The sequence below is a fragment of the Neomonachus schauinslandi genome, chromosome 12 (genome assembly GCF_002201575.2).
Source record: "Neomonachus schauinslandi chromosome 12, ASM220157v2, whole genome shotgun sequence".
In the NCBI taxonomy this organism is placed as follows: domain Eukaryota; kingdom Metazoa; phylum Chordata; class Mammalia; order Carnivora; family Phocidae; genus Neomonachus; species Neomonachus schauinslandi.
The window spans coordinates 91,226,899-91,337,521 of NC_058414.1; the positions used below are offsets into that span (position 1 = coordinate 91,226,899).

The 110,623-nt window shown below is 39.1% G+C and overlaps 2 protein-coding genes, 3 non-coding genes and 1 pseudogene across 6 annotated transcripts; 5 read left to right on the forward strand and 1 right to left on the reverse strand.

The window, feature by feature from the left end:
• The first annotated feature begins 8,031 nt into the window (after nt 1-8,031).
• On the forward strand, nt 8,032-74,140 carry UBN2 (ubinuclein 2). 2 transcript variants are annotated; one of them, XM_021692885.2, is made up of 18 exons: nt 8,032-8,511; nt 13,533-13,625; nt 30,189-30,290; nt 34,241-34,378; nt 35,280-35,383; nt 38,047-38,536; nt 44,281-44,351; nt 49,765-49,894; nt 52,601-52,719; nt 53,450-53,563; nt 54,141-54,284; nt 55,029-55,079; nt 57,490-57,532; nt 60,274-60,324; nt 61,709-63,253; nt 69,290-69,521; nt 69,962-70,051; nt 72,644-73,109. In XM_021692885.2, exons 1-18 carry the CDS (start codon nt 8,032-8,034, stop codon nt 72,691-72,693), a joined length of 4,047 nt encoding a protein of 1,348 aa, XP_021548560.2. In that variant the 3' UTR covers nt 72,694-73,109. The 2 variants fall into 2 exon arrangements, with proteins under 2 accessions (XP_021548560.2, XP_021548561.2); XM_021692886.2 differs by lacking the exon at nt 60,274-60,324 and having other exon boundaries at nt 72,644-74,140.
• LOC123326429 lies at nt 22,888-22,940 on the forward strand. Its single transcript, XR_006541089.1, has one exon. It is a non-coding gene; the product is annotated as a U7 small nuclear RNA (small nuclear RNA).
• Nucleotides 35,721-36,240, reverse strand: LOC110582763 (annotated as a pseudogene).
• A 17,351-nt stretch (nt 74,141-91,491) lies between the features above and the next one.
• On the forward strand, nt 91,492-91,564 carry TRNAE-CUC. Its single transcript has one exon. It is a non-coding gene; the product is annotated as a tRNA-Glu (tRNA).
• An 8,231-nt stretch (nt 91,565-99,795) lies between these two features.
• Nucleotides 99,796-99,868, forward strand: TRNAR-CCU. Its single transcript has one exon. It is a non-coding gene; the product is annotated as a tRNA-Arg (tRNA).
• Nucleotides 99,869-99,879: 11 nt separating this feature from the next.
• On the forward strand, nt 99,880-104,710 carry FMC1 (formation of mitochondrial complex V assembly factor 1 homolog). The gene is made up of 2 exons (XM_021693016.1): nt 99,880-100,634; nt 104,420-104,710. The coding sequence occupies exons 1-2, from the start codon at nt 100,497-100,499 to the stop codon at nt 104,621-104,623; spliced, it is 342 nt and encodes a 113-aa protein (XP_021548691.1). The 5' UTR covers nt 99,880-100,496; the 3' UTR covers nt 104,624-104,710.
• Nucleotides 104,711-110,623: the final 5,913 nt, after the last annotated feature.

A 110,623-nucleotide genomic window follows, 5' to 3' on the forward strand; every position in this document is an offset into this window, starting at 1 on the left:
GTCATGATCCCAGGGTCCTGGGATCAAGCCCCGCATCGGGCTCCCTGCTCAGCGGGGAGTCTGCTTCTCCCTCTCCCTCTGCCTCTCCCCCTGCTCATGCTCTCTCTCTGTATCTCTGGGTCTCAAATGAATGAATAAAATCTTTAAAAAAAAAAAAACAGACAAAGGTAATCTATGGTGGATAGAAATCAGAATGGGAGTTACTTCTGGAGGATACTAAATGGCAAGGGACATGAAGTACCTTTCTGGGGTGAAGGAGATCTTATTGCATCTTCAGTGAGTACTAGGGCAAAGGGCTATATACAAAAAGTTCATCAAGTTGTATGCATTTTTCTGTATGTTAAGAATTTCTTATTTAAAAAATAGATGCAAATGTTTAGTTACCAGAGGTGGCTTCAAATCAACACAAGCACAGCTGGACTGTCTCCAGCTGCTATAAACCTCTTCTCTTTCTAAAACTGTCCATACAGTGTCTCTCCTCGGATTGCTTTTTAGTTTTGTGATTATACATCCAGAGATATTTTATGTATGTATAAATAATACATTATTTCTCCCTTTTTAACACAATGTTCTTCCTCTTTTTACACAAATGGTAGTATACTAAAGATTGTTCTGCATATTGCTTTTTTCACTTAAGAGTAGATCTTAGTAGATCTTAGATCTTTAAAAGAATTCCATTGTATGGCTTAACTCATCATAAGTGAAATGTATGCCAAAATCAAATAAATACATCAGCTTGGCAAACAAAGAGCAAAAAGTTTGATAGCATAATATGTTGCTAAGGGTACCGGGAAATAGGAATCCTCCTATGGGGAGTACCTGGGTGGCTCAGTTGCTTAAACGCTGCAGCTCAGATCATGATCCTGGAGTCCCAGGATCAAGCCCCATTCTGGCTTCCTGCTCAGTGGGGATTCTCCTTCTTCCTCTGCTCCTTCTCCCTCTCCCTCCCTCATCCACTTATGCTTGTGCTGTCTCTCTCTCAAATAAATAAATAAAATCTTAAAAAAAAAAAAAAAGAAACAAAAAGAAACCCTCATACATTGCTAGTGGAATATATACTGATACTTCCTTTGGAGGGCAATTTATCAAATCCAAAATGCACATATTCTTTGATTCAGCAGTTGAGTCAGGTTGAGCACATTACATTTGCTGAAGAGTTGTTTCAATTTCCTTTCCTGTGAGCTAACTGTTCATGTTCATATCTTTCTCCACTTTTTCTATTAGGTTATTATTGTTGTTTCCCCTTGATCTGTAGGAGTTCTTTATAGATTAGGGAAATTCACCCTTTGTGAAATATGTTGCAAAATTGTTTCCATTTTGTCATTTGTTTTTGACTAGTGCTGTTTTTCTTTCCTGCAGCGATTTATTTTAAATAGTTGAAATTATCAGTCGTACTCGGAAAGGCTTTCCCTAGTGTGAGATTATTTTTTTCAATCTCAGCTGATTTCTTCAAAAGTGTTTAGGATTTCATTTTTTACATTTAAAGCTTTGATTCACTAGAAATGTATCCTTTCGTAAGGTGTGAGATACAATTTTATTCTTGTGCGGATGGCTACCCAGTTGTCTTAAACTATTTATTGCATAACCCATTCTTTCCTCACTGATTTGAAATTATTGTATATTCAACAAGAGAGAGACAGGAAATGGAAAATGCACAAGTGGAAAAGTGGAAAATGATTATAGAAGAGGAAACTTTAAAAACTAACAGGTATATGAAGCGATGCTCAACTCCTTTAGTCATGAGAGGAATGCAAATTAGAATAATAATGACTGGCAAAAATTAAACTGGATTTGATGGTGGTGGTGGAGCGGAGGGCTGAAGGGATATAGGAACTCTCATGCACTCATGCAACCATTCTAGAGAGCAGTCTCTTAATGTGTATGTGTGTCCTAGGACTCAGTGGTTCTCACCTGGGCATATGTCCCCAGAACATTTTCACACAGATCCAGAAGGGCATATGAGTGTGTTCATAGTTGCACTGTGGTGGTGGTGGGGGGAAGCAGGAAGTAATTTGAGTGCTCATCACTAAGAGAATAGGCAAAATGTGCTACTGTAGATTACTCAAAAGTTGTAAACTGGTGGGGTGCCTGGGTGGCTCAGTCGGTTGAGTGGCCGACTCTTGATTTTGGCTCAGGTCATGATCTCAAGGTCAGGAGATGGAACCCCGCGAGTTGGGCTCTGTGCTCAATAGGGAGTCTGCTTGAAATTCTCTCTCTCTCCCTCTCCCTCTGCCCTCCTCCCCTGCTTGCTCTCTCTCAAATAAATAAATCTTTTTTAAAAAGTTATAAACTGGTATATTATTACACAAAGCAACATGGGTGGATCTTAAAAATACGGTGTCAAGTGAAAAAGAAACAGAATGAGATTTATAATAAATTTACTTTTTTTTTTTAAAGATTTTATTTATTCATTTGAGACACAGAGAGAGAGAGAGAGAGAGAGAGAGCATGAGCAGTGGGAGGGGCAGAGGGAGAAGCAGGCTCCCCGCTGAGCCAGGAGCCAGACATGGGGCTCAATCCCAGGACCCCGGGATCATGACCTGAGCCGAAGGCAGATGCTTAACCATCTGAGCCACCCAGGCGTCCCTAAATTTACTATTAAAAATATATACATGTAAAACCACATATTTACAAAGTCACATAGAAACAAAAAGTTAAACTTTATAATTTCTGTCATTGGAGATAAGGAACGATGATAAGGTGAAATTTCAGAGAGGGGCAGGAGAGAGAGAGATTGAGATGGGTCATCAATGATGATAATGTGCCACAAACCAAGTATGATTAGTTCAACCTTCTTTGCCTGAATTGAAAACCAAACCAAACTCAAGGTTACCAACAATCTCCGTTTTGCCAAGTGCAGGAATCAGCTCCCTGTCCTCATCTTCCTAGACTTGTCAATGGATAGTTGACAAGCCACTTTCTTGAAATGCTTTTCTTCTAAGATCATGTTACTCTTCTACTTAAAATTTTCCAATGGCTCTGGTTTCAATTATGATAAAATCCCAACTCCTTACACCATTCCGTGTAAGCTGACTCCTGTCTCCCTCTCAGATTTGTCTCTTCTATCTCTCTCCACCTAGTCACTCTGACCTTTCTTCTAACTCACCAAGTTTGCTCCCTTCACAGACTTGGCCCTTGCTTTTCTTTCTCTTTTATATTCTTCCTTTTTGGATCGTCCCAAAACATTCTGGTCTTGACTCAAATGTGTCTAACATAAGAAGGATTAACATGACATTGAACTGTGGTCTGTTCTACTTTTTTATGTTGATTGTCACTGCTATTGCCAATTAAGCTTTCTCCTATTGTTCAACTCCAAGAGGCAACCATCTTACCATATTCATGGAATTTGGGGACAACCCTGCTGCTCTGCCTGTAAGATGTAACGCTAAAGGAGAAGCACTAAACAGTGGGTTTGGTTTGTCCCTTTTCTCTATATGTCTCCACAGGTGCAAGATTACCACACGCTGGACTGAACATTAATCTTCAATACGAGATTTGAGAGCTGGTAAAATTATCAAATTGCTGTGCTGAAGATGTTGTAGATAGTAATTTTTCATGAAAACGGTATGAGTAGCTTGATCTCACAGGATATTTTATATTTGTTGTGTATTTTATCCAACAAAAACAAAATGCATGATCTTATAGCATTACAGTTAGATAACATGTATATCTTAGATATCTTAGATAATCTAAGATCTTAGACAAAGATATTCTGACTTTGCATTCAAGAGGAATTGACTTCGACCTCTTTGCATCCTACTCAAAGTCCCTTACTACTGAACAAGGAAATGCATAGGTAGACATGCTCTACCCCTAAAAAATCCCAAAAGCAACAAAATTAAGTTTTCCTCATCTATTCAGTCTCTAACTGCTAAGGTGGCTATCCATTTCAAACTGGTGATTGCAACCAGTTAGAAGACTATGAAATCGGGCGCCTGGGTGGCTCAGTTGGTTAAGCGACTGCTTTCAGCTCAGGTCATGATCCTGGAGTCCTGGGATCGAGTCCCACATCGGGCTCTCTGCTCGGCAGGGAGCCTGCTTCTCCCTCTGACCCTCCCCCCTCTCATGTGCTCTCTCTCTCTCATTCTCTCTGTCTCAAATAAATAAATAAAATCTTTAAAAAAAAAAAAAGAAGACTATGAAATCAATTTTAAAGGTCAAAGCAGCATTTTAAAAAAATGAAATAGACTACAATAGAATTTAATTGGATTGAAAGTATCAGGGCACCTCACTAATCCTTATTCAAGGCTAGAGTCCAGGAGACAGCTGATATGTGAGCAGATATCTCACTGGAATTCCTGGGTTAATTTGTTGGACAGATAACATTGTACAGTCTAATTTTATTTATCACAACTACCTGTGATTTATGAAATGAGGTACAGGGGAATTTATTTGCTGATAGGAAATCCAGACTTTTCAATTGAGTTCCAATGAAGAACTTAAAGTATGTTTTTGGGGAAAGGTGTGTCATCACAGATGGTGTATGTGTGCGCTATACATGTATGTGTGTGTGTGTACCATTTATTAATCAAATCAGTGTAAATTGTTCTCAAAGAAGTTGCTTATTAGAAGGAAAAGAAATAATAAAGTTAAAAATACAGGAGCTGTGTTCAGTTGTAGCTGCTAGATTTGGAAGTGCAGTGAAAATACTGGGGAAAAAAATGTTCCTCTAATAATCAGAAAACAGACTTTACATTTCATTCAAAGAAGAAAAAGATAATGCATTTCTGGCAAAGGAAAGATTAATATCTTCAAAATTAAAGGACATTTGAAAATATAGCATATAAATCCTTAAAATATGTTCTTAAGGAAAAGGGCATAAAGTTATTGGCACAATTTCTCAGTTGCTTCACAAACATTAATGAGAAAGACAATCTTTGTGTTTAGTTGTGGCAGAAGAGAAATGGTTCATACTAGGTGCTAAGAAACTGCTTCCTCCAAGGGGCACCTAGGTGGCTCAGTCGGTTAAGCAACTGCCTTCGGCTCAGGTCATGATCCTGGAGTCCTGGGATCGAGTCCCGCATTCGGGCTCCCTGCTTGGGAGTCTGCTTCTCCCTCTGACCCTCCTCCTTCTCATTCTCTCTGTCTCAAATAAATAAATAAAATCTTAAAAAAAAAAAAAAAAGAAACTGCTTCCTCCAATATGTCGCTGCATATGTTTTTGGCGGCAAAGAGGCTGATAAATTCAAAGCTATGCTTCCTGGCAATAACATAATATCAACTCAATTACCACAGAACATTGAGAAGAATCAATGATTACCATGCAGGCATAGTCCAACTTGATGAGAGTACTAATACTACGAGTTGTGTAATACTTTTATGCCAGATATGTGTAGCAAAACAATTTTATAGAGGAGTTATTGTCTGTATGGAGAAAAATATATTCACAATTAGAAAACAGCCTTTAAGTCAATAAAAAACCTTTTTACAGTTTAAAATGGATAAAATGTTATCCATTATATTAATGGATAATAACATAATGTATTAAAAAACTTTATACAATTTAAAATAGAATTGCAAGTGATGGGACAACAAATATGATTGGGAAACTATAGAGATACAAAAAAATTATTGAAAACTACTAAAAACAGAAGATAATTTAAAATATTAAATGAAAATTATATGAGTCATTTGGTTTTCAAAACCTTAAATAATTGAATTAAAGTTGATGTTCTATGAAGAGAATACATTATTGTGGTTTAGTACCTCATTTACACAGAAAAAATGATTGCCATACATGAAATTTATCACTATGTTAGACTAAGATTAAAGAAATTATTGCTAAGAAGAAAGTGAATTCATGTTACTATTCACAATGCCTATGTATGTGAAGTAGGATTTTCAATTTGATCCATTTTAAAAATAAAGTTAAAGATCAGGCTCAATAGTAGACCAGATGTATAGGCAGCATTGTCCTCATGCATTCTGAACTGGAATAAACCTATGAATAGGCAAAGACTTCCATGGTATTAAATAAAGCCGTTACTAATTTGCTTCTGTACTATTTATATTAAGATTGGTTTCTACATTGTATTATAAAATACATTTACATTGTATTAAGTTTGTTGTTCTTCCTTTATTTCACACAATACATTTTGTGAAACTTGTATTTCAGACACGTATGTGCGTGTATACTGGGTTTCAGTGTAGAATCTATTTCTTGCTGTGAGTTGTGGTTCAAACGTCGGAAAAACAATGCCTTAGAAGTTAGAAGATAACTTTGGAAGAGTAACACACCTGCAGAATGATCTGACCCACAGACCACCAGTTTGCTGTCTGAGCTAAACTGGATGATATTGACTATGCATTCCATATGAAGTATAGAATTTACAGGTAAGTTGCAGCTAGGACAAATAATGGTGTAATAAAAATGTGTTTTAGGGGCACCTGGGTGGCTCAGTCAGTTAAGTGTCCAACTCTTGATTTCCACTCAGGTCATGATCTCAGGGCTGTGGGATCAAGCCCCCCCCACCCCCAGTGCAGAGTCTGCTTCAGATTCTCTCTCTCCCTCCCAAATAAAATCTTAAAACAAAAACGTGTTTGAGAAGCATTAATATAGTCCCATTGCAAGACTGACAGGAAGAGACTGGGGACAGAAAGGTCACTTAAGTGCTACTAAAATAATCTAGAAATGAGACCACTAGTGCAGAATCAGAATGGGAGCAACTGATAAAACAGAGCGCCAAGGAAAAATGATAGCAATTTAGAGCTGGGAGGGACCTTTGGAGACATCCATTCCATCTCTATCTTCATACAATTAGTAAAAGTAACAGTTAAAAAATTGAGAATTTGTCTATGACCTCATACTGACTCAAATAGTCATCAATAGGTGTTAACACTGTTTATCCGGTTACTGAAATTAGCAGCAGAAGGTATGAATTCTCTTCAGGATTCAGAGAGCGGGCCCTCAAATTTGCGTTCCATTTAATGGATTAAAATGGGCAATAAACTCATCCTTTTAAATCTGAATTCCAATTAATCACAGGTGTGCCTACAAGGCATTCCCAATCAAGGTTCCACTCCATCCCGAAATGGGTCAGTTAGATTCCACTTTCATAGAGTATGTTCCCTAAAATACCACCAAATCCTCTTGAGAAGTTTTCTGTTAATTTTAACAGTTTATGGACGAGCCCAGAACTGTTCATTTACTCGTTCAATCACCCAACTGCAAAACGGTATTGAGTATTTTACGACCGTGACACACACATTCCCCACCGCGGCCGGGCGAGAAAAACAGGAGTCGGTCTAGGAAAGGGAGGCCTGTGGGAGTCAGTGTTGCGCTCTGCGGAGAGAAGCCGCAGGGCGAGTCCGGCTGGAGTTAGCCATTTCCTTTCTTCCCTCTATACTTCGGGCTGCGGGGCGCTGGGCAGGCAGGCACTGCGGCTGGTCCTCGCGTCCCTCAACCCTTTCTCCGTATCCGCCTCGAATAACCTGCTTGACAACCCCAGTTCTCTAGAGCCGAGCGCGGGAGGTATGTGCCCGGCGGGCCCCAGCGCCATGACGAGGTCAGTCCCAGGCACATCCAGACGCTCGCACCTAGCTGAGCCCCACATGCGTCGCCGGTTTCCGGGTGCAAATGGGAAGCTCGGGAAACCCCAGACCCCTCCCTTTTAGGAAGGGCGCAGACGGCGTCTTCGTTTCCAAGGAAACCGGCCCTGCCACAACGTCACTTCCGCTGACCTGTCCGGACTCCAGACTGTTGGGAGGAAAAGAGGAAAACTGAGCCGCAGCCACGACGGTGGACGCGAGCGTCTCCTGTCTGCGCATGCGCCCGCTCAGCGGCCTGCTTCTATTTATGTGGGGGATCCAACATGGCGGCTGCGGCGACCCTGGCGATGGCGGTGGAGCCCATCAGAACATAGTGGCGGGGAAGGGGGCACGGTCCGCACTCACGGTGGCGTCGGCAGAGACGACTGAGGGTGGTGGAGGGAAGAAAAGCGACGGAAAGCAAAAGGAAGGGCGGGCAGGCAAACAACTCGGCGTAGAACCGAGCGCCGGCTCGAGCGAAGGCAGAGGGCCAGAACAGTAGGGATGGCGGAGCCACGCAGAGTAGCGTTTATTAGCCTGTCACCGGTGAGGCGGCGCGAGGCCGACTACCCGGGGGCCGAACGCGAGCCCGAATACCCTCGCGAGCCCCCCCGGCTGGAGCCGCAGCCGTACCGCGAACCGGCCCGGGTGGAGCAGCCCGCCCCGCGGGAGGCTACCCCCAGGTCGGACGCACAGCCCCCACCGCGGGAGAAACCGCTCCCCCAGCGCGAGGTCAGCCGCGCCGAGCCGCCCATGTCGCTGCAGCGGGAGCCCCCGCGGCCCGAGCCGCCGCCGCCGCCGCCGCCGCCGCTCTCTCAGCTGCACTTGCAGCCGCCCCCGCCGCGAGAGTCGGCTTCCCGGGCCGAGCCGCAGCAGAGGCCGCCGAGGGAGACAGTGCGCCTGGAGCTGGTGCTCAAGGATCCCACCGACGAGAGCTGCGTGGAGTTCAGTTACCCGGAGCTGCTGCTGTGCGGAGAACAACGGGTACAGAAGATTCTCCCTCACCCCCCAGCCCCTGGGAGCCTCAGGATGCGTCCGCCTCTCCCAGTGGTTCGCACCTTCCGACGCCGGCTTTGCGCGTCTCAAGTCGCCTGGGAGGGTGGGCTGGAGCGGGCAGGGGCCGAGCGGGTGGACGAGTGGTTGGTGCTGCTTTTCCCCTGCTCCCTAGGGTTGGCCAAGGCTCCCACCCGGCTTCACCGCCCCCCCCCCCCCCGCCCCGCCTCGTGCTCCCGCTCCAAATGCCGCTCCGAGCCGGTTTTCCTCTGCACGTTTCGAGACCTCAGAATTTACTTCTTTCTGCTCCCCACACAAAATTTGGGGTTTCTGCAAATTACGTGGTTGGGTTTTCCTTGTGGAGCTCCAGCAGTCGTTCCAGTAGAAAGGAAGAGAAAACCTTGGGGGACACGCCCCCCATCCGAAGCAGCGAGATAGTGTAACCCCTCCATATCATCTTCCTCTTCATCACTATTTTTTATGCTTGGCGCCGAGATGTGCTTGCGAGCGTGGGGGTATTTCTCTTAATTGAAGGGTATTTGAAAGTAATCTAAAATTTTTCAGACTAAGGATTCCACTCTAGGAATGAAGAAGCGGATTAGTTACTTGGTTACTTATTTTCTTTCTTACCTTGGTATTGCTACACCTACTTAGCTTTGTTTTCTCTAGAGCTTGTTTTTACTGTAATTGAATGGGAAGGTGTCTCCTGTTTTATTTGGCGCCTACCGTCATACGCTCTTATTTTGAGTGTATATCAAAATAAATATCGTTTGGAGAACGATGAAAAACAGCTTTGAATTTTTAGGAACTGTTGAAAATATATAGGTATGCCTTTGATGGAACTGGTGAACAACAGTAATAGAGGTTTGTTGGTAATTGTAATTTTTATTGTAGGTTTTGGTGATCTTTAGAAGTAAACCAGAAGGGGAAATGATAGAGTAACAGTAATAAGAGAACAGTTTCTTCTGTTGTTTAGAGATTATGCTCGTACGTTTTGCTTTAGCACAGGTCTAATGGACTCCAGAAGTCATTTGTTTTGTTTTCATTCTCAACTATCTTTATAGTTAAAACAATGATTCTTTGGTTTAAAAATATCATATTAAACAATGTCACTGGATTTTGTTTATTTTAAGGCAATTAATCTTTTGATCATTATTTACAAATGCTGTTGTGTGGTCAAATCACTACTAAATGTTTGCAAGCAAAATGAATTGTTAAGGGTAGAGATCATTTTGGCCATTTCCACAAACATTTTGTCCTTCAGACCTAAGTTAGTGCCCCTGCTATTTATAAATGTGATGTTATTTTTTTTCCAAAAGCATTTTGAAAATACTAGATTGGAGCATTTTTCAAATTGTATTTGATCTAAGTGAGTTTGCAGTTTTACTCCCTAACCTACTTTATAAATTACGGATGAAAAGCATCATATTTGGGTAAAAGTACATTATGGTAGCTAACATTTACTGAATTATTCCTATGTGCATGTTAGACACAGTTCTAAGTAAGGTATGGCTTATGAAATTTATTAGTTCAGCAGAGCTCCTTGAGGTAGGAACCATTATCCCCACTTTACAATTGAGGAGGCTAATGCACAAAGTGCTTGTACGTAATTTTATTAGTACTTCTTTCTATACCAGTACCAATTTTTAGTAAAACAAAATTTCTTAAAATTGTATAGTTTAAATTTAGAGGATCCTGCCAAAATGAACTAAAATGAGAGTTATAGTAGAAATACAGAGATTTCTGTTATCCTCTTGATGCTATGATATTCATGCCATGATAAATTAATAATAGATATGTACCTTTTAATTATGACAAAAAAGTTAATTTTGACACCCTTCCTTGCTAATCTGATATCAGAACTACTAGTTTTCTGTAATAGGAGAAAAATAAATAATTCAGTTTAATTTTTCTGTTTATACTATCAACTTAGAGGTATATTGGTCAAATTTTCTTGTATATTCAGCCATATATCATTTGTTACATTCTGAATTTAAAAAATCCATTGTTTATACAATGCACCTTTGTGACCAAGTTTTGCCAGATTTACCAATGATTACTCCCAATGAACGTATTTATTACATAAGGAATTATAGAAAACGTTTCTCTAAATGAAGTTGTCATATTTCCATGAAAGGAAATCCTAGTAGTAGAAACCAACAAAAGGCAAAATGAGACCAATAGAATTGATCTGAAGAGTGGCGATTCCCAAATTTGGTTTTTCTTCCCCTCAAGGAGAGTCTAGTTATTTTTAAGGATGTTGTAATATTTTCAAAATAGTCTAAATTTTGAGTTGTTGTAATTGAGCAATTTATCATGTAACAGTTTGAGTAGAAAGGGGAGGGAAAGAGATGGTATAAAATGAAAAGAAAAAAGATTCTAAATTTTGAAGTAGCCATCTATTACTGAGTAAGATTTTAGTTGATAGGTATAGTTATAAATCTCTCGCATGTGAATACCACCTGTATTGGGTGCATTTAAATCATCCTCCTTCATAAATATGAAATGAACAGTAAAACCCTGATTAACTGAGTGCAATCAGAATTTTTTGTACACTCTTTTTTTTAATGAGGAAAAGCACAGTTAAATGAGCATATGTTGGCAAAATATGAAAAACAAAACCCCTTCTTGTCAGGTCGTAAGGACACAGGATAGCTAAACCTTTAACCTTGTTATCTCTGTAGACTACTAAACCCTGAGTGAGGTGGTTCAGGATGATGACTGAGGAACTGCAATCGTCTCTATCCTCAAAGATTAATTTGTTCACCATTTCTGACTAAAGAGAAATAGCACAGTTTAGAAATAAGTTCTGGCAGTAATTGATACGCAAGTAATTTTTGTTTAACTCATAGTAAACCAGAGAGTCACTTAACCAGAACATCCACTTGTGAATGTGGTTAATTGAGCATTTACTATAAAAAGAAGAATAAGTGATTATAGTGTCAATGTAGTTATACTGTTAGGGAATTCTGTACTATTCCATTGCTTGTCATACTGCATATTTTCAATAACTTGTGAAAGATATCCTGAAGATGGTGTTAATGAGTTAACATCAAAGGACAAAATTATTATAATGTTATTGCCTATCGGTAATTGGTAATTTTGATATTTACTGATTTGCAGATTATCTTTTCACGTGAAAAACATGAAGCTCATTTAGAGCCTTGATTGTGGGTAGGGGTTTATTTCTTAATATGAGAGAAAAGTGAGTCACTTTTCTTAACTCTATTTTTATAGACTGTCAAGAGTAAGAGATTTACTCTTGAGTCCTCTATAAAGTCTATACAGAATGTTATATAATGGCATTTAAGGTGATTCTTATTAAAAAAAATACATGTCCATGTGTTTATATTTCACATATAAAATGAGGCAGACCAGTAATAAGACTTTGTATTTGGACTTCACAGTGACATGAAGCAACAGTTGATAATGTCAAGGCATGGTGGTTGCTCACTGTCCTTTAGTCTTTTTTTTTTTTTTTTTTAAAGATTTTATTTATTTGACAGAGAGACACAGCGAGAGAGGGAACACAAGCAGAGGGAGTGGGAGAGGGAGAAGCAGGCTTCCCGCCGAGCAGGGAGCCCGATGCAGGGCTTGATCCCAGGACCCTGGGATCATGACCTAAGCCAAAGGCAGACGCTTAACGACTGAGCCACCCAGGCGCCCCTCACTGTCCTTTAGTCTTAAGTTAAGGCTATCCCCTGAACATGCCTAGTATTTATTTCATTATTGGTCTCTTTCTGCTGGTTTATTTCAGGTAATATATATTTATTCCACTGGTAACTCTGACTGGGATAAAGGATTCTGTAAATACATTACTTATTTCAATAGATAATTTAAAACATAGATTCTGAAATTAATTTTTTAAGCTTTAAGAGTATTCCTTTATTCTAATGCCTTAGGTCTGTGAATTGTTTGTATTTATTCTTTTCATATTTTTCTGTCATATTTTTAGACTAATTGTATTTCATCCTTCATATCCAGGATGAAGTGTGTCATTTCCCAAGTGTGCAGATCTTTGTCCCTTCTGCATTTTTTTCTTCAGGTTCAGCTGAATCTGTATCCAGTCTTTCAGTTGTAATATACTTTATTTTTAATTACTTGAAGAATGCTACTTCAGTAAAAACATCTAACCTTCCTTTTTTAAAAGATTAACTTTCTAGTCAGTTGTCCATAATTAGATACAAGTAGCATTTTATTCATATGCAGCTCGTTTTCCCTTTTTTGTATTGAAAACCTCTATTTTTATGAAAGGTGTCTGCTAAAGTAGTAAACTTGAATAAAGGATGTGATTTATCTTTTTGTTTGTTTTGGTAAATAGATGGTAAATGTGGGATCCTAGCTGTGTGTGTGGTTTTTTAAAACCATGTATTATGATAAACTTTCATTCTCCCCTGCTGGAAGGAAGCCACGGTAATGTAATCTATTTGCAGCTTTCACTTTTCTAGCTTTAAGAGTAGTATGTACTCCCTGAGTGAATATTCATGGACAAGAAGGAGGTGATGTAGATTGAGGTTTTGATGCTGGGCCTCAGCAGAAGGCTGTAGCAGCTACAGATACCCTTGTGATAGCTCAGGGCAGATGATTCAGGGTTGATGCCGATTAATAACCTGGCAATCCTTTGAGAAGCATTTCCTGACCAAAGCAGTTATTTTGGGGGGGAAGATCTCAAACTAGAGTTATAAGTGGGATTTTCATTTTTACCTAATTTTCTTGGGGAATTTTTGGCCTTTTTATTTTGGACGGGGTGACCATAGATCATTTTGTAGGAGGAGACAATTTGATTTGTTGAGTTCTTAACCAACGAAAAACTTGAGAATGTGTAAGAATCCATTAAAACTGCAAGTATTTTTGCTACAAACCAACATTTCTTTCTAGTTATTTTTAATGCTTCTAACTTATTTGTTAATATTTGGAAAATTTGACTGTAATTATTAAATTTAAGGATACATTAAACTCCAGTTGAAGTAATATTAATACTTCTATTTCTTTTCCTCTTTACTTTGAATCAGAGGAAGCCCATTCACACAGAAGACCCATTTAATGATGAGCATCAAGAGAGGCAAGAAGTGGAAATGTTGGCTAAGAAGTTTGAAATGAAATATGTGAGTATAATATACTCTTCATTTAGGTAATTTTACCTTACTGGCTTTTTTTCCCCCCCCTCCTGGGGACTGGTTGGGAGGGCTTATAATATCCATTGCCCACCTTATTTTGTTCTCATAAATTGAATCCAGATAAATGGTTAGACGGAGATTCTGATAGGTTGGTGGTGGCTGTAACAGTAGCCATCATTTATTGTACTCCTTCTAGAGTCCAGGCAGGTTGCTTAACATATATTATCTCCCATCCTTCTAGTAAAACTACATAGTAAGTAATATTGACCACATTTTACAAATGAAGAAACTGAGGCTCTGAGCTCAAGGTCACACAGTGGCAAGAACCAGGCTGCATAGCCAGGTCTGTCTAGCCCTAATCCTTTGCCTTTTCACTGCCATTGAGAAGGCTACTTTAATTCCTCTGGTGTAGTAGTTCTCAAGCCTTCCTGCCTCTTTCGAGTTTAAGAGAATGGATGTGTGTATTTCTAGCACACACATTTCTGGGATCAGAATCAATCAGCAGCAGCATGGAATTTCTTTCAAAGTATCTTGTTTACCTTAAACATTCATGTACGTTTTACATCCTGTGCCATATGTAGATTGGTATTTGTTTTAATATAAAAGTGAATTCTAATTACCTGATTGTGCAGTTGCTTAACACTTCTCACATTTTCTAGTGTAATTGAGTTTGTAGGAAAGCTCCCTCCCTCCCCATCTTTATGGCTTTACTATGGCTTTACTCCATGGCACTTTGCTGAAACATAACTCATGAAAAGCAAGACCCCTTCTGGTTCCTCTCTGAGCATTAGAAAGTATCTCACAGAGATAGGAGGTCAGCTTACATAGCCCTGTCATTCCTGTTATCCTCCAGATGCAACTGGGATCTTGGTTGACAGTGGTTGGCTCCTTGTGCTAATGAATCTGGGGTGGGGGAAATGTATGAGAATACTTTGGAATGTAGGTCAGGTTGTAGGCCATACTTTGCCACCTACAGATTGTCCTTTGGTGAAGTTATTTAACCTTTTTGGGCCCCAGTTTTCTTTTTTTGAAGATTTTTCAAGGCCCCTTCTGGCTTTATATTCTGTAACTATATAATACTTTTAGGGATGGACTGGTGGGTGTTTTGATGGAAAGAGTAGCAGAAGTTGTTACTTAAACTGTAGTGTTTAATTACAATATAATGTTCTCAAATTATAAATCATAACATACTATGGCTTTTTTTATTTTTTTATTTTTTTATTTTTAAGTAATCTCTACATCCAGTGTGGGGTTTAAACTCATGACCCCAAGACCAAGAGTCACATGCTCTACTGACTGAGCCAGCCAGGCGCCCCTATGGCTTTTTTTATACAAGTTAATACGTTGGTGAAATTTAATGTTTTAACCAGGCAATATATTCACATGGTTCAGAACTGAAAAATTATAGAGTGAAAAATCTTTCATTCTGTTGTTTACACACATAATCTCACTTCCTAGAGGCATGTAATGCTTTTGGGGGTCCTTCTAGAGATGTTTATGTACAACTCTGTATACACATGTATTAACCCCACCCCCACATCTCTTTTTACACATTGCAGAAGATGCAGTTCTGCTCTTTGCTTCTTTCCAGTTACTCTAACTTGGGAGATTTTTTCATATCAGTACAAAGAGAGCTTTCTTCTCTCTCTCTCCTTCTCTCTCTCTCTTTTTAGGGCTGCATGGTATTCCATTGTGTGGACATACCACAATTTATTTAACCAGTCCCCAGATGATCTAAGTTGTTTCCAAAAATTTGCTTTTGTAAATAGTGCTACAGTAAATTACTTAGTAGCATGGCATTTCACACATTTGTGAGTTTATCTGTTGGACAGATTCCTAGAAGTGGAATTTTTAGGTCAAAATATTTATGTGTTTATTTAGTTTATTTAGTTTGGGTATATATTACCAAATTACCAGTTCCTTAGTTACCAGTTTCCATTCCCTCCAGCACTACATTAGAGTGCTTATTTTTCCATAGGTTTTAAAACTAAGGATTAGAATTGTCCTTTGCAAATGGAAAAATTCCTAGCATATGATCCTATAAGTAATATGATTCAGTATGTGATGTACTGCCTCAGAGTTAGCATTAAATCATCTTGGGGAGCCCTTGGATCGTACTTGGCATGGAAAAACCAATGTTCTGAAGAAGTTGGTTGATGTGTAAACTTGAGTTCCACCAAATAACTGGGATATCTCCAGGCACTGTCATTGTGCAGGGATAAAATGTTGCTCTTGTTATAATTCAAATTAATGGGCTGTAATTCTCTAGATTTTTCTTTTGGCTGCTCTCTTATTTCCATTCTAAGTAGAGATTTAAAATGTCCTACCTCTTGAAGCCTTTATTTGCCATGAGTATTATAGGTATTAAATATGTATATTATAACAAATTATTTGGACCCTTGTAAGAAAAACATCCAGCTAAAAGTGACCTGGAAGAAGACGCTTCATCCAGCTCTAGGCTCTGGGCTGTCACAAAAGATGACTCCTAAACAACTAAGGTTTTTTTGATATTCAGTGGTAGCAAATTCAGATGTCTATATATGTCTATTTAGACTTATGCATATATTATATATTTATTTGTATTTTAAGTAAATAAAGTTTTAAATTTTGTATGTAAAATCTTGCAAAATGTTAACACACCAAGGTTACATTTCCCTTAAAAATTTTTTTTGGCAATGATAAAAAGAGGGCTTAATTCTTAGAGGCTTATAAAGCATAAAACTAGCCACCTTTTCCTCTTACTTTTGTTTCCTTCATAGTATAATTTAGATGTTCTTGTCATTATTTCTGAAAATCACTTAAGGTTACTTCTAGCTCTTTGTTTCTTAGAACAAGAGGTGCAGTTTTTTGTTAAGTTTTGTATGTAAAAAAAGTATTTGAGCATTTACATTGGACATACAAAGGGGCATGATAGTTATTCTCTCCTGGAGCTTTCAAAACAATTGGGAGGACAAGACATACATATGACACACAAATGTAGTACCAAACAGTGTCTATGGAATTGAAAGACTCTGGGGATTTGAAAGTGAGTAGAAGGGCCAGTTCCATCCTTGAAATTGGAAGGAATTTTGGAGACTTTGGTGCAGAGTCATTGAATGGATTCTTCCAGTCTCTTGTGGAACCACATTTCTCTGTAATCCCTGGAATAGCTTTTCTCGCCTTTGTGGGATATCCGGTGGATAAGAGGCAGCAACAATGTATTGTAGTGGAAGGAGCACAGGATTATGAGTTAACACAGCTGGATTCTGATCCTGTTTTTGCCATATTAACTAGCTGGGTGACCTTAGTAGAGGCCCTTGGTTTTTTTATGCTTTGCTATCTGTGAGGGGAAAACAAGATCTGCTTAGCCAACTTTATATTTATAGCACAGGTGTTTTGTCAACGTCAGAGGAAAAATAGATTTTTAATGTTGGAAATATTTAAAGTGCTATCTAAATAAGAAATACTTTATTTAAACATATCACTCTTGTAGAGAACTGCTCTGTCTTATTCTGTACGTGTCATAAATTCTTTGTAACATAAACATGTATGGGATTTTTTAACCTCTATTAACTGACTACCCCACAGATTTTGATCTTTTAGTTTAGTTCAGGCATTCTGTTCCAAACGGCCTTTATCTTTAGTCTTTCAGTCACTGTTTACAGGTTCTTCTTCGTTATTAGGGTCTTCTTAAAGACCACAATAAATTATTTGGAGTCCTTTAAGAAACTCATTGGGCCAAAACTGAATGAGGAGAAGACACTTTGTCCAGTGCTCTCACAAAAGATCACTCTTAAACAATCACTGAACATCTTTATTGACTATGCTTTACTGTCTAATAGATCCTTTAGTGTTCTGTAGTTCAGGAGTAGCAAAGTCAGATGTCCCCCAGATGCCCACTGAACCACCAGTGAAGCAGGCCAGGTGGACAGTAAAGTGGGGGATTATCTGAACTAGGGGACAGCTGCTACTCAGCGCCAGCCCTTGTCACTTTGCAGGGACCTGGGCTTAGGGTTGCCAGATCTTTACATTTCTCAAAAGAAGGCTGAGGTCTGGATTTTCCTCTTTCTTTTCTTACTTTTAAACATTGGCTTAAAACACCTGCTGGACGAAACAAAACATCTCTGGGCCACATCCAGCTCTCAAGCCCTAGTTGGAGACATTGGTATACTTGCTTCACTATTTTTTTTTCTAATGTATTTAACTCATCAGTCCATCTACACTTACATTCTGCCCCTTCTGTTCTGTGAGCAGCGTGGTTGGTACAAGTGAGAGGGCATGCCATTTCCATCGTGGAGGAGAACGCATTTGCGGGAAGTTTCAGAGAAATGAGCAAGTTAAACTGCATTGGGGGTTTCCGGATATGGGGACAAATAAGATGCACTGAGGGGTGGCTGGGTCTATAAGTGATGTTAGTAACGAATTGAGTGGTTTGTTGGAAGGCTGGGAGGCAAGTTTCTGGGCTTCTTGTGGTGTTGAGTATGTGTAGCTGTTGCTCGTGCTGGAGAGGAGTTGTGTGTGTGACGTGGAAGAGGCTGCCGCTTGTGGGAGAAGGAAGGAGAACCGTGGAGCTTAGGACGTGCCCTTTTTCTTGCAGCAGTTGCTTGGGGAAGGATTGAGGCAGTCTTGGTAGTTGAAATGCAGTAATAGAAATTACAGGGAGTATAAAATTATTAAAAATAGCACCCTGTGTCGAACAGTTTGTTTTTTCCCCTCTATCCTGTCCTGTTTTTATTCCCTGTGTCTTGTCTCCTCTTATGTTACTCTTTAGGTAATGTGACGGTGCATGTTCAGCATCAGTTGCTACATATTTTCTTGGGAAAAGAGCAATACAACTCTTCGGTACTTAATTTTGCCTAAAGTATACTAAATTGGTTATTGTACATAAATCTTGTTACAGAGCTAAGTCCAACTTTGGACACTTCTCTACAGGCTCCAAGTTTTTCTTGTTGGTCACTATGGGAAGGAAGCAGGATACAGTTTAGAGACTTGTGTTCTTTTCCTCATTGTCAATTTTAAGGCTCTAAATGTTTAGGCTAAATATCCTACTTTCCTGAATATCCTGAATTTCCAGCTCAGTTTTTAGATGGTTTCTAGATTGTGTATCCTTTTTCTGAGGCTGGATGTACCATAGATCAGCAAATACTGTTCGTACTTGTTCTCTAAGCCTTCTAGGGCATAGAATAACCTGTGGTGGATGGAAGATTTCTTTTAGTGATTTTTCTCACTCTGTTACCCCAGCCATCTTGAAAGATCATGTCATTCTGGAATTGGATATAAATTCAGTAATCTAAATGAAAGTGCTTAGCCCAATATCTAGTGCCTAGCAGTGGCTCAGCTAAGACTGTTTGAATCTGAATGACCTATGGAATAGGAAGACATGTATTCTGCCAAGCATTTATTAGCACTTCTGAAATCACATTATGACTTTAAAATTCACTTACTTTACCATATAGACTTTGAATACCACATTTAATGCTTAATTCTATGTGATTTTAAACTCTCAGAGCCCTAATAGCTTCATGTTTATTTTAAAAGGGAGGATAAAGGTAGATTTGATGGTATAAGAGTAATTCTGAGCAGTCTTCTAAATAAAGCAGTTGAAAAAAAATAAAGCAGTTGTTCAAATGGAGTTAATACTGTTTTCAATCAAAAACAAAGTATATTTATAAAAAGTCTTGATTTTCTTGTTATAAGGCTTTTAAAATGGACTTTGTGCTGATATGTTTTAAAGAATGGCAAAACTTTTAATTTCCAGTATACTTAACGTACAGTGTTATATTAGTTTCAGGTGTACAATACAGCGATTCAACAATTCTGTACTTTACTCAGTGCTCATTATGATAAGTGTACTCTTAATCCCCTTCACCCGTTTCAGCCACCCCACCCCCCCAATTCTGGTAACCATTAGTTTGTTCCTTTATGGTTAAGAGTCTGTTGGTGTGCCTCTTTTTTCCTTTGTGCATTTCTTTTGTGTCTTAAATTCCACATATGAGTGAAATCATATAGCATTTGTTTTTCTCTAATTGACTTATTTCACTTAGCATTATATCCTCTGGATGCATCCATTTTGTCCCAAATGGCAGGATTTCATTCTTTTTTTTTATGGCTAAGTAATTTCCATTGTATATATATATATACCATATCTTCCTTATTCATTCATCTACTGATGGACACTTGGGTTTCTTCCATAGTTTGGTTACTGTAAATAATGCTGCAATAGGAAATGGCAATATTTGGAATAACTGTAATTTCCAGTGAGTGACTTCTTCACAGTAAATACTGCTCAGTTGAGTGGAAAGGAAATATGCTTTTACACTTGAAATAATTATGGCTTGTTTAAAAAGTGTCCTCAAATATGGGACTGACACAAGTGGATGTGAGAAAACATTTATGCACTCTTTCTAGGAGGTTTAAGAATTCTCTAGTTACTCATATTAGATGATCATCTACACTTGCTGAGGGGTTAGTGCTTCCTTGGGAACTTCCTTGGCTGGTTTTCCTCTATATGTTTTGGCCTTGTGGTAGGTCTGGTCCATAAAGATCAACATGGTAGGACTTTGGGTAAAACAGTTTGGATAAATACTTGTTAATACCACCACAAAATAAATTCCACTTATGAAGCACAAGTACCAGTGTATTTAGCTTTATAGGTCAACAACATTACTATATATAGTATGATACTACATATACAGCAAAAACATAACCTTTTAAAACAAACTGAGGTTGGGGGGTTTTTAAATACAGGGCAAGGAAGAATTCTTTAGTAATAGTTTTTTGTTTTGTTTTATTTTGTTTTTTTTGCAGTTACCAGTTGTAATCACTTGCCATGACATGCCCTTTCAGTTACTTGACCCTTTTTAGTTAAATTCTCTTCAACTTCCTTAAATCCATTAGGAACAATTGAGAATCAGCAGTTTTAGGGTATTTGGAAGGAAGGCCCTATATCGTAAGCGGTGATTAAAGAAATCTGTTTAGGGGCGCCTGGGTGGCTCAGTCGTTAAGCGTATACCTTTGGCTCAGGTCATGACCCAGGGTCCTGGGATCAAGCCCTGCATTGGGCTCCTTGCTCGGCGGGAAGCCTGCTTCTCCCTCTCCCACTCCCCCTGCCTGTGTTCCCCCTCTCGCTGTCTCTCTCTCTGTCAAATAAATAAATAAAATCTTTAAAAAAAGAAATCTGTTTATACTGTATCTGTGCTGTTAAGTCAGCTCTTGGTTGTCTTTCCACTGACTTAAATTTCTCCTCTTTTCTATCAGTAGGTTAAGAAAATCAACAGAAGTGGAGAAGGATAAGGTTGTGACTGGGCTGGGACAAATAGGGAAGCTTGGTGACCAGGAGATATTTTCTTCTCAGTTATAAGACTGGAGTCTTAGCATTCACTGTCAGGCTTCCTCTGTCTTCCATAGGTGATCAATGAACGTTGCTTATTAGTTAGGTTTCTTATTACCTGGAGGCAACTGGGGGAGGGGGTCCTGTACTAAGAACATCTTTTTTTTTTTTTTTTTAAGATTTTATTTATTTATTTGACAGAGAGAGAGAGAGAACTAGTAGGCAGAGAGGCAGACAGAGGGAGAGGGAGAAGCAGGCTCCCCGCCAAGCAGGGAGCCCAATGCGGGGCTTGGTGCCAGGACCCCGGAACCATGACCTGAGCCGAAGGTAGCCACCTAACCGACTGAGCCACCCAGGCGCCCCTCTCTATCTTTCTCTTTCTTTCCTTTCTTTCTTTCCTTCCTTCCTTCCTTCCTTCCTTTTCTTTCCTTTCCTTTCCTTAGGTTTATTTATTTATTTTAGAGAGAGAGCAGTGGGTGGGGAGAGGGAGAGAATGTTCAAGCAGACTCCTGATGAGCATGGGGCCTATGGAGGCTTGATCTCAAGACCCAAGAAATCACCACCTGAGCCAAAACCAGGAGTTGGATGCTCAACTGACTGAGGCACCCAGGTGCCCCTTGTTTGTTTTCCAGGTTAGTGTTATAGTGTAATCCGACAGCATTGACTTGAAACACTGATTATCAGGTTAAACAGGTACTAATGATTCAGTAAGTCATTTTCTTCTGAGTCATAGTAAACCAGTGCCCTAGGGGAATAGATTTAAAGTGGGTTCTTCATTTTAGGTGTAGCAAAACTCAAGGTTTTCTTCTTTAATTTGGGAAATAAACTTTGTGTTTTTATCAGAGGCATTTATCGTGTAAACTGTGAAACATCAACAACTACAAAGGTCCAGGGAATTTATCAAATAAGACTTTGATTCTACTGCAGGGAGTCTCCATGCTAGGGCTGCTGGAAAAGAGACCAGTTCAAAACAGGCCTAATGGGGAGGACACTGTGATATAATCCTTTGCCAATTTATCTTGAGTTCCTTTAGATGAAATTTTAATATTTGTGAATAGTTTTTTTGGCAGTTCTCCAATGTTTGGTTTCAGTTTATACCATTTGCATATCACTGGACTTGAGCATAATTGGGGAACTAGAGAACTAGAGGGTGGAGAATAGAAAAGTGGAGGTGAGGCAGAAAGGGCAAGCCAAGGGAGAAGTGTTTCTAGGAAGTGTAGGAGATGAGAGAAAGTAAATCGAGGCCAGAAAACTATACTCTAGTGGCCTCTGTAATGAAGGAAGGAACGGTGATGAGCCTGACCGTAAATGCTTTGGCAGAAAGCCATTGATAGGTAGAGGAAAGACTATTTAACCCCGGCTCGTAGGGAGGAATTTAAGAAAGAGCTCCTCAGGCGTGAGTGTGTCAAATACAGCTTGTCCACAGCTATTTCCCCACGGTGGGACTAGGAAGCAGAACCGTATACTGAGTGAAAACCCAGTGGTATTGAACATTTGGTGGTCCAGACCTAAGAAAATAAAATTCTGAATAGGTAATACATGTACTTAACAAAAATTCAAAAGATACAAAGGGGGGGGAATAAGAGGTAAAGGAAATCTCCCTCCTAAACCTGCCTCCCACCTAACCAGTTCCCTTCTCGGAGATCATCACTGTTGGAGTTTCTTTTCCTAGAGATGTATTTATGTAAGCATTTCATATTTCAAAGATTTTGTTCCATGTAAAAGAATATATAAATACAGATAAACAGAAGAAAATAAAAATCACCTAATCATCTATAATCCCACCGCCAGGCGTAACCACTATTAATAGTTGGATGTGTATCCTTTCAGGGCTTTTAAAAATGATTGTGTGCTTACAAGAGTGCTCTCTTACACTTAAAAAATTATTTTTAATCATCCAAGTAACACGTGGATACATTCCTATCTTAAAAAACAAATTCAAAGTGTTACAGCTCTTTTACAATTTGTCCAGCAGGTTTCCAGTTCCTACCAAAAGAAAAAAAATTCAAATGATACATATTAAGCCAAAATCTTCCTTCACCACTGCCTCCAATTATATCCCTTCCCTGTTGGTAATACCCGTGGTCATCTGCTTGTTAAAATTCTTTGAGCCATTTTAGATACATCTATAGGCATATATTGCTATGTTGTGTTTCTCATAAATGAGATCCTACTGTTTGTATGAGAATTAAAAAAGCATGATCTTGTTATTTTAATGTCATCTCCACAATTACCCGTTAAGTTGGACACTGTCACATGCTTAGTGAATATTACCTTTTCTATGAATAGCCTGAACGGTACATAGCATTTGGTAAACTGCTTTTGTTGCCTTCTATATTATTAAATATTCCTCTACCACATTACTTTAAAATGGCTGTTAACGTTGAATGCATGTGTCATAGTATATGTAATTTATACCTTCATTATTGTTATGCTATAATTGATAGGATGCTTGGTGAAGATCTTAGACTTGCAAGATCCTTTTTTGAAAAGGATTATTATTGAGATTAATACTATTACTGTTAAGTAAAGCTTTAGCCATTTTGTTTACTATCATTGATTCACATTTACTTAATTAGCCATTTTATTGCATGTATTAGATTATGGATTCATAACTATTAATAACAGCTATACTTGTAGTAGGCATTTAATTAATGCCATATTAAAGGTTTTTGATTTATTTTATAATAGCTGAGTTGCTTCTGAAGCATTTTGAGCAGGGGAATGATATATGAAATGGTATTTTAGAAATACTAGATGATATTATGCAGGGTAGGTTAGAATAAATTAAGGCATTCATTACATTTAAGTGAAAAACAATAGCCGACATTATAGCAATGGCAGGTGGAATGGAAAGGAAATTGTAGATGTGAATATTCACATGAACAAAGGTTTGTGGAGAGAGAGTTGAAGTAAAATCATCACGAGGGGTTCTAAAAATCAGCACTATTGATAGATAATTTAGGTACATATAATTAATTCATTTTAATTGTACAATTTTATGGATTTTGACGAATTACACAGTTGTATAACCACTACCACAAACATGATTTAGAACAATTTCATCTTCCCAGAAAGTTCCCTTTTACCTCTCTACAAATAATCCTCTCCCTTTAGCCCTGGTCCCTGGCAATCTCAGATCTACTTCTTGTCAGTATAGGTTTTTTGTTTGTTTTTGTTTTGCCATTTCTAGAGTTTTCTATAAATGGGAATCTTAAAGTCTTTTGTGTCTGGCCCCCTAGCATGAATTCAGCCATGTGTTGCATGTTATCAACAGTTCCTTCCCTTCTATTGCTGCATAGTAATCCTTTTATATGGGTGTATCACAGTTTATCCATTCACTGGATGATGGGCACTGGGTTGTTTCTAATTTTTGGCTGCTATGAATATAGGTGCTCTGAACATTAGCATACAGGTCTTTATGTGAACATATGTTGTCATTTTTCTTTACTAAATAACAATAGTGGGATTGTTAGGTCATATGGGAAGCGTACGTTTAATTTTATAAGAAACTGCCAAACTTTTTCAGAATGGCTATATCATTTTGCAGCAGCCATGTAGGAGACCTTGCTAGCTCCACATCTTTGTGAACATTTGGTATCATCAGTCTTTTTAAATTTTAGCTAACAATGGAGTTTTAAGGCAGAAAAATAGAATGAATGAAGTGGAAATGTCAAGTGGGAGAAGCTAATTTGGAAGTGACTGACAGTGGAGACACTGCTTCAGTTTTTGGTATTGAGTTTAAGATGTCTCCAAGTGGGAAAATAACCCCAGAGATTCTGTAACTTCTCTTACAGAACTTAAAAAAAAAAAACAAAAAAAGATTCGTTTATTTAGAGAGAGAACAAGTGCGAGTGGGGGTGAGGGGCAGAGGGAAAGAGAATCTGAAGCAGACTCCCCACCGAGTGCGGAGGCCCCACTTGGTGCTTGATTCTACCACCCTGAGATCATGACCTGAGCCAAAATCAAGAGTCCGACGCTCAACCGACTGAGCCACCCAAGCACCCTTCTTTTATAGAACTTTTAATAGAATGGCACTTTGAAGTCAGGGACTCATGAGCTCAAGATTGGCTCAGTTACTTTCCCTGTGATCTTGGACAGGTTATTTGCCCTTTCCAAGCTTTAGCTTTTCCCATTTGTCAAATGTGAAATGTAGGTAGTTATACTTAGAGTACGTGCTAATGCGGGGTGCCTGGGTGGCTCAGTTGGTTGAGCATATTACTTTCTACATAACGTAAGTTCTTAACAGATGTTCTTGAATCTAAGTAGTAGTTCGAAATAAGCTTACGTAGAATTATCAGGTCAAATAGGTAAAGGGTTTTAGAAATTGTTTTAGTGTATTTCCATTATGACATTAATACTTTATAGAAAGTTTGGAAAATAAAGAAGCAGCAAAAGAAGAACATTCAGGAGTATGCAGAATTCTTGGCAGATTCTTTCAGATTTCTTTCCAAAAGAGTTTCGTGCTATACTGTTGCCAGCAGTGCTTGAGTGGTCCTGTTTCTTCTCCGTTTTGCCAGAATTTAAAAATTTTATAATTTGATAGATGATAGAAGTATCTTTAATTCCATTTATTTGATCTATTAATTACTCTCCACTGAGTTGTAATGTTGCCTTTCTCGTGTTCAATTCTTACATACTAGGTTAAGTTTCTGAACATTGTCCATTTATGTTTATTTTTGTATTCCTAGTATAACGATTTTAACTCCCATACTTTATTTTTAATTTAATTTTTAGATTTTAATTCCAATATAGTTAACATCTGGTGTTATATTAGTTTCAGGTGTACAAAATAATGATTCAGCAATTCTGTATATTACTCAATGCTCATTAAGATAAGTGTACTCTGGGGCGCCTGGGTGGCTCAGTTGGTTAAGCGACTGCCTTCGGCTCAGGTCATGATCCTGGAGTCCCTGGATCGAGTCCCGCATCGGGCTCCCTGCTCGGCGGGGGGTCTGCTTCTCCCTCTGACCCTCTTCCCTCTCGTGCTGTCTGTCTCTCATTCTCTCTCTCAAATAAATAAATAAAAATCTTTAAAAAAAAAAAAAAAAAAAAAAAGATAAGTGTACTCTGAATTCCCTTCACCTGTTTCACTCATTCCCCCCGCCCCCCCAACTTCTCCTCTGGTAACTGTCAGTTTGTTCTCTGTAGTTAAAAGTCTGTTTTTTGGTTTGTCTCTCTTTTTTTCCCCTTTTCTTCATTTCTTTTGTTTCTTAAATTCACATATGCATGAAATCATATGGTATTTGTCTTTCTCTGACTGACTTACCTCACTTAACATTTTACTGTCTAGATCCATCCATGTTCTTGCAAATGGCAAGATTTCATGCTTTTTTATGGGTAAATAATATTCCTCTGTGTGTTGGTGTGTATATACACTACATCTTTATCCATTCATCTACTGATGGACCCTTGGACTGCTTCCATAATTTGGCTATTGTAAATAATGCTGCAGTAAACATAGGGTGCATATATCTTTTTGAATTACTGTCTTCATGTTCTCCAGGTAAATATCCAGTAGTGGAATTACTGCACCATATGGTAATTTTATTTTTAATATTTTGAGGAACCTCCATACTGTTTTCCAGAGTGGCTGCACTAGTTTGCATTCCTACCAGCAGTGCACAAGGGTTCCTTTTTCTCTGCACCCTTGCCATTGCTTGTTTCTTGTCTTTTTTATATTAGCCATTCTGACAGGTGTGAAGTGATATCTTATTGTGATTTTGATTTGCATCTCCCTGAAGATGAGTGATGTTGAGCATCTTTTCATGTGTCTGTTGGCCATCTGTAGGTCTTCATGGGAGAAACGTCTCTGCATGTCTTCTGCCCTTTTTTCAATCAGATTGTTTTTTTGGTGTCGAGTTGTGTAAGTTCTTTATACATTTTGGATACTAACCCCTTACTGGATATGTCATTTGCAAATATCTTCTCCCATTCAATAGGTTGTCTTTTTGTTTTATTGATTGTTTCCTTGGCTGTGCAGAAGCTTTTCATTTTGATGTTGTCCCAATAGTTTATTTTTGCTTTTGTTTTTCTTGCCTCAGGAGACAGATCTAGAAAAATGCTGCAATGGCTGATGTCAGATTATTGCCTGTGCTCTCTTCTAGTATGTTTATGGTTTCAGGTCTCAACATTAAGGTCTTTAATCCATTTTGAGTGTTTGTATATGGTATAAGAAAGTGATCCGGCTTCATTCTTTTGCATGTTGCTGTCCAGTTTTCCCAGTACCATGCGTTGAAGAGACTGTTTCCCACTGTATACTCTTGCCTCCTTTGTTGAAGATTAATTGACCACATAATCAGGGTTTTTTTTCTGAGCTTTCTATCCTGTTCCATTGATCTATGTGTCTGTTTTTGTGCCAGTACCATACTGTTTTGATTACTACAGCTTTGTAATATAACTTGAAATCTGGGATTATGACACCACCAGCTTTGTTTTTATTTTTCAAATTTGCTTTGGCTATTTGGGGTCTTTTGTGGTTCCATACAAATTTTAGGATTGTTTGCTCTAGTTCTGTGAAAAATGCTGTTGGTGTTTTGATAGGGTTTACATTAAATCTGTAGGTTGTTTTGGGTAGTATAGACATTTTGATAGTATTTGTTCTTCCAGTCCATGAGCATGGCATATCTTTCCATTTGTATCATCTTCAATTTCTTTCATCAGTATTTTATAGTTTTCAGAGTACAGGTCTTTCACCTCCTTGGTTAAGTGTATTCCTTGGTATTTTATTATTTTTGGTGCAGTTGTAAATGAGATTGTTTTCTTAATTTCTCTTTCTGCTACTTCATTTTTAATGTATAGAAACGCAGTGAGTTGGGGCGCCTGGGTGGCTCAGTCAGTTAAGTGTCCAACTCTTGGTTTCATCTCAGGTTATGATCTCATGGGTCATGAGATCAGGCCCCGTGTTAGACGCTGTGCCCAGTGGGGAGTCTGCTTGAAGATTCTCTCCCTCTGACCCTCCCCCCAATTGTGCCCTTTCTCTCTCTCTCTCTCTCTCTCTCAAATAAATAAATAAATCTTAAAAAAAATGCAATAGATCTCTGTAAATTGATTTTATTTCCTGAGACCTTACTGAATTCATTTATCAGTTCTAGTAGTATTTTGGTAGAGTCTTTAGGGTTTTCCATATATCGTATCAGATCATCTACAAATAGTGGAAGTTTTACTTCTCCCTTCCGGGTTTGGATGCCTTTTATTCCTTTTTCTTGTCTGATTGCTCTGGCTAGGACTTCCAGTACTATGTTGAATAAAAGTGGTGAGAGTGGATTTCCTTGTCTTGTTCCTAATTGTAGGGGAAAAGGTCCCTATTTTTCCTCATTTAGGGTGATGTTGCTGTGGGTTTATCATATATGGGCTTTTTTTTTAATGTTGCTAACTCCTATAACTTTAAATATATTTACTATGTGACAGGGCTAGTATTCTTCATTTGTTTTTATATTTTTTCATGAACTAAGATATTTTTATATTAGTTTTCATATATCTTTGGGTTTTTATATTCTTTTTAGAGCTCTCTCTCTGGGTTTTGTTTTGTTTTGTTTTTAATGTTATGTTAATCACCGTACATTACATCATTATCTCTCTGGTTTTTGGGTGAAACAGTCACTCATGTACCTAATTGCTTGTATGTGACTTTTCTTAACAGAATAACTCCTATCCTAGAAATACCTCTTTCTGTCCCCCAACTTCTGATTTTGGGCTTTGTTGGGGTTTTTTTTGTTTTGTTTTGTTTTTTGACTTCTGATTCTAATGGTAGATCTATAACCTAGCTGTAAGGGTTCCAGTTTGCAGACCTGGCAAATGGAAAAAATTAGAACAACTTATTATGTGTGTTGCATGTAAGCACACACATGCTGAGTATATATGTGTGTATATGTATATATGTTACATATATGTCTGTATGTTTAAGGTTGCCAACTAGTATTTCTTGAGAAGGATTGTTGTTTTGAGATTATGTCTTTAATGGCCTTACTTAGCAAAATAAAAAAAGGGTTGTCACCTTGTATTGGTCTTCAGAATTGTTTTTGAAATTTACCTAACTTGTAAAAGCTAAAAATATGGGAACCACTGCTTTATCTCACACCATAATGACTTTCTTGGTGGTAATGGTGTAGTGGTGTTTTGTCCCCCCAAAAGCATACAATGAAGTCATAGCTTATGGGGGTTAGGTTTTTTAACATCTGTATGTAATACAAATATAACATTTAGTCAGAATTACTTTTACAAATTATGTTGGTGACATCTCTCAGCAGGTCCAGCATAACCATTTTTTCCATCAAACAGTGGAACAGATCATTTCTTTGCATGGAAATAAGATAGAACAGTTTGTTTTTATTTAAGGGCCATGTTGCACAAAACTTATCCATCTTTCACCATTAGAATCACTTTACATTGAGGGATACGCACTGAGAATTGAAACTGAATAAGAGATTCACATCTTGCATCCCATGCTTCCTGCTGGACTTACTCTGTTTCAGTGGTGGCCTGTTGGTAGGCAGAATCCTTACCGCTTACTGTTTTCCTTACTCTTTCTGAGCATTTTCTTCCTCATGGCCCACTCCTGTGCTAAAAAACAATCAGGGGTCAGGAGGTGTTAGGAAGATGCTTAGAAAGTATAGTTAAATTTGAGTGAATATATTTGAATATCTAAAATGAGTCTTAGAGACTGAACTAAACACTTGTTTTAGTAGTGCCACAATAATATTAGTAGGTGTCCTGCTCACTTAAACTACTTATAACAAGCTTATATATGACTTTTAGTATACAGGTAACATTTATACCACAGATAGAATGAGTTCTTTATAACTATAATAAAGGCTTCTTTAAGTATGACATGAATGGGGTGCCTGGGTGGCTCCGTCAGTTAAGCGTCTGCCTTCAGCTCAGGTCATGATCCCAGGGTCCTGGGATCGAGCCCCTTGTGGGGCTTCCTGCTCAGGGGGAGTCTGCTTCTCCCTCTCTCTCTCCTCCTTCCCCCTGCTCATGCTCTCTTTCTCTCTCTCAAATAAATAATAAAATCTTCTTAAAAAATAAAGTTACTTTGTCCCCTCCTTTTCATACCCTACTCTTTGAGAGCAAGTCCCTAAATACAATTTAACATTCAAAGTGTGGGGGGACTTAAATTCAACCTCTTGAAGGTCGGGATTATCTAAAGAAATTACTTGGAATTCTTTTGACAGGTATTTTTTAAGTTTATGGAAACAGCATGAGTACTGAGATCAGTCTAACATATCTGTTTTTTGCAGGGTGGGAAACCCCGTAAACACCGGAAGGATCGGCTACAAGATTTAATTGATATAGGCTTTGGCTATGATGAGACAGATCCATTTATTGATAACTCAGAGGCTGTGAGTAATGTATCTTTAATATAGCAGCAATTCTTTGTTTGGGATAGAAGTCAAGGATAAAGTTACTAAAATAGTTCAGTACTTGTTTTTACTAACCAATCTTTTGTTGATGTACATCTAAATTGTTTCCACTTTTATGTGCTTACAAACAGTTGAGCATCTGTGTACATTTATCTTTGTGTACTTGAGTAAATATGTAAGATAATTAGTGCAAATATATGTATAGGATAAATTTCTAGCAGTGAGATTTACTGATCAAGGGTATTTATATCTTGAATTTTTATTGATATTTCCAAACTTGGGCAGGTGTATTTTCAAATGACAACCATATGAACTTGAAGGTTGGAGCTACTGGGTGGAAGTTAATCTGGCAGACATCTTTAAAATGTACTTTGTTTGTTGTTGCTGCCAACCCTTACTACACTGGTGGTGACTGAATGCCATCCTTTACTGCCTGTCTGTTTTGATCACACCCTGCAGCTTTTCCCCTGGAGTCCTCTTTCTCTTATAAAATGAAGAGGAATTTAGGAAAGCATTTAAGGACTGTAGCAGTCCATTGATCACATAGCAAGTGAAAGAGGGCATATCGTGTTTGGGAGTAGGTAAAAGGTACATGTTCTTACATTCTTCTCAGTGCACTAAAGTAATCTAAACCCTGGACTTACGGTATCCTCTGCATTGTACAGTGATTACTTAGAATATACAGAAAGTGACACCAAGGTAAGCATTGTAGTATTACCCACAAATCAGTATTTTTTTTTTTCCTGGCTTCCATAGATGAGTACAAGGCATACAGTGGTAGGAGAGTGATACGTAGAACTTCCAGCAGGGCATAGTGGATACCCTGTGATACTCCTAAGTTATTTTAGTGTCTTGACATAAACTGGTTTACCATACCAGATAGCCTGGTCTATAGGAGTAAAATACTGACAATGCCCTTTGGAGTAGAGAAGTCTTCTTGTTTTACCAGAAAGGTTGACAGACCTTTTTGTAGGTTAAGGGATGGAATGTTTTTAAGAGTCTTGACCTTGATATGAAGCACAAGTCAAAATTCCTAGATTCTAGACTTGACTCGGTTTCTAAAGATTTCTAAGGAAATCTTGTAGCATTACCCAGTTTTCTCTGCTACAGTCAAAATATTTGAATAAAGTGTTTTCAGACTGACTTTTGCAACCCATGATTGGATTATATATCAATTTAGAGAGTGTGGCCAACATTTTTAATGAAAATGAAGTAGAATAGAATAGGAGCTACCATAGCAAATCATAGTAGATTATGTGTTTTTTAATGTGTATATGTGTGTGTGCATGCACTGGGTTTTGATGTGTAATGTATTTTCCACTTGGGTGGTGGTGAAGAAAATTTGAAAGCTACTGCTTTAATAAATAAGGACAAATTTTGTAGGTATAAGTTGTTGTATTGAAATTTTAGAATTAGTTGCTGACATTTAGAGGACAAGGTAGGTTCCTGCTTTGTAAGAGGAAATTGAATTAGAATACATCTTGTTTATTGACTTGCCAAATAATTTTGTATCATTATCTTTAATAGATTATTGGGTTCTTTTTATGAGATAATTCAGACATAAGACAATTATAATTCAACCAAATGATTTTCTGTTCTTTTCATTGATTGTATTACCAGTAAGCTTTCACTGTTTGTAATTATTTGATAGAGAGTGAAAATAATCTGGTTCTATTTAATTGTCAGAATCATGTACTACTTATTACTATAAATACCTGAAAATAAATGCTTTTGAAGGTTATTTTTAGTCTCACTGATACTGCCAAATTTTGTAAAGACTAAAAGAAAATGTTTTTCTTTATTATTAATAAATTATAATACCAGGCATGAGTAACACTTTTATTTAGGTTGTTTCTTTTAAATTTCACTAGATGTCATTGTTACACAACCCCAAAGTATTGATGTTAAATGATTTCCTCTGGGTCACAATTGCCAGTCATTGAAAGGATCTAAATCCAGGTCTTCTGGTTTTCAAGTTCAGTGCTCCATTGCCTCTTAACACATTGTACTTAAAAGGCTGAATTAAATATGCATAAAGAGCTTGTTCTCCTGAGGAGTGTTCCGATAGGGAAAGCTTAGTAAAATACTGCCGCATACAGATGTTGAATACACCCATGTTGCCCTATAATGTAGTGATGAACTTGTTTCCTGTCGGAGAAGCTGCTTGGTGTAGTGGATAGTTTGAAATACAGCCAGAGCCTCTACCATAAGCTTAAAAAATTATTCTGGCAAGGTTCTTAACCTCTAAATTTGGTTTTCACTTATAAAATGGGAATAAAACTTGTCTTTTTTGCCTCAAAGGTATCAGGAGGACCAAGTGAAATAATTTATATGAAGAAGCATTGTAAATTATAAAGCCAGTGTAAGCGAAAAGTACAGATGTGTTTGTCACAATTGCACATTTCCAAAAATAATTACTACAAAGTCATTTCACTTTTAATTCTCTACTCTTCACATCACTCCTTTGCTTACAGATAGTACTGGACCCTTTCTGAAGGTTTTACCCATAGGTCTTTATAATAGCCCATCAAGTGAAGCAACAAGAAAACAATTCATTCCTTTTCTCCCCCCCACTTCATTACTTTTTGATTCAATATGATTAAGCTGGAAATTCTTTCTTTTTCTAGTCAACCATTTAATTGAAAAGGATACAGGTTAAAAGCAAAATTTTTGTACTTAGCCTTAATATTCTTACAGTAACTAGTACATTCTCTGTATTCCTTGTCCATGGCAAAGGATTCTCCTTAAAAATCTAACTTTCTTAAAAATATAAAATATGAAGAACCTGTAAGTAGAGTTCTGGGGACCTCCGGTAGCAGGTATCTAGCTCTGTTAGATAAGTAGTTCCTTTTTTCTCAACCACTATGGACTCCATCATTTGGTGAAGATTGACCTTCATTTAAAGTTTGCTTTTTGTCCATTTTCATCAGGTGAGAAGTGATAAACTTTAAAATCCAAGCTTAGAGGACATCATCTTAAGTGGTATTTTAGGTCTGACCGTCAGTCTAGTTTAGATAATTTGCACCTCTTGCTCCAAGCAAAGTACCTGTCTCATTATAGTGTATGCTTACTGAACTGGGCAGTTTTTTTCTGCTTCCTTTTTAAACACACATGCTATTTTTGTTTTAAAAATTTTCACCTTGGGTGCCCGGGTGGCTCAGTCGTTAAGCGTCTGCCTTTGGCTCAGGTCATGGTCCCAGGATCCTGGGATCGAGCCCTACATCGGGCTCCCTGCTCCGCGGGAAGCCTGCTTCTCCCTCTCCCACTCCCCCTGCTTGTGTTCCTGCTCTTGCTATCTCTGTCATATAGATAAAATCTTTAAAAAAAATTTTTTTTTTCACCTAGAAGCTTAGAGCTAAGACGGAAGAAATAACTTTGTTATTCTTTATAATCTCCTTATGAGTAAAATTATATACTGATATGACAGGAAATGAAATTTATTCTTTGCCTGGACATTTAGTTATCTGTTTTAACTTGTTTCAATTTCTCATCAGAATCATTTGTTCTTGGGGTGCCTGGCTGGCTCAACTGGTAGAGCATGTGACTCTTAATCTCTAGGTTGTGAGTTTGAGCCCCATGTTGGGTGTAGAGATCACTTAAAAAATACATAAATAAAGATTTATTTAAAAAAAAAAAGAATCCTTTATCATTAAGAATAGTAGTAGTGATCTTTAAATTTTTCTCAGCAGATGATAGATAGAATTTGCGTTGTTATTCCAGAATTTCCATTCTTTATAAATACTGAGTAATCCAGGCTCATTTTTATCCCAGGTATTAACTTTTTCTAAATTTATTCCACAAACATCCTCATTGCATTCAGCTTTGTAGTTAGGATTTAAGAAAGATGCTGACATAGTGATTGAATTTCTCTGAGATGTTTATAGAATTAATAATAGGCTATGTCTAAAACCTTTTTTTTTTAAATATAGTATGACGAGTTAGTTCCTGCTTCTCTAACAACAAAATATGGAGGCTTTTACATCAACACTGGCACTCTGCAGTTTCGCCAAGCTTCAGATACTGAAGAAGAAGATACTACAGACAACCAAAAGCACAAGCCGCCCAAAGTAAGTTTATCCAGCATTGCAATAGTAATGAGTGTTCAGTTAATAGGGTGTACTTTTTAAATTAACTTGTGAATGTAAGGAAAAGTAAAATGCTAATAACATTGTTTAATGAATCTATAGTTATTTACATGCTCTAAGGTAAAATTATGTAGATAAGGGGAAATTGATACATCATAGTAGAATTGTATTTTCTTTTAAAACTTCTCTCTCCATATGTGGTCTAATAATCTACTGTTTGGGGGTTAAGGGTAAGTTTCTAGGATAAGTTAAGACTTGGTATAGAAATAGGGGCGTCTGGGTGGCTCAGTTGTTAAGCGTCTGCCTTCAGACTTGGTATAGAAATGATTAAAAGCCATTACCTTTCCTAAGATGTAATTTATAAAGCTAATTCTATGGAATGTATATATTGTTTTAGGAAACATACAGAGTGTCCTTAGTTAAGTGTTTCTTCAAGTGTGATCCAAGGACTTACTTGTACCAGAATCGCCAAAATGTTTGTTAAAAACCAGGCAGTGGGGCGCCTGGGTGGCTCAGTTGGTTAAGCGACTGCCTTCGGCTCGGGTCATGATCCTGGAGTCCCGGGATCGAGTCCCACATCGGGCTCCCTGCTCAGCGGGGGGGTCTGCTTCTCCCTCTGACCCTCTTCCCTCTCTTGCTATCTGTCTCTCATTCTCTCTCAAATAAATAAATAAAATCTTTTAAAAAATGATATTATCCTATTTATTTAAAAAAAAAAAAAACCAGGCAGTGTTCGTAAACCCCAAGAATCTGCATTTATAACAAGCACTCCTAATGTACACTGAACTTTGAGAGAAAACACTGCCCTGGATGGTAGATTGATAACATCAAAGAGTAACCCATTGATACTCAGATAAGTGATACATTCTTCTATCATTTGCAGATTCCCAAAATAAAAGAAGATGATATTGAAATGAAGAAGCGGAAGCGGAAAGAGGAAGGGGAAAAGGAGAAGAAGCCAAGGAAAAAAGTACCCAAACAATTGGGGTACGTAAAATTAAACATTATAAGGTTACAGCATGACTAGCTGCCCTTTTAGAAAGATATATTTAGCATTAATTCATTCAGCTTAGCTGGGTCTAATTTAATACTCTATTTATAAATGACTGTTAACTTATATTTTAATAATATTAATATATTAAGTATAAGTTATTAGTAAATAGAAAGCTTTGTCATCTTAGTTTTTTTTTTTTTTGCACATATATACTTTATTAAATTTTACTAGTATTCTGTAAGGGAAAAACACACAGACGAGTAGGCTACATTGAAGAAATCTTATTTTTATAAGAGAGTTAAGCCTTTAAGATATTTCCAGGTATTATCTTCAGTCATGCTTCTTACCTTTATTCTTGAACTCCAGGTAATATTCAGCCCCTACAGCTACCACAAATGCAGTAAATCCCCATTTGAATCCTTTTAACAATGCACCAACAGAGGAAACATTGTTTGCAAAGGCACCCGTGTATCTCCAAGCTCCATTGCGCCCCATGGATCCCTAACCCGTGTGCAGTCAGCTTCTCCTGGACGGTTTCTAATGGTGTCCCTTCTATCTTCCATTGTTTATAATCTGGAAGTTCCGGAGCGCCTGGGTGACTCAGTCGTTAGGCATCTGCCCTCAGCTCAGGTCATGATCTCAGGGTCCTGGGATCGAGCCCTGCATCGGGCTCTCTGCTCAGCGGGAAGCCTGCTTCTCCCTCTCCCACTCCCCCTGCTTGTGTTCCTTCTTTCGCTGTGTCTCTCTCAGTCAAATAAATAAATAAAATCTTAAAAAAAAAAAAAAAAAATGTAAAATCTGGAAGTTCCAGTTTACTATGGCCATGTTCATGCCCATATCTCTGGGCCATGTCTGACAGCAATCTGACCTCTCATGACACCCAGTATTCAATGTCATCTTAGATTTTAATTAATTAATTAATATCGTATTGATTGATAAGTAGAAGGCTTTATCATTTTAGAGACTCATGATGTTTTAGATCAGATTTACATATTAGTTCATTAAGTATTTTGCTCGTTACAACTTTTTGCCAACAAGAACCAGCTTGAAAAGATGGTATAAACCTTGAACAAATGTTTTAAACTTTTTGTGCTAGAACTAAGCTAATTAGATGCCTGGGGATTGAGGATTGGCAGTAGTCTTTGTGTGAACAATTTATAGTTGTTTTACTATTTAAAAAGCCAGTTATTTAGCTCTGCTTCACACTTGTAACTTGTACAGTGTAACTTCACACCTGTAACTTTAGGTAATGATATTGTCTCTAAAAATCAAGTAGAATTTCTCAAAAAAGTTATAAGAATAAAATGTTTGTACCATGCATTCATAAAATTACCAGTTGTTCTTGCTTCTCCGTGACTTTTTTTGGAGAACTAAGGGACAGAAACTATGAGAGGCTTGATTTTCTTCCCCTCCTTACCAGGGGAGGTGCATCTAAATTTTTTGGGTTATCAGTATTCAAAAGGATATAGGGAGGTATTTATCATCCTGTAAGCATGAGATTTTAGTGACCCTGGAGTTATTAAGTAATTAAGGAAAAACATATATTACTAATGCTTTTATTATTTACAAGTAAACTTCTTTGGGAACAAAGTCTATAATGCCTTTTATTGAATTTGTCATTTTCTCAAATTCATAGCTTATTCATGCAGCAAATATTTATTAAGTACTTGTTGTATACCAGGTATTGTTGTGGTTTGGAGTATATAACAGTAAATGAAACATGGGCTTCCCTTGAAGGTACAAATCATCTTTTTTGATTCTGTAGTGCGCATAGAAGAATATAAGCCATAGAATGTAGAAAAGGTGTCTAGAGAAAGTGATAAACTGAAACCATCTTTTCCCCATGGTTTCTGTAGGGAGAACATTGTCATAGAAAATTACCCATATATGATTGCCTCACATGGCTGTTCCCAGAATGGAAAGTGAAAATGATCAGAAGGTAGCAGCAGATAGAATAGGGTCTAGAAAGATTTTGCATTTCTTTGGCAGTTTGTAGCACAAACCACGTGGAGTTGGAGTGCCTGGGTGGCTCGGTTGTTAAGCATCTGCCTTTGGCTCAGGTCATGATCCCAAGGTCCTGGGATCAAGCCCCACATCGGGCTCCTTGCTCGGTGGGGAGCCTGCTTCTCTCTCTCCCTCTCCTCCCCCTGCCCCCGCCCCAGTCCCCCTGCTTGTGCTCCTTGTCAAATGACTAAAATCTTTAAACAAACAAACCCCACCTGGAGTACCAGCTTAAAGTTGTACTTGTGTGAGCTCTGGTTGTAAGCAACTCTGTTTTCAGCGAAAGTGTATTTCTTTACCAGGTTAATTTCTTAGGTGACCACTTTAAAGAAGTGCTTAAGAATGTGAACATTCCAAAAGGAGTAGTAAGTTTAACTTCATATATTCTCATAAACCTGAGCTACATTCAGTTTTGTTTCTTTCTGTTAACTTTAGTCCATTCATTTTCTTCACTCTGATGGCCATTTACCTGTCGACCTTTCCTCAGTGACAGTCCAGATGATGAGGAAGATGCTGTGATAAAATGATAATTTAATAAGAAATTTGCTCTCCCACCTATCAGATGATTGTTTTGATGATCTGTGTCTGCTTATTTACATGAGGCTTTAAACGTTAAAATCGGACATAGCCTAACGGATGACTTTTTTCTTCACAGAGTTGTGGCTCTGAATTCCCACAAGTCTGAAAAAAAGAAGAAACGTTATAAAGATTCTCTTTCTCTAGCTGCCATGATACGAAAATTTCAGAAAGAGAAGGATGCATTGAAGAAGGAGCCTAACCCCAAAGTCCCAGTGAACTTAACGACCTCCTCTCTGAATAAACCCCCCTCCACTGCTGTAGCATTGGGAAATGATGTCCCGGACTTAAATCTGAACAGTGCTGATCCAGACCTCCCCATTTTTGTTGGCACAAATGAACATGAACTGTTTCAGGAAGCTGAAAATGCCCTAGAGATGCTAGATGATTTCGACTTTGACAGATTACTGGATGCTGCTTCTGATGGTAGCCCCCTCTCTGAGTCAGGGGGAGAGAATGGAAACACCACCCAGCCAACCTATGCCTCTCAGGTTATGCCCAAGGTAGTGCCTACACTCCCAGAGGGTCTGCCTGTCCTTCTTGAAAAACGCATTGAAGACCTCCGTGTAGTAAGTGTAATAATCCCCTTGTTTCTTATTTGCTACATGAACTTAACAATAAATGCTTTTTGTAAGACAAAAATAATAACCCACAATTCCAGCACCCATATAAAGAACTTATAATTTTCTATATTTCCTTTTAGGCATTGGCTGTACACATAGGCCTTTGATTTTAAGTAGAAATATGTATAACTATAGTTATAGCATCATATGGGTGATCGTTTTATTATTTTATTTCATCTTATACATTTTTTAAAGATTTATTTATTTTAGGGGCGCCCGGGTGGCTCAGTCGTTAAGCGTCTGCCTTCGGCTCAGATCATGATCCCAGAGTCCTGGGATCGAGCCCCGCATCGGGCTCCCTGCTCGGCGGGGAGCCTGCTTCTCTCTCTCCCACTCCCCCTGCTTGTGTTCCCTCTCTCGCTGTCTCTCTCTCTCTGTCAAATAAATAAATAAATAAAATCTTTAAAAAAAAAAAAAAGTAAAATACTTTAAAAAAAAAGATTTATTTATTTTAGAAAGAGTAAGAGGATGCTTACACAAGCGAGCATGAGGGGGGAGGGGCAGAGGAAGAGAGAGAGAATCCTCAAGCAGATTCCCCACTGAATGCGGAGCCTGAAGTGGGTCTTGATCCCAGTACCTTGGGATCATGACCTGAGCTGAAATGGAGTCGGACACTTAAACGACTGAGCCACCCAGGTGCCCCTCATCTTATAAATATTTTTCAGCATAGGTTTCATAAATACAATTTTTATTGTAAAAAAAGTCGTGTAAAGACAATAGAGGGAAGATAGGAGCAAATAGTAACATTTCAAAAGTATACCTGAACTTGGTCCAAACTATATTGACATCTTGTTCTTTTATAATTGATTTTTCCAGCTAATCCTTTCCAGCTAATCACATTTAGTAAGCATGCACTGTGTTCCTATTAGGACAAACTTGAGAGCTGAGCTTTAGCATGTCACATTAGATACCTCTCTAGATTGACTTGGCTTCATAATCTTTGTTTAACTAGCTGCAAATCCAGATAAATGTCATCACACTTATCCATTTAATCTCAGGGAGATAGTATTTTGACTTAAAATAACATGCCAGTGGGCGCCTGGGTGGCTCAGTGGTTAAGCATCTACCTTTGGCTCAGGTCATGATCTCAGGGTCCTGGGATCCAGCCCCAGGTCAGGCTCCCTGCTCAGCAGGGAGTCTGCTTTTCCCTTTCCCTCTGCCCCTCCCCCCTCGCCAAACCTAGCTTAAAATGCCCTTTCTGATTATTTTGATTATTTTATTTTTTTAAAGATTTATTTGAGAGAGAGAGAGCATGAGAGGGGGGAGGGTCAGAGGGAGAAGCAGACTCCCAGCTGAGCAGGGAGCTGGATGTGGGACTCGATCCTGGGACTCCAGGATCATGACTTGAGCTGAAGGCAGTCACTTAACCAACTGAGCCACCTAGGTGCCCGATTACTTTAATGTGTTTATTTGAACCCACGCCATATTTTAGTCCTAATTTTTTTCCTGACTACAAAAGTGAAATGCACAATACAAAATGTATTATCATACGTAGGGAAAGATCCCCCATAATCTGACATTCCCCACTCCCAGCAGAGAACCACTATTAAATTATTTATTTTTCTAGATCTTAATCCATGCATTTGCAAATGGTATAGTATTATAAAAAATAATTAATGAGGTGGTAATGTATGGACTATTCACCTTGCTTCTTTCTCCTGGGATTATAGTAACCCAACTTAAGTCACATTTTAAAATTTACTAATCATCTTTATATTTATTTCTCATAACTTTTCCTAAAATTTAAATATCTGATTACAGGAATATTTAGATTTATTTAATTTTTCTGGTAACTGGCCCACAGATTTGGTTTAGCAATTCTGTTTTTTATTCTTTAGCATTTCTTCTGAAGTGACTTAATTTTAGTTCCCCTGTATTTTTACTTATTTTAATGTACTTCATTAGTCCAGAACTTAGCAAAGTCTGTTAAAATATCTCATTGCCAGTATTTCTTAGGTTATAAATTGTGTTTACCATCGTTTTTGCATTATTTCCATAATGTGTTGTTTGACCTATAAAAGTCTTGATCTTTGTGATGATTATCATTTGAAGGTGACTTTTTGTGCTATTACTGCCTTTTACCTTGAATTCAGTTTTGTCTTACTGTCTCCTGTCTCTTTATTTTTACATATAGCTTTTCTCATCATTTACCTTCAACCTCTTTGATTTTATTTTAGCTTTTTTTTTTTTTTTTAAATTTATTTGACAGAGAGAGACACAGCGAGAGAGGGAACACAAGCAGGGGGAGTGGGAGAGGGAGAAGCAGGCTTCCCGCCGAGCAGGGAGCCCGATGTGGGGCTCGATCCCAGGACACTGGGATCATGACCTGAGCCGAAGGCAAACGCTTAATGACTGAGCCACCCAGGCGTCCCTTTAGCTCTTTTTCTTATAGACAGCATGTAATTTCTTTATTGACCTCATCTGAGTCTTTTCTCTTTTAACAAATGATTTTATCTTTTTACAGTTGTTATAATTATATAGTTGATCTTTGTCAGTTTCTTTTTTATCCTGTTCTCTTACTCATCTCTTTTGTTTTCATTCTTTTGCTATTTTCTGTGCTTATTTTTTGAAAAGTATACAATCTGTAGTCTCGGTAATAAGTAGGTTTTTTATTTAATCTTCTCAGCTACTCTGTGTAGGAAATACAGGTATTATTTCCTTTTTATGGTTAAGAAACTTGAGGTAGGTTAAATAGCTTCGTCAGGTCCATGCAACTAGTAAGTGGTGGAGCCAGAATTTAGCCACAAGGATTCACCTGACTCCATAGTATGTATGTGCCTTTTGCTATCCCATGTTGCCTATTCCTAAAACCTTTAGTTTCTTCTAGGTTTTAAAACGTGTTAGTGATGTGACCCACATTTTGCAAGATACTTTTTTTTTTTTTAAGATTTATTTGAGAGAGAGAGAATGAGAGAGAGAGAGAGCACATGAGAGGGGGGAGGCAGAGGGAGAAGCAAACTCCCTGCTCAGCAGGGAGCCTGATTCGGAACTTGATCTTGGGACTCCAGGATCATGACCTGAGCCGAAGGCAGTCACTTAACCAACTGAGCCACCCAGGCGCCCTGATTTGCAAGGTATTATTAATAATAATAGCTCTTGGGGTGCCTGGGTGGTTCAGATGGTTAAGCCTTTGCCTTTGGCTCAGTTCACAATCTCCAGGTCCTGGGATCGCGCCCCATGTCGGACTCCCAGCTCAACAGGGAGCCTTCCTCTCCCTCTCCCTCTGCCTCTTCCCCTGCTTGTGCTCTCTCTGTCTCTCTCTCTCAAATGAATAAATAAAATCTTTAAAAAAATAAAATAAAAATAATAGCTCTTGTTTATTTAGCAGAAACCTGTACTCTGTATTTAGTACAGTGCTGCTGTGTCTCACATAGCATTTACCAATCAGGAGACAGCACCCTGATTGGGTTTAGTGTACTTTACCTACTGTGTAGTCTAATCCTCCAACAGTCAAGTGAGGTAGGTAGTATCCATCCATTTAATAGATGAGGAAACTAAGGTTCAGCAGGTTAAGTGATTTGCCCAAGGCCACGTAATTTTTAAATGGCTGAGCCATGATTCAAAGTCAGCATTTAAAGGCAGGACCGTGGAGCTCCATAGTCGGCACTCTGTCTGCTGTGTTATATGCCATTCAGTTTCACTTAATAAAATTGGTTAGTAATGAGTGTATTCCATCTTGTAAAAGCTTTGTCATATCTTATATACCAAAAACTGTTCTCTCTCTCTCTCTCTCTGTAATAGCCCTGCCAGGTTTAATACAGGCGCTCCCTAACTCCTTAGTAGGAAATCATCAGTGAGAAGTTTGATTTCACTTACTGGTATCTATGACTTCGCTATATGTTTTCTTTTGAAATATGAGATGGTATTTTTTCTTTGGGAGGTAAGAAGTCATCCTTGGCTTAAATGCTCATGTCTGTGTGATAAGGAATTGCTTCTTGTGGCTCTTTTCTTACTTTGTAATATTCTTCCACTGTTCAGCCTCTTGACTTTTTTTGATTCATTTCTTGAAGTTTAGTTTTCCTTATGCCTTTCATATATTTCCACCCCCTGCACATACCCAGTTTTCATTCTTTCTGAGAAGTACTGAGGCCCATCTTAGCAATTTTCTTCTATTTATTGCATGTACAGTTGTCAAATAACTTGGTGGATTGACAGAGTCAGCATATGGCTTGCTCAGATGATTAGATCAGTCTTCTTGATGTTTTATATCTCATGGACCGCAACTACATTGTTTGTGATTTTCCCAGTAAATTTTGCTTATGGTAGGGTGTGCTGGTATACTTGATTTCTGGTCACCTGGTCGAGGTGACAAACATAATGATGAAATTAAGCTCATTGCATGAATTTTTGCTTATCCCTTGTTAATAACCTCGCCTGCGTTTTTTTGTTGTTAGTAATTAAGTGGAACCTAGGCTGGCTGCAGTAAGCAGGTATCTTTGTACAGGGTGGCAGTGTTGCGCAGTTGAAGTCAGAAAGCTTGTGGTCTGAGTCCTGAATCCACCACTTATTAGTAGTGTGATTTGGGAGCATGTCATGTAACCTCTGACAGATTTAAGTTTCCTTGTTTGTATAGTGGGGGCTGTCATACCAATGTCATTGGCTGTTATGAGGATTAAACATGGTAATGAGTATAACATATAGAATATCAGACAGATACTTTGTAGACACTGTCGATAGAAAGTGAGATATCCGCTTATCTTGGAGATCACAGCAATAATTAATAAACCCATGGATAGTCAAAGTCCACAAGATACACAAAGCACTAAAAAGTCTCGTACGGGGCGCCTGGGTGGCTCAGTTGGTTAAGCGACTGCCTTCGGCTCAGGTCATGATCCTGGAGTCCCGGGATCGAGTCCCGCATCGGGCTCCCTGCTCGGCAGGGAGTCTGCTTCTCCCTCTGACCCTCCTCCCTCTCATGCTCTCTGTATCTCATTCTCTCTGTCTCAAATAAATAAATAAAATCTTTAAAAAAAATAAAAATAAAAATAAAAAAATAAAAAGTCTCGTACGTATAATTTTGTTAATTTAGCAGGATTAAGAAAAATTAAATACAGAGATAATAGGAAACAATGGTATATATGCTAAATTTGTTTCAACACTCTGTAATTGCCTACTCATGCCAGGCAGGGGCTAAGCTGGTTATGGAGGATACAAAGTAATATAAATCACAGTAGCCCCACCCTCAAGAAGCTTATTCTTTAGTAAATAGATATGGAAACAATATGTTTATTGAAAGCATATTGACAGGACCCCTGGGTGGCTCAGTCATTAAGCGTCTGCCTTCAGCTCAGGTCATGATCCCAGGGTGTTGGGATGAGCCCCATGGCGGGCTCTCTGCTCAGTGGGGAGCCTGCTTCTCCCTTTCCGTCTGCCTGCCTCTCCCCCTGCTTGTGTGTGTGTGCGCGCGCGCTCTCCGTCAAATAAATAACATCTTTAAAAAAGAAAGAAAGAGGGGCACCTGGGTGGCTCAGTTGTTAAGCGTCTGCCTTCGGCTCAGGTCATGATCCCGGGGTCCTGGGATCGAGCCCCACATCGGGCTCCCTGCGCTGCGGGAAGCCTGCTTCTCCCTCTCCCACTCCCCCTGCTTGTGTTCCTTCTCTCGCTATCTTTCTCTGTCAAATAAATAAATCTTTAAAAAAAAAAAAAAAAGAAAGAAAGAAAGCCATATTGACAATCTTATGTTTCTCTAGGCTGCCAAACTTTTTGATGAAGAAGGAAGGAAAAAGTTCTTTACACAGGATATGAATAATATTCTTCTGGAGTAAGTAATTTTCTTCTTTAATTAAAAAACCTAAAAAATTATTTAAACTTTAAGAATTCATTTAAACATATAGTTGGTTACAACTTTACAGGTTGATATTATTTTAGATTTAAACGTTTTTTTTTTTTTTGTCATTTTATATGAAAATGTCTTTCTGGAACAGCTCTGAGTATTCATATTAAATTTGGTATAATTTTCCTTCTACTTTCATTCAGACTTGGAAAAAATAATTCCGTTGGTATCTAGCAAGGTTAATTATAATTCATACAAACATTTATAGCCAAATGGAAAGTATGGTTTAATGAAGAAATTCTGGTTGTGAGGTAGGGGAGAGGCAGTGTGGAGAAGACAAAAGGAAAAATGGGAAGGGGAAGCTGAAGGCTGAGATACAGGATACAGATTGTATTTAAATTAGTGACAGTTTTTACTGTTATCTGGAGTGTGATACTAAGGAAGCTGCAGCTTCTAAGACTGTGGTCCAGTAAGCTGCCCTTGTAAACCTATTAGCTTATAAATTTTGACCATTGGTTTTAGAAGTGGAGTGTATAATTGGCTGCAAGCAGAACTGGGTGAAAAAAAGCAGTCCTGGAGAAAGCAGCAGATTTTACTCCTCTCACATGAAAATAATGTGTGCCTGCTTTTGGTGGTTCAGTAGTATTATATACAAAGAAACAAGCAGTGTTTCCTTGAGAGCTTGTTTGGAGGTTCTAGCAGGGGAGCGCAGCTACTCATATACCCTTGACCGAAGAACGGTCCTCCTCTATCGGGGAAGGTCATCCTCTTCGACCGATCGCGCAGCTTCGGGCGGGACGCACATGGAGCAGTGAGGGAGGAAGGGGACACCCGCCTAGCCAGCCAGATCAGCCGAATCAACTCTGGCGATCAATGGGGTGACAGATGTCGCAGCCAGATCACCCTCACATCCACAAGCAGTGTTTCCAATACTGTGTGTGAGTCCTGTCTTTTAAATATATATTAGAGGTAGTTTCTCATAAGATACAAAGGATGATGGACTGGTTTGCTTTGATAACTATTTTCTTTTTTTGTTTTTCCCCTCCCCCTTGATAACTATTTTAATTAAGTGCAATCTCTCTTTCTCCGGAGTACTTAAAAAATCTTTTTTGTCCCCATGGACCCATGAAACACATAACCTGGTGTTCTACTGGTATGGTGACAGACGAATTTCTTGTTCCTGTTCTTCTTTATTTTAGCCAGGGATTTTCAGATTGATTCTGTCTGCCTGGAAGCGAGGCGAATGCTTCCTGCCTGCACCAGCTCCTTTTACACCCCAGATTCAATAAACAGTGTAACCATTACTCATCGGAGCTGTCCCAGATTCCCTAATCAGGAATCTGACTGGCTGCTTTTTCTTTCTACTCGAGAGCCCTGAGTTTACTGGATCAGGTCCTTTTCCTATGACTGACACAGTGCTTTTTTATTTTACTCTTCTGTAAGAGGGACGGACTTTTTCTCCCCTGAGAGAAAGAAAGGACCTTCCTTGGGACATAACATCTCAGATAAGCAGAATATCAGCATTCCATTAACAGGCTTCTCTCTTCTTTTTTTTTTTTTTTTTTTTTTTAGTAATCTCTACACCCAGCATGGGGGTCGAACTCATGACCCTGAAATCAAGAGTCACGTGCTCTACTGACTGAGCTGGCCAGTTGCCCCTCCCCGCCTTTAAAAAATGTTTTTAATTTTAAATTTTATTTATTTATTTATTTATTTAAAAGTAGGCTCCATGCCCAATGTGAGGCTTGGACTCATGGCCCTGAGATATGAGTTGCATGCTTCTCCAACTGAGCCAGCTAGGTATCCCCTCCCCCACCAGACTTCCCTTAAGCCTTCCTGTGTCTATCTTAAATCCTCTAGTTGGAGCCTGTTTTTTTTTTTTATTTCACACAGTGTGCTTCCAGTTCTATAAAACCGTAGTATTCAGAGTTTAATGTTCTCCATTTTAATCACTTATTTATGCCCCTGGCGTCTGTTTCTACTTCCCTAAACAAACATCCCTTGGTTCTCTGGACTGAATCGATCTTCTAAGGGCACATGGTACGTAATTATTTTGGGTAGTAAATTCCTATGAAATTGTCCAGGTGTATTGGCTCTGCCTCACCACTGCTTCCTTACTCTGGGCAGAAAGAGGGGTGAGTTTGTTGGAATAGGAAACCTTTCTCTTTTTGCTTAATTGAATTTGACTTGGATCAGCAGATACACAGCTTGCCAGCTTGATCTCTTCACCTGTTTGCCCCTTTACCTCAAGCATACATTGCTAACAAAGTCTTCATACTCTTTGCCTGTGATCCCAGTCCAGCCTGAGTTGTGTTCAGCAGTTGCTCTAAAGTTGTTCAGGGGCAGGAGGGATTTACATCCCTCTCGTGTGTTATCAATCGACACATCAACAGGCTTTTGAATTCTTGCTGTAAAGTAAGAACTATTTTGGATTTTGTGTTTGGGTTACTGCTCCCTAAGTCTTTCTTCAATTTCTAGCTTTCAGTGGTTCTGTTATGTGGACAGTATTGGTAAGATATTTGGAATACTTGAGGAAGATTTCAGGAAATTAAGTAGATTCCAGAATTCACTTGGAGTTAGTCAGCTTTTCTTTTACTAGTGTTTTCAAACTGATTGAATGAGATATATATTCTGGGTTTTTATTAAGATTTTATATATTGATTTGAGAGACAGGGCATGAGTGGGGGGGAGGGGCAAAGGGAGAGGGAGAAGCAGACTCCCCACTGAGCAGGGAGCCTGACTTGGGGCTCTAGCCCAGGATCCCGAGATCATGACCTGTGCTGAAGGCAGACAATCAACTGAGCCACCCAGATGCCCCTATATTGTTTTTTTTTTTTTTTTAAGATTTTATTTACTTAACAGAGAGAGAGACAGCAAGAGAGGGAACACAAGCAGGGTGAATGGGAAAGGGAGAAGCAGGCTTCCCACGGAGCGGCGAGCCCGATGCGGGGCTTGATCCCTGGGCTGAAGGCAGACGCTTAACGACTGAACCACCCAGGCGCCCCCCCCCCCACCACCAATATTCTATTTTTTAAAAAGAGGGAGAAGGGTGCCTGGGTAGCTCAGTTGGTAGAGCATGTGACTCTTGATCTCGGGGTCATGAGTTCAAGCCCCACATTGGGTGTAGAGCTTAACTTTAAAAAAATAAATATAAAAAGAGGGAGTTGATGGGATAGGAAAATAAGTCCTATATCAACTATGGGGAAATGACTGTTTCTAAAATTCTGTGTGAAAATGCAGGTAAGACTAAGTATTCCTGAGCCAGAAGAATCCTGTTTATAAAGTTGACCATTGCTTTAGCTAGGGATTCCTATGTTGCGTTTCTTGGAGGCTTCCTCAGAGGCAAATGAGAGCCCTTGTAAAGATAGGGATATAGGGGCACCTGGGTGGCTTAGTTGTTGGGCAGTCTGCCTTCGGCTCAGGTCGTGATCCCGCATCGGGCTCCCTGCTTGGTGGGAAGCCTGCTTCTCCCTCTCCCACCCCCCCTGCTTGTGTTCCTGCTCTCACTATCTCTCTGTCAAATAAATAAATAAAAATCTTAAATAAATAAATATATATAGATAGATAGATAGATATAGATATAATAGTGGGTTTCAAGCTTATTCACAAAGTCCAGTGTTTGTCCTCTAATGCATTATCAGCAGATGGTCCCAGTATATTTTTATCCATTTAGAGCCTGTAGTGATCGCACGTTCATAATTTATTATCCGAGGTTTGAGACCCATCCATCATAACTTTCATGCATGGATATCTGCTTTGCAGATAGACTTCACTTAAAGAAGGAAAAGAACCTGGTGGGTAGAAGGAGGCAGGCTCGGGGAAGGTTTGTTGCTTTAGGGGAAACTTTATTTCCCTGAAATGTGAAAATAACTGAAACTCAAACTTTTCATTATTGTGTGTTTTAGGTACTTCTTAGACCTTAGAAGATTGGAATTCTTAGGGGAAAAAAAAAAATTAAATGTGTGAGGGATGGGTGCTTAAATTATACTGTTCTCAGGTAGGAATTTGTTTATGTTTGTGATAGACTGATACAATCCGTAACCTTTAGGGTTAAAACGTTTCTCTGATTGGCTTAGGAGCAGGGAGTCAGCTCTTTGTGCTTTTGAGTTTCCCCCCCTCTTTGGAAACCACTGATTTTTATAAGTGTGTCACTGAGTCACTCTGTTCTTACTTCTCTTACTACTTGGAGTTTCTGTTTTATTTTCAGCTGCAACTAATCTTTAATAACGGGGTAAGCCTAGAAAGGCCCCTACCCAGAGTCTAGACTTTTAATTAAGATCCACACATAATGTTACTTAACCAAATGTTTATACACAGAACTCATGACAGTAGTAATTGTTTCCCTTATGATCCTCTGCATTTGACCTTCTGGTTCTTACGGATTCTAAGCATTTTTCCATTTGTATATGTGTTTGACTTCTCTAATACCAAGAATTTTTATTGCCAGTGCTAAGAGCATAGTTTTCCACATTTCGTTGTTTCTGAAATTACAGTGTATCTTGTAGGTGAGGGACATATTTGATATGGGAGGGCTTCTTTTCTTCCCCAAAAGCTGTTAATTGAATCTTTGGATTCATCTTCTATTTATGAAAATTATTTATTAAATCTATCTGCCCCTTCTTCTGTAAGAGAATGTGATGATTTGGACGTAGTTTGTTGCCAAGAGCCCCAGTTTGGTCTTGGCCTTCAAATTAACATCTGTTCCTATCTTTCTACAATAGCACTTGCCAGATACAGTGTCTTCCATCTTGGAAGAAACCTCAATTATTTATTAGTAGACTTGTCTGGCTGAGAATATGGCGGCTGTTAAAACTCTTTTCCTTTTTTTTTTTTAAATAACTATTAAGTTAAATACCCATTTAACAACTTATTTTTGGTCTAAAAAAACTAATTTACAAACGGAAACAGGAACTGAAGAATTGGAATAAATTGAACAGACTATTAAATATCTAGTTTGTGCAGTGCAGGCACAATATTGAGACAAAGATGGATAAAAACAGTCTGTATCTGTAGCCAGAAGGGCTTCTACCTCTTCCAAATCTGCAATTTTTTCAAACACCTGTAAGGAAAAAATATTCTAAATTCATCGAAACTGTGTAACTCTCTAGCTTAGCAGTTGCAATAGGGGAGAGAGGATATGAATATCTCTTTGAGGAAATGAGCTTTTAGTAGAGTTCCTGTGTTTTATCCAAAAATGTAGACTTTGCCCGTTCTTCAAAAAATTATTCACCAGTTTATTTATGGTTATATAAATTCTCTCTCTATTTTCTCCTTGAAAAATACTGTCTAGGAAATCATGCAAAGATAAAACGAAAGAAGAGTCACTGCACTGCCTTTGCCTCCTTGCTTGTATCGGTACCTGAAAGAAATTCTGTACTATTTATTTGTTGTTTTTGTTCAGCATTGAGTTACAGCTACAGGAACTAGGCCCTGGCATTCGTAGTGGTGTCTACTCCCATCTTGAAGCTTTTGTGCCATGTAATAAAGAAACACTGGTAAAACGTCTAAAGAAGTTACATCTCAACGTCCAGGTGAGACAAGGAAAATCCTATCCATATCTGAGGTTTTATGGCCTTTAAAGAAACTGGTTTCTATTTGGGGCTTTGGCATATTAGTTGCTTTATAGTCTTATTGTATGTATTGAATAACTGTAGGAGTTACCAAAGGCACATTGGATCGCTTGAAAAAAACTTACTTTTCAACAATTAATAAATCTAGATGAGAATGTTTTCTAAGGCATAGATTCTTGGACTGGTAAATTAACTTCAGTTCCACAGCTGACACAACTTTGCCCTCAACAAATATCTGACAGATTTATAACTCAGTTTTTTTATTACTGAAATGGATCTATGCAGATATGTTCACACCCACATTATACAAACCAGTGGAAAGAATCACAGGGTTACATGTAAACTTAGAGATTTTTTGGTGTAATCATCCATGTTTTGCTAGATTCTCCTCCCCTACCATCCCATAAGTAATTGTCCAAGTTTGAATGCTTCCTGTGGTCAGAAACATATTTCATTGTAATATCAGAAAATTCTTCCATGCACTGGGACAAATTCAGGTGCTTTCCACCCCATTGGTCCTACTTCTACCTTTGAGTCCATTCATAAATCTAATCATTTGTCACCTTCACAGCTTTCATGTTTTTGAAAGCTTGTATTATGTCCCCTTCTTCACTTCATGTAAAATGGTTTTTAGTACCTTCACTGTCCTGATTACTCTTCCCTTTATGATTTATTTGATTATATATTTTTAAAATATTTATAACTTGCAAGTAATGGAAAAGAACTTAAATAGTTTAAGACAAAAAAGAACATTTTTTTCTATCAATAAAGGTATTTCATGGAATTAAGGGAACTGATAATTTGGATTAACTCTTGTTTCTCTCTACCCCTATCCCCGTGTCTCATTCTTATCCTTTTATGTGCATCTGAAAATACGATTACTGTATTCTCAAGGTTTTATATCACGGAAAAGCCACACACACAGACTGACTCAGTCCTCTCATCCCAATCCAAGTTCTTGGGTCAGAAAATCTGATTATACTATCTTGAGTCAACCAAAATTTTTCTGGCCAGAGGTTGGGAGTCACATAGCACAACATGGCTGTCCAAGGCCCCCCATGGCTCTAATGGGGGAATGAATGTGGTGCCCTGGACCACTAGTGATGTGATCTGAGAGACATAGAATTATTTATTGTAAGTGTTATACAACTGTTAATAAAATAGTTCTGACTCTTGGTCTTGGCTCATTTCATGATCTCAGGGTTGTGAGACTGAGCCCTTTGTCAGGCTCTGCGCTGGGCATGGAATCTATCTGCTCAGGATTCTCTCTCTCCCTTTCCCTCTGCCCCTCCCCAACTCACTGCATGCTTAGATGCACCCACTCTCTCTCTCTTTAAAAAAAAAAAAAAATTCCTTTGAATTGAGAATTTTTTGTCAGTTTAAAGCAGAGAAATAAATGAAATTACCTGAGGTCACAGATTTTGTGTCTGTGCCTGGCCCCTTCAGACATTGACAGTTGGAGCTTACTGCCGTACCATCACATGACAGAAATGGGTACCAGTAAAAAAGGATCTAGAGGCAGGAGAACAGCTTTTTATATATTATAAGATATTTTCTAAGGAACATTTCAGATTTGATGTTTGGAGTTATTTAATATCCCTTTTGGCTGTAGAAGAAGACATCTGTCTTAGCCCTTGCTTTTCTTTATCTGGTTTTATCATGTGTACTTGTAATCCCTAAATATTATACTGTTTGATTTTGTATATTTTTGAGCTTCATATAAATGGAGTCATACTGTCTCCATACTTTTCTTCTGCAGCTTGCTTTTTTACACTGAACATTATGCACCTCAGATGTATCTATGTCTTTACATGTGGTGAACTCCATTTTTGGAGTACATTTGCCGTACAGTGTGTATGGTGTTTCATGCTATAAATATATCCCAATTCATTCATTTTACTGTTGATGGATATTTGGGTTGTTCCCAGATAGTCTCAGCTACGTAATTACGAAGTGATCACCTAGGAACCATGATACTGGATGTTCACATTTCTTTTAATGGAGTTTTTATAGCAGACACTGTCATATGTGCAATAATATTTATTAATTGGTATGTATGAAAATAGCAAGAGTCTTCCAGTTTCCTCTTTCTCTTTGGCCTTGACCTTGCATTTTTGCTTGCAGCATAAGTCATAATTTGGAACAATAAATGACAGAACAGGATGTCAACATCCTGTTGGTAGTCACCCAGACCAAATCCTATGTTCCAGTGTTGCAAAGCAATATCTTCTCTTATGGTACTGGTTCCCCACCATAATGGGTATCAACCAGCAGTAGTCTGCACAATGTAGATTTTGTTTTATTTAATCTTAAAGTGTCCATATAATTTATTGGCTGGGACATTTTTAAGAATGTAAAGGAATACATTGTGTGTCAACTAAACTCAAAAATTTTTTAAGAAAAAAATGTAAGGAACACTATTAATTATGCTGGGGTAACAAGCAAAAACTGGGATTCTCATTGATTGCCTGCGAAGTATGGTCATCCTAATTTTATATCCAGTATGCATTACGAAAAGTCAGTGTGGTAGAAGAAGTGTCTGCATTTAAATATGTTTACATTAAAAAAATATGTTTACATTTCAAATCCATAATCAGTGTCTTTTGTGGATCTGCTTTAATTTTTGTAAATGTGTTTTAAAAAACTTGTAGTATATTTTTTCCTCAGGATGATCGTTTAAGAGAACCTCTGCAAAAACTGAAACTGGCTGTTAGCAACGTGATGCCTGAACAGCTATTTAAATACCAGGAGGACTGCCAAGCTCGTAGTCAAGCTAAGTGTGCCAAGTATGTACCTCTTCTCTTTGGACTGGCTTTTGCATTTGAGAAGTATTTTTAGCTCTTAAGGATTGGTCTCGTGTAGACGTTCTCACCAAGTAGAAATCCACATATACCACTGAAATGGTATAATTGAGTATTTTCTAAATGCCACAACACTCCCTATTCAGTTGCTTTGGTGTCAGAAGCAAAAGGTCTCTTGATTCAGTGTGTGGGTGTGATCCTAGCAAGAGCCGTGGTACTGGTCAGACATTTCACATGTCAGCCAATTTGACTGGCTGAAGTTGGACACAAATATTTTCTGAACCGAAAGGTAAGTATTCATGGCCTTATGTTACAGTTTGAAGACCTTATTTACCAAACCACTTTATAATGCATTTCAAAGTATTATGTATAAAGATGGATTCCCCATTTACTTTCCCTTTTGAGTTAACATTCAGTTAAGCATTTTAACAGGTGTCTCTGGAGCATATCATAGGCACTGCTGGGTTAAAACTCTGCTTCATGGGACGCCTGGGTGGCTCAATCGGTTGAGTGTCTGCCTTCGGCTCGGGTCATGATCCCAGGGTCCTGGGATCGAGTCCCGCATCAGGCTCTTTGCTCGGCGGGAAGCCTGCTTCTCCCTCTCCTGCCTCTCCCCTGCTTGTGCTCTCTATCTCGCTCTCTGACAAATAAGTAAATGAAACCTTTAAAAAATAAAAAAAATAAAACTGCTTCATAAAATCTTTCTCATTTTTAGGTTACAAACAGATGAAGAACGAGAAAAAAATGGATCCGAGGAAGATGATGATGAGAAACCAGGGAAACGTGTCATAGGACCAAGAAAGAAATTCCACTGGAATGACACCATCAGGTAAAATTGAACTGAAGCCTTCACTTTTAACCAAATAGATAATGGAGAACTAAGGTTTCTAATAAAAAGAATATATAGTAAATGGAAGAGTAGATTGGAAGCAACCAAAGATTAGTGTGTAGGAAAAATTCAAAGGAAGATTGACTTCATCCTGATATTCTTAGAGTGCTCTCACTTTTATTTTCATATCCTACTTTTTATAAGCTAATCTTCTAATAAGTAAGTCATACTGGTTTCAGAAGGTGAAGTACTCCATATACTTGTGTAATCAGTCATCTTTTTTACCAGTATTTCTGTACCCCAAGTAGAGGGTTTGGCTGCAGGACTATCCCTTTTAATCTTTGGTGCCTAGATGAAAGGTATCAAAGGAAATTGTTTCATATTGGGGATTTGGCTGTAGTGCAATGAGTGATGTATGTTGGAAAGTTTATCTTCGTGTCATCTTCTGAATTCTTGAGATAATATTCTTTATTATTGCTGTCAGATTTATGTGCTTTTAAAAAAATCTGTTTCAAGCTTAATTTTCCACAATTTGCAGTCAGATTTATATATAAATATATATTTTTAATCTGTTTAGAACTTTGTTATGTAACCTTGTTGAGATCAAATTGGGATGCTATGAGTTAGAGCCAAATAAAAGCCAGTCCGCTGAGGATTATCTTAAATCCTTTATGGAGACAGAGGTGAAACCATTGTGGCCTAAGGGCTGGATGCAGGCAAGGTAAGAAATATTGACATCCTAGATTTTACTTTACTTTCTTATTATTGCTATTATTAAAGATACATGTATATATACACATACACACATATGACATTCATTTTGCTAAAACCTAGTCATCTCAGATGATCTTTGCCTTGAAAACTTCAAGCACTTAAAAGACAAAACAATTAGTCACATGGACATGGAGATAACAGAGATACACATAAAGGGTAATTTTTTTTTTTTTTTTTTTTTTTTGCCAACCACTTTTTCTTTTTTCCACCTGAATTTGCTAATAGAGAAATGGGAGGAGGAGAAGATGGTTATGAACTTTGGGGGGGGGAACTTCACATGGGTATCATGAAGATAAGGAACTGAATACAAAATGGAGAGTGTAGAAAAAGTGATCCCAACCTTAGGTTCTGTTGAAAATAGTCAATGTAGAGTGGTATCTCAAAAATTAAGAGTAGCCCAATTTAAAGTTTAAAGAGTTAAGAATGTTAAAATTAATAGACTTGGCTATCTCTGTCATCTTAAAGCGTTCCGTCTTAAATAAAAAAAAAATCTGTTGATCTGTTAAAAGATTTAAATAAATGTGCTATAAAACTCCCCATAAAATAGATTATTGAATTTACTCTGTGCCATTATAACTTTCATTTGATAAATGAACAAGTAATAGACTGTTGAAAACTATGTAACTAAAACGAGAAAGTGGCTATCATTATCTGTTACACAAAAATGATCATGTCTTTTTAACTTTTGCAGAATGCTTTTTAAGGAAAGCCGGAGTGTACATAATCATCTTACTTCTGCTCCGTGAGTAAAACAGACTCCAGATTTCTTCATTTATTTTTGCTCACCTTACGTGCTTCAGTAAACAAGTGCTATTTCTTAAATGCTAGTTGAAGTAGTACTTAAACATACATTTATTTATTTTTTTTATTTATTTTTATTTTTTAAAGATTTTATTTATTTATTTGACAGAGAGAGACACAGCGAGAGAGGGAATACAGCAGGGGGAGTGGGAGAGGGAGAAGCAGGCTTCCCGCCGAGCAGGGAGCCCGATGCGGGGCTCGATCCCAGGACCTGGAATCATGACCTGAGCCGAAGGCAGACGCTTAACGACTGAGCCACCCAGGCACCCCTTAAACATGCATTTAAACAATCTCCCATTTTGTTACTGCTTTTTTTAAAAAAAATCATTTTTAGGGGCGCCTGGGTGGCTCAGTCATAAGCATCTACCTTCAGCTCAGGTCATGATCTCGGGGTCCTGGGATCGAGCTCCAAGTCGGGCTCCCTGCTCAATGGGCAACCTGCTTCTCTCTCTGCCTCTGCCTCTCCCCCAGCCTGTGCTCCCTCTCTTTCTCTCTCTCTCTCAAATAAATAAAATAAAATCTTTAAAAAAAATCATTTTCACTGTTTCTATAGACCTAAGAACACATTTATCTGTTAAACAGTTCTCAGGCTAGTCTCCAAAAACCTGAATGTGTGCTGGCCTGAGATTTGGTAGTTAGGAGCCATGTAAACAGGAAAGCTCTGATTGTTTCCTTTGTTCCTGGGCCTTCTTCCCTCCAGTTCTTTGGTGTCCTTTTTCTTTCCCTCTTAATGACCATTAATGTAGCTAACTTACAGCCTTGTGCATTCCAAGATGGTTTCGTATACATACCTACCCTGCCTTGCCTTGCAAAGTGTCAAAGTGTGAAAGTTTATTCCACAAAATTAACTTATTCTTCATTTCTTTCCCTTCTTTTTAAAACTAGGTATTTCCTTAGTGATGTGATTACTAAAGAAAGGTCTTTTAACCTGATAGGAAGTAGTAAAAAGCTGGGGGTTTTGTGGTTATATTTTTGGGTGAATACTGGTTGACTTCAAGAATTTTATTTTTACCTACAACTTAGGGCTATTGCTCTGTAGCTTAGACGTGTAGTAATAGTTAATAAAATATTAAATTAGCAAGTTACTGAGAATTTATGGATCACTATAATTCAATATTCTAAGAGGTCTGGTTAACAACTGGGTAACCTTACAAAATTCTGTCTCTTTATACAATTATAATGGAAATTTTTACAACTGTTAGGAAGGACACTTTGTTAGCATACTGTTAGATTTGTATTGAGTTGGTTGTGGTTGTCAGTTTTTGCTATTCTTGTTTATTGCTGGTGGTTTAGTTATCCTGGGGCAGGGGATACATAGGTACTGGTATCAATAATATTTCTGGCCTTTAATTTCCCCATAGTTATAAAATCACATATGTGTTACAATTCAGGTATGAGTAATTCCTTTAAACCTAAAGCAGATGTTTACAGAGATCCTTTTCCCCAGTTTTTTTTTTTTTAGTAGCTTTATCACTATGACTAACTTGTGTTTTGTATCAGAAAGTGGAAATCTATGGGATACGTGGGCCTGGACATCTTTTGCCCCAGTGGTCTTTATCAGAAAAACTTTGAAAATTACTATTGCCTTAATGAAGTCGTAGACTGACAATTTTAATCAAGATATTTGTTAATTTAATGGATGACATTTCAACTTAGTGAAGTAGAAATACTCAGTGTGAGGTATTTTAGCTTTTTAATCCTTTAATTATTCAACAGACATGGAGTACTTTCTCTTATTATGGAACCCATAAGATTTTCTTCAAACTTTTTCACACTGGTTCCCACAGGTTTCAGGTTACATAGTATTTTTCTTGCCTTTTTTCCCCCGTCATTTTGACATTTTTTATTTGAATTTTTGTATTAAAATAATTTTCTCTAAAAACAAAGATTTGTTTTGTTTTTAAAATGATCTCTCATTTACAATATCTTGACAATGGTTCTCCTCAAATTGTGGTTTAATTTGAGCTGAAAGTTTTTTGAAGCTCTGTTTTCCTATAAATAATTATAAATTCTTACCAGTTCTTTGAAGTGAGTCTCCTTAGGCAGCTTTGTTACCCTATCTTGAGGTTTTGTTTTTTTTTAATTTTGAGTATTTACATTTAATTTTTAAAAAACCTTTATCTACCATTGATATTTTGCTAATGGTTTGGCCTTTTTTCCAGTTGACTGAAATTGGAGGAAATGTTACTGTATATTCACATATAAACTGAGCACTTATATATAGTTCCTTCCTTCATAGAGTTTTCCAAATAGCATAAGAAGTTACTTACCCTTGTAATGACAATATTATAATTTCCTAATGGTGACCTAACTGCTACTGAAATGGCCTCCTTTTTTATCTTTTGTCTTAGGGCAAAGAAAAAGGTGATTCCTGCACCTAAACCCAAAGTGAAGGTAAGTATTGAACCAAATCTTTAATTAGTCATAATTGGGGAATGCTGAAATACATTCTTAAGATGCAAAGGATATATGTATTTGGCATAGGTGGATAGGTACTGTATTTTTAAGAAGGGTATTTTTAAATTTTGTAAAAATCCTAGAACCATTGTATTTCAGAGAATTAAATTGTAAGATTTAACCTAATAAAAGTTAGAAGCGTTCTTTAAAATATAACAAATATCCTTTAAAAGCATAGTTGAGATTGCAAATAGATAATAGAAATCCCTAAATCCCAAAACAAAGAAGAAGCTGCCAGAGTGTTAATCTGTCATTGAAACTTTGGTTGCCTTTAGGCGCATTTGCTGATTTTCATCCATCACTTTATGGTTTATTTTTAAACTTCTTCTCAGACCACAGCAGATAGGGGTATCTTCGCCTTGTATAGGTTAGGAATTAGACTAAAACTCTGTGTAAACCTGGGACTTTCAAAGGGTAACATGTTTAGTAAAAGAAAGGACTAGAAAAGAAATCCACTCACCAGCAGAAAGATTAAGGAACTTGGGTGTCTTGGCCTGAGTTCTAGATTAGGGGAAGGAAGTCCTTCCTGAGAATTTTCCCTGGTTTAGGAGTTTAATTTACACTGCCTACAAGACCTGGGAAGTCCTCAAGCTTTGAAAATAACTTAAAGGGATATTAGATTAGTTACTAACCCAAGGCAAATGGCAAATCAAATTCTCTCTGGAAAAATGCAGTTTCATCCCAGGCGCCAAAGGCTTACCACATATATACCGTGTCAAACATGAGCTTAAAATGTGAAAACACAGAATACATAAGGAAGTAAGTTACTATGAGTGAGAGTCAGCAGAAACATCCAACAGAATTAGATCCCTGAGAAGGGCAAGTGATGGATTTATTGGGTTTAGAACATAAAGGAATTTAACTTGTTTAATATGTGAAGAAGGAGAAGAAGGGATAAAAAAATACCAAAATAGACAAAGCAGAGTTGAAAAAGAATCACGTATAATCTATAGAAGTGAAAACTGTAATCATTTGAAAGTAAAATTGTAAAGAAAGCCCACACCCTTTAGGTTTTAGACTTTCCCCATAGCCTTCATCTCTTTGAATAGATGAGTTTCTTGGCTTATGAGATTATGGCCAGAAGGTCAATATTTGTTACTCTCTGGCCTTCTTAACTTTTAGTATTAGAGGCTCTTTGAATACAGAGTAAATAGTCTTCTTTTTCTTACCTACCTCATTTGTCTTCTAATCCAAATAATATTGAACCAGTATTTCATCACATCTGTTGAGTTCATGCTTTGCTTTGACACTGTATTTTTAAACACCTAATGCTCTCCATAAAGTGTTGGTTAAATTTTGATACATCTATTCAAACATATGATTATCAGAATTCTAATAATGACAGGGATGGTATAGGGGAATTGCCTATTTTGTTTGTCTTTGTGATTAAATTACTGTTTCCTTTTCCCCAAATGGAAAAACTATATTGCTGATTTGTGTTTTTCCTACCCTACCACCCCTCAAATACCTGTTTTAGTTATAAAGGTAATATAAGGAAGTATAGTAGAAAATGCAAATACAAAAAAGTAAGAAGGAGAAAAGTAAAAGTATCGGGCGCCTGGGTGGCTCAGTTGGTTAAGCGACTGCCTTCGGCTCAGGTCATGATCCTGGAGTCCCTGGATCGAGTCCCGCATCGGGCTCCCTGCTCGGCAGGGAGTCTGCTTCTCCCTCTGACCCTCCCGACCCTACCCCCTCTCATGCTCGCTCTCTCTCAGTCTCTCTCTCAAATAAATAAATAAAAAAAATCTTAAAAAAAAAAAAAAGAAAGAAAAGTAAAAGTATCCAGGAAAAAAAGCTCTTCCTTTCTAGTACACTTCTGAAGCTCTGTACTTGCCACCCCTCCTTCGATCCATCCAAATAGCTATTCATTTATTCAGATTGAATTAACATTTTATAAATGGGATAACCTGCTTTTTAGACTCAAATATATACCCTGGACAATTTATCTCTGCTAGTATAAATTTATATAGTACCCTGGTGGGTGGATTTAACATTATTCTAGAAGAAAAAATTAATTCAGGGGCACCTGGCTGGCTCAGTCAGAAGAGCATATGATTCTTGATTTCAGGGTTGTGAGTTCAAGCTGCACATTGGGCCCAGAACTTAAAATAAATAAATAGATAGTAAATAAAAATGAAACCAGTATATTCTTTAAAAAAAATAAAAAGTTCCTTTTAAAAAGTTTTATATTGGTAATGCTACCATTTTGATTCCAATACATTCCCCCACCCCCAGTTTGTATACTTTTTTAAAAAAGGTATTTTCACTAATCATATTTGAATGGATGGCCTGTCAAGCAGACGTGTCTCATATGTATTACCCATTCATCTTAACAGACAATTTTTTTTTTTTAAGATTTTTATTTATTTATTGAGAGAGAGCATGACAGGGAGGAGGGTCAGAGAGAGAAGCAGACCCCCTGCTGAGCAGGGAGCCCGATGCGGGACTCGATCCTGGGACTCCAGGATCATGACCTGAGCCGAAGGCAGTTGCTTAACCAACTGAGCCACCCAGGCGCCCCTTAACAGATAATTTTGACCTTAGTGCAGTTACACTACAGAATTCTGAGAGGCAGTGGAGTTTTCAGTCAGGGCTTTTAGACTAGCAGCTTAGAAAAATTGCTGAGGAAGTTAGAGTTTAACAGCCTTCTTACCAGCTTCTTTACTGTAATACCTTAGAAGGTGATGGTAAAGACACTTCCTCTCCATTCTTTCCCCACTATGGTTAAGGTAAGTGCTGTGATTGTATAAATTAATGTGTAATTTAAGACTTTGGGTTTAGGTTTATTTGGGTTTGTTTTTAAGAGACTAATCAAAGAAACTTTGAAGTGCTTTTTATGTAATAGTTTTATTTCTTCTTAATCTTAAAAATGACATGGGACGCCTGGGTGGCTCAGTCAGTTGGGCATCTGCCTTCGGCTCGGGTCATGATTCCAGGGTCCTGGGATCGAGTCCTGCATTGGGCTCCTTGCTCGGCGGGGAGCCTGCTTCCACCTCTCCCTCTGCCTGCCGCTCCCCCCCACTTGTGCTCTCTCTCTCTCAGAAATAAATAAATAAAATCTTAAAAATGACATGAGTCGAATACTTTATATTTCCCTTTTAAGGGAAACAGCTTTTTTTTTTTTTTTAGATTTTCTTTATTAGAGAGAGACAGAGCACAAGGGGGTGGGGGAGGCAGAGCTCCGCTTTGAGCTCGGAGACTCACGCAGGCCTGATCTCAGGACCCTGAGATCATGACCTGAGCCGAAACCAAGAGTCGGAAGCCCAACCAACTAATACATTAGTCCCAGGCACTCTGAAACAGTTACTTTTTAATTCTTTTGCTCTTGGAATATTTTAAATTGTGCTCTAATTCTCTTTTCTCTTCCTTGAATTTTAAGAAACTTAATTTTTTTGGGAAAAAAAAAATTCTCTTAGGTATTCAGAATTTTAATTCCCATAACCTTGTTTTCTTGTGTATAGTGCCTTGCTCATATAAACATTTAGTAAATATATGTTGAATAAATTACAAATGACGATAATGAATAGAAGACTTAATTTGAGTATGCTTGGATTGAATCCCAGGTTATGTACCACTTCTCTACGTACTGGCTTGAGTGGCTATAGGACAGGGCATACAGCGGCAGAAGCACAAGGGAGCAGAAAGTGAGGGTCAGTATCGTAGCAAAGCATACTAGAGAAGAAGGGCAGAGTCTTAGAATAAAGGCAGAATTTCTCCTAGGTACAAGGAGAATAAAAAGAGAATAGTCCATGAACAGATGGATTTGGAATAGTATCTGAAGATCTGATGCAGGTGGGGTGGGGTGAGGGAGAGTTTCGCCAATAATGCAACCAGTATACGAATATTCCTTTGGCTTGGTGTCAAGTTCTCTTAGAAGAGCTTACTAAGGTATGGCAGCTGTGTGCACTGTATCAGATGCTTTGGCTTCTGAACGGTTCAGTCAAGAGCTCTATCCTGAGAACTGTTTTGGTTTTTTCAGTCTAAAGATTTCCAATAGAATTTTAATCATTGTGAGAAGTTCTTAGTCCTTTTAAAAAAAAATCAAAAAAACTAATACTTAGTAATTATTTATTAATCATTTAATTTGTTCCAATATAATGCTGTTTATGCTAGGAGTGTAGTCCAAAAAAGGACCAGAAAACTCCTGCATCGTTGGTGGCTTCAGTTGGTGGTCCCTCAACGAGCTCTAGCACATCTGCCGTGGCCTCCACCAGCTCTAGCTCCACACCAGCCCAGGAGACGATCTGCCTTGATGACTCACTAGATGAAGACCTTTCTTTCCATCCACCTGCACTGGATCTTGTTTCTGAAGCTTTAGCTGTTATCAACAATGGGAACAAAGGCCCTCCAGCTGGCTCAAGGATAAGCATGCCAACTGCAAAACCTCGTCCAGGACTGAGAGAAGAAAAATTAGCAAGTATCATGAGTAAGTTGCCGCTGGCTGCTCCTAAAAAACTAGATTCTCCTCAGACTGCACATTCATCAAGTCTTATTGCTGGTCATACAGGGCCAGTACCAAAGAAACCCCAGGATTTAGCTCATACTGGCATCTCTTCAGGCCTTATTGCTGGTTCTTCAATTCAGAACCCTAAAGTTTCCTTGGAACCTTTGCCAGCCAGGCTGCTTCAACAAGGACTACAGAGGTCGAGTCAGATTCATGCTTCTTCCTCTTCCCAGACCCATGTGTCCTCTTCCCAAGCCCAAGTTGCTGCCTCTCACGCTCTGGGGACACCAGAGGCCCAGGATGCTTCTTCGTTAACACAAGTAACAAAGGTGCACCAGCATTCAGCTGTCCAGCAAAACTATGTGTCTCCATTACAAGCAACCATTAGTAAATCACAGACCAACCCAGTGGTGAAGTTAAGTAATAATCCCCAACTTGCCTGTTCATCCCCGCTTATTAAGACTTCGGATAAGCCACTTATGTACCGCCTTCCCTTATCTACTCCCTCACCTGGAAATGGTTCTCAAGGGTCCCACCCCCTGGTTTCTAGGACAGTACCCAGCACCACTACCTCCAGTAACTATTTAGCCAAGGCTATGGTGTCACAGATGTCCACGCAGGGTTTCAAGTCTCCCTTCTCAATGGCTGCATCCCCCAAACTTGCCGCATCTCCAAAACCTGCCACATCTCCTAAACCCTTGCCCTCACCTAAGCCTTCCGCCTCACCCAAGCCCTCTCTGTCAGCTAAGCCTTCAGTATCAGCGAAACTTATTTCTAAGTCCAACCCCACTCCCAAGCCTCCTGTACCCCCAAGCTCTTCCAGTCCAAATGCACTAGTAGCCCAGAGTAGCCACTCCAGCAGTAACAACCCAGTCCATAAACAACCCAGTGGGATAAACCTCAGCAGACAGTCGCCCACCTTGAATTTGCTGCCCTCTAATCGCACTTCAGGCCTTCCATCCACAAAAAATCTTCAGGCCCCTTCAAAGCTCACAAATTCCTCATCCGCTGGAACTGTTGGGAAGAATAGCTTGAGTGGGATTGCAGTCAATGTACCTGCCAGCAGAGGTAGCAGCCTAAACTCAAGCGGAGCGAATAGGACTAGTCTCTCTGGGGGAACAGGAAGTGGAACACAGGGTGCTACTAAACCGTCGTCTACTCCACATAGACCATCCTCTGCCTCAGGGTCTTCAGTGGTAACAGCCAGTGTGCAGGTATGTATGTTACGTACGTTCATGGGATAAAGTATAAGATTGTGCGGTCTTTCCTGTGAGTCCGTTTAATAACCATGTACGTAGGTTGTTCGTAATAGCTTATTACAGCTTATGGCCAAGGAATGTTCCTGATGTTCACATCACAGTAATGGGGATACTTGGTGGATGAGGTTTTTGTTGGGATGTCATTTTTTTTTTCTTCCAGGTAAAGTAGCACATACGACTTTTGCAATTTTTGAAAAACACATAATGCATATTTAAAATATGTTGTCAAAATTCAGAACAAAGTAGTAACTTACGAGTTTAACATACCCTCACTTGTCTCCTTTCTCCCTCTCTCTAGTCCCCTTTCTCCTGTCAACTTTTTTATTTAATCAAATTTATACATTCATGGTTATTGTTTTTTTTTCCTTTAGCCATTTGTCTTTTCAAATAAAATTTTTATTTGGCATGAATTTTGCAGTTACTCATATGTAATTCTCTGTGTCAAATTACTGTCGATAATCCTTTTATACCACCGGTTTCCCCATTCGTGAGTTTTTAATTTAAATTTATCTCACAGTGGGAGTGCTTCACTCGGAGTCTTTTCAGGAAGACTAACACAAAACTTCTTTTACCTTAGCTCCAGCATACCTGATCATTTCTGTAGTGTCACACTTAGGTATGTAGACTTCTCAGGTCACTAACGGTCTCCTCCCAGTGTTATAAATACTGTTCCACTGACCTTTGCTTAGTATTGAGGATTACAGGGAAGTCTGAGGCCATTCCAATATTTTGTTCCCTTGTATGTGTTTTCTCTGCCTAGATGCTAGTAAGAGTTTCTCTTTTTCCTTGAAATCCAAGTATCCTCAAATTATGGCTAGGTTTTATCTGTAAGTTTATACCTGGCGGCTTTTTCAGCTCAAGAATATTTTGTTCTATGATGTGTTTCATTATCATTTCTGATCCATTTGGCCTAGGTTTGTTGAGAACTCTTTATTACTCATATTTCATTTCTCTCCTTTCCATGTCATCTTCTCTGTCATTGTTTTCATCTTTCTGCTACTCCTTGTATTCTGAGACTTGCCAGATTTGTCCTTCATGTGACCAGTTTGATTTCTTTAAGATTCTTCTTCCCTGTCCCCCATCCCAAAAAGTAATACGTATTCACTGTAGGCAAATTCACAACAAAGAAAAGTCCCCCATTTTCCCACTGCTGTTTATATTTTCCTGGTACTTTTTTGGATTCTTGTCAAGAAAATGGGTTTCATATAATATGCTGTTTCATAACAAGCTTTTTAAAGATATGTAACATTTTGTGATGTTAGTTCTTAGGTTCCCAAGTGTTTTTTGAAAACATGACTTTTGTTGATTTGTGGGATTCCGTTGTCTCAGAAAGTGTTCTTTTTACTGCCTCCTGTTGATGCAGAATAGGAGCATCTAATGAAAGAATTTTTACCTTGGTGTTTATAGATATTTTCTGCTGTTCAGTACAAGCTAAGCATTGGTATTCATAAACACACGAAACCCAGATCATCACTCTGCCATTACTGTAGGCTTAGTAATGAATTCATTTATTCCAGAATTCTAATATAAAACAAAATTCAATTAACCGATACTTTACTAGTTGAAATCTAGGATGTTTTATCTGTTTAGTTTTACTTTCATCAGAAATAAAATGAAAAAAAAAAAAAAACACCCACTGATTAGGGATTGTATGTTAAAATTTAAGTTATAACTAAGGTCTGGGAGTTAGTTCACATTCCTCTTTGTGATACCTTTATTAAAATGTTGACTGTGTTTGACGTTAATCTTCAATTTGAGTAAAGGACAGAATCATAACAGAAAGGCCAGTTCCCTGCCACATGGGTCCCCCTTCCTAGTATCAGTTACTTTTAATTCTCATAGCTTTTTCTGTGTTTTTAAATACTAAGAATGGATGGAAGACAATTTATTCATCTTACTATTATCTCTTAACTTATCATGATAAAGGTTTTAGCTGCCTTTATACCTTTGCCATTCTCCTGAAAGAGTAAAAGTACAACTTTTGGTTAAATCCAGGACTATGTAAAATATTGTCTCTCTTGAGCTAAATCGTAAACTATGGTTTCATTTGCTTTAAGTTTTTGTTTTTTTTTCCTGAAGAAAAATTGCCTTTTTTCCCCCTTCACTTTGAATTTAAGGTTAAATCTTTCTCTAGCCTTTGTCATCTCCAGAGTCTCTCAGTTCTGTCCCCACCCTGCTGCCACCCCCTCAGCTCTCCCCCTCCTGCCAATCCTTCTTGTATTTGATCATCTATCCCAGGAGAACCTAGATACTTAGCATACCAATTCATTTGTCAGCAGGGAACCCATATGGCAAAATTTGTGTTTCCAAAAAGTTAACTACTTTTTTCTAGTTTTCATCCTTTCCAATATGACTTTATGATTTGAAGGCCTTATTGTTCCTGCCTTCAGATCTGATCCTTTTTGTTCTGTCTTACTGGTTTGACTGAAGAAAAGGTCAGTAATTGAATAAGGTTGATCGTAACTTTGGGGGAACCTGTGGTTTGGTTTTTTTGCGGGGGGGGTTTTAACGTAGTCTATCATTGAGACCTCGTGGCCTCTAAATCCTGTCTCTCTAGCACTCTTAACACTAAAAGGAGATTCCCTATCTGTGCCTGCAAAACATTCGGCTCCTGTCTGAAAGACATCTTCAGCTATCTGTTCATTTGCAGAGTGAAAAGGACAGGCCCTGAGTTTAACAGAAATTAAAATCTTTCCGGGTTCAGATTATTACCTCTACCTACTTTCTATTTAATAACTTCCTGCTCAAGGCTTTCCTCTTCTTTCTTACCCTTCAACTTACTGATGTTCTATGAATCCATTTCTTTGCCACTTTATAATTCCCAAAATAATTAACTCATTAAGCAAATGTTTCTGAGGTATTTAATATGTGCCAGGCACTCTTCTAGGTGCTGGGGAGATAGGGTAAACACCATACTGAGGATCTCTCCGGTTATGGAGCATATATTCCAGGTAGAAAGATAAAACACAGATTTTTAAAAAACATGTTAAGTGCTATGAAAAAACAATAATATGACAAAGTGTGATTGCTGCTAACATAGATAAGGGAGTTGGGGACAGCCTCTTTCAGGAGATAACATTTGATCTGAGAACTGAATAAGCAGGCTAGTCATTTGGAGATAGGAGGGAACAAACAGTCCAGGCTAGAGAGATGGTAGGTGTGAAGACACTGAGATAGGAAGGAGCCTGATGTGTAAGTATGCATGGCTGGACTACGGAGAGATGGATAGGTGACAAGGTCTGAGGTCAACCAGAACCATGTGATGCAGGACCTTGCAGGTCACGATAAGAACTTGGGGTTTTAATCTGTGCAGTGGGAAGCCATTGGAGGGTCTTCATTGATTTATATTTCAAAATATCCCTCTGGTTGTTGTAGAGAATGGGGGGGGGGTGGATGCACTCAGCAAGATAAAATGTGGTTTAAAAAAATTCTTGATAGATAGAATGCCCACTGCAGGAAGAGCATGGTTTTCCTTCATATTTTCCCCTGGGAACGAAATATGGAGGTCGTGGAAGTATTTTTGATTATGGAGCATTATCCTGAACTGTCGGCCTGTTTTAGGTTGACCGCTTCTCCTGTATGCTTTCGAATGATATCAGCAATAGGATACCTAACTTTTGAAAGGTCTCCATCTTACAGGGAGAGAAAAATTTATAAATGCCATGTAATATTTAGGTAGTCTGATGTTTCATTTTAGTTTTATAAACAAAAGTGGATATGGAAGTTTTTTGAAAGTACAAAATATTACACAGTTATGGCATGGTATCATCTTTTATCGCTCAGTTAATTTGGGAAGTTGCCCTAATTTACGTTTTCCAGCTATTTTAATACTTCAGTTAGCCTTCTCCAGAAAAGCTTGAGTTCTCCTTATTAGCAGTATCTAACGTTCCTCTCTAGGGGGCTCCACTTGGGGCACATGGTCTTGGAGTGTGTGCCTCATATTATCCTGAGATTACAAGAGAACTATGATTTTAAAAAAACTCTTTTTAATTCTTAAATTGATGCAGGATACCTTCTATCCAAATTGCTTCAAAGTGTCCTTATTTCTAGCTTAGTAATTCTTTCCAGTGTATCCATTTTGTATATCATGGTTGGCCAGTAAGGGAAAGACTAGAAAATAAGAAAAGTAGCCAAGTCCAAGCATAAAGTGATGAAGATTTGTACTTAAGTGTTGGAGGAAGTAGTGGTTTAAAAAAAAAAAAAAATGGGTATGTTGACAGTGAGTTCACCTTGTCCATTTTTTTATGATGCCTAAAAACTAAGGTTTCAAGCCCTGGTGTTGGGAAAGAATGAGACTACTAATGATAGCATTTGAGATATAGGATGGGGTCACATGATTATAGGAACTGATGAGTTCATCGCTTCTCGGCCTTTTGGCTAAGATCAAGTGTAGGAATTGATGAGTTCATTTGTTGATGAGTGTTCCATATCCAAGTGCTATTCCTCCCTGAGCTTTTAGATTTACAGGATTGAAAATTGAGAGCTAACAAAGGAGATAAGGGAAGGGAAGGCTATTGGAGAAAGAGTGGAAAAACCAGATTCAAAGCCTTCTGGAGAGTATTCTTCATTTTTTGTTTAGCAGTGGCATGGACTGTTAGGTGTAAGAAATGTATCCACTGTGACGTGTATGTATGGGAAGATCACTAAAATTTTTCTCATATATTAACTAAGAAATAAAATGATCAGCCCTTTATTAATAATGTTTACTGGAAAAGGAGTGAGCACACAAAATAAACCTGATAATAGTTAACATTGATTATTGACTTCAAAATATTCGAAGAATTCAGTTTTCTTGACTAAATTTAGAACTGTAAAATTTTTGACCAGGGAAACTTAGAATTGGTAAGATAAGACTACAAAAGAAAATTCATAGTTGTACAAACTATCATAGATAATATCTGATACTGAGACAATTTTATTATAATGTTTGTTGATAAGTACATGTAGAAAAGAAAGTCAAAATGGGAAAAGATTGCTGAATAGAAAATTGTTCAAAGAATTAAATTAGCTTAATGAAGTGTATTTAACTAATTTCTTAGGGAAAGTTAATGTTATCATATTTCTTTCTGATTTAAATGTACTTTTCATACACATGGCATCAAAGCCCAGATAGAGGAGTATTAAAACACTTTTTACTGCAAGGAGTCTTTAAGTTCTGAAAAGTATTAAATATGGAAACCAGCTTCCAGGGGTTAAGGAGAAACTAAATAATGTGGGGAATGGAGGGTATCATTTAGTAAATCTGGTTAACAAAAGGAATACAAATAAGTTTGGTTTTTCTAGGGGTTGAGGAGCAGCCAGGAATAACTGTAGTTGTTTAAAAAAAAAAAAAAGATGAGGTCTCTGTATATGGCAAGACAGAGGAAACTTGGAAAAAGATGTAATACTAGATATTTGTACCAGAAAGTTTGGCATAGGGAGATTCATGGCGTAGGTCAGTTTTGGAGAAGAGGCAGGTAAAGCTAATAAAGGAAGAGGAAGAACATCCAGATGGCCTCATTTCTTCAACGCGTTCTGATGAAAGCAGAGGGTATTGTGTTACGGGCTCTGAGAGAGTTCTTGTCTGGAACAGTAACCACATGGATTGTATCAGAAAAGATGGTAAAACAAACAATGAAATTACCAAACATTTTCAAAGGCCAAATTGAAATTGTATGGAATTAATGACCAGTATCTCAGATCGAGGAGCTAGGAGCAAAAGTTGAAAAGTGGAAGTCTGAGGTGAGGAATGAATGAATGAGTGGTAATACAGGCGTTAAAATAAGGAGTTTAAACTGGCAATGAAGAGCTGAGTAGAGAATTAATTCCAAAACCAATATGGGTAGGTCTCAGAAATATATTTTTCACCTCAGTCTTCATTTTCTGTCTCATAACGTTTCTGTTAGAGTAGATATAGGACACAGTCTTGCGCCCATAAGGATATTAAATAAAATAAATCAATTCAGGTTAAAGATTTGATTTCTTATGTATTTTGACCCCTGGTTTCTGCAGTCCACAGCAGGAGCATCATTATTGGCTAATGCCTCACCTCTGACTCTCATGACATCACCTTTGTCTGTAACAAATCAAAATGTGACTCCTTTTGGGATGCTGGGTGGCCTTGTTCCAGTGACCATGCCCTTCCAGTTTCCCTTGGAGCTGCTTGGCTTTGGAACGGACACAGCTGGAGTGACAACCACCTCGGGATCTACCTCAGCCGCTTTCCACCACAGCCTAACTCAGAGTAAGTGCGGCTCCTTTAGTCATTTGGCTACCTAGTTTGACAGAACAGTAAACCTCATGAATTTATACTCATTGAGGGTAGTCCATTTGGAGTTAGTGAAGATTACAGAATTTTTTTTTTTTTTAGGAAATGCAGTTTATTTCATTTAAATATAGTCAAATTACTGGAATCAGATTTTATTTACAATCCTTAAAGGAACCATCTATACCACATTTCTATCTTAATGAAAGTAATAATAAGAGGAAGTCCTATTTGCTGGGTTATTTGCATACACATACGTTTATACGTATAAATTTTTCGATGTATGTGCTCTAGTTTAAGAAGGACTCTGAAGTCAGGGGCTGTACTTATATTAGATAAATTAAACTGTTTTCATTTTTGATCTAAGAGGGCTCAAATCTTAGGTTGAGGAAGATCACTGACAAGTCTTTTTCTCTCAGATTTACTAAAGGGTTTACAGCCAGGAGCTCAGCATGCAGCAACACTTTCCCACTCACCTCTGCCTACACACTTACAGCAAACATTCAATGGTAAGAAAGCCACCTATTTTTTCCTCTTTTACTATTTATATAGACTTATAGATTGGATTATAAACCTTTTCTGAGAACTGAATGGGATGACAAAGGTTGGAGAAAAACAGATTTTCATGACTGAATCCTCATTAGCAACAAACTTTTTTTTTTAAGATTTTTATTTATCTGACAGAGATACAGTGAGAGAGGGAACACAAGCAGGGGGAGTGGGAGAGGGAGAAGCAGGGGGAGTTTGAGAGGGAGAAGCAGGCTCCCCACTGAGCAGGGAGCCTGATGCGGGGCTTGATCCCAGGATCAAGACGCTTAATGTGTGCAGAAGATAAGACGCTTAATGACTGAGCCACCCAGGTGCCCCAGCAACAAACTCCTTATAAAAGAAAAAGGAACTAGGTATGAGGCCTTTTGTTACATGTGAAAAGAAAACCTTTTTGAAGACATGTGTTTGTTATATTGAAATGAGGACAAAGAAGAGGTTTCATAAAACAATGTACAAAAGTCATATCCAGTGATTGTAATAATTCATATGTATTGAAGGTTTACTAAGTGCCAGGTAGTCTTGTGACTACTTACATGTATTAGCTAATTTAATCCTTGTAACAGGCCTGTGAGTGAGCTAATGATGATCCCCATTTTTATAGACCAGGAAACTGAATTCGAGGGAAGCAACTTGCCCAACATGATAATCCTAGGAAGTGAGCTGAAATTCAAATCTGGGAAGTCTGACTTAATAGGCTGTATTCTTAACCATGAAACTTTTCTGCCTTTCAGCAGTGATTCAATCTATACGATCCAAACTGTATGCATTAGATACTTGCAGGCCAGCTAGATCACCCTGAAATCTGAAATTAGATAGTGGACACTGGACATCACATATTGGCCTCCAGGTTCTTGCTTTCACTAGCAGTTGGTCTCGGTGGACTGTTGATACTATTCTTGAAGACCATTTTCAGGATCTTTTGAACAGGAGTAACTGTTCAGCTGCCCTCTTAACTTTGGAAGTTGACTGGGACCTCACTATTCTTTTTGGCCACTGCATTTAAAATGATCTTTGAACAAGTTTACAGTTGACCACATGCAGAAATGGGAGCTATATGGCAATCTCAAGGCAGCAGTTATAATTAATCCTGCAAAAGACCTAAGTGTTAAGCTGCCTCAGACTCAGCCCTCGACAGAATGACTATAACTTTTATATAGTCATTTTATATATAATATAAACTTCTTCTAAAAAGGCCTGAATAGTAAATATTTTCAGCTTTGCAGGTCATATAATTTCTATCCACAACTCCTTGACTCTGCCCCTCTAGTGCGAAAACAGCCATAGACAAATACATTAACGTAAGTGTGGCTGGGTTCCAATAAAACAAGAAAGCAGTGGTGGGCCACATCTGGCCCTGGGGCCAAACCTTGGTCTAAAGAATCTCACAGTCCAGTTAATACGAGTATTTTATTTTGCTTATTTACCAGCGCCTCTTTGAGCACAGTCCTACCTTGCCATTTTATGAATTTAATTATACCTCAGGTCAAATCATTGTCTCTACAAACAGAAGTACATAATATCACATTATAAATGGAAAAGCCAGTGCCTTAGATGTTGAATAGTGTTCTATTTATACAGCTTTTGAAACAATTATCCTGTCTCATTGATCTATCATTTCTTCAACAGAGGCAGTTTTTTGTTTTATGTCATACAGGAGTAATTTAGCTATCACATTAATGAACCTAGCAGTGTGACTTTCATGGTCTCCTCCAGCCTTAGGATTGATCTTACAGTACAGTAATTTGTTCCTTTTCACCCGTGTGTTTCTACCATTCATGCCTTCCCCTGACTTTTTCTCTCAGGCCTAGGAGAGGACGCTTCATTGTCCTTACTAAGGCAGTAACCTGTTAAACTTTCTCTACATTTTGTTAGTTCTCAAGCTCACTGAGTCCTACTCTTGCCCAGTGTAAATAGAGTAACCAACATTTTCCCAACAAAAGTTAAAAAGCCATATGTAAACCTAGAAACCATTGTTCCCAAGGAGCAGACTTTCCTTATCACTTACAACTTTTGCCAGGTTAGGATCAAAACAAAAACTCAGCTGGATTTTTCACTTATCAGTGTGTTGCATTCATTTACGTAAATAATTGAGAATTGATTATCAAATGCCATGTCTTGCCATGTCATGGCAAGAAATTTAATTTCACTCGCAGGAAAATGGAATTGACCTTGTCTAAAGAACTGAGAGATGTGGTAGGTTCCTTAAACATGGGGATTATGTCTTTTATATTCCTTTATAATCCTCACAGCATCTGACACAGTTGGCTCTGAGATAGATAATAAATACTTGCTGAAATAGTATTTCGACTGAAAACCAGTTGAACCACAGTCACTTGAGATAAGAGGATTGTTTTTGTTGCGTTAATTTATCTCCTTTATGTTTCTGAACCTCTGTGCTATACCATGTAAGATATTAAAGGTTATCTTTTTAGCAATGTCATTCACATGGAAATTAAAAGTTAATTGTTCTCTTTGGGGGTTTTTTTGTTTTGTTTTTATCTATTTTTTTTATAACATGCCAACCCATGCCAATTAAACACCTCTTTTCTCAGATGGAGGCCAAAGTAAAGGGGACACTAAATTACCACGGAAATCTCAGTGACTTCCCAGCAAGCAATGGAGATGAGACACTCAGCCGGCGGATGGAATCTACCTGATGGGAAAGTCCTCATGTGGTCCTAGGGCTGCCGTTCTGTCGATGTTTACATTCTCTCGTCCCAAGCACTGTGGTGAGGAGGAAAAAAAGAAAAGAGAACGTTACTTGAGTAAAGCCAGGTGCAGGAGGAAGAAATGCTTTCATGCAAAGTTAGTGACCTTTGGTCTCCTCTAAAGAAAGACAAAGTTACCACATTAACTGACTTGAAAGAGACTCAGTTGTCAAACCCACAGAAGTACAAATTTGATTTTTCCCCGGGGGAGGAAGAAGGAATCTGAGGATTTGGGTATACTCCATCCATCCTGGGGGTTGGATCTGAACACTTGTAGACATACTTGCATAATAAAAGGCAATATATCTGGAATTAGGCCAGTTTGTCAGGAGTAACAATCATGTCTATTTGAATGGACTATGCAGCAAATTTGCCGCACCAATTAATGACCGTGTGTCTGATACAGACAGTAGCTGAGTAAATATTGTACCCTCACAAATCCTGAACAAACTTGAATCTTCTCCAGTGTGTAGCAACTCCCCATGTAAATCAGTGGACTAAATATGCTTCAAGAAATTTTAGCACAGTGATATATAAAATCATCGAGATTTTTAAAAGTCAAGAAATTGAGCCTGTTGCTCTTAACAGATGAAACTTAGATGTCCCCTTTTTGTAAAAGGGTCAATTTCATCTTCCATTCAGAAGCAGGTACTTCACTCTTCTTCAGGTGATTTGTGCATCTGGTATTGACTGGTTAATTCTTATTTCCATTCTTGATGTTAAAATGTGGCTTTGTTCACATTTTTCTCTTCAGAAATGGGGATCTTTGATGTAGGGCTGCGACTTTGGTGCTCTTAGCCCTTGCAGGCCTACCGCTCTGAACTGTAAATTTCCCCAGCTTCCCCTCAATTCACAACTTCTCCTGGTCTTTTAGCTAGTGGTACTTCAGGTGATTCTTAATTATTGATATAGACAGGTGTAAGTGTGTACTGCACATGCCTCTTCATTGGTCATTCAAATGGCATATATTATATTTTTGGAATTTTTAAGATAGTATTTTAAAGGGAGGAATTACATTAGGATCATTATGTGTACAAGGGATTATTTTTTATAACAATCACAATGTATTTTTACTCCCTGTATCCAGTGTAGTGAAATGGATTTGGAGCATTTGGGATCTTAAAGCTTTATTAATATTTACTGAGAATATTGATATGTGAGTAAACCTGCAGATAATAATAAGACTGCTTAGTTATTATAGCTTCCTTATGCAAATACGTATTCAACAAAGGATGTTAAGGGAGAAATTTATGGTTCCTTTTGGATACATTTAATTTTTTTTATTTATTTTTTGCCTCATCATTGGTCTTGTCTCTATCAATCTCTCTCACTCTCTTTTTTTCTCCCTATTTAGACTTCCGAATGTTTTCAAACCATGCCCAAGATTGGTGTAAGCTTGATCCATTTATAACAGACTAACCTAAAAAACAGCATCAGATTGGTAGTAGCAATATTTGCATGTTTTCATTACAAGTCACCCTATACCTTTAAATTTATTCAAAGAAGTATATTAACATGGCCCCTTTTTTTCTGTTATAAGCAAAAGTCCCAAATAGCCTATAGGACTGAATGAGTTACCACAGATCTGTTGAGATCTGTATTACCTGTATTTTGACTTCAAAGTCACATTGGCTTGCTTCATAGCAAAAAGTTAATAAGTAACTGAAAACTTTAGTTCCAAGAACTTGTTAAAGTAAGGGCAAAGGATTATTTCAGAGGAATCATTGATATAATTACTTGCCTCTAAGAATTTAGTTTACCAGTAGAACAAATAAGAATGTTGTGTCAACCCCAGTAGATACTTTGAAAGGATATTGGGATGTTGCCCAGCGGTTTGACTTGAATTGAATATGTTTGATTAAAGGTTGTTTGGCTTATTTAATTTAGGGAAGCTTACCCAATTCTTGAGTTAATACAATGTAGTATACCTGTTGCTTTTATCTAAGTTGGGAAAAAAAAAGTCTTTGCTAATACTGTATAGGAGTTTGCCTTTGGGAAGCTAGCCCTGCTTTCACTTCCCACACCACGAGTCAGAGTGCATATTAATCTCTCTTCCTGCTGATAGTTGTGCATGTATTCATCTGTGTGTATACATAAATTTATTTCTATATAAAAATTCATTACCAGTGTAAGTCAGGGAATAATTTCAGTTTCTTAAATCCATCAGTTCTGAATCATGCCATGGGAAGATCCCTGATGATTCTTTTGTCTCCATTAGAGAAGAATAGGATTATCAATTCTTCCCCCAAGTATTATTTTATAACTAACCAGTAAAAATATCTGGAGGCCCTTGGCTCTGAGAAGTCATATATATGGAGGTGATACTCTATTTTCTTCAGTCTTGATTCCATGAGGACTGCAGCCAGATCCCGCCCTCAGCCCCATACCACATTTTCACTAACTACGTCCGTTTCAGTCAAGACTACCCTTTTGTGTTGTACAGATGAAACAGGCATCCTTCTATTTCTTAATAGATAAGTATGATCAGAGAGCTCCTACATGTAAATACAGAACTATTTCTTTTCTAGATCATAACATTAAGAATGGTGGCCATACTTTATGGGCACCTGTCTTTACAGTCTTTCTTACTAAATACAAACATATAAATTGGTTATTTTTTAGCACAGAGACTTGTGACTCATACTGTATTTTTGCACTTAAAAGTCAAATTATGTTATTTTTTAAAATGGTGAGTAATTGGAAAGGTTATAGAGCAATGTGTATTTCTGAAGAGCATTAGCAACATCCCAATGCAAAAATAATCAGCACACTTAATTCTGTCCCACTCAGCGGGATTCTTGATTCAGGAAAATTAAGCTGTTTGTTTTCAACGGTCTTGTACTTTAAATTGCCTTCGCTGATGTATAAGCTGTTACTGTACATACAAGTTAATCCTCAGTATTCACAAGCAATAATGGTCAGCAAAGTTGTCTTCCGAGATAGCAGTGCTGAGCCTCAGTTGGAGACTGTTTGGGAGCAAAGTGTCAAGCTCATTCCGAGCCTCCAAAATCAATGCAAGCAATAATTCCACTGTAACTCAATTATAATTCTTTCTAATATGCTTCTGAGATCAGAGGGTAAAATAAATCATGGTTTTAAACTGAAGAAAAACGTTTCGGAAAAAGAAGTGAAGTTAATCTGAAGTCACAAAATCCTGATATTCTGAGGAAATCAGAGGATTGTGTTCGTACATTATTTTATGCCTACCACCCCTTTGATGGATGTTGTTAGCCCAAATTACACTTTTTTTTTTATATCACAGAAGTTGAATAGGGTTTATTGCATCACCAAGGAAGGGGGAAGAACCGGGCACATACATGTCTGGATACTGTGGGTTTGACACCTGTTTGAAAACAACTTACTGGAAAAGATTTTTAACCCAGGATTTTTTTTTTTTTTTTTTTTTCCTTCCCAAAGCAGATCTAAATTGTTTACTACCCAGGGCTGGAAAGGGCAGGCCCCTCTAGTCTTTCTTCTCCGGTTGCCCTTACCACACCCCTTCCCACCTCTACTTGGTTCACGACAGTTTCTGAGATGGAAACTCTACTGTTATTCAAACTGCCATTGATTGTGAGAACTCTCTGTCCCTTGGGACTGTCTCCTAGAACTCCAGTTGTCTATCATGTTTGCTGCTACACTTGTACAATGAACTTTGCCTGTATTGGTTGATTATAATCTGATTTACAGTTCTTTATCTCTAGGAGGTTTTGTCATATAACTTGACCCATATATAGAGTTAGGATACTTTATTTTAGGAGTGTACCATAAAAGCACACTGGTCCCTGAGTTCTTTTTATTATCATGTAGGTTTTGAATTTGTGTTGGCTTACTTTTTGTTCGTTGATGTTTTGTTTCTCTTTGTTTTAACTTAGAAATAGCAGAGTGAGAAAAATCTATAATCAGGCCAAACTTGAGAACTTTCCCTTGTGCTTCAGCACTGTAGTTTCTGCTGACCATATGTTCTCAAAAGGGGCACTTTCACTTTCTATTGTGCATGTATGATTGTTTTGTTTTTTGCTTTTGTAATAATGAAGCAGAAATGCAGTAGTGGGTAAATGACCGATTACAAACATGCAGTTTTATTTTATAAAATTGAAGGGGAAAAGTTTAACTCTCTGTAAATCATTTCTTAGCTCTGGTAAAATGCTTCTATTACTCCTCTAAAACATGCTCAATTCAGGCCTTTGTCTTTGTTAAGTGCCTTTTTTTTCTTTCTTTTTCCCCCTCTTGAAAGTGTTCTCGGATATCCTAAAGTACAGGCTAATAAGTCAGGGGATTCAGGAGGAAGAATCTCAAACTTGCCAACGTCATGTCATGCTGTAATATTCTTCCTTTTCTTTATATGTATAAGGATATATGTATAAGATACATACATATATATGTGTGTATATATGTATACATATGTAATATATATATGTGTATATATACACACACATACATATATATATATATTTATAACTAGTAGCTGCTGTACCATTTCATCCTTTCCAAACACACCCCTTTCGATGTTTGCAAAACTTCTGGCTTGTTTATTCCATTGCGTTTAGTCAATTCAAATGGGTAGATTGGGAAATTGTCTCTACACAAGATGCTATCTTCCCCCTTTGAATATCTGTTTGTAGACATTAACAAAAATACATAAATATAATAAGTCATTTATTTCAATTAAAGTAAATTTAGTGGACTCATTGACTCTTCCTGGATGTAACCCACTGCTCTCTGCCCTTCCAACTTGGCATGAGTAACACTGGAGAAAGCATTGGAATAACAAGAGTCTTTTGAGGGTCAAGTTGATAAGGTGCACTTGGCAGGCAAGACTAAAGACGTGGGGGAGCTAGAGTTAGAAGCTCCGTATTGTATCTGAATAAGTTTTGAAGGAAGTTAGCAACTTTGTCCACATTAAGCATGCATATTTTCTTCTGGAAAATGATTTTCGAAGAATTCATACAGCTGCATATCTGTGAAAAGGTTAATAAGCTTAGACTTCAGATACTCATGTAAACACTCATATAACCTATAGCATTCTTGAGAGAGCTTTAGTTTTCTTTTCATTTGCCAGATAATTACATTTGGCTTAATCTGATTTTACAGCTATTTAGATTTCTCCCTTGAGCAGAATAGCGTAATCTTCAGTATCTAAGATTCATCTGTTTCTTGTTGAAAACAGATAAGACACATAAAGGGAGACTAAGTTGAACCAATCCTCAGAGCCCAGTACAAATATATCTAATAAGTGCCCCCTTTAAAGACATTTTAATTGGGAAGAGGAGACTGGTGGCTAACAGAAAGCGGCAGCTCCTGGTAGTGTTACCGAAGCGCTTATCAGGCTGCCTCAGCTCAGACGTCTTACTCTTGAATTGCTATATTTAACAGGGGGAATATCATTTAACCTTCGTGCCTCAGATTACCCATTAGAAAATTGGGTATAATAATATTCACCTACCTCCCAGGGATATCAGAGACTTTACTATTTCAAAAATACTTTGAGTTTTTCTAAAATATCCTATATAATTAAAAAGTATTACCATCTTTCCACAGAGGCTAAAAAATGTTTCCCTGTGATGGGTATAAAAAGTACCATATGATTTTTAAGTTTAAAGAATAATCACTGGAATTCTACTTTAGATGCAGATTATTTAAACATATTTGTGGTGGGATTAAAATGGTTAGTTTCAGGTTAACAAGGGTTGGGGGGGAGTAACACTAAGTTTCTTAATTATAAGTAGTTGTTTTTTTAGCCTTTTAGGATGTTAATACATCTGTGCTTTCTGCCAAGGTTGTGGGGCTACAGCTAGGTAGAGTTTGGGTGATTGGTTATTGGAGTTGATAAATGACCCTGCAAGTTTTATCTGCCTCACTTTCCCACCTTCTCAATCTAATTTCCTTATACCACTTGTCTGGTGATGGATAGCTAAGCTTTTAACCTTTCAGGAATGAATGGGCGTCTCCTCATTCTTGTGCATCAGAGATTGTGTCCTAATCCTGTCACTACAGGTCTGTCCGGCTTCGTGCCTATGGGGCAAGCACTACACACAGTCAGCGGGGTAGACGTCAGCCAGTCTACCTGGGTGTAACTTAGGCTTCTTCCACCCGTGAAAGAGTCGGAGCCGTCCACTGCTCAGGTTGTAGGACAATGGGAGAGGGGAGGCAGGATTCACTTCTTAGCTGGGACGTGGGGTAGGAAGGGGAGGGATAGAAGGAAACATGTTTTGCCCATCTCTGAGGAAGGAATGAAGATCGTTTTATCCCACCTCTCATCCTGGCATGTTAAGTAGCAAGACTTAGAATTTTCCTTTATCGTTTCAAACAACAACAGCAACAGGAAAAAAATGGATGCTGCGTTTGTAGTTAGGGCTAAATGCTAAGCAACAATTGTTAGAGAGTGTGTGTACATTTAAATTATAGCACATATTCAGGGTCAGGAAAGAGAATGTAGAGAGTGAAGAACAAATTACCCAGCTCAAGTGAGTCAAGAGTAAGCACCAGGCCCAAGCAGACAAAGCATCCGGGTTAATTCCCACAATCGGCCAAGGCCCGTTTAATCTCTAGCGATAGGATGTTTTTGTCTTAAAAATCACTTTTTGGTTTTTTATTGCTTTTTTCAAGATAAAGCCTTAGTTAGTAACCTCTAAATATCAACTATGCAGATAAACATACTCTTTATTTTCCATACTTTCCCTCTTTTTCCATTCTTCAAATACAGCTGTTAAATGACTTCTACCCAAAGAAATAAGGCATAAGGGTTTTGTTGAATGTGTGTTTGTTCCTCTAGGGAACATAAAATAGAGATATTTTGTGTGTTCATCTATCCTAAAATGTGAACTTTATATTCAAAAAAACTTAATTTTACTGGTGCAAAACTGTAGTGAGAATCATGGAATGTCTTTGGGTTGTTAAGATGAAATCATCCCAGTGTTTAATTCTGAGAAAGTTCTGGAATGTAGAGAGTGAGGAACAAATCACAAATTCTAGATTCTGTGGCACAGTGTTCAGGTATGTAGAGCTGAACAGTTGGTCAGACTCTTAATTAAAAATAGCTTTGAATATTTATTGCTGAATTCCTTCTTTCTTCCTTCTTCTTACCTCTAGTTTGAGCTCTTAAATTAACCATTTCATTAGCCAGTTGCTACACTAGAATATCCACTGCATATTGTTAAGAGTCCTGAGAGAAAAGGTTAGACTTTCACTTCCTTTTCTCACTCACTCTGGCTGTCTTTCCTGGGTCTTCACTGCATTCAGAAGTGAAGACTGCAGGCATGGTCCAGGACAGTGTCCCTATCCTAGCATAGACTCAGACAGGGACTCGGAGGATTATCATCAGACTGCCTTTGAACAACTTTGAAATGAAAAATTACATTTTTCTCAGATACTCCCGAAGTATCATTTGCTTGAAAGTAGCTATTTGTGATCTTTATTTAATTTCTTCATACTATAATTCTTTAACTTCTCAATCTTTCTTACATATTGCCATTTATAGTAGGTTAGCAGTTTTCCAAATTGTTTCCCAAACAGGTCAAGGATACTTTCAGAAATCTCAGTAGTATAATTAAAGGGGTCTGTGTGTCCAGGATTTGGAATCAAGTTCACTGGTGACTGGAATTGTTTTTTCTCTTCTACCTTTTATTAAAAACTAGATTTCTCTACTACTGTACAGTGTGGTTGCTACAATTCATGGCTTCCTCTTAATACTTTTCAAGGTTATTCAAAAGAGATGCAGACCTTTGTTAAGGGTTCTTATTTCTCATAATACTCTGCCTTGCTTATTTTCATACACTTCCCCTGGAATAAACCTGCTTTGCAAAGGTCTGTGTCACACAGGCCATATAAATTCTTAGAACCAGTTTTATGTTCCTCAGAAAACTCTGTACATTATTTGTTCCCATTTTGCTAATGATAATATAATTCTATTTTATCTTAAATCTAGTTTTAAAATATTTTATAATAGAGCACTAATGGAAACCTAAATGAAATACAAAAAAGATAACTATTACTCAAGATAACTTGGAAAATACTTCTGTTTTTGAAGGTAACAACTCCATCTACCCTCTAAGCACATTTAAGAGTCAGCAGTAACTGAGACCAGCCAGTCAGCATGTTTTTCTGTGTGACAGCCTGCCTTTAATTTGTCAGACCTTACCTATCTTGTATTTTCTGTCCTTGCGGCCATAACCTTTCCTCATTTGTTTGCTATTTTGTGCTGTTTGCAAGGTTAGTGTGCCCTGGACCAGCACATAAGAGTTTTTCTTTCCCATGCCTGCAAAACTACCAAGGATTACCCTGATTTTGGCTAGGGACACTAAAAGACAAAGAAGTTATTCTCAGCTGATAAAAGTATTGCTGTTTTATATAGTTAGTTAGAAAGTTGGCCGTCTTTAGCTGACTTTTTAAATCCTGGCTATGCCTACATAATTAATTACATATACCATCTGAGACCTTCCAATAAGCAAGGGGCCTTTCCACCGGTAGAGGTAGGTTTCCAACCTACAAATAATTTCCTCTGATCTATGGCCGGCCACAGAAAAGATTCAAGCTTTGTATTGTCCTTTTGTTGGCTGTCATTGAAAAATTATAGAAAGTATCAAAAATACCAAATTGTCCTTAAGAAGAGTATGTAATCTGGGGCTTGCCCTTGTGTTTTGCCTAAACATGATTGTCAAGCTTAAAAGAAAAGGAAAAGAAATCTCTGGCTGGTGAGAATTTTGTGCCCCAAATAATGTATTAATGAAAGTCTACCAAGGTAACTAAGTGATAGGTGTTTTCTCTCTTTTATTACAAGCAAGAAAGTTTATTTGCAGTTGTAAAATTATTGTGGGACTGCAGACCAATTATTTGCTATAACTGATTGGGAATAAGGATTTTGATTTTTAGTCTGGGTAAGCACATATTTCCAACACTTGTGGTATGAATTCTGATAAGGGAAAGACTTTTGTTTGGTAACAGAAGGAAAAACAGGACTTACTGATACAGTGAACGTTCACTCTCTAGAGGAACTTCCCTCCAGGTACACATCTTCCTCTTACTTTAGCCGCCTCCACACTTGACAGAGCTGCCAACATGTTCCACAACCGATCTTGAAGAAAGGGGCCTACAGAATCGCAGCTCCTCTGGGTGAAGGGCACTGATTACTCTCTTGCATTTGTTTATAGGGAGGTGCGTTTGTGCTAACTTGAAGGGATATGCTGTATTTTAAATAAGTGTGTGACTTAATATTTTGGGATTTTTTTTTTCCTCCTTTAAAACTGGACCTGAACACAGCTTTGAGTTGATATTTGTAATAATCTCAGGACCTGAAAGATTGTAGCATTTAGTGTGTCTTAAAAATTATGTACTGTACCAGCCATGGATTTTTGTAAATATACCTGTCTCCCTTTTTTGTATTATTTTAGTAAAAAAAAATAATAATAAATTTAAATAAAAGGGGGTGGTGATGACATGTGGATGGGTGTGGGTATGTATGTGTGTGTGTTTGTATAAGGCTCTTTTGAGACGAACTGGTGCTTGTTTAATTTCCGGCTCTACTTAGAGCAGGAATATGGACAAACTGCTGCTACTGAACCCTGCACTGAGCCTAGGTATTTCCATTTTGTCTTTCCCCATGGTTGATTGAATATGGGCTGCCAGGAAATTCTTCTTCCCACTGCCATCTTGCCTTTGCATTCTCTGTTCTGCACACCCTGTGAACTTTAATGGTAACGCTTTCCAAACTCTGGGTGGTTTGCTGGTCTCTAGTTTTTAGAGAGCTCTTGTCACTATTTTCTAAGAAGAAAGAAGGACAGGTAAATTTTTTTAACCAAAAAATAATCACACATTTCATAAAACCCTGATGAATTTTGGATATGTAAGAGGGCTTAAACATTCCTAAATATGGGTCTGTGAAGTTAGTAAATTAGCCCCCGTGGATATACTCCTTCAGTGCAGGGAATTTTTTTTCTTTTTTCTTTTCTTTTCTTTTTTTTTCTTTGCAACAGCCTTGCTCATATTCCAGGTATAGCTAGCAAACCCCTGTTTTAAAGCAGGAGCCTTATTTGATTCAGTGTAGATGTTTCCTGTCTATCCTTCTGTGACAGGACCTTTTACATGAGTGTTTTTTTCTTTTTGTATGTGTTATGTGTTGTATTAAATAAAGAGGAATGTACATATTATTCTCGTGTCTGTTGTATTATTTGGCTAACTTGGGTTTTAGTACCTCATTCTTTCAGTAGTGGTTGAGTGTCTGTTGTCTGTGTTGTACTGTGCTGAGCGCTATCAGAAACAGAAGGAAAGGGCAGGGTCCCCACCTTCAGTGTATTAACAAACACTCTGCAATCTCATGACATGTTAAAAGATAACAGTTCAAAATTTATCACAAAGGTGTGGTCCATTGCTGCCTGACATACGAGTTCAGAGCAGGGAAGAAATTGGACTGGAGAGATCTGGGAAGACTTTCAATTGGATGGCACTTGAGCCAGGTCTCAGGATAGTGGGATTTGGCTAGGAGGAAGGAAAAGGGAATGTCCTGAGCAGAGTCAGGAAGAAGCAGGAAAGAGACTAGGCTGGTGTGTGGTGTATACTGGGATTAGTAGAGGCCAGACTGGGAGTCCTGGAACACAGGCTCACTAGGTTCTTCCTTTGGGTTATAGGGCGTGTGTGTGTGTGTGTGTGTGTGCGCGCGCGCGCTACCAGGCTCAAGGCTTGAACTGTAGATGTGGGAATTATTTGCAGAAGTGATCATCCTTGGGGCGCCTGGGTGGCTCAGTCGTTAAGTGTCTGCCTTCGGCTCAGGTCATGATCCCAGGGTCCTGGGATTGAGCCCCACATCGGGCTCCCTGCTCAGCAGGAAGCCTGCTTCTCCCTCTCCCACTCCCCCTGCTTGTGTTCCTTCTCTCTCGCTGTGTCTCTGTCAAATAAATAAATAAAATCTTTAAAAAAATAAAAATAAATTTACATCTTAAAAAAAAAAAAAAGACGTGATCATCCTTGGGGGAGGCTGGCTGGTTCAGTCAGTAGAACATGTGACTTGATCTCAGAGGAGTGGGTTCAAGTCCCACACTGGGTAGATTACTTCAAAATTTTTAAAAAATAAATGACCAAAAAAAAAAAGAAGTGGTCATTTAAATCCTCACTCGTAGAAGACTTCGGTAGAGAGGCACCTGGGTTAGTTAAGCAACTGCCTTCGGCTCGGGTCATGATCCTGGAGTTCCGGGATCGAGTCCCACATCGGGCTCCCTGCTCGGCAGGGAATCTGCTTCTCCCTCTGACCCTCCTCACTCTCATGCTCGCTCTCTCAAATAAAATCTTAAAAAAAAAAAAAAGATAAAGGGTAGAAAAAGAAGTCAACCTTAGAACTCTGGGGAAGGAGTGGGGAAAGGATAAAGAGATAGAAAGCAACTTGTTGGAGAAATTGAACAGTTTATCATTAAAAGTGTGTTTGTATATATGCATAGAAAATACGAAAAAGGACTTACACTCCAAAATATAAAAAGTGGTTGTATGAGTGCTTTTTCTTTTTTCTTTTACTTGTATTTTTACTGCTTTATCATTAACTTGAAGAACCGTTAAAAGGGATGGTCCTCATGCATGGGGGAGGAGGATAGGCTGCAATTGTTTTTACTACAAAACAACATTTAAGGACAGATTTGCCAAAGCCAGTTCTTGGGAAGTAATAACCCCTAAAGATAATTGTTTTTATTTGACTACACTCAACTATGTTGTCACCATCTTGTAAATGTGTATTAACATATTAAAGGTGTTATTGTAAGCAAGATTTTTTTTTTTTTAATGTAGGCTCCATGCCCAGTGTAGAGCCCAATGCGGGGCTTGAACTCGTGACTCTGAGATCAAGACCTGAGCTGAGGTCAAACAACTGAGCCACCCAGGTGCCCCTGTAAGCAAGATACTTTTAAATCTATAATTTCCCCAAGCTTATTTGACCATGGAATTTTTTTCATGTGACTCCAATTAAAGGCATGTAAAGCACTTAGCACGGTGACACGTAGGAATCTGCACTAGTAAGCCTTAGCTCTTATCATTCAAACTAGTTCTCTTTTACTATTTATTATATTCTGTAGTTTAGAAAAGTTTCTAAGAAGATACTTAGCTCGAGGAGTTAAGGATTTCAGAATAAACTTTAGAGAGCCAACAAGTAATCAGGTAGAAAAATGCAACCAATCTTCTAGAGTTGAATGAGGGTCAGGGGTCCAGAGGGTGGGGTTTTTCAAGAGAGTATAGAAAAATATATGGAGCAGGAAGTATGTTTTACACTGTCCGCGTAGGCAGGAAATTGTGTCAGACCTGAGGTTTGGGACGGGAGAGTGGTTGGCTAGGACACAAGTGCATGGAACAGCAACTACAGATGGAGCTCTAAGGCAAAGGTAACAAATTGGCGATGGAGTTACTTTGCTTTTATAAGTTGATTCTAAGGGGAAAATGGATTGTACAAAGATTTCTGTGCAATGATGTAAAAGTTTGAAACAGTCTAATGCCATGTTAGGATTGGTTAAGTAAATAAAAATAATAATATTAAATAAAAAATTTTAAAACAAATGGCAAGATGTCCAGGCATTAAGAAAGAGCAGTTATAAGTGTAAATTCACATAGGCACAGAAAAATATATAGGAAGACTTAACTCTCCAAAATCTAAAGAGTGGTGGTATGAGCGCTTTTTCTCTATCCTTTTACCGAAAAGTATTTTCAACAAACGTGGATGACATGAGAAAGGGGGTTTTTTGTTTTTAAGAAACAAACAGGTGGGCTTGGTTGAAGAAAGGGAGAAAGAAACGGGAAAGATTCCTTGTCTCATCACTCGGAGAAGGGAAAAGAAAAGACCTTATTTCTTCTGCTCAGATCCTGCTAGATCCCAAAATTGGATCTGTTTTGGAGGGAAGACACAGTGAACTACTTGATACAAAATAAAAGAGTTCTGGGGGCACCTGGCTGGCTCAGTCGGTAGAGCATGCAACTCTTGATCTCAGGGTCATGAGTTCAAGCCCCACGATGGGCATGGAGCCTACTAAATTTAAAAAATAAAGATTTTTTGGTGGGGAGCAGATTATCCTTGCACTTGGGGAAAAAAAAAAGTACCAAGTACATGGGCATACATTGAGTGCAAAGCCTGTCTTCCCTAGCCGTGATTCCTCTTTCCTTTTCTCAGAGCAACCACTGCTACTGATTTCTTCAGTTCCCTGACTCTGAAACATAAATTTAGCAAACATACCCTGCTGTACGGTACTGGTATTTTTTTTTTTTTCAGTTATCTTGGAGATTATTCCACATAAGTACATGGGGGTCTGTTCTTTTTGACAGCTCACAGTTTTCCATACTTGTGGTGTCACTACTACTTATTGTATCTGTTTTTAATTGATGAGCATTTAGATGACTATCACAAGGCCAACTGTAATATCCTGTGGATGCACATCACGCAGACAGAAGTTCATTCTGTCATAGGTAATAATGACCTGACATACTAGATGTGAAAGTCAGTGTCTGGAATCTTTGACATTGCTTCTTATCCAAGTAAAGCTTTGAGAAATCCTTGAGAAATCTTTTGCTTAAAAGGGTTTTGAAAAATTGGAAATCAAAGCAGAAGAGCTGATTCTGGGCACACTGCGGGTTGAATTACATGGCAAGTGAGATCATGAGCTTTTTTGAAGGATGGCCCCCTCTGATGCCAGTATCCTCTGGTATGTCATGAGGGTCCTTACCTCAAAAACGATGCTCTCCCCTATCAGTGTGTGCCTTGACATGGCTTGGTTTTTCTGTCTGTATATTTACCTCTTCTGTGTCCCTGTGTCTGTCCCTCTCCCATTTCCCCACTCTCTTTTTTTCTAGTAGGTGGTATAGCATGAAAGAGAACAGGCTGACATCGGACAGATGGGTTCCCAAGTCCCTACTCTGAAGCTGTGGCACTAAATTAGACAAGATGCTTAGCTCCTTTTAGCCTGTTTCCTTATTTCTACAGTGGTGATACCCAGTGGTGGGGGGTGTGGCTGAATTAGAGACTAGATACGGAAAGCACCTAGCACAGTGCCTAGCACATAAGAGCTCATTAGTGGTGGCTATGTTATTCTCTCTCTCTTCTGCCTTTTTTCTTAAATTCATTTCTTAAATTCATGCTTCCTCTTGCTCTCCTAACTTCCCAAACTACAGAGGTGAAGCCATAGTGTTTTTAAAAAAAACTTTCCTTTTTTTAATACTTCAAGTACAGAAGTGGATAAACATCAGAATTCTTTGATCGCAGATGTCAAACCCCTGGCTTAAAAAGTAAAGAGAAACTTCTCTAAAAACTAAAGTCTGTTAAACAAAACAGTAAAGGGAATCTTTTGGTTCATATAACTGAGTAGTCTAGAGGTAAGCCTGGTATACGTGAAGCTTTATCCAGTGATTCAACGTCATCAGGATCTAGGCCTGTCTCTGCGCTGGCATTCAAAGTGTCAGATTTCACAGATAGCCCTCTGACAACCTCAGGCTCTCCCGTCATAGCCAGATGGACACTCCAGCTCCAAACTATATGTATGTGTTGTATGTAGTTTATTTTTGCTTTATCGTACCTCAAATGCAAAGCAACGCATTAATCAGGGGCCTCAATTCATAGCATGTGGTCATCATCACTTAGTACAAGAACTCATTCCCTCACTTTATTATAAATTCAGTTTCTCCTTCCTTCCTTAGTCCCCAGTCTCCTGTGTTTAATAGGTGCCCACTTGATGTGTGCCCTTTGCCATCCATGTATACTTCTAAAACAGTGTTATTTCGTGTGTGTACATATTTAATTCATACAAATGGTCTGGGGCTATAAACCATGCTGTTTCCTACTTTTCTAACTTTTCTTAGATTTGTCTGTGTTGCTATGTGGACATCCTGTGTGTTGCTTATCGCTGCATAGTATTCCACACTATATATCGACCACAGTTTACATATCTCTTTCTCTGGAGGTAGACACCTACATTGCCTCCAATTTCTTATCACCGCAAGAAAGGCTATGGGTAGTCTTCTGCGAGTTGCCTATTCATCTCTGCTCATTATTCAATTGCATTTAATCTTTTTGTTGTAGATAATAATCTCTTATCAGTTTTGGATGTTTTTGATATTTTTGTCTGTAACCTCTTTTAACTTTGTCGATGACATCCTATATTGAACAGAAAATCTTAATTTTTAATAGTCAAATTGATCCATTTGTCTATATGTATGTGTTGAGGGGTTTGTTAGGAGGTATTTCCCTCCCCCTAGGTCACAAAGATATCCTCCTACACTTCTGTTAACTTTATAGTTTAAAATTTTATCTATAAAGGATTTCTGGGTACTTTACAATTGTTGCTTTTATGAATGGTATGCTATTATCCATTATATACTCTAATGGTGTTTACTGGTATCAAGGAATGCTACTGATTTCTGAAAGTTGAGTTTGTGTTCAACAACTTTGCTAAACTCTCTTATTCAAATAACTCATTTGATTATTTTATTAGCTTTTCAATGGAGATGATCATATAATCTACAAAAAATGACAGGGGTGCCTGGCTGGCTCAGTCAGAAGAGTGTACGACTCTTGATCTCGGGGTTGTGAGTTCAAGCCCCATATTGGGTGTAGAGATTGCTCAAATAAGTAAATAAATAAACTAAAAAAAAAAAAATGACAGTATAATCTCCCATCCCAATTCTTTTACTTTTGTCTTATCTTAGAGCATTAAAATGGTCCTTTAATACAGTATTAAACAGTAGTGGTGAAAGCAACATCTTTGTTCCTTTGTTCCTTATCTCAATTTTCTCCATTAAGTGTGGTGTTTATTCTAGATTTTTGGTATATAGTTTTTATGAAGTTAAAAACGTTCTATTCCTAATTTTCTGGGACTGTTGATCGTAAGTATGAGTTGGATTATATCAGGTGCTTTCCCTGTAACACCAAGAACATGATCAACACCTCCAGAAAATTTCTTAGAAATGTATTCATAATTCTTATAATCTTTGATGTATCTGTTTTCCTCTTTCATTCTTGGTTTTGTTTATATGCATCACTCCCTTTTTCTTCTTCAGTCTTGCCAGTCTTTTTTTTTTTTTTTTAAAGATTTTATTTATTTGTGAGAGAGAGAATGAGAGACAGAGAGCATGAGAGGGAGGAGGGTCAGAGGGAGAAGCAGACTCCCTGCCGAGCAGGGAGCCCGATGCGGGACTCGATCCCGGGACTCCAGGATCATGACCTGAGCCGAAGGCAGTTGCCCAACCAACTGAGCCACCCAGGCGCCCCAGTCTTGCCAGTCTTATTCAACCTTCAGTCTTACTAATTTTTCAAGGAGCCATGAATTTTATTGGGTACGTAAATGTTCATTATGGTTATATCTTTTTGATCTAGTTTTTTCCACCAATATTTAATGTCCCTCATTTTTCTTTATGATGTGTTTTGCCCTAATGTTTGCTATCCCAGGTATCTATATTCTGAATAATATTCCACTGTATGAATATATCATTTTTTATTTATCCATTTATCAGGCCGTTTGCACATTTTGGATAGTATGAATAATGCTGCTATGAACATTTTTGTACCATAGTCCCCCCTTATCCAAGTGGTATATGTTCCAAGACCCCCAGGGGATGCCTGAAACCATGGAGAGTACTGAACCCTATATATGTTTTTTCCTATCCATACATACCGATGATAAAGGTTAATTTATAAATTAGGCACAATAAGAGATTATCAATAATAACTAATAATAAAATAGAACAATTATAACAATATACTGTAATAGAAGTTATGTGAATGTGGTCTCTTTCTCTCAAAAATAGTATATTGTACTGACCCTTCTTGTGATGATATGAAACAATAAAATGCCTACATGATGAGATGAAGTGAGGTGAATGACACAGGCGTTAGAATGTAGCGTTAGGCTACTACCCACCTTCTGACCACGCCAAAAGGGAGATCATCTGCTTCCAGACCATGGCTGACCATGGGTAACCGACATTGCCGATCAGGGGGACTACTGTACAAGTTTTTGTGTGGATGTATGTTTTCACTTCTCTTAGGTATGTACCTAGGTGTGGAACTGCTGGGTCATATGGAAACTCTCTGTTCAACTTTTTGAGGGACCACAAAACTGTTTCCCACAGTAGCTGAAACATTTTGCCTTTCTGCTAGCAATATAGAAGAGCTTAAATTTCTCTGCGTCCTTGCAAACACTTGTTATTTTCCACTCATTCTTTTAATTTGCATTTCCCTAATGACTCATGGTGTTGAGTATCTTTTCATGTGCTTACTAAGTACTAATATACTTAGTATATTAGTATAATTATAGTAGATACTAAGTATACTAAGTGTAAAAGTACTTCTTCAAGGAGAGTTTCCAAAGAGACTTTGTGCTGTAACCTTTCGAAGGCCTTGCAAGTCTGAACTTATCCTTTTTACATCCTCACATTTATAGAATAGTTTAGCTGGATATAATATTCTAAGTTATTTTCCTTCATCACTTAGAAGATATGGCTTGATTGCTTTTTTGTCTCCAGTGTTTGTTAGAAAAACTAATGTCAATCAAATTCTTACTCTTTTGTGGACTAACTGCTCCTTCTCTCTAGCTTTTAGAATTTTGTTTTTGCCTTTGATGTTCTTAAATTTCACTATAATGTGTCAAAGTTTTGTTTTGCCATATTTATTCTGTTTGGTGCTCCATGAGACCTATGTATTGGAATCTTTTTTATCTTTAATTTTTTAAGTTCTTATGATATCTGTAAATATTCTCTTTCTTAAATCCATTTTCTCTCTTTCTGGGACACATATTATACAGATATTTACATTATCATCATCATCATCATCATCATCATCATTATCATCTCTTAAATGTTCTTTCATATTCTCCATCTCTTTCCAGTACCTTCTGGGAAAATTCCTTGAGCTGATCTGGATCATTATTCATTTTTCAGCTATGTAGCCATTCTTGCTTTTATCTAATCTATTGGGTTTATTCACTATTACATATATAGTACCCAGTATTTCCATTTGGTTCTTTATAGCTGCTTATTTGTTAAAATTGTCCTCCTATCTTGGGAAAGATCTTTATTATGCTTATTTTAAGTTCCTGATTTGCCTTGTTCCATTCTGGTTTATCTAGTACAGTTTGTTCCAGTTATTGTCTCTTTTGGTGTGACTCCACTCCTCAAATATCTGATTATTTTCACTTGTGAGCTTGTTTTTTCCAGGGTTTATAAACAGCTTTCTTAGCTGGGGATGTCTACTAAGGGGAGAGGCCAAGGTGGGGCCCTAGAATGTGCTTTTAAGAACCAGGCTGGGAGCCTCAGAGGGCATTTCTCAGAGCCAAGTCCCAGGCACCAGAGTCAGATCTTGACCCAAACTGTGGGTCCAGTCTTGTGGTTATTGTTTTCTGCTAACTTGCTCAGAGTGCCTTATTTCTGTATGTTTGGTGATTTTTTTTTATTATATATCTCTGCACTTTGTAACTTCAGCTATGGGCATTCTTTGAGGCCTAGATTTAAAGTATGTCCCTCTAAAGAGTATTTGAGTTCGCTTTTTCCAGGCTCCTTAGGAACATTATCAACCCACGACCACGTCAAACTAAATGTTAGCTTAAGGATTTCAGGGCCTCAGAGACAGGATGAATTTCAACCACAAATGCATGTGACCGGTTACTGCTGGTGGTTAGGAACTCTCACAGAAGGTTCTCCACCATGCTATCCCACCCTGAGCTGAGATTAAAACAGAAAGGTCTTGGGGCGCCTGGCTGGCTCAGTCGGTAGAGCATGTGACTCTCAGTCTCAGGGTTGTGAGTTCGAGCCCCATGTTGGGTGGGTGGAGAGATTTTTTTAAAAGATAAAATCTTAAAAAGAAAAAAGAAAAACGGAAAATTCTCTTCTTAGTGAGGTTCAGGGATATTTTTTTCATTCCCACCAATGAGGTCAATTTGGGGGGTTCCATCATTTTGTAAGAGTTTTTTAATAATTTTTTAAAAAGATTTTATTTATTTGAGAGAGAGAGCAGGAGCAGGGGGAGGGGTTAGGGGAGGGCAGGCTCCCCACTGAGCAGGGAGCCCAATGAGGGACTCAATCCCAGGACCCTGGGATCATGACCTGAGCCAAATGCTTAACCGACTGAGCCACCCAGGTGCCCCAATTTTGTAAGAGTTTTTGATCTGTCCTCCCCCCATGCAGGTCTGAGGCTTTCTTTCCTTCTGACGGCCTACGGCAAATTGAAATCCAGACTCTAGGCCACCAGGGATCGACTTATTTCTTCAGGGCGAATGTTGCTGTCAGTGCACACTTTCCTATTCCTCCTCCTTTGTCACCTCTGGCTATTCTGGCTCTTTTACTGTCAGCTCTGTCATGCTTTGAAAAAGTGGTTTTTTGTGTGTTTGTTAAAATCCCACCCAGCGCTTACGGTGTTTTATATTGAGAGACATCTCTGCACATCTCATCTTTCATAATGTCAAAAACAAAAGTCCTATATATATTTTGTATAAAATAGTTTATATGTAAATACATAATATGTACATATTAATATTTAATATAAAATTATAATACATATGCTATTTAGTATTCCATTCTATATTAACTGTACATCCACAGTCCGGGTCATAAGTCAGACGACTGATTGTCATCTGCAGTGCACCAGGGTGTCCTGATGAAAGGACAGGCGTTCCATGAGGAGGAGGGTTGACAGTGGTAACTTCATTTACTAAAATAGGACTCTTTCTGTGTCAGTTTCACCAGAAACCCCAAAGGCTGAGAACCAAACAATAGGCACCAAGTCTGTCCTCGTTCTAAAGGGAGGAGGAGCTGGTCACCTCTGAGGTGCAGGCTGAGAGATTGTGAAATGGATCCTGGGGCGCACTAGCTCGATACTGGGAAGGATGAGCTTGGCATCCGGCCCCGGCGAGGTCACAGAATGTGAGAGGATTTCTGTGGATGTAGTTGGCAGGATGCTGGATGTTTCCCCGTCTCCCCAAGCAGGAGAGGGTGGGGGCGCTTCCTCTCTGCCTCATGCCAAAGGAGGGGGCACTTCAAGAGGACCATTGGAAGAGCCTGACACATCCTGTGGAGTTTGAGGGACACGGGGACCGGTGTCTGACTCCCTCCTAAAAACCTACAGACACACTGTCGGGCGGCTGGCTCCTTGAGAAGACAGAAGAGGAGAGAAGGCTGCGCTCGGAATGGCTTGCATGCCCAAAGCTCCTGAGTTCTGTGGGCCTCATGTGGTTCTCAAGAAAGGGAGCCAGGTTTGGTCATTTTAAGAAGGAATCCAGCTGAAGGAAATCTCTGGAGGGTTGAGATGACCTCAGGGGCAGGGAGGCTGGGGTAGGAATCCTAAGGAACTAGAGAAGGCACGACCTACAGGGGAACTTTGGGTGAGAGATCCCCAGGATGGACAGAGTCTTGAGAACCCATGAGAAAGCAACCCTGGAATCTGCCCCTCCCAGAGGATACCAGCACCAGATTACCCCTCTGCCCGAGTAAGGACAGCAGGCCCAGAACTGCAGCCGCTGGGAAGAGGTAGTGTGTGAGAATTCCGAATGACGCTGACCATGACCCCCATTCTCCCTCCGATCGCCAGGCTGGGGAAGGGGAGAAGTGTGAAATTAACTGGCATTTGAAGTTGTAATAGATGACTGGAGGGGACTTGTCAGCGCCCAGGAAAAGAGACTATTTCTGAAATGAGGAGGAGGAGGAGGAGAACTCTTCAACCTGCTTGTTACTTCACAGAGACTGGAAAAGCCAGAGATTTCATCCGGGCAGAAGGAAAAACAAAGCATCCCCAGCGGGTTTGTAGGGGCACTCGCGAGAACATAAAGCCGCTTGCTAGTTACCCCTGCAAGTCTAGCTCGTTCCACAAACCGGTTGCATTTGAGGAGCGAAGAGCAGATCAGGGAGACGGAGAGGTTGCCCGTGTCCTCCACCCCTCACTGCTCATTTTTCAGCCCACGGCTGTCTCAGCCGACAACGCGGCGAAGTTCTATTGGGTGAAGTTTGGAGTTTTAATGTTATACGGATTGGACTTTTTTAAAAACCAAAGATAAAAGGCTAATCGTCCTGCTCTCTCTTGGATTAGCTGTGTGACCCACCCACAATTTCATGCTGGCGAGGAAGAATTCAGCCAGGAGGTTCTCCAGCCAAGCCGAGAGGAATAAATTGTTGTTCTCTGCCTGCATCTAGCAAGTCAGCTTGCTTGTTACTAGTCACATTTCCTTCCGAGTATTATAATGTACTGTAGTTTATATGCTACAGGAGGTTGTCGGTTACATTAATTTGATTAAAAGTAATACCTTTATAGAAGGAACTACTATGTAATGCAAAGTAGCCATGAAAATCCTGTAAACAACCAAGAGAGGGAGCGATTATCTTGTTGCAAAGTATTTACAAGAGTTGTCAAACTTAAAAATTAATGGCTATTTTTCTTTTACAAAAGAGGCAAGTGTTTCTTAATTGCTCTCCTTTTCTGTGATGACGAGAGGCTATCAGGAGGTTAGGATGCTGCTGTGGGGTCCACAGTCTGGTCTTTGTCAGCCAGCGTTCATTCCCACAAGCGTCTGAGCTACTCTGTCTCTCCGTGGTACAGGGACCGGAATTCTGGAAACGACATCTCCCAAACTCCTTTGCCTTCAAGGTTCTGGGTGCGCTTTCTTTCTGCCAGTGTATGCATGTGAGATTTTGTAGGTGGGAGGGAAAAGTGGTATTGTTTCTCTGGCAGCACCTACCAAAATGGGTAGGTCACAGTAGACTTCAAGTTCTGCCCTAGGCTCTAGGTGATCTGTGAGCCCCCACCTCGGTCCTTGGCGCAGCTCTGATCAGCAGTGGGGGTTCCCTGCATTTTTCTGACCTGGGTGACAGCTCCAACCTCCTAGTAACTGCTTAGAACTGCTGAAACTTGGTGGAAACTTTCCCAAACTCCTCCAGTCCTTCTAAACGTGCCCTAAGCATCTCAATGCCCTGTTTGCTTGGAAGGCATGCAGTGGGTTCTCTTTTGCTGACTGACCCCTAAGGGTCACAGCACCTACCTAGCTGGTATTGTGAAAGAAATGAACATGCTTAATGGGTCCCTTTTAAGTTAAGAGTAATTTTTTAAAGCACAAATGAAACATTAACTGCCCTTTTTAAAAGAAACTCGTGCTATGAAGAGAGAAATCTGAAAATCGGTCTTTAGAAATATTTATCACTATGTGATTCTGTTGCCCAAAATAATGTGTTAAACCAACATTTTCAAAATACTGAAACGTACTGAATTACATTGTTTTCAATAAAATAAACAACAATCTTTCTTTACTGAGAGAAATTAGGACTTTTTTTTTTACCGTTAGTGAATAAAGATATTTTCCAAATATTGTATGTTTTGTTTTTAAAAACAGCCTTTTAATTCTATTTTGTGCATATTTTTAACGTATGTACTACATTGATTCAGTAGTACATGAATATAGTTTAAAAATAAATGCAGGGACGCCTGGGTGGCTCAGTCGTTGGGCGTCTGCCTTCGGCTCGGGTCATGATCCCAGGGTCCTGGAATCGAGTCCCACGTCGGGCTCCTTGCTTGGTGGGGAGCCTGCTTCTCCCTCTCCCTCTGCTGCTCCCCCTGCTTGTGCGCTCTCTCTCTCTGACAAATAAATAAAAATCTTTAAAAAAAAATGCAAACACTTATGGGGGAGGCATAAGATTTTTACCGCTATGGACACACAATCCAAAAAGTTCAGAGGGGCACCTGGCTGGCTCAGTCAGTGAGCTCAAGCCCCATGTTGGGTGTAGAGTTTAAATAAGTAAATAATAAAATTACCCTCATTAAAAAATGAGAAATCACCGCTTTCGGACACACATCTATAGTATCCCAACTGATGGAAACCAGTGCCCATGCATGTATATTCTCCCAGATACACCCTCTTTCATTAGTCCTGGCTCTTTCCCACCAAAAACTCCCCCAGATTCCCAGGTGACTGGCCAGGTAGCCAAGTCACTGCTGTAGTTGCAGAGTTAAGATTGAACCCTCTGGGTCTGTTCCTGCAGTTTCACTGGGCATAGAAAACTTGTCCCAGAACTCCTCCTCGTCCCTCACAGAGCCTGAAGGACAGAATGGTGGCCTCATGATGGTTGGAGAATGGAGGTTGGGTCTCTCTACCTAAAAGTACGGGCACTGTCCCACCCGACACGTGCACACACACACACAAGCTCAAGATGCTGGATCCCTCACATCAGTTGGATCTCTGCTCAAAATGTCACCAAATCATTAAGGACATCGCTGAACATCTATTAAACAGCAGGTTGCAATCCGCTGCCCCCAGCTTTACTTTTCTCCATAGCACTCACCACCGGTTGATAAATTTGATGTTTGATTTGATTACTGTCTGTCTTTCTAGAATGCAAACTACGTATTCTGCTTGCTCTTGCTTCCCTAGCATCTAGAAGAGTGCTTGACTCATGGCAGATGCTCAATAAAAATTCACTGAGTGATCAAATAGTTGCTTTCCTAGCCACCCTTGACCAAAAACATAGGAACACGGCCCAACCTGTAAAGTGCTCTGGGACATCATCGTTCACACACTTGCAATCCTAGGTTAATATAAGGCCAACAGAAGGGATTTGTTTGAGAAACTGCTTTTAACTTGATTGCTAACATTTTTTTTTTTTAAAGATTTTATTTATTTATTTGACAGAGAGAGACACAGCGAGAGAGGGAACACAAGCAGGGGGAGTGGGAGAGGGAGAAGCAGGCTTCCTGCAGAGCTGGGAGCCCGATGCGGGGCTCGATCCCAGGACCCTGAGATCATGACCTGAGCCGAAGGCAGGCGCTTAACGACTGAGCCACCCAGGCGCCCCTTGATTGCTAACATTTAAAAGTTAGGGCATTTCTTAAAAATGCTGGATTTACAATTACTGAAAAGTCAGCGGCTCCGGCAACACTGGCAACACGTTCTTACTTTGCAACATTGAGATTGAGCTGAAAAGCAGCTAGCTCCTTTGCAGCAGGTAGGAACCCACCCGTTTACTCTTGTATTACCTGCCTGGTCTCTGCTGTAGGGTTTTGAGTTTGTAGCCTTGCAACTAGGAACCTAAAGATTTTCTAAAGCTGCAAAATTGAGAAATTTGGCTAAATTGTCACCCACGAACTTTTTCAGACTGATTTGCTGTTTTGTTGTTGCAGAGTAATTCCAGAATTTAGTGGAATTATTCCCAAACAATAGCCATCTTATCATCTTTAATGATTCTTTGCGTAAACTGGGTTTAGCTGAGCAATTCTCTGCTCCGTCTGACGTTGGCAGAGACTGTGGTCTTCTGGAAGTGCCGCTGGATTAGGACATTCAAGATGGTTTACTCACAAGGTTGGCAATTGGTGCTGTCAGCGGAGAGCTCACTTGGGGGCTATCTCAGTACTCCTCCATAGGCCTTGGGGATTTCACAGCATGGTAGCTTGATAGGACGCAGGAAGTGAAAGTTGCCAGTTTTAAGGCCTGGTCTTCTATAGATGGCCTAGAATGTCACTTCTGCTATATTCTATTGGTCAAAGCTAGTCACAAGGCCAGCTCAGATTCAAGAGGGGGAGGGATGGGTGGGATGGGAAATGAGCTTCAGCTCTTGATGTAAGTAGCAACGTACGTATAAAAAGAGAAGACTGTTGGAAGGCCATCTTTGGAGGCTAGTGGCTACATATAGCTAACATTTCATGATTATTTACTCTTTCTTAGTGTGAGAATGGCTTAGAGCAGAAGAAGAGAGTCTCTTGGCCATTCAGTAAAAAGGAATTCAGGGGCGCCTGGGTGGCTCAGTTGGTTAAGCGACTGCCTTCAGCTCAGGTCATGATCCTGGAGTCCCTGGATCGAGTCCCGCATCGGGCTCCCTGCTTGGCAGGGAGTTTGCTTCTCCCTCTGACCCTCCCCCCTCTCATGTGCTCTCTCTCATTCTCTCTCTCTCAAATAAATAAATAAAATCTTAAAAAAAAAAAAAAAAGGAATTCAGAATTACTTATTACTCCATACCACAACATACCAAGTTATCGAAGACCTATTTCCAATAAATTCTCCCACTTCCTCAGAGCTGGCTTAAATTTGCTACATCTTAGAAAGCTGGTTAAACAAATTTATATTGTTAAACAACAAAAATTCAGCTAAATTTGAAAGATCTAATGGGCTTTATTAATCAAGGCATGAATCAGGTAGCATCCCATCCAGCAAGTATAGGGGAGCTCCAAAGGGCTACAGAAAAGGAAAGGCTTTTTAAAGGTAGAAATCGTTGAAAAAAGGAAATTATTAGCTAAGAATCCATTGTTTTAAGCAATGCCGCCTTCCTGAGGGGACCGGAAGGAAAAACGGAAGGAGTCTATCAATTTCCTAGTGCTGACCAGGAAATTTCCCTAGTGACTGGTTATAGGTTCCACTTCTAGGGGGTTCTAACTGCAGTCAGGTTAGGTGTTAATTCTTGGTTTACTGACTTGGGGTCTTAACCTAAATGAGGCCATTTTCAGCCTGTGGTTTTCTCGTTAACAATATTAAGAAGAGAATAACTTATAACATTCTCCCCAACCACTACTGTAGATGTGTCTTTTAAAATCAGATACTTGTGAATTAGAGGTTGATCAGTATTTTATGAATGTCACAGGGAGAGATTAATTCATTCACATTAAGTCATTCTAGTCTGGTTTCCTCTAATGTCGATTCTGGAAGTGTCAGGATTCCAGCCAGACTATGAACCGTTACCCTGAAGTTGGCCACAGCTAGAGCTGGGGGACCCTGACAGGGACCCAGGAGGAAGGAGCTGCTAAAAGTGGGAATTCAGGGGCGCCTGGCTGGCTCAGTCGGTTGAGTATCTGCCTTAGGCTCGGGTCATGACCTCAGGGTCCTGGGATTGAGTCCCCCATGGGGCTTCCCGCTCAGCGGGGAGCCTGCTTCTCCCTCTTCCTCTGCCCCTTCCCTCCACGATCTCTCTCAAATGAATGAATAAAATCTTTGAAAAGGAAAAAAAAGTGGGACTTCAGGAGTCTGAGTAGTTGCATGCTGGCTCATGGGGAAGATGGTGGAGTGGAGACACAGGTAACCTACTTGTAAAAGATAAGATTAACATGTAATCTAGAGAACCTCGAGGAGCTCAGAGGTGAAATGAATCATTTTAACTTTACTATATTGCCCACAAAGGCCTAGAGCAGTGTCTGACCTAGACTTCCCGAGGAAACTGGAAGCCCAAAAGGTAAATAGGAATATTAACACAAGGTTAAACCTCAGGCGGAGGGAATTAACAGAGTGGAGAAGACAATGAGAGAAGCTGGGACACCTGGAGCAGAGGGTGTGCGGAAACGAGAAGATAAAGGCAAGGGTCCAGTAGTCTCAGGGGCAAGGGGGAGCCACTGCGAGATTTTAAACGAGGAGTTGAGCTCCCTGATACTCAGAAGTGACTTATCCAAGTTGCACAATTAGGAAGAGAACCAGAAAAAGAGCTTCTAATTATTTCTAATTAACTAATTTCTAGTGAATTTATAAATTCCCGCTGTCCCACGTTTATCTCCGACCCGGCAATTCAGAACATAACGTACACGCCCCTAACTCGCCAATGGCTCTGCGGAAATGGTCTCAGCGCTCCAACCGGAAACAGAAAATGACCGATGAGGACGCCACCTAACGGCGGGCAGGAGGCAAGCTAAATCCGGAAAGCCGCTACACCGGAAGGGACCGGCTGTTTCCGGTAAAAATCCGACACCTCAGAAGCTCAGAGGGCGAGTCTCCGAGATTCGGCCAGTGTACCCAGCGCCCTCCGCTCGGCGACATCGCATGCCCACTTTTGCGCAGGCGCGAGGGCTACCGGGCAGGCAAACGCGTACGCAAAACCGTGCGCGCGCCCGTTCTCCGCCCGGCGCATCGGTGCTGTTTCGAGGGTAAAGACTTTGGCGCAGGAACGCGGACTCTTGTTCTCTGAACTACAACTCCCAGCATGCCTCACCCCTCACATTGGTACTAGATGTGGTTTCTCAGGATAGGTTAAAAGGGGATCTAAGTGACGATGACGTACCAAAGAGGAAAAAAAATTGAATACGTTGCTGGAGCGACTCATTCACAGAAGCCCCAGTGGCCTAATGGATAAGGCATTGGCCTCCTAAGCCAGGGATTGTGGGTTCGAGTCCCATCTGGGGTGATTAGGTTTTTGCATTGAAAATGACTTTGCCGTTCTTAAAGAACTACACCGAAATATGCTAACTTAATTTTACTTTTTTTTAAAAAATGGGAAGGGTATGTGTGGTTTTCCTAGGTGATGGGCTACAGTTTGAGAGAATAAGAATACACCATTTCCTTCTTCCGAGTCGTACACTGCCGTCAGATTTCTGGGAAGTCAGTACTTTGAATTCTGCTATCCCCTCTAGATACCAAAACATATCTTTAGTGTTCTGTTTCAAATCAACACTTACTCCCACCAGGCGCACTTATTCTCGAGACTCAGCGGTCAGCTAATGACGTTTTAAATGACGCAGTCAGCAAAGAACCTCTCCCTTAGCCCAGCCTTTCTCAGACTTTCTTAAGGACCTGGCGAGTCAGTTACACTCGGCTTTCGTTTGCTTCTCTCTTAACTCCTTAGGGTGCCTCTCGGTGTTTGATTAGTAAGGCTCCGCAGAGACGGGAAGTGAGATATTCCACTGTTCTGCGTTCGATGGGGGGACGTAGCAGTCTGGGTCCGATCGTACCATTTAGCGGCTGGGCTCGGGGGGAGGGGAGGGAGTTGGAGGGCCGTAGGGCGCCATTGGGCACCACGCTCCGAGGACGGGAAAATGGCGGCCCTAGGGTCCCCGGCGCGCACTTTACGAGGCCTTCTGCGGGAATTGCGCTACATGAACGAGGCCATGGGCCGACCCTATCGTGACACCGCGGCCTATCGGTACCTCGTGAAGGCTTTCCGTGCACATCGGGTACGGAAGCCCGAGTCCGGTGCTGCAGCGTGCCTTCCACGGGGAGAGGGAGGGGGTGGGATCTGGGCAGGGGTAGGGAGCGTTGAGCCTCAACGCCTGCCATTTCTGTAACCGACCCTCCCGCCCAGCCCTGGTTCTGGCCAAACAAATCCAGGCCCTAGGCCCTGGTCTGTGGCTCAAGCCCAGGAACTAAGGAGCAGGACAGCAAAGTTGCCCTGGGATGGAGTCGTCCCTTGGATTTCATTGGCTGGTCTTTTGCAGGTGCGGAGGAGAAAGATCAGAGTGGAATCGAGGAGATGGGGGAAAAGAAGAGATATACTTGATGGAGAGTGTAGAGTTACTATCTACAGCATCTATCCACCATTCTCTTCGCCCTTCCTCTAGTAGTTACTCTGAAAACCAGTATTTGAGGCAGAAAAGAGAACTGTAATGAGGAATATTAAGAACTTGGCAGGAACTGTATTTTACTTTTACTTATGTTGTATCTCATACCCCACTTAAGGAAATGGTGCCTTGTAGAGCTGAACTAGAAACCTGTAATGAGATTGTGCTGTCACAACATTAACGTGATATCTGACCAGATACATTTTTTCCTTATGTAGCAGATAAATTTGAACATACGGGAGGCCATCCTTGGGAAATTCCTTTGCGAAATCCACACTCCATATTCCCCTTAGGCAAGAGCAGGTGTAAGCGGTTTTATTTTTCAAGTGGGGCAACTGAGGCTCAGGGACACTGACCTGTGCGAGGACTTGTATAGGAACAACTGGAACCTCAGTTCCCAGATAGGGGTCTTCCATTTAATTGTTGCCTTTGGAGTTACGGATCGGGCTTCGAAGGAATTTGAAAGCAATCTCTGAAATACACGTTGGAGAGTCAGTTTGGGCTGTAGGGTAGGAAGCTTACTGTCTTTTGAGCAATGTGGGAAAAAGGAGAACCAGCATCTTGTTGAATCTTTGAGCCATGGAAGTTAGAGTGCAATATTTTAGAACTAAAATTCAAAATTTTTAAATTTATGTATTTTGTTAACTCTATACCCAACATGGGGCTGAAATTCGAAAATTTTCTTTTTTCTTAAGATTTATTTATTAGAGAGTGGGCAAGGGGCAGAGGAAGAGGGAGAGGGCAAGAATCTCATTGGACTCCATGCTAAATGTGGAGCCGCCACCAGGCTTGATCCTAGGACCCCGAGATCATGACCTGAGGTGAAAAACCAAGAGTCTAATGCCTAACGGACTGAGCCACCCAGTCACCTCCAAAATTCAAAAAATTTTAAAAGGCCAAAATGTTAGGGACTTTTAGGAACTTGGCTAAAATTATGGATAAGATGCACCTGAGTCCTGTCTTTTAAGAAGCTTGCAGTCCAACTGAGGAGCCATACAGCAAAGCACTTAGAATAAGTGCTAAGAGAATAAACAATAGGTGATCCTCGTATAAAGAAGTAGTGGGATTTCAGGAGGAAAGTCAAGGGTCGGGCGTGGGGCGGAGAGAGAGGGAGAAGCAGACACCCCCCCACCCCGAGCAGGCAGCCCAATGCAGGACTTGATCCCAGGATCCTGGGATTATGACCTGAGCTGAAGCAGATGCTTAACTGACTGAGCCACCCAGGCACCTTCATTCTAAGATTTTTAAGGTGACAGGATTATAGTTGTACCTTATGGAGGCAACATTATTGCCCTTGAGAGAGGCTTGGTAATGGCTCTGAAATTCCTTGGAAATACATTTGAAATTCATGCTACAAATTCCAGAAACACCATTCTGTGGAATGCATATGAGGCTATGGGGAAGGCTTTCTGTTTCTGCTGGCTCAGAGCTAACTCAGTAACCATCTATGCCCATTTTCTTTATCTTTTCAAGATTTTATTTTTTGACAGAGACTGAGAGAGGGAACACAAGCAGGGGGAGTGGGAGAAGCAGGCTTCCCGCTGAGCGGGGAGCCCGATGCAGGGCTGGATCCCAGGACCCTGGGATCATGACCTGAGCCGAAGGCAGACGCCCAACGACTGAGCCACCCAGGCGCCCCTCTTTATCTTTTCTTAAACTGAAGGGGTTCATTTAGGGAGGAACCTCTGCTTTCTCCTTAGAGAAAATACAGTTTTCTTTTACCCTTTTTTTTTTTAAGATTTATTTATTTGAGAGAAAGAGACACGGCACAAGCAGGAGGGGCAGAGGGAGAGGAAGAGATCTCAAGCCGACTCCGCACAGAGCGGCACTCTATCCCAGGACCCTGAGATCATGACCTGAGCTGAAACCAAGAGTCGGATACTTAACCGACTGAGCCACCTAGGCGCCCTGAGTTTTCTTTTTCATTTGATCTCTTTTGGTCTCTAGTTATTCATTTACTGTGTATATTGTTGACCCTTCTCTCCTGACTCATGATTCAGGCTCAGCTGAATCAAGATCCATATTCTCCTGTCCTACACTAACGTAGAATTCCTGTTTCAAATCCTATCAATTGGGCTTATATACTAGACATGGATATTACCATTTGTTGTTTGACATTGGTGTTGGTTGCTCATAAATTTTTAATTATAAAAAGTTAAATGATTAAAGCAGATGAATTTTTTTTTTTTTAAAGATTTTATTTATTTGACAGAGAGACACAGCGAGAGAGGGAACACAAGCAGGGAGAGTGGGAGAGGGAGAAGCAGGCTTCCCGCCGAGCAGGGAGCCCGATGCGGAGCTTGATCCCAGGACTCTGGGATCATGACCTGAGCTGAAGGCAGACGCTTAACGACTGAGCCACCCAGGCGCCCCAAGCAGATGAATTCTTTTTTTGAGCAGTTTGAGTGCCATTTTTACTATGTGATCTGCACATCTTTGTGTGTGTGTGATCTTCAGATCTTAAACCACACTTTCTAGTTTTCAGATTCTAACCCTACATATTCAAATAAAGAAAGGTGAAAGAAAGGGGTTTGCATAGGCACTGGTGCCCAGAGATTAATCTGCAGTTAGATATACACAGGGCTCCTTAAGTCACTTGAAGCATGCACACATCTGTTTCACCTTTTCTGCCCTCTGCTCACAACCTCAGAACACAAAACTAGTCAAGTAAAGGACAGTGTACTAAATCTGGAAATTATGATGAAGAGAAAACAAGGTTTGGAGTCATTGGGGACTTCTGAATGGATATAGTTTCCAGCTACTTATAGTCATCAGACTCTGGATTTTTCAGATGGATAAGTACATTGAAAGCAAGTATAATTAAGTAATATTAATATATGCATATTACTTTTATATATAAAACCTTCATTTTGTTACTGTTGAGGACAAAGCTATTATTTTTCAGACAAAATGGTTTTACTTTTCATTGAAAGACATATACAACATTAACCAAAGTCAGAAATATAAAAAGCAGACTTTCATTTGTTTGAAGGGGAGAAGTTCTAGATTTTATTCCTTAGGCGACATTAATGATTATAGTTCCTCATCTCTGTCAGTAACCAACCACTAAAGCCTCTCTGGGCTTTGGTTTCCTCATTTGTAAAACATTTGCAAGACAAGGGAGTTGAAATGACTGGGTTTTTTTTGGTATTAAAATCTGAGGACACTCAATGAAACTCTTCAGGGATACTCCTTGTGAAATTCCTCTTCAATTAATTGGAGGTCAGCTTTCCCAATCACCAACTACAGGGTGCCTCTACGTATGTAATTAGCATATACATATACATATTTATATTTCCTCTGTACAGTTTACTTTCATTCTAGAGAATGCTTATGAAATCTGTGTGGCCCTGTAGCTTAGCTGGGCTGCTAATAAAGTATGTGCCCTTGCTGTTTTCTAGGTTACCAGTGAGAAGCTGTGCAGAGCCCAACATGAGCTTCATTTCCAAGCTGCCACCTATCTCTGCCTCCTACGCAGCATTCGAGAACATGTGGCCCTTCATCAGGAATTTCATGGCAAGGGTGAGCGCTCAGTGGAGGAGTCTGCTGGCTTAGTGGGTCTCAAGTTACCCCAGCAGCCTGGAGGGAAGGGCTGGGAGCCATGAGAATGGAGAGAGTCCTTGGATGCTGCCGTCATACAAGAATTTCATCATCTTTCAATATGTATTTATCATTAAATTTTTATTTAAGTTGAGGGTTTTTCTCTGTAATTTTGTTGACTGAGTGTTTCTTAGGGAGGTTTCATCCTTTCAGTGAGTTTACTGAACTTCTTGTATTAGGCTGATTGATGCTCTTGATCTACTTTTAAAACTCTATTACTTTAAAAGTATACAAACTTACTGCTTTAAGTAACTCAAATGATACAGAATATAAAATAAAGGTGTCTTTTTTCCTTTGTCCCTCCCCTATTGCATCCCCATTACCAGGTGGTAACTGTTGCTAACAGTTTGGTGTGTCTTTGCAGCTGTTTCCTATATACAGGCATATAATTTTATATATATATATATATACATACACATACACACACACTCAATATGCACACTTTACTTAAAAATACACAAATACAACGTGTTTAAGGTCCTGACAGAAAGGAGTACCAAACAGGGTTACTGAGGAGAGTTAATGAAGGGTTATAGAAAGATGTGGGCTGAATTACAGTCAACAAGTTGTAAAGCTCCTAGGGGCTAGCACCATTTGGACGCTATTACCTCCGTAGGCTGACAGAATTGACCCTTAGGCATAGGAATATGGCCACCACTCAACTACAGGCCACAGGGAAGAAGTCTAGAGAGAGGGCGATGGAATGAGCGTGCTGACTTCTGCCTTCTAATCTGTCAAATTGCTCTTCCTCTTGAATTGTCTTATCAGCATGAAAGGCTCCACCATGCACTTGCCTGACCACGTAAACTTTGACTTCGTTCTGTATTTGTCTCCTCACTCTCCATATCTAATCAGCAATTTCTGCTTCTGCAATGGCTCTACTATCCTTTTCTCCCTCTCAGTCCTCATTGCCTCTCTTCTAGTTCCAGCACTGATAATCTTTTGGCTGAACTATTAAACTAGTCTCCTCAATGGTCTGTCTACTTCTAACATCCTCAAATAGAAATTACTGTTTCTGAGAACCATCAGCAGCTCTTTGTGCCCACTTTATTGTCTATGTCAGTTTCTTGTAGGCATGTCTTATGACTTATTTTTCCCTGGACTGCAAGCTCCTGAAGAGTAAGGACCATGTCTCATTCATCTCTGTAGTCTTCAAAGCACCTTCCACAGTGACTTTACATGTAGCATTATTAAGTTGTTTTTTTTTTTTAAGATTTTATTTATTTATTTGACAGAGAGAGACAGCGAGAGAGAGAACACAAGCAGGGGGAGTGGGAGAGGGAGAAGCAGGCTTCCCGCAGAGCAGGGAGCCCGATGCGGGGCTCGATCCCAGGACTCTGAGATCGTGACCTGAGCCGAAGGCAGTCGCTCAACCAACTGAGCCACCCAGGCGCCCCAATTATTCAGTATTTTGAAAACATGGCTCAGTGAGTACTATTCACTAGGAGGTGTACAATCCGAACGGATCTGTTCATAAAGCAGTTCAAAACACCATCCAAGAGATTAACATGAAAACAATAGTATTAAGAGGTCAAACAAGCATCTATGCAATTAATGGATCAAAAAGATAGAAATACTTAACATTTTTTCCCTTGCTTTATTTCATCAGCATGAGTATGTTATTATCTGAAGATGTTTTACTTTGGTAAAATGAAGAAAGCAAAAGGATTAGGGTAGGTTCATGTTTTGATTTCCTTTGTTGTTACAATAGTGTATATACAATAAAGATTTGAGGCAGAATTGCCTAAGCAACATAAGATATTTATTATGGGTTTGAAGTAATAGAGACCTAGGTTTTAATCCTTTTTATAATTTTTAATCCTTTTTATAATTTACCAGCTGTGTTACCTTGGGCAGGTTAGTTGACCTAAGCTTATTCTCTCTTCTGTAAAATGGGAATGCCAACAAGGTGGTTGTAATAAATACATAAAATACTTGCACAGTACATAATGAATGCCTGACAAAAAGAAAATCTTATTTTAATCATTTTACCATACCCTCATTCTTTTATCATGAACCCTTCTCTTAAACCCTACTGCCACCTGTATTCTGGATTATAGACGGTTTTTGTTTTTACAGTTTAAATAATTTGCTCAAAACATTTCTATTCATATACATTCAAACCTGTGCCTCTTACTAATGGACTTACCAAAAATAATTAGCTGAACTCAGTTTTAGAAATAGAAGGAAATGATTTTGGAACATAAACTATTAAAGATAAACTTTCTATACCAGGAAGTTCTGAGAACTGAGGTTTTGGCACTGTGTTAACTTACTATAGGTTTTTTTTTTTTAATCTATCCATTTTAGAGAGAGAGCACACACATGAGCAAGGGGGGGGGGAAGGAGGGAGAGAGAGAATCTCAAGCAGGCTTCACACCCAGCGGAGCCCGATGCAGGGACTGAGACCATGACCTGAGCCAAAACCAAAAGTCGGACGCCCAACCAACTGAGCTACCCAGGCACCCCTACCATAGCTTTTGATGTGGTACATGCTTTATCACATTCCTTCATTTGCTGTCTCTTTTTCCCTCTCTCTGATTTCAACTGCTTCCCCTTGCTTATAGTAGCATTTAAACATTCTTAAGGATCTTCCATCTAAAAACACTCAATCATGGGGCGCCTCGGTCCCTCACACTCAGAGCGGAGTCTGCTTGAGTTTCTCTCTCCTTCACCCCCTGCCCCTCCCCATCATGTTCTCTCTCTATGGAATAAATCTTTTTTTTTTTTTTTTTAAGATTTTATTTGAGAGAGTGGGAGAGACTGAATGGGAGGGGCAGAGGGAGATGGAGAAGCAGGCTCCCCGCTGAGCATAGAGCCCGATGTGGGGCTCAGTCCCGGGACTCCAGGATCATAACCCAAGATGAAGGCAGATGCTTAATCGACTGAGCCACCCAGGTGCCCCTCTGGAATAAATCTTTTAAATAAAAAAATAGGGGCGTCTGGGTGGCTCAGTAGGTTAAGCGTCTGACTCTTGGTTTCAGCTCAGGTCACAATCTCATGAATCATGAGATGGAGTCCCACACTGGGCTCTGCTCAGCAGGGAGTCTGCTTAAGGATTCTGTCCTTCTGCCCCCACCCCACTCTCCAAATAAATAAATCTTAAAAATAAATAAATAAAAACACTCAACCTCTTACACAAATGCCTTTACAGCTTCTACCTCTTCACAAATTGAGTTATTTAATGAATTGATGAATTATACTCATAATCTACATTTTTAAATTTTTTAAAAGTTTTTTTACTTGGGCGCCTGGGTGGCTCAGTTGGTTAAGCGACTGCCTTCGGCTCAGGTCATGATCCTGGAGTCCCGGGATCGAGTCCCACATCAGGCTCCCTGCTCAGCGGGGAGTCTGCTTCTCCCTCTGACCCTCCCCCCCTCATGCTCTCTCTCTCTCATTCTCTCTCTCTCTCAAATAAATAAAATCTTTAATAAAAAAAAAAGTTTGTTTTTTTTTTTTAAAGATTTTATTTATTTATTTGAGACAGACAGAATGAGAGAGAGAGAGAGCACATGAGAGGGGGGAGGGTCAGAGGGAGAAGCAGGCTTCCCACTGAGCAGGGAGCCCGATGCGGGACTCGATCCCGGGACTCCAGGATCATGACCTGAGCCGAAGGCAGTTGCCTAACCAACTGAGCCACCCAGGCACCCAAAAAAAGTTTTTTTACTTAAGTAATCTCTTCACTCAACATGGGGCTCAAACTCACAACCCCGAGATCAAGAGTCACATGCTTCTCTGACTGAGCCAGCCAGGTGCCCCTCATTTTCTACATTTTATTTTTTTATTTTTAAAGATTTTATTTATTTATTAGACAGAGACAGTGAGAGAGGGAACACAAGCAGGGGGAGTGGGAGAGGTAGAAGCAGGCTTCCCGTGGAACAGGGAGCCCGACACGGGGCTCGATCCCAGGACCCTGGGATCATGACCTGAGCCGAAGGCAGTCCCTTAACCAACTGAGCCACCCAGGCGCCCCCATTTTCTACATTTTAAAACATGAAATAGGCTGTAGTGAGGTATAATTTATGTATAATAAATATACCCATTTTAAGTGTGCAGGTCAACGAATAACGACAAGTGCATACATCTGTGTAGTAACAACCCCATTAAAGCTATAGATCATTGCCATCAGTCCCAAAAGTTGCCCTGTGCCCCCTGCAGTCAATCCCCTTCCCCACCCGTGGCCCTAGGCAACCACTGACCTGCTTGCTGTCACCATAAATTAGTTTGGCCTGCTCAGGGATTTCATCCAAATGGAGTCCTATAGTATGCATTCTTGAGTAGGCTTCTTTTGCTCAACATACTGATTTTGAGATTAATAATCCATGTTGTTGCATCATTTTCTGCATTTTTCACTGCCCAATCATCCTCAATCCACTGCAGTCTGGTTTCTGCCCCTCCACTCTACCAGAACTGCTTTGCAAGGTTACAAATGAGGTCACTAAACTCAGTGGATCATTCCTTACCTTGCTTGATCTCCAGGGAGCATTTTTTGTTTTGTTTTTTAGTAAACCCTACCTTCAATGTGGGTCTTGAACTCATGATCCCGACGAGCTCAAGCGTCCAATGCTCTACTTACTGAGCCAGTCAGGTGCCCTCTAGGAAGCATTTGACACTACTGACCATTCTTTTCTCTTGGCTTTGATGACATCACATTCTTGTTTTCTTCTCTTGCTCTAGCCATTTGTCTTCGTTTACTCTCCTGCATGTCCCTAATATGTTGACATTCTTCAGGTTCAAATCTAGGTCGTTACACACTTGATAGTCTTTCCCTGGGTGAGATCATCTCTACTTCCCAGGCTTCAATTATCATCAAGAGGCTAACTCCAGTCCAAGCCCTCCTGTAGCCCTCTATGTCCAGCTGCTTCAAAGACAACACCGCTTAGATGATTCAAAGGCATCTCAAATTCAAAGCATCCAAAATGGAACCTCATCATCCTCCCCTGTAAATCTCCTCTGTTACTGACACTTGTACTCAGTAGCTCTAACTAGAAAAGTCATTCTTGACTGCTTCCTCCTTCATACCCTGTTAAATAATCACTGAATTAATTAGATTCTACCTCCTAAGAATCCCCTGAATCTCTCTAATACTCTAGTCCAGACCTCTTATCTCTTTTATCTCTTCCCTGAACCACTTGCTTGTCCCTTGTAAATGTAGCACATAAAGGCACATATTTGGCTTCAGGGTACTTGCTAATTGTGTAGTTAATAGCTTTGTATTGAACTGAGCTACACTTTTGGTAGGTTTGTAGGGTTAGGGATGCAAAACGCAAAGTCTAGGGCCCACCAAGGTAGGCACTCTAAGAAATCCACATCCACTTGAATCTAGAACCCTGAAGTTCACCCTCAAGGAAGAGCTGTAAGTAAAAAGTCCTTGCCAAGTTTTCAGCTCAGATTTTTGTCATTTTGGTGGTCAAGAGGAATTGAGGCCTTGAACCTGTATTACGGTGGTCCTTGACTAGTAAGGTCTTCAGTTACCTATCAGAGAAAAATAAAGATCTCTGAAGGAAGATAGCATTATATCCTACTTAGACTTATATTATGCCTCTATGTCTCTTTTCAAATACATGGTTCAACATATAAAGATAACCAAACACACAAGAAAACAAGACTCCCTAAGTGAAAACCAGCAGAAACAACAACAGAAACAAACTACAAAAAACTTCAGATAATTGGATTTAGCAAACTCGGATTACAACAATTATGTTCACTAGGGTCAAAGAATAGACAGCCTTGGAAATTTTATCAGGGAACCAAAAACTATTAAAAAAATGACACAGTAGACATGAAAAAGAACCCAATAAAAATTCTACAACTGAAAAAACAAATAATTCAATTGATGGATTTAACAGCAGACTAAATACAGCTGAAAGGAGACAAATGAACTATAAAATTTGTCAAAAAAATATCAAGAAGGCAGCTTGGCAAGACAACGTAAAAAATGCAGAGTAAAGAGATATACAGGATATAGTGAAAACTGTCTAAATAAACATTTATTTGGAGTTTCA

What these genes read in the sequence shown, in the direction of transcription:
- FMC1 (XM_021693016.1), top strand. Translation starts at nt 100,497, where the DNA reads ATGGCGGCCCTAGGGTCCCCGGCGCGCACTTTACGAGGCCTTCTGCGG. An exon ending in AGGCTTTCCGTGCACATCGG is followed by an intron (nt 100,635 to 104,419) that starts GTACGGAAGCCC and finishes GCTGTTTTCTAG; the next exon opens with GTTACCAGTGAGAAGCTGTG.
- UBN2 (XM_021692885.2), top strand. Translation starts at nt 8,032, where the DNA reads ATGGCGGAGCCACGCAGAGTAGCGTTTATTAGCCTGTCACCGGTGAGG. An exon ending in TTATTGATAACTCAGAGGCT is followed by an intron (nt 30,291 to 34,240) that starts GTGAGTAATGTA and finishes TTTTAAATATAG; the next exon opens with TATGACGAGTTAGTTCCTGC. An exon ending in AAAGTACCCAAACAATTGGG is followed by an intron (nt 35,384 to 38,046) that starts GTACGTAAAATT and finishes TTTTCTTCACAG; the next exon opens with AGTTGTGGCTCTGAATTCCC.